This window comes from Podarcis muralis, chromosome 8 (assembly GCF_964188315.1).
Source record: "Podarcis muralis chromosome 8, rPodMur119.hap1.1, whole genome shotgun sequence".
Taxonomy (NCBI): domain Eukaryota; kingdom Metazoa; phylum Chordata; class Lepidosauria; order Squamata; family Lacertidae; genus Podarcis; species Podarcis muralis.
This window is the reverse complement of record NC_135662.1, coordinates 3,727,142-3,869,493: the sequence shown is the minus strand read 5'-3', so window position 1 is coordinate 3,869,493 and position 142,352 is coordinate 3,727,142. Positions and strand designations below refer to the sequence as shown.

The following is a 142,352-nucleotide window of genomic DNA, read 5'->3' as shown; positions in this document are numbered from 1 at the left end:
GATGTGAAGCAGTCTTTCAGCTATCCCAGATCAAAGTTGCTAAGGACCTTGCAAATTAATAGGTAAAGGTAAAGCGACCCCTGACCATTAGGTCCAGTAGTGGCCGACTCTGGGGCTGCGACGCTCATCTCGCTTTACTGGCCGAGGGTGCCAGTGTACAGCTTCCGGGTCATGTGGCCAGCATGACTAAACCACTTCTGGCGAACCAGAGCAGTGGATGGAAATGCTGTTTACCTTCCCGCCAGAGCAGTACCTATTTATCTACTTGCACTTTGACGTGCTTTCGAACTGCTAGGTTGGCAGGAGTCGGGACCGAGCAACGGGAGCTCACTCCGTCATGGGGATTTGAACCGTTTAACCTTCTGATCGGCAAGTCCTGGGCTCTGTGGTTTAACCCACAGCGCCACCTGCATCCCTTAATTAATTAATTTATTACAAATTAATACAAGACCCTTAAACTGGGCCAGGTAGCATATGGGCAGCCCGTGGAAACATTTCAGAACCGGTCTCACACCCACCAACATTTGGTCTTGCACTCTGGTGTGAGCCAACTGACTTGCACCACAAGTCTGTTTGAGAAAACACCTGACTTTTGGTCCTGCGCCTTGTTGCAGCCCGAGCACAGGAGCCAAATTGCAACCTCTGGGATTGCGATCCTAAGCCGGGGAGGCTTCTGTCAATCCAGATTGCCCCCCTTAAAATGGGACAGTTGTGTATTATGCTGTCTGCCCCCATCTACAATCTAGCCACAGTGTTTTGCAGCAGCTGTAGTCTCCAAGAGAGGACCCACATAGAGCCCATTGCAGTAATCCAGCCTTGAGGTTGCCGGAGGATGAATCGTGCATTTGAATGATTTGAAGGAAGAGAAAGAGGTCAAAGTCTTAGGAGGTAGCTTCAGGATTAGGGGTCAGCAAGGGAGAATGGGAAGTGTGGTATCAGAAATAATAATAATAATAATAATAATAATAATAATAATAATAATAATAATAATTTATTTATATCTCACCCTCCCCAGCCAAAGCCGGGCTCAGAGCGGCTAACAACAGTAAAAATAACACAATTTACATAAAATCACAATCAGTTAATTGAAATACATTCTAAAATCAATTCACTCTAAAATCAATTCAGAATCAAATTAATGGCAACAGTTGGGCTAGAGTTCTGTGAGGATTACCGAAGGAGGGGGTCAGGCTGTGCCTTGGCCAAAAGCCTGGTGGAACAGCTCTGTCTTGCAGGCCCTGCGGAAAGATGTCAAGTCCCGCAGGACCCTAGTCTCTTGTGACAGAGCGTTCCGCCAAGTTGGGGCCAGTTCTGAAAAGGCCCTGGCTCTGGTTGAGGCCAGCCTAACCTCCCTGTGGCCCGGGACCTCCAAGGTGTTTTTGTTTGAAGACCGTAAGCTCCTCTGTGGGACATACCAGGAGAGACGGTCCTGTAGGTACGAGGGTCCTAGGCCACATAGGGTTTTACACAGAGGTTCTTCCAGAGTTGGAGGAATGAAGGCAGGGGCGTAAGAAGCGGGGTGCGGTCCACCCCAGTTATCATCCTTGAGGGGGGTGGCAAAATGGTACACCACAGGGGTCAGCACTTACCGTAGGGCCTGGCCTGCAGTGCACCCGAGCCACACGTCTCTCCCGGGAGTGACATGGTGCCCAGGCGAACTCCATGGGCAGCCTGCCGCCTTGCCTCTCTGGGCGGAGTACCACGGCACCCCAGTGCGCGGATCGTCATAGCACCCTGGAGCACGAATCACCGTGGTACCCCCATGGGCGACTTGCCCCACCCCCGCCGCTCCGGGTGCCAGAGCAACTAGTTACGCCCCTGAGTGAAGGTCAGAGGCAGGGATATAACAGCATATCAGGGCAGGGAAATGTGAGGGGTGGGAGCCATGAATAGTGCTGGATACAGAAGGATCTACCTAATCTCAAGAATGCAGTAAGAGTTTGTTGGATCAGGCCAATGGGCCATCTAGTCCAGTATCCTGTTCTCACAATGGCCGACCAGATACCAGCAAGCAGGATTTGAACTCAAGAGCACTCTCCATACGGCTTCCACTTACCACTGTGCAATAGCTAAGATAAATTCCTGCAGGCTCCATAGGGTCTCGATTTATATTGATTATTCACAGTACAGTCATACCTCATGTTACGTCTGCTTCATGTTACGTTCTTTAACGTTACGTCCCGTGGCGATCTGGAAATACCAGAAAGGGTTACTTCCGAGTTTCACCGCTCGCGCATGCGCAGATGCACAAAATGACATCACGCGCATGCACAGAAGCGGCGAATCTCAACCCATGTGTGCGCAGACACACCGCTGCGTGTTGCGTTCTTTTCATGTTGCAAATGAGCCTCTGGAATGGATCCCGTTTGCAGCCAGAGGTACCACTGTAGTGCAGTAATTTCCCTTCTATCTCGGTCACAGCAGCCAACAGGGCCGGCTTACCCATAGCTGCTAGGGGTGCGGGGCACCCGGATGCCAGGCTCTCAGGGGCACCAGGCTGAGAGTCCGGGGCCAAGATTTGGAGTCCAGTGATGAAGAGCCAGGCCAGCCGACAGCCGCTGCTGAGCGGCGCAGAGCCCATCAGAACGCCGCAGGCTTTTCTGTTGCGGGCACTGAGGCCGCCGGCCGGCTCCGCCCTCCTGCGCGCCTGGGATTGGCAGACCGTCGAAAGGCCCGCCCAGCACACGCATGCTGCTCACACGAGGCACGCAGTTTCCCTCCCAAGCCTCTGCAGGGATTGCTCTCCACCCATAGCGGCATGGGAGAGAGTTGTGTTGTTGTTGTTTAGTCGTTTAGTCGTGTCTGACTCTTCGTGACCCCATGGACCAGAGCACGCCAGGCACTCCTGTCTTCCACTGCCTCCCGCAGTTTGGTCAAACTCATGCTGGTAGCTTCGAGAACACTGTCCAACCATCTCGTCCTCTGCCGTCCCCTTCTCCTTGTGCCCTCCATCTTTCCCAACATCAGGGTCTTTTCCAGGGAGTCTTCTCTTCTCATGAGGTGGCCAAAGTATTGGAGCCTCAGCTTCATGATCTGTCCTTCCAGTGAGCACTCAGGGCTGATTTCCTTCAGAATGGAGAGGTTTGATCTTCTTGCAGTCCATGGGACTCTCAAGAGTCTCCTCCAGCACCACAATTCAAAAGCATCAATTCTTCGGCGATCAGCCTTCTTTATGGTCCAGCTCTCACTTCCACACTGGGAAAACCATAGCTTGAACTATATGATAGGCTCATCACAGCTATCTGCCAATCACCCATTCCCACCACCCTTCTGAGTAATACCCCTCCCCACCTTCTCACTATATAGAAGGATCTGGCAACTTCTGTTTCAGTGTATCTGAAGAAGTGTGCATGCACACGAAAGCTCATACCAAGAACTAATTTAGTTGGTCTTTAAGGTGCTACTGGAAGGAATTTTTTTTGTTTTGACTATGGCAGACCAACACGGCTACCTATCTGTATATGGACTTTGTTGGCAAGGTGATGTCTCTGCTTTTTAAGATGTTCTCTTGGTTGTGTGCCTCCCCCCCAAACAACTCTGAGTTGCCCCGCTAAAAGACACTCAACAACTTTGGCCTCCCCCCCAAAAAAAATAATAATAATAATTGGGGGCACCGGGCAGTTTTTTGCACTCTGGCACCGCATATGCTAAAGGCATATGGAGAAATGATCTTAACACTTTGAACTGAAGCAGACCTTGCATGGATGTGACTTGAATCTGTACCGTAAAGTATTTCCCAAGCCCATTTTGATGCCATGTGTACGACTGCATGCAAGACTTAACATCTGTACATGCATTCCTCCCAGAAGACAACACTTGGTTGCTCTTTTTTACTTTTATTTTTAAAATAAAGTTTGTTTGTTTTTTAAATTTTTTATTTTTTACCAACAATCAAAACACAAACAGTGAACCACCCCCCCAGGTGGCTGATACATTGGGTATATATAATCAATAATAACATAGTCAAATCAACCATATGTACAATTTTATATACGTTAACACTCCTCCCTCCACAAGGTTTATTTAACTTTTAACATTTTAATTACCCCAAATTGTTCACACCTACCCAAATAATTCAATATCTTCTCAAACCTATCCTCCTCTTTCTCACTGACCTTAAACCCTTTCATTCTGTGTATCTTCACAGTTAGATATTCTAAAATTATAATATTATTCAGTTTTTTTCCTCCATTGGTTCACCCCTAACTCACCCCTACCTGTCTGGCTGCAGTTACCATCCATTTTGCCCATTTACATTCCTCTTTTGTTTTTAACTCGGTGCTACTCAGATTAATAAGAACCATTAATTTAGATATTCCCACTTTCCTACCAAATTTGTAATGAAAATTTTAACAAATTCTTGCAGGCTCTTTGCTGCTCTGCATATTTTCGGTGGAGATTGGATAAGAACTTGCTGTGGACTCCAGTCTGCTGCACCCAGAGCCTATTACCGTATTTTTTGCCCTATAAGATGCACCGGCCCATAGGACGCACCTGGATTTTTTGGGGGGGGATAAAGGGGGGGAAATTATTTCCCCACCCAGGCGCGGCTTCCCCCGACGCCAGCCCCCAGAACAGGACCCAGAGCTTGTGGGGAGCTTGTGGGGAGCTTGTGGGGCTGGGGGCGGAGCTTCCCCCTCCCCCAGCCCCCAGAACGGGACCCAGAGCCATACCGAAGCTGCGTGCAGCTTTGGCATCGCTCTGGGAGCTTGCAGGGCTGGAGGAGGGGGAAGCCCTCCGCCAGCCTTCTAACCAAGTCGGGGGACAGTGGGAAAGGCGCGCTGCGCCTCCCCGCTGTCCCCCAAGCTTGTGGGGCTGGCAGTGGGGCTCTCCTGAAGCCTGGAGAGCGAGAGGGGTCGGTGCGCACCGACCCCTCTTGCTCTCCAGGCTTCAGTGAAAGCCTGCATTCGCCCCATAGGACGCACATACATTTCCCCTTCATTTTTGGAGGGGAAAAAGTGTGTCCTATAGGGCGAAAAATACGGTACCTGTTGCTTTCGGCACATGAATCACCGTGAATCGGCATAAGAACTTGCTGCAGACTCCAGTCTGCTACACCCAGAGCCAATTACCTGTTGCTTTTGGGGACATGAATCACCGTGAATCGGCACAAAAATTAGGCGTTTTACGAGGTCACCCAGAAGCGCTTGTAAAAATATTGAACCTCGTGAATCATTGTCCTCGTAGTGGCATGTCGCTTTGGGTTTAGGAGAGGCCATTCACAGCAGATGAGCACCAAAGCCTTGACAAAAGGACAGGTATTTGTGAGAGAGGTGTGCCCCTCTCAGGTGGGGGCCTTATCCTCTATCTCACCCTGCCCTGACAAAAATGTACCCAAAAAAAGGAGTTTTTTCTGGCCTGAGGCCTAGGAAGGTGTGTCGTTTCGAGACAAAACATTTTGAGAGAAACTCAGCCAAGAGCAAAGAATAGTTTTCCTTTTATTCCCAGCGTCTCCCCATCTTGGCCCTTAAAGATTGACTAGCGCTTAGGATGGAGTGATTTATTACCGTACAACAAGGCTGGGGAAAAAGAGCAGCGAAAAAATATAAAACACCAGCAGAGTTTAAAGGCCCTGTGGAAATGGAATAAAAAGTCTGCTGTGCTTAAGGCTGCAGTCTTAGTTACACCTGGGAGCATGCCGCGTACACCCACGTTGTTATCGTTAATAATAATAATAATAATAATAATAATAATAATAATTTATTTATATCCTGCCCTCCCTAGCCGAAGCCGGGCTCAGAGCGACTAACAACAATAAAAGTAACACAATTTACATAAAATCACAATCAATTAATTGAAATGCATTCTAAAATCAATTCATTCTAAAATCAATTCAGAGTCAAATTAATGGCAACCATTGGGTTGGAGTTCTGTGAGGATTGCCAAAGGAGGGGGTCAGGCTGTGCCTTGGCCAAAGGCCTGGTGGAACAGCTCTGTCTTGCAGGCCCTGCGGAAAGACGTCAAGTCCCGCAGGGCCCTAGTCTCTTGTGACAGAGCGTTCCACCAGATCGGGGCCACAACCGAAAAAGCCCTGGCTCTGGTTGAGGCCAGCCTAACCTCCCTGTGGCCCGGGACCTCCAATATGTTTTTATTTGAAGACCGTAAGGTCCTCTGTGGGACATACCAGGAGAAGTATGTTGTTATTATTGTTGTTGTTCCTGCTGCTGCTGCTGCTGCTGTTTATTGAATTTATATAGTGCCTTATACCCGTAGGTCTGAGCTGCCTCTGCCACAGTGGGAATCAGCCAATGGGAATTTCTCCTGGTTAACCAGCAAGCTGCTAGGTTCTGCACACATGCAAAAAACAGTTGTCAAGCTGGAAGGCTTTAAAAGAGGATTTGGTGGATTCACGGAGGGGGAGGGGACTATTGCAGGGGGTTGGACTAAATGACCCTGGGTGTCCCTTCCAACTCTACAATTCTGTGATTGACGGCTACCAGCCCCACTGGCTATGCTCTGCCTCCACAGAAGGAGGTAGCAATACTTTGGAATCCCAGTTTCTGACGGGAAAAGATATAAAACAAACTGTGTGATAAAATCAAGACAATAGAAAAAGTATAATGAGAACGATTGGATAAGACATGATGTTGTATAAATATCTGGTGCTTTTAGTTGTTATTTTCTTTTTCTTTTCTAGTTACTTTTAAACTTTTTGTACTTTTTGATGCAGAGAATTCTTTTTTTTCCCTCTCCTTTCTTTTTTCTTCTTCTTCTTTTTCTCTTTTCTGTGCTTAACTTTGTTGTGCTTACCTTTATTGTAAGATTGTATTTTAAACCAATAAAGATGTATTTATAAAAAGGAAAAGAAAAGAAAAGAAAAGAAAAGAAAAGAAAAGAAAAGAAAAGAAAAGAAAAGGGAACCCCAGTTTCTGGAATGCAGAAGAGCTGACAGATGCTTTTGTGCTTGAATTTTGCTTGGGGGTTTCCTCATCTGGCTAGCCACTGTGAGAACAGGAGACAGCTCTTTTGATGTTTTTATGTACACAGGCTCTGATTTTATACTGAATTGTCCCACCTGGGTGTTGCGTTCATCCCTTCGAGATACTTCTGCCACCAAAAGCCCACCTCTCCTCGCCAAACCCTCATCTCCACATTTCCATCCCTTGAGACTCGTCTACTGTACGAAGTCTCCGTGGGCTCTGATTTTGTACAAAACTAACCCATCTGCATTCACCACCTTGAACACAGTGATGGAATAATAATCTTAATGGGCCAATATTTTCAGAATATCACCTCTACTCAGCATTAACGAGGCTGCATTAATAGAGTGTCTCATTTCAGGGGCCGAAACTTACCTTTTGCAAATTTCTTCTTACAAAATATGCTTTGGGGGTTTGAGGAATTCAAATCTGCTTTTATTTTTTGATGATTGCACAATATCTAGCTTGGTGAGTCTACGTTTGACGAAGACACACAGAAACAGCTTTCGCAAAACGAAAGACTTTTCTCTCCTGAAATGTCAGGCAAAACCCTAAATATCGATCAATCAATCAATCAATCAATCAATCAGTAACAATACATAACTGCAAGTACTGGGGCAATCATTTTCAATGGTATCTGTGCAATTTTACACACCAAGCAAAACGAAATTGCATTGATTTGACCAAAATAGGCCAAGGTCATGCTACCAGTCTTTAGCACCCCTCATTTGGGGAAGTGGAAAGTCGAAAAATTCACCAGGCTCTGCAGCGTTAACCCTCAACACAAATGGCTTTTGCACCGTCAGAAGCCCAAGACCCCAGCAGACAAGAAGGTGCGTCAGAGATATAGCCGTCAATGTTTCCCTTTTTTTTAAGGGAAATTCCCTTATTCCAAATAGGATTCCTCACAAGAAAAGGGAAAAGTTGACAGCTATCGTCAGAGAGGACTGTCTGCCCAGATTTCCAGCACTGAGCTCCAAGTGAGCTTCAGGTCTACTTCTGTCCCAGATCAAGCCTGCGTCCTTTTTACTTTTCTTTTTTTCTGACTGACACCTCTCTGTTCCCTCTTGTTCGCTCCTGGGCATGTCCCTAGAAGAACAGGGTGGAGGGTGGAGGAGGTGTGGCCACAAACAAAGGCATATCTTCTTCTCAGGGACTGAGAGAGCCCTTTCTCCTTGACAGCACAACTGACCGCAGGACAGGAAAAGGGCTGTGGCCAGGTATATAATAAGGTCCCAGCAGAGCCCCGCAGGGACTTGGAACGGGTGCAGAGGAGCCGCCTGGGAGTGCTCAGAAAGCCTCCAGAGTTTGCCTGCAAGGATGAAAGCGTTCCTGGCTGTTGCGCTGGCCTTCCTGGCATCCTTAAAACTTGGTAAGATTCAATTCTATCTCGGGGTGTTGCCGGTGGCCTGGCTGTGAAACTGGAATGATTGTGTGAAGGAAAGAGAAGTTGAACCCTGCCTTCAAGGAGGTGTCGTGGCCGGCTGTGGCCACCCAAGGATTGAGAATCTGGAGCTGCACTCTGTACAATCTCAGGGGTGCGCTGCGATTTCTTAAATGGCGTTTCCGTGCGCTGCTCTGGTTTCACCAGAAGCGGCTTAGTCATGCTGCCCACATCACCCAGAAGCTGTACGCCGGCTCCCTCGGCCAATAAAGCGAGATGAGCGCCGCAACCCCAGAGTCGGTCACGACTGGACCTAATGGTCAGGGGTCCCTTTACCTTTACGATTTCTTAGAAATCGTGGAATTGTAGAATTGGAAGGGAACCAACGGGTCTTCTAGCCCAGGGGTCAGCAACCTTTTTCAGCAGGGGGCTGGTCCACCGTCCCTCAGACCATGTGGGAGGCCGGACTATATTTTGGGGGGGAAATATGAACGAATTCCTATGCCCCACAAATAACCCAGAGATGCATTTTAAATAAAAGGACACATTCTACTCATTTGAAAACATGCTGATTCTCGGACCGTCCGTGCGCTGGATTGAGAAAACGATTAGGCCACATCCAGCCCACAGGCATTAGGTTGCCTACCCCTGTTCTAGCCTAATAATAATAATAATAATAAATTTTACTTATACCCCCCCCCTCCCCAGCCAGAGCCAGGCTCAGAGCGGCTAACACCAGTAAAATTACAATAAAAACATAAGGGGGGGCAATTTAAAATGCAGGTTAAAATGCAATTTAAAATGCAACCCAAGCACATCCGATGCTGAAATCACAACTAAAGTGGGAGGGGTGGGCTGGTTATTGCTTTCTTCCCGTCCTTGTTTTCATCATGTATTCCGTGTTTTTTATCTTCTATTTCTGTTGTGAGCCGCCCTGAGATCTACAGATATACAAATAATAACAACAACAACAACAACAATAGAATTGACAGGGCTCAGCCTTTTTTGTGATGCTGTTGGGTCCTCATAACTAAGTTCTTGATTGGCTTCTGTGACGGGGTAATTAACGAAATTAATTATTAGTAGCAATAAGAACTTCCAGTCTGTCATTTGACAGAGGGGAGGAACATGGGGTTGTAGCCAGTGTTAGTCCTACTCAGAGTAGACCCATTGGCATTAATGGAAGTGATCCACCTGGAATGATTAATTTCAGTGCTTCTACTCTGAGTAAGTCTCCACATGGCATGAACCCATGGTTTCTGGGTGCTTGGTGTCTCAGGATGAAAGACAAAGGAAAGCTTCAACTTACGACTCATGAATCAGGGCTCACTAGATAGATCTGTCCAGGACGCAGGTGGCGCTGTGGTCTAAACCACTGAGCCTCTTGGGCTTCCTGATCGGAAGGTCGGCGGTTCGAATCCCCGTGACGGAGTGAGTTCCCGTTGCTCTGCCCCAGCTCCTGCCAACCTAACAGTTCCAAAGCACGCCAGTGCAAGTAGATAAATAGATACCACTGTGATGGGAAAGTAAATGGCATTTCCGTGTGCTCTGGCTTACGTCACAGTGTTCTTTTGCGCCAGAAGCAGTTTAGTCCTGCTGGCCACATCACCTGGAAAGCTGTCTGTGGACAAACGCCAGTTCCGTCGGCCTGAAAGCGAGATGAGCGCCGCAACACCATAGTCACCTTTGACTGGACTTAACCATCCGGGGGTCCTTTACCTTTACCTAGATCAGCCTTTCTCAACCTTGGGTCCCCAGATGTCTTGGGACTACAACTCCCACCATCCCTAGCAAGGCCAGAGCTCAGGGATGATGGGAGTTGTAGTCCAACAACATCTGGGGACCCAAGGTTGAGAAACACCGACCTAGATAGATCTATAGCTCAGTAGTTGAGCAGCTGCTTTAAATGCAGAAATTCTTGGGTTCATTCCCCTGAATTTCTAGGTAGCACAGGAAATAGGAACCTTCCTGACACCATGGAGAGCAGCTGCCAGCCAGTGTAGGAACTACCGAGCTCGATGGAGGAATGTGGTTTGACTCAGTGTATGGCAGTTTCAATAGGGACGTGGGTGGCGCTGTGGGTTAAACCAGAGAGTCTAGAACTTGCTGATCAGAAGGTCGGCAGTTCGAATCCCTGCAACGGGGTGAGCTCCCGTTGCTCGGTCCCTGCTCCTGCCAACCTAGCAGTTTGAAAGCACGTCAAAGTGCAAGTAGATAAATAGGTACCACTCCGGCGGGAAGGTAAACGGCATTTCCGTGAGCTGCTCTGGTTTGCCAAAAGCGGCTTAGTCCTGCTGGCCACATGACCCAGAAGCTATACGCCGGCTCCCTCGGCCAATAAAGCAAGACGAGCGCCGCAACCCCAGAGTCATCCGCAACTGGACCTAATGGTCTGGGGTCCCTTTACCTTTACCTTATGGCAGTTTCTGACAATCCTTGCAGCGATTTGGCACATTCAATGGTTTAGTGCAGACAGAACCAAAGCCCCTCCGCCGGAGGTGAAAAAGCAGCTCCAGGGCTGACACGCCAATCCCCTTTCTTCCTCTTACAGGGCTCTGTTTGCAGTGTTATAACTGCCAAGAACCCACCGACTTCAGCAAATGCCTGACTTTCGTCAACTGCTCCGCAGACAGCACACACTGCAAGATAACGGTGCACTCGGTGGATTCAGGTAAGGACGTGGGGACGCAACCAAAACCGTGGATCAGCCCCCCGCCAAACAGGGGCACCCTGGTTTCAGACCGCAAATCCCATTTGGCCATTGGTTGCGCCGGCTGTTGCAAGTTGTGGCGCAGAACCCTGTGGAGGGGGCGCCAAGTTGGCAAAGGCTGGCCTAAAGTGACCCTTTCCTCTGTTCCTGCATTGGCCTTTTATAGAGTCGTAGAGGTGGAAGGGACCTCCAAAGCTCATCTAGCCCAACCCGCTCCAAGCACAGTTAAAGAATCACTTTCACGATTTGCATTCAAAACCACTGGTACTTGGGGTCTCTTCCTTGATCCTGTAGCCATTGGCTGCATGCAAATGATCCACTCTGGGCGGGATCTGTTCATCTCAACAGAAGAGGGCATTTTCACGAACTGTGCTGCCTCCCTCCATTGAAGGCAGTGGGGTGTAGTGGTTAGAGTGTCGGACTGGGACCTGGGAGGCAGGGGTTCAAATCCCCACTCACTGGGTGACCTTGGGCCAGTCATTGTCTCTCGGCTTAGCCTACCTTGGAGGAGAGTTGTGATATAAATGTAATGATGTTCATTACGGCACTGGTTAAATAAGAAATCAAGACGGCAAGCTTTTTATAAAAGAAATGGAAAATGCTTTAATGAATATTTACCAAAAAAAACCCCACCTGTAAACAGATAAGATCATTGGCAGGATTATTGTAATAACCTGCAGTTATTATATATTTAAAGCAGATGAATAAACGGTCAAATTAAGTTAATTTGGATATGCGGAAAATATTAAAAATAAATTTAAGGAACCGCAGAAAGAAGGGAGTCAAGTTCTAAAATGTTAAAATGAAGGTAAAATTATTGAAATGTATAAAACTGAAAATCATAAATATAAAAAATTATGAGACTGGAGCACTACAGGAGCTTGTAACAGGGATGTAAGAAGCTCTAAGTGATTAATTAATCAATTTATATATTTTAAGCCCACTTGTGATTTGCACCCCCTAATATTCAAGCTAGACACACATGGCCTTGGCAACTGAGCCAGCGCGCACCTGGGATGCTTCTGCCAACGCACCCTTATCTCGGGTTTTCTCTGCTTCCCCATTCCCAAGTGAGTGTCACCGTCCCAAAATGTGGTGCGCGTTGTATTCCAAGGTTGCAGAGAGATTTCTAGCCATCAGGAGTGCATCTCCTGTTTATTAGCTCCTGTTTATTAGCTGACCTCGGATAGGTCATCCAGGACATTTGGCAAGCCGTCGGCTAATCAAAGAACGGCCTCCCAACATCCATAACAACAGGAAACAGGATATTCCATAAAATCACAGAATTGTAGAGTTGGAAGGGAACACATGGGTCACCCAGTCCAACCCTCTGCAATGCAGGAATATTTTTGCCCAACGTGACCCTCGAACCCATGTCCCCGAGATTGAGAGTCTCATGCTCTACCGACTGAGCTACCTTGCATTGAAGAACAAGGCAGCATTGCTGAAAAGCCTCCCTTCTCCACCTTCTCTCATTCTCCCTCCAGGATACCCCTTTTTCGGAAACATCACCGTCACCAAATCCTGCGCCAAAAACTGCGTGCCTTCGGAGCCAGATGGGATCGGTGAAACTCGCCCGGCCTACTGTTGTGACACCGACCTCTGCAACGTTGGCTCCGGGCAACAGGCCAGAACCGCGATCTCCGCCACGGCTTTTATAGCTACCCTCGCTTTCGGCCTCCTGTGGACCAGACTGTAAGGCTTCAGGAAGAGGGCGGGTGGATTTTGGAGGAACATCGCCCAGGAAACAGAAGAGGGGAAGGGGGGAAAAAACTTGGCCATGTAATCTAGAGCAGGAAAACTTCAGCAATTTCCAGACTGCTTCCAAAGGTTTGTTGCCGTTCTCCCTTCAAACGGACATCAAGGGGTCAAGAAAACTTCGGGGAAATAATTGCACAAGAGAGTGGATATCAGGGCTGTATAATCACCATCCAGCACACCTTCAGCCTGTAACCTGCTTAGCAGTTGAAAACGCTAAAAATTATTTTAAGGCCTACCCTACCCTTGTTGCAAGGATGGGCCAGATCAGGATTGCAAAACCGTTTTGCATGCCTAGAGTGCTAGATGTCCTTAGCAATAAATAAACCAAGGGTGGTGATATGGATATAAATTTGCTTCCTCCCTAACCAAGTGGTGTGATTTAAATATCAATGGAAGGAAACGACCTTTTGCAATCTGATTTCTGGAAGAGAAGGATTTCTGAAATAGGAGGTTGTGACAGGGACACTCCGGGTGTCCCTGAAAAGACATGGAAGAATTGTTTCACAGGGTGGGCTTGAGATGGCAGGACCCCTGAACCGCAAGTGGGGTCTGAGCGCCTCAAGTACAGCGTCAGAGGGATCACTCGGGAGACGGGTAGTGCTTGAAAACAGAACAGTTTGCAAATAAATAAATATCTTTCTGCTCCTACAGCACTTGCCCCTTTCTTGTTGCAATGCTGTTAGCATTTGTAAACCGATGTTTTAGTCTACCTTATTTGTTAGAATTGGCTGTTTTAGGGATTTAAATAAAAGTGTTTTTTAAAGAATCCCGTCTGTCGATCACATTATGTTCCGTATCCATCATCACACACACACGCAACACATTCAACATTCATACATATTACTTAATGTAACCTCTCCACTGAGAAGATGGAGCTATTGATATAACAAGGTCTTGATTTTGGTCATTAACATCGTTAAAGAAAGGGGTCCACGTTTCTTCATTTCATTTGAATGCTTATATTTCTATGCAAACCTTATAGAGGCACAATTACTATTCCGTTTATGAAATCTTGTGTTTCTTCTTCCCCAGTCTTCAACAGGATTGCTTTAGTAATACTTCTGATTCTAGTTGTTTTAACCTGCTGTTCAGCGACTCTTGTCTCACTGATCTTATTCTGGCTTATTCTTATAATTATTGTAACTTGTAAATTGTTGTATTTTTAGCTATTTTTAAACTGCTGGATTCTGACCGTAATAAACTGGTTGGTTGATTCTATTTCTATGCTGATTTTTCACTCACACGAGTCACAAAGCAGCTTACATACAGTGAATGATAACATCGTAGCACATCACAATCACAACATAAACCATATAAAACAATTAACAAATCATCAGTAAAACAATGACAAGAATCATCAGTATTTATTTTTATTATTTGCTTGTTGAATTTATATACCTCCCTGTACCCAGGCGTCTCAGGGCGGTTCACAGAAAAGATCGCAATATATAAAATAAGAATAAAAACAATAACCCAATAACATTCCCCCCAAAAAGAGTCACATTTTAAAAGGGTATAGGGTGTCAATCAGGTCAACCAAAGGCCTGGTTAAAAAGGAACGCTTTTGCCTGGAGCCTAAAGGTGTATAATGAAGGCACCAGGCGAACTTCCCTGGGGAGAGCATTCCACAGACAGGGAGCCACCACAGAGAAGGCCCTGCTCTTGTGTTGCCACCCTGCAGACCTCTCAAGGAGGAGGCACACGAAGAAGGGCCTCAGAAGATGATCTCAGAGTTGAGAACTTTAAAGCGTTAAGACCAGAAGGTGGAAAATATGAAAACAATGAGAAGAGGCAGGACTGAAGATTTGGAGATATGCCTCAGAGGTTCAGACTATGAGGATTCCCGAAAAATCAATAATTACAATTTGGATTACAATTTGGTCTTTTTTAATTTTAGTTTCTTGTTTTTAATTGGATATTGATGTGGATATGTTGACTGGCTCTTTTTATTGGCAAATCAATAAAAATGATTTTTAAAAAGAAGATCTCAGGGTCTGGGTAGTAAAACAATCACCTTCTATTAACAACGTAATAATAAAAAAGGCTAAACAGCAGAACCACAAGAAAAGGCATATGGTAAATTTCACATATTATAAAATTCCTGGAAGGTGTCTCTTTGCATGGCATTTAACTGTTGAAAAAATAAAAACAATGATTTTGCAGAGAGCTGGCGGCGCGCAAGGGGGAGCTGTCCAGCAAGGCTCGTGCAAGCGAGCAAGCAGCATCATCGTTACATAAGGCCGAGGAAGACGCTGAACCTGCGCAGGAAGCCGGAGAGGCGGCTCGGCGCGCAATGGAGGAGGAGGGCGGAAGACGGCAGAAGGAAGAGGAGGAGGAGCCCCGCCGGTGACCTTCGCTCCCCGGCGCCGGCTTTGCAAGACGGCTGCAAGCGCAGCTTCCCACGCGCGCGTCAAGGGGTCCTCTGCAAGCACCGCCTCGACGGCGCGCCCAGCTCTTTCCTTTGCGCCATGGCGGAGCTGGCGTGGGCACTGGGGGCCTTGGCCGCCCTGTTCGCCCTGCTGGACGGCTGGTACCTGCTGCGGGTGCCCGTGACGCTGCTGTACGCGCGCTGGGCGCTGCCCACGGTGTGGGACTTGCTGGAGGAGCAGAGCTTCGCCAGCCGGGTGCTGCCGTCGGACCTGGACTGCCTGGTGCACATGAACAACGCGCGCTACCCGCGCGAGGCGGACCTGGCGCGCCTGGCGCACCTTACCCGCTGCGGGCTCCTGCGCGCCGTCCGGGGCTTAGGCGCGCACACGGTGCTGGCCGCCTCGACGTGCCGCTACCGCCGCTCGCTGCACCTGCTCGAGCGCTTCGACGTGCGCACCAGGCTGCTGGGCTGGGACGCGCGCGCCTTCGTCCTGGAGCAGCGCTTCGTGCGCGCACGGGATGGCTTCGTGTGCGCCGTGCTCCACGTCCGGCTGCACGTGGTCGGGGCTAGCCCCGCGCAAGCCGTCGAGATCCTCTGCCGCAGGAAGGTGAGTCGGAACCGGGCGGGGAAATGAGCCTAGCCAGGATTTGGGTTCTTGGGGGGGCAGCCAAAGTTGCTGAGGTTCTTTTGGGGTTGGGGCAGAACCTCAGGTAAAGGTAAAGGGACCCCTGACCATTTGGTCCAGTCGCGGACAACTCTGGGGTTGTGGCGCTCATCTCGCTTTATTGGACGAGGGAGCCGGCGTACAGCTTCCGGGTCGTGTGGCCAGGAGGACTAAGCCGCTTCTGGCGAACCAGAGCAGCACACAGAAACGCCGTTTACCTTCCCTCTGGAGTGGTACCTATTTATCTACTTGCACTGGTGTGCTTTCGAACTAGGTTGGCAGGAGCAGGGACCGAGCAACAGGAGCTCACCCTGTCACGGGGATTCGAACCACCGACCTTCTGATCGGCAAGTCCTAGGCTCTGTGGTTTAACCCACAGCGCCACCCGCGTCCCTGAACCTCAAATAATGGCGTGCTTTTCCGTGATATTTGTGGATCTGCCCCCCCAAACAAAATTCTGCAACCCCCCCCAAAAAAAATAATAGTAATCCTGGCTACGTCCAAGGGCTAGGGCAGGCCGAGTGGGTGCAAAATTTTTCTTCGGATCCTAATAATTCACTAAACCTAAACATTTAGCACTGTTGTTTGTTTGTTTGTTTGTCTTATTGAATTTATATACTGCCCTTTCCCCCCAGGGGTCTCAGGAAGGTTCACAGAATAAAATCAAGATATAAAACCATAAAATACCTAATAAAAATAAAGGCCCCCCCCTTTTAAAAAAACACTTTAAAAGGGCATAGGATGGAAATCGGATCAACCAAAGGCCTGGGGTTAAAAAAGGAACGTTTTGCCTGGCGCCTAAAGGTGCATAATGAGGGTGCCAGGTGAACTTCCCTGGGGAGAGCATTCCACAGATGGGGAGCCACTGCAGAGATGTCCCTGTTCTCGTGTTGCCACCCTCCGGACCTCTCAGGGAGGAGGCACACGAAGGAGGGCCTCAGAAGATGATCTCAAGGTCCAGGTAGGCATATGAAGGCTTTACAGGTCAAAACCAGCACTTTTAATTGGGCCTGGAAACGAATTGGTAGCCAGTGCAGTCGGGCCAGGATCAGTGTAATATACTCAAACCGTCTTGCCAGTCCGGTGAGCAACCTGGCCGCTGAATTCTGCACCAGCTGAAGTTTCCAAACTGTCTTCAGAGGCAGCCCTACATATAACGCACTGCAGTAGTTCTGCCTCAGTATTTCCATTGTTTCATTTGTTTTTTATATTGAATTATACCGTATTGCAATTTGGGATTCTATGGAGTGCAAACTGCAATACGATACAGTTGTACCTCGGGTTAAGTACTTAATTTGTTCCGGAGGTCCGTTCTTAACCTGAAACTGTTCTTAACCTGAAGCACCACTTTAGCTAATGGGGCCTCCTGCTGCTGCCACGCCGCCACCACACAATTTCTGTTCTCATCCTGAAGCAAAGTTCTTAACCCAAGGTTCTATTTCTGGGTTAGCGGAGTCTGTAACCTGAAGCGTATGTAACCTGAAGCATATGTAACCCGAGGTACCACTGTACAGTGCAATATATAAGAAATTGAAATGTAATTAGAAATCGTACAACATCTGGAGCAGTGCATTACAATGGTAGGGAAATCAGCAGATTCCTAATTTCTTAAGCTCCTCCGCTTGGTCTGTGCTTTCATGCATCTGAAGAAGTATATTGCAGGCCCCTACAAATTCATTATTCAGGAAGACTTGGGGAATAGTAGGCCAGTTGGAATGGTTTTTACAGAACCTCCAAGTGTCCCTATTTTCCAGGGACAGTCCTGGTTTTACAGAAGCCGTCCCGGTTCCTGATTTGATCCCAAAATGTCCGGCTTTTCCTTAGGATGTCCCTATTTTCACCAGAGAAAACGTTGAAGGGTATAGAATTATGCAGCCCCTGAGCAAGGAGATAACAATACAATCTATAAAGGCAGCCCTCTTCAGGGAAGTTATATAAAAACATATCAAAACATTAAAAATTAAATACGTTGGAAGCCGCCCAGAGTGGCTCATCAGATGGGGGCGGGTTATAAATAATAAAATTATTATTATTATTATTATTATTATTATTATTATTATTATTATTGAACAGGATGTCCCAATTTTCATCAGATAAATGTCAGCCGGTACGTTTCTATAATTCAGAAGATCCCTTTGAGGTGCCAAATTTTCGCCTCCCACAGAGCACCATATTGCGAAAGATTGCCACTTTGGGCGGCTTCCAACTTAACATAAAAACATAATGTTATTATTTATTATTATTTATTAAATTTGTACACCGCCCTATGCCTGCAGGTGTCAGGTGCCGTTCACAGGATAAAAGCACAGTATAAAAACACAAATTACATAAAATAAAAGCAGCCTGATAACTCTCCCCTTCCCCAACACATTTAACAAGGGGCAATGGATCACAGTCCACCAAAGGCCTGGTTAAAGGGGAATGCTTTTGCCTGGCTTCATTACTGTAAAAAGTTATACAGTGGTACCTCAGGTTACATACGCTTCAGGTTACAGACTCGCCTAACCCAGAAATATTACCTCGGGTTAAGAACTTTGCTTCAGGATGAGAACAGAAATCGTGCTCCGGTGGCGCCGCGGTGGCAGCAGGAGGCCCCATTAGCTAAAGTGGTGCTTCAGGTTAAGAACAGTTTCAGGTTAAGAACAGACCTCCAGAACGAATTAAGTTCTTAACTCAAGGTACCACTGTACAGATGTTTTCTAAAGATTGTAGAGTTACTTATATCCTTGGCTCACGGGGGTCACATAACTCCAGTTATGCAGAGAGAATAATTGGGTGCACTCTTCCCACCTTGGATGAAATCTACGCTTCCAGGTGCCATAAGAAAGCTGCAGAGATAGCGCAGGACAGTGCGCACCCCGGAAATGATCTCTTTCAGCTTCTGCCTTCTGGAAGAAGGTACAGGGTTGTAAAGACCAGGACTAGCCGCCTGAGAAACAGTTTTTATCCAAATGCGATTTTGGTTTTAAACACAGTGTAAGGTAGTCTCTAGGGACACGGGGGGCACTGGGGGGTTAAACCACAGAGCCTAGGACTTGCCGATCAGAAGGTTGGCAGTTCGAATCCCCATGATGGGGTGAGCTCCCATTGTTCGGTCCCTGCTCCTGCCAACCTAGCAGTTCGAAAGCACGTCAAAGTGCAAGTAGATAAATAGGTACCGCTCCAGCGGGAAGGTAAACGGCGTTTCCGTGCGCTGCTCTGGTTCGCCAGAAGCGGCTTAGTCCTGCTGGCCACATGACCCGGAAGCTGTACGCCGGCTCCCTCAGCCAGTAAAGCGAGATGAGCGCTGCAACCCCAGAGTCGGCCACGACTGGACCTAATGGTCAGGGGTCCCTTTACCTTTACCCATCCCATTGGAAGGCGGTGGACTCTCTTTGATCCTGTTCTCACACTGCCCAACCACATGCCCCAAAGGGAAACCTGCAAGCAGGATTCAAGCACAAAAGCATTTTCTCTCCTCCTGTGACCAACAACTCGTATTCAGCAGCCTTGCTGCCTCCGACGAAGCTGAATGTTGGAAGACCTTTATCTTGGTTGGCTTCCAAACTGGATTTTAAATTACCGGTACTTTTATTTTTACATATGAAAGCATTCTTAATTGTTCTAATTGTGGAACCGGGTAATTGTTTTTTTACTGCTGATGCTTTTTATTGCGAAACTGCCTCCAGATATTTTATGGAAAGGGAGTCATAAATGGAATTAAATAAGGTTCAGGGTAGACAAGAGGAGGTACTCCAAGTATGGTTAATCTATGGAAATCTCAGCCGCCCAGAGTGGCTGGGGAAACTCAGCCAGATGGGCGGGGTATAAATAATATATTATTATTATTATTATTATTATTATTATTATTATTATTATTATTATGCCACCATTTCGAAAGGCATGTGCAAGCGAATTCAGCTGAGCCAGGGCAGAAATACGGACTGTCTAATTTAAAGTTTCCATCAATCTCCTCAGACAATTCAACATGCATGGGGACATAAGAATTATTTTCTGTGAATTTGTCTAGCCCTCTTTTAAAAGCTGGTGGCCAGCATTGTCTCTTGTGGCAGGGAGTTCCATGGATAAAACTATGGAAACACTTTGTGCTGATTCCTCTACAGTGAGCAGGAGCAGGGACCGAGCAACGGGAGCTCACCTCGTCGCAGGATTAGAACCGCCGACCTTCTGATCAGCGAGCCCTAGGCTCTGTGGTTTAACCCACAGCGCCACCCGCATCCCCAATGGGAAGGGTAGAGAGGCCATAATTATACCCACTATGACAAGGGCAGCTGCGCCATTAGGATCCAAACATGCCAAAATCCTGCTGGCCTATTTTTTGATGTATACAGTCATATCTTGGAAGTCGTACGGAATATTTATGTACGCAACTACAGCAGCAAGGTTATTGATTGCCAACAATTGGAAAAGCAGCAGCGTCCCAACTAAAACAGACTGGTTATCTAAAATGATGGAATACTTCCATATTGCCGAACTAACAGGGAGTATAAGAGGAGATATGGTACAAAAAGTGAATAAGGAGTGGGCTATCTTTAAGGAATACATCAAAATTTGTGTGGAAAAAGTAGAATTTCTGACACTGAGTGAATCCAGAAAAGGATTAGAGTGAAAGGAGAGTAAAGTTAAGATAAAAGAAGAGATTAAGGAAATAATGAAATGCGTTTAAGCTAGTTGGAAAAATAAAGTAGCATAACAGGAACAGCTGGAAGTCAAGTCACTTGGTGGGTGTCTGTGTGGGGTAGGTGTGTAGGTATGTTGAAATGTACAGTATAGGTAGGTATTATATAGAGTAATGTAGTAATGTATTATATAGAGTAATGTAGTAATGTTTTATGTTATGAAAATTAGGTAGTGTGTTGTGTATGTGTATTGTGTAAATGTATGTGTATGTGTTTTATATGTTAATTTAAAAAAAAATAATTAAGGAAGTCAAACGGAATCCGTTCCGGAAGTCCGTTCGACTTCCAAAACGTTCAGAAACCAAAGCGTGTCTTCCAACTGGCTGCAGGAGGCTCCCGCAGTCAATCAGAAGCCCCGTCGGTCGTTTGGGTTCCAAAAAACGTTCGCAAACCGGAACAGCCACTTCCGGGTTTGCGGCGTTTGTGAGCCAAAACGTTTGACTCCCAAGACGTTTGGGATCCAAGGTCCTTCTAAAACTGCTGATTTTTAATTGGAACATTTTCAGGGAAGCGTGTTCTTGACACCTGATTCCATCAGCGTTTATAACGTGTGTATTACGTTTTGTGTAACAGCTTAGAGGTTTTGATCAGAGGTCGGGAAGGCTTACCGGACATGGGCCGGATCACTCCTGTGGAGATCCTCCGTGGGCCGGGCCGGCGAGCGCGCCGCCGGAAATCACTTCTGCGCATGCCCAGACGCCGGAAATCATGCCTGCACAGAAGCAATTTTTGGCGTCTGGGCATGTGCAGAAGCAATTTCCGGAGCCGTGGAAGAGAGCCCCCGCGGCATGCTGCACCAGTTTAGTGCAGCGCGGGGACTCACTGAGCGGGCACCTCGGGGGCCGGTTAAGCAGCCCTCATGGGCCGTTTCTGGCCCATGGGCCTTAGGTTGCTGACCTCTGCTTTTGTGTTGTTGATTTTTTTGGATATATCTTTATTAATTTAAAATAAATGCATTTATGAAAAAACAGACGGACAAACAAGTAAACAAACATACAGTCAAACAAACAAATAACAGAAGAATCAAACAAACCACCGCACTATAAGATACAACAAGATTAATATAACTATCATCATAGATACTCCTGGTACTGAAAACAATTATAAAACTTATAGAGAAGAAAATTAAAAATGACTTCCAATTAATCTCACTGTACTTTATCTATCCATTACTTTATACTGCACAGTTACATATTTCTTATATAGTTTCTTTTTACCTCCCTACGAACTTCTATTTATACAATACAGGGACCAGCCTAATTCTGCCAAGATGTTTCCTTTTATTCCATAGTTTTCTAAAGATTCTTTAAAGATTCTCCAATCCTTATAGACTTTTTGTTTTGGCTGGCCTCTTACTCTTCCTGTCACTTTCGCCAGCTGCAGATATTCTACCATTAGGATCTGCCAACCTTCCGTGTTTTTCCAATTTCTTGCTGCTAAAATTCTGGCCGCCGTTATTCCATACATGAACAATGTTCTTTTGCTGACCTCTGCTTTTGATGACGAAGCATTGCGTAATGCCTATATAATTAAATATAAAATTGCCGCCACCCCCCAAATGCCTTTCACCTAGAAAGGTAGCATGTCAGGGACAAACCATGAGCTCCCTGATATCACCATGGGCAGAGAAGCAGAATTCATTAGGAGAAGAGAAACAACCTCCTAATTACCAGTAGTTACGAATGAGCCAGCTATGTAATTTACAGAGCTTCTGGCGAGGAGAAATTGCATTAATAAGGCTCTTGGAAGATGCTCAGGGGAGAATACCATTGCATGCTCACTGCTGTATCCCAGTGGATTGACAGAAGTCTGTGACATAGGATTATAGAAACAGCAAACAGTCTTGTTGTTGTTTAGTCGTTTAGTCGTGTCCGCCTCTTTGTGACCCCCTGGACCAGAGCATGCCAGGCCCTCCTGTCTTCCACTGCCTCCTGCAGTTTGGTCAAACTCATGTTGGTAGCTTCAAGAACACTGTCCAGCCACCTTGTCCTCTGCCGTCCCCTTCTCCTTGTGCCCTCCATCTTTCCCAACACCAGGGTCTTTTCCAGGGAGTCTTCTCTTCTCATGAGGTGGCCAAAGTATGGGAGCCTCAGCTTCAGGATCTGTCCTTCCAGGGAGCACTCAGGGCTGATTTCCTTCAGAATGAAGAGGTTGGATCTTCTTGCAGTCCATGGGACTCTCAGGAGTCTCCTCCAGCACCAGAATTCAAAAGCATCAATTCTTTGGCGATCAGCCGCCTTTATGGTCCAGCTCTCACTTCCGTACATCACTACTGGGAAAACCATAGCTTGAACTAGACAGACCTTTGTTGGCAAGGTGATGTCTCCACTTTTTAAGATGCTGTCTAGGTTTGTCATCGCTTTTCTCCCAAGAAGCAGGCGTCTTTTAATTTCGTGGCTGGTGTCACCAAACAGTCTTACTACACCATAAAGACTTAACAGGCAGGGTGGATTTGATTTCAATCAAATCAATTTAAATCACGATTTAGATCAAGATTTGAAACACTAGTCAGTAAGGCTTGATTGAAATCACTAGTCAGTAAGACTTAATTTTAATCTTCCCCCCCCCCCCAGAAAGACTCATTCTTGCTGGTGTAATCTTAATATTTAACAACCCGATGAAGGTTTCAATTTTTCGAATAATAAACTTTCAGAGTAGTTTTTACAGTAATAGCAAAAATTACTGATTTGGTCCATGGGACTCTTAAGAGTCTCCTCCAGCACCATAATTCAAAAGCATCCATTCTTCGGCGATCAGCCTTCTTTATGGTCCAGCTCTCACTTCCATACTTAAAATGTTGGTGGACTCAAGTCTGCCTTGTCAGTTTCTTGAAGTGATCTCTTAGCTGGCAGGTATATAAGGGAGGAAATCTTGAGCGGAACGGCAGTGAGTTGCAAAAATTAGTGAGTGGCTGCGGTGGTGCAGTGGTTAGAGAGAGGTTCCCAAACTTTTATGGCCTCTTGCCACGTTTCCAGAAAAAAATTACTCGGCGCCCCCCTGGAAATCTGCCTCCTTTAAGCGAACAGTGAGATACAGTTCCAAATCTGCATTATTTTAAGTATCTGTATTTATAACTACGTCCGACAACATTGGCCAAATCCTGGTATGCTCCGCGGAGGACCTTTAGGTCCACAAATAATAACATTTTGGAGGTCCCAGGTCGCAAGGCAGTTTCATTGGTCTCAACTAGGGCCAGGGCCTTTTCAGCACTGGCCCCGACTTGATGGAACACTCTGTCATGAAAGACTAGGGCCCTGCGGGACTTGACATCTTTCCGCAGGGCCTGCAAGACAGAGCTGTTCCACCTGGCCTTTGGTTTGGACTCAGTCTGACCCTTATGTTTTCCCTCCCCTTATGGTCTTGATTTATCGGCTACTTTTAAAATGAGGCTGTATTTTAAATTGCATTTTAGCCTGTATTTTAAATTGGGGTTGTTTTTTTCCCTACCGTGTTTTTTACTGGTGTTAGCCGCCCTGAGCTGGGGAGAGCGGGGTATAAATAAAAATTATTATTATTATTATTATTATTATTATTATTATTATTATTATTATTATTATTATTAAATTGACAGGCAAGCTGTGATCCATTTCCTGGACCTGGGGAAGCTGTAAAGGGCTTCCCCAAACCTGAGGAAAACCCTCGCCTCCAGCACAACGGCCAGATCCAGGGGAAATCTATGTCCCCGTCCCACAACCGCGCCCGACCTGGTGGTTAGCATCATTACGCAACCAAACTTGGCTCTTTTTTCACATTTAGAAATCAGATTTTGAGAACTGGATTGCTTTTTCTTTTTTTCCCCACATGAAAACCAGCTTTTGTTCCTCGGATTCATATTGGATTCCGCCACCCCTTGCCCCCTAGGCCTAGTTCATCTTCTTTCTCTGCTCTTTTTTTTTTTTTAAAAAAATCTTTATTAATTTAAATTACACACTTATACAAAGAATTTACAATCTCATACTACAAAAAGAAAATGAAAGAAAAAAGAATTAAGAGAAAAGAATAGAAAAAGCAAATTTACGTACATAAAAAACCCCTTAATCTTCCTAATTAATACTTAATTAAACACTTAAATAAAAAAGACTTCTGACAAAACGAGTCTTCCAATCATTTGCATGGCTGTCAACGTTTCCCTTTTTTTAAGGGAAATTCCCTTATTCCGAATAGGATTCCTCGCAAGAAAAGGGAAAAGTTGACAGCTAGGAATTCTCATTGTACTGTTTATACTTTTGTTTTTTCCACACAGTTTTATATTCTTTAATATTGTTCCGGTCTACTCCACAAACGGTATTTGTTGTGTTTACAAGTATCACTCAAGTTCTACTGATATGGTGTGGTTGGTACAATATGATCTTACATAATCCTTAAATATTCTCCATTCTCCAAATATTTTCTGGTTCAATACTCCTCTAACTCTTCCCGTCAGTTTTGCTAGTTGTAAATATTCTAACATGAGTATCTGCCAATCTGTAATTGTCGTTACTGTTTTGTTTTTCCACTTCCTTGCCACAAGAATTCTTGCTTCTGTGGGAGCATACACGAACAGCAGTCTTATGTCTTTCTTAATTTCTAATGGTAAAATGCCTAAAAGAAAGATCTCTGGGGTTTTTTTTAAAGATAAGTCTGAATAATTTCTTAAATTCATTATAGATATTATCCCAGAATTCCTTAATGATTGCACAAGTCCACCACGTCTGGTAGTATGACCCCTCATCTATTTTACATCTCCAACATTTATGCATTTTCGCTAGTTTCAAGGGGGTAAATTCACAGCACGCTATAACCTTAGGCAGAACATCATGAAGATGTTATATAGATGGCATAATATCCCCTTCTTTCTCTGCTCTTATAGGTGGAGTCTCCTGAACTTCCTGAGGAAATACTACACTGGTTGAAATACAATGAAGTCAACAGCCAAAAGTTACGGGCAGAGAGCGATTTGCAGGAAAACAACAAGGAAGAGTAATGGGATACCTCAAACCCGTTATGACCTCAGTGCGGGATCCTTCCTTCGGAATCACTGAGAATTATTAAGACTCCCCTTTTCAGCTACCGTGAGAAATATAAAGTTCTTGCACCGCAGCAACAACAAAGCCAGCCAATTTGATAGTCAGCCCCAAAGGGGATTGGGACCACGCGGAGCAGTCTTATGGTTCCACCCTGTCGGCAGCCATACACAGGGAAATAAGGTCACGCCAACCCAACTGTAGTATAGCACTGGATTTAGTCGCGATCCTGTCCTTATCCACTGGGCATTACTTGAGAACAGGAATGCCGTCCCCCTGTTCTTAACCTGTTCTTGTTTACGAAAGCCAGCCCTGATAGTTCTGTGGTGACCATCACAGCCCAGAAAACTTAGAGAGATGTGTTTTGGGTCTATGAAAGGGGAACCCAGTTGACTTTTTGATTTGAGATCACCACAGATCCAGGGCTCTGCAGAAACCAAAGTATAAACGGGCAACCTAAATCTTGCGGGGAAGCCTGGGTTGTCGTCTGCTTACAAACTGGAGCCAGTGACGTTGCTCTCCAGATGTTGTTGAACTAAAGCACACCTCATTGGCCAGGCTGATGAGGGTTGGAGTCCACAACATCTGCAGAGCATCATCTTGGCTATCCCGATCTACTGTGACGAATCTGCTGCCATTGCTCATTCGCACACGGCTGGCTTCATGCAAACGCTTGAAATCGGAGGTGGGGGACCTGTGGTCCTCCAGATGTTCCTGGGACTACATCTCCCATCATCCCAGGCCATTGTGGCTGGGGCGGATGGGAGTTGGAGCTCCAAACAAGATCTGGAAGGCCACAGGTTCCACATCCCTCCAGTGTTTAATGGAAACAGGTGTACATCCATCAGAGTCCAGGTGGACCACACAAGACCTTCAACTCTTTCTGCTGGAAGGCCTTGTAGGCCTCCTAGCAGAAAGAGTTGTTCCACGCAGGCCCCACCCGTGGCCAGCTGATTTTCCTTGAAGTGGGGGACATTCCAGTATTAGCTCAGGCTTCCTCAAACTCAGCCCTCCAGATGTTTTGGGACTACAACTCCCATGATCCCTAGCCAGCAGGACCAGTGGTCAGGGATGATGGGAATTGTAGTCTCAGAACATCTGGAGGGCCAAGGTTGAGGAAGCCTGGCTTAGCTGAAAGGGGATTCCGTGTAGCACATCCGATTCCCACAGCCTTGCATGAGCTAGCACCCGTTTAATACAGCAGAGACAATCAGGGTTTGATCTTCACAGCACCAAATATACAAAACAGGCACAGACTTATTTCATTCTACATGGTTCTTCTGTTCCAGAGAGATTTTTTCCCCCGTACTTCTGGTGAACCAGGAGGAAACCAGCGTGGTTTAAAATAGCTTTGAGGAAAAATTGTTGTATGTTCTTTATTGTTACTGTATTTAATTATTCGGTGCTGAAGATTGATTGGTGGTTTTCAAAAGGGGTTGTTTTTTTAAAAAGTTAATCCAGTGGAATAGAAAGATCAACCATTTTGCACAGGAGGGAATCAGCACTGTCTTCAAGTCTTATTTATTTAACTTATTTTCTTTTGCACTGATACGTTGCTTTTTTCCATTCGAGGCAGTTTGCAGTCTTGAAGCGAGAGCTTGCAGCCCGGCAGAGGGAGGAAAACAGAGAGGAACATGATAAAAATTGGGTACCAGTTGCTGCACAATTTAATCAATTCCGTACTGACCACAGAGGGAGCCAGGTTTGGGAGGAAAGGGGTGAAATTGCACTTGTACCAGTCTCACCTGCATAGGTTATGTGGGCAGGTGAAAGTTAGGCATCAAGTTACACCAAGGATGGCTAATGTTGCCCTGCAGATATTGCGCTATAACTCCCCATTACTCCTGACCAGCCGCCATGTTGGCTGGGGGCTGATGGGAGCTTGGAGCAAGGCTAGGGAACACAGTTTGGTACAGCTGAGTTAGAAAATACAACTTCAGGCATGTTCTCCCAAGCATATCTTCAATTGACTTGCAAATGACCTGAGATCTCCCCTCAAAAAAGTATTCCATTTAAAAAAATGTTCCCTGCCAGTCCCCCTCCTACTGTGGTACCTTCAACGAACAGTGGTAAATTTTACATGTAACATAAATGCAGCTAAATAAATATGGGCTGGTGCTACCGTGTTTGTCTTCTTTGTTCCTATTTTGGGGGGTTTCCGGGGCAAATTTGACCATGTTTCACCCATTTGCAGAATACGCCTTTTTGGTTCTCATCAGGTTTGTGGAGTTAAACTATGGAACTCCCTCCCACAGGATGCAGTGATGGGAACCCCCGGCGTGGGTGGCTTTAAAAGAGGATTGGAACGAATCTGGAGTGGAGTCCAACCTTGTACAGTGGCACCTCAGGTTACATACTCTGGGCAGCTTCCAACAAAATATTAAAATACAGTAATGCACCAAACATTAAAAGCTTCCCTAAACAGGGCTGCCTTCAGATGTCTTCTAAAAGTCTGGAACTTGTTTTGCTCTTTGACATCTGGTGGGAGGGCGTTCCACAGGCTGGGTGCCACTACCGAGAAGGCCCTCTGCCTTGTAACTTGGCTTCTTGTAATAATAATAATAATAATAATAATTTTTTATTTATACCCCGCCCTCCCCAGCCAAGGCCGGGCTCAGAGCGGCTTACAAGCAATAATAAAAACAAGAAGAATGATTACAACTTAAAAACAAAAATAAAATACAACATTAAAATAATGGAACATTAAAATATTAAAATGTAGCCTCATTGCAGGAGGAGAAGGAAAAGAAAAAGAAAGAGAGGGAGGGAGGGAGGGAGGGAGGGAATCAAATTGGCTCCAAGCCAAAGGCCAGGCGGAACATGAGACAGAGCGTTCCATCAGGCCGGAGCCAGTGTTGAAAAGGCCCTGGGGCTCTGGTTGAAGCCAATCTAACTTCCTTAGGGCCCTGGACCACTAGGGTGTTGTTATTTATGGACCTTGAGGCTCTCCGTGGGGCATACCAGGAGAGGCGGTCCCGTAGGTACGAGGGCCCTAGGCCGTGAAGGGCTTTAAAGGTCAAAAGCAGCACCTTAAATCTGACCCTGTACTCTACCGGGAGCCAGTGCAGCTTGAAAAGCACTGGGTGAATATGCTCCCATGGCAAAGACCCCGTGAGGAGCCTTGCTGCAGCATTCTGTACTCGCTGGAGTTTCTGGGACAGCTTCAAGGGCAGCCCCAGTAGTCAAGCCTGGATATGACCATCGCATCTAGTGCATTGTAGTGAGGGAACCGCCAGAAGGCCCTTGGAGCTGGACCTCAGTGTCCAGGCAGAACGATGGGGATGGAGACGCCCCCCCCCCCAACCAGGTGCACGGCATGGCCGCCGCTCTGGGTGCCGGTGAAGCTAGCTTCGCCACTGTACGGAATTCGCAACCATAGGATAGCTTGGGTGGCTTTAGAAGGGAAATAGACCATTTGTGGCAATAGATGGAAAGGAGACTGCTTTGAGACTCAAGTGGTGAGAAGTGGGGTACACCAATTAAAATAAATAACAAGTGCCTGGGTCGCGGGTGACGCTGTGGGTTAAAGCCTCAGCGCCTAGGGCTTGCCGATCGAAAGGTCGGCGGTTCGAATCCCCGCGGCGGGGTGAGCTCCCGTCTTACGGTCCCAGCTCCTGCCCACCTAGCAGTTCCAAAGCACCCTTAAAAGTGCAAGTAGATAAATAGGGACCGCTTACTGGCGGGAAGGTAAACGGCGTTCCGTGTGCTACGCTGGCTCGCCAGATGCAGCTTCGTCACGCTGGCCACGTGACCCGGAAGTGTCTGCGGACAGCGCTGGCTCCCGGCCTCTTGAGTGAGATGAGCGCACAACCCTAGTGTCTGTCAAGACTGGCCCGTACGGGCAGGGGTACCTTTACCTTTTAACAAGTGCCTACTAGCTGTGATTTTTATTCTTTGCCTCCGCAGATGGCGACCGTAGGCCTCCGAGTCCTGGTTACTGAGGAAACACAGGTGGAGAGAGGGCGGTCATTGCATTTTAAATAAAAGCACACATTCTACTCATGCAAAAACACACTGATTCCCGGACTCTCCGTGGGCTGGATTTAGAAGGTGATTGGGCCAGATCCAGCCCCTGGGTCTTAGTTTGCCTACCCATGCCTTAGTTCAGGGGTCAGCAAACTTTTTCAGCAGGGGGCCGGTCCACCGTCCCACAGACCATGTGGGGGGCCGGACTATATTTGGGGGGGGGGGGATTGAACAAATTCCTATGCCCCACAAATAACCCAGAGATGCATTCTAAATAAATGCACACATTCTACTCATGTAAAGGTAAAGGTACCCCTGCCCGTACGGGCCAGTCTTGACAGACTCTAGGGTTGTGCGCCCATCTCACTCAAGAGGCCGGAGGCCAGCGCTGTCCGGAGACACTTCCGGGTCACGTGGCCAGCGTGACATCGCTGCTCTGGCGAGCCAGAGCCGCACACGGAAACGCCGTTTACCTTCCCGCTAGTAAGCGGTCCCTATTTATCTACTTGCACCCGGGGGTGCTTTCAAACTGCTGGGTTGGCAGGCGCTGGGACCGAACAATGGGAGCGCACCCCACCGCGGGGATTCGAACCGCCGACCTTTCAATCGGCAAGCCCTAGGCGCTGAGGCTTTTACCCACAGCGCCTTCTAAAACATGCTAATTCCCGGACTGTCCGTGGGCTGGATTTAGAAGGCGATTGGGCCGTAATTGGCCCCCGGGCCTTAGTTTGCCTACCCATGGTCTAAATGGAGTAGAAAGTGTGGCTCAGACTGCCTCCGCAAAGCCCCATGATGCTGCATTAATTTGATTGCGATGATAACTTGGAGAACACGCTGCCTAAGCTACCTGCGTTCTTTAGGAGGGCTGAGCGCTTTGCTTTGCAGCCCAATAACCACTAGAGGGAGAAACTCGCAGCCGCAGTTTGAATGCCAGAGACCTCTGAGCTCCCTCCCTGGCATGTACAGGAATGCGCAAAGGCAACGTGAGATGCGGCAGGAGAAAATGACCTCGCTGCATTTGAAGCTACAGTGGTACCTCGGGTTAAGTACTTAATTCGTTCCAGAGGTCCGTTCTCAACCTGAAACTGTTCTTAACCTGAAGCACCACTTTAGCTAATGGGGCCTCCTGCTGCTGCCGTGCCGCCAGAGCACGATTTCTGTTCTCAACCTGAAGCAAAGTTCTTAACCTGAAGCACTATTTGTGGGTTAGCAGAGTCTGTAACCTGAAGCGTATGTAACCTGAGGTACCACTGTACTCATGTAGACACAGCCTAAACGTGAAGAGCCAGGATTATTGAGTTCCTGCATGAACCTCCCAACAGGGGTTTCTGGGAATGAGCAAAAGGTGCTTTTGCGGGAATGATTCAAGCGCACAACTGGAAAATTAGTTTTGCGTCACTGAAGTGGGTTGTGTCAGCTTAGCGCAACAAATCCGCTTTTTCAAAGGACTTTTCTGCAGCTGGGAAAGTGACTGAAATGCCCTGAGAAGCGTGGGAGGAACAGATAACATCATATGTGGGAAGATGTATAAACACAGCACAAGGAAATCAGGATGAATGCTCAATGTTGTATAACCTGCCCAGAACCGCAAACAGATGCGCAGCAAAGGCGTAGTCTCACCTCCATGTAAGTTTTGTGCAAGCAGAGCAGGATAAATGCTCAATAAATTGGTTGTTTGGGTGAGTCCAGAAACACACCCTGCATTTCCACCCCCATCGTTCTACCCGGACACTGAGGTCCAGCTCCGAGGGCCTTCTGGCGGTTCCCTCGCTGCGAGAAGCCAAGCTACAGGGAACCAGGCAGAGGGCCTTCTTGGTAGTGGCGCCTTCCCTGTGGAACACCCTCCCACCAGATGTCAAAGAGAACAACAACTACCAGGCTTTCAGAAGACATCTGAAGGCAGCCCTGTTTCGGGAAGCTTTTAATGTTTGATGTATTATAGTATTTTAATATTCTTTTGGAAGCCACCCAGAGTGGCTGGGGAAGCCCAGCCAGATGGGCGGGGTATAAATAATAAATAATTTATTATTATCATTATTATTATTATTATTATTATTATTATTATTATTATTATTATATTTCCAATGTGCTCTTAGTGGGGTTTCCACTGTATTTGATCTGGAAACTGCAGTTAGTGCAGGATGCTGCAGAAATTAATAATAATAATAATAATAATAATAATAATAATAATAATAATAATAGAATTATATACCACCCTATACCTGGAGGTCTCAAGGCAGTTCACAGAACAAAATCAGAATATAAAACCACAAAATACAGAATCAAAAACAATAACGCCCCAAAAAAACCCACATTTTAAAAGGGCATCAACAAAAGGCCTGGTTAAAAAGGAACATTTTTGCCTGGCGCCTAAAGGCCCCCAAAAAATTAAAGGGGAAAAAACTGGATGTACATCTCCAAAATATAAGATAAAAACCAGATAAAATAAAACCTATATACAAGCAACCGTGTTTTGTGTTGTGTAGGCTCCTATGATGTAAGTCATGGGCCCCCAATCATTTTAAGTTAGAGTTTAATAATTATTTCACTATTAATATACTTCTTAATTTTATTTCACTATTAATATACTTCTTCTTAATTGTACTTCAGTTCAACAATTACTTTGATAAAATACGTATTTTATTATGTACAAATGGCTTTAGATACCTATTAGGTCCATAAATGACCATATAGCATATATTCAACACAAAAAAACAGCGGCAATTTGTTGTTGACAAAGGACAGCTGGACATAGAAAGGGCCCCATTACCTTCAGGAGCTGAGGGCCGCACCAAACCTCAATCCGGCCCTGGTCCCGTGCTTTGTTGTTTTGCACCGAGAACTTCAACAACAGCTGCAAAAGTTGAAGTCCCAATAAATAAACTTCCTAAGAAGGAAGCTTTTCTGCACCCACAAATGTTCACTGATCTCACCTGAGCTCTTGCAGGTGGGACAGTCTGTCAGACCAAGCAATGCAAATAGCAGGTTAGTCCACAAATGCACAAATGCTCTTTCACAATGCTTAATCCGCCGTTTGCTTGGTGGATTTAAATGCACATACTTCTGTCATTAGACACCGGAGGAAGAGCTGGGACTACCAAAAGGACAGTTATAAAAGAAGGCTTAGCAGAGGGTGAGAACGACATGCTTGAAGCAGCAAGAATAACTGCTGTAATAAACGGAAATCTGCCCTTATTCCCTTATGGGGGACACAAGAGCCCTTATAGAGTCCTTTGCAGGTTCTCCATCGGTCAGAGAAAATAACAGAGGCCAAGCAGAGAATATTGAGAAGCAAAGCAGCTCGTAAGCCTGATCTTTATTGAACTGTTGCAACAGGGTGCTCCCCTCACACGCAGGAAAGGAGGAGGACCCAGAACCCAGGTGTGCCCGCCCTTATATAGACATTTTAAATTGCCCGCCCTGGAGTCCAAGACCACCCCCAGACACATCATACCTACATCACAGAAAGGGCGGTCTACAACAGAAATCTGAGTGCATTGTTTATCTCCTGCCTGGCAGGTTACCTGTTAATGGTCACTTGATTGGATACCCTGGGGAGCCTGGCCAGTCTTTTGTAATGATAAATACTTAGTTCCTGAGCCAGGTCACAGGCTCACCTTATTCATACACAGACATCCCCTTAAGACAGGATTTGTGAAGGAAAAGACAATGGGGAGGCGTTTCCATTTTCCTTGACCTTGCAGAGAAATCATTTGGGCAGTTTGAGAGACAAATTGGTTTCAGGGCTGTTTTCCTGTGCTGCTTCAGACATGTGGTTTATATATTTATGTACGTGTTTGCTTGGTACATTTATGAACATTATATATACAGTATACACACACACACACACACACACACAAACACACGTGTGTGTGTGTGTGTGTGTGTGTGTGTGTGTGTGTGTGTGACATTAACTTTTTTTATTTCACTGCAAAGATCATTCTATTGTAAAGTTGGAAGGGACCTTGAGGGACAATTCAAATTGTGGGTGCTGACCTTTTCTTCCCAGACACTGAGGTCCAGCTCTAAGGGCCTTCTGGCGGTTCCCTCCCTGCAAGAAGCGAGGTTACAGGGAACCATGCTGAGGGCCTTCTCGGTAGTGGCGCCCTCCTTGTGGAATGCCTTCCCATCAGATGTCAAGGAAATAAACAACTATCCGGCTTTAAGAAGACATCTGAAGGCAGCCCTGTTTAGGGAAGTTTTTAATGTTTGATCTTTTTTCACTTTTTAAAGTTATTATTCTGTTGGGAGCTGCCCAGAGTGGCTGGGGAAACCCAGTCAGAAGGGCGGGGTATAAATAATAAATTATTATTATTATTATACCTCCTGCAATGCAGAAATCTTTTGCCCAACACAGGAATTGAACCCACAACCCTGTGATTAAGAGTCTTATGCTCTACCAACTGATCTGTCCCAGGTCATCAGTTCTTCGGTGCAAAGCAGACAGCAGTATCCTGTCAGAGCTGAACAGCAGTTTACAGGCAACTAACCTATTGAATTAAAGAATTGTAAAAGGGACCCTAAAGGGTCATCCAGTCCAACCCGCTGCCATGATACCTTCTTTATCACAACTCTGGCTCACGTTAACCTTATGGAGATGCAACGTAGGATTAAATAGAGTAAGTTCCCTTATACCAAGTCAAAGTACTGCTCCATCTAACTCAGAACTGACTGGCAGCTGCTCTCCAGGATTACAGACAGCGGACATTCCCAGTGGATCTATTACAAAGGAAATCTCATCTCATCAACTATGTACAGATATCTAATTTCAGGCTTTCTTGCTAATCCTGCTGTCTTGGACTTCATTCAAACCAAACGTCGGCTTTCTCAGCGGCCAGGAAGTACCTTAAGAATTTTTGTGGGAGATTAGCAGCCAAATCTAAGAATGCCTATTTTTGCTAGTTAGCATGAGAAGGGGTTAAGAAAAAAGATCGACAGTATGTTGCTGATAGGCAGACACTCTGACCATAGAAATGTCATTGGTAGAGAGGGCTCTGTGTGATGTCATTTCCCCTCCTCCCTTGAGCGGGAGGAATCAAATAAGAATTTACTGTTCCTCTTTCCTCTCTCTCTTTTACCAGTCATGGAAGCAGATACCTGCTCCAGTCTCATGCACATGCCTGTACAGCTTATACTGTATAAGTATTTTGTCTCCATTTAATTTTCTGCTGTTGCTGTTAATAATAATAATAAATTTTATTTATACCCCGCCCTCCCCAGCCAGAGCCGGGCTCAGGGCGGCTAACACCAATAAAATCACAGTAAAAACATAATGGGGGGGACCCAATTTAAAATACAGGTTAAAATGCAATTTAAAATGCAGCCTCATTTTAAAAATAGCCGATAAATCAAGACCATAAGGGGAGGGAAACATAAGGGTCAGACTAAGTCCAAACCAAAGGCCAGGCAGAACACCTCTGCCTTGCAGGCCCTGCGGAAAGATGTCAAGTCCCACAGGGCCCTAGTTTCTTGTGACAGAGCGTTCCACCAAGTCGGGGCCAGTGCTGAAAAGGCCCTGGCCCTAGTTGAGACCAATCTAACCACCTTGCGATCTCCAGAATGATGTCATTTGTGGACCTTAAGGTCCTCCGCGGGGCATACCAGGAGAGGCGGTCCCGTAGGTACGTGGGTCCTAGGCCAATGCATGAGAATGCATGAGAACCAATGCATGATTATCAGTAAGTAAAACATAATTTAAACTTACTTCGCAGTCTGTTGCCTGATTCTTTGTTAAGCGAGGCAAGAAAAGAGGGAGCCAGCATGCTCTGCAGCTGGAATTACTTTAAGGAAGGCTACACAGCCTATTTCTATATACAGTGGTACCTCGGGTTAAGTACTTAATTCGTTCTGGAGGTCCGTTCTTAACCTGAAACTGTTCTTAACCTGAGGTACCACTTTAGCTAATGGGGCCTCCTGCTGCCGCCGCGCCACCGGAGCACAATTTCTGTTCTCATCCTGAAGCAAAGTTCTTAACCTGAAGCACTATTTCTGGGTTAGCGGAGTCTGTAACCTGAAGCATATGTAACCCGAGGTACCACTGTACTTTCCATTTTTCTGCTAAGGATGGGAATTGAAACTCTGCTCAGTTTATGTTCAACCCACAAACATGGCTGCCTGCAGGGATGAATTGCAATTAATATATCCTTTCCTACCTATTAAACCAATCTCACAATTTTAAGGTGCAACGTTTTATTGCTGCTAACTTTGGGTTTTTTTGCCGGAGCAGGGCAGTGGCTGTAAAAAGGATCAGGGCACGGCCCATTAATGAGATCTTCTGTACATCAAAGTACATGTGTTCGGAAGTTCATCTCCGCAGATACCCAAATAAACACAGATGACTTCAAAGTGATTTAAGTCCCACAAGGTGAGAGCAACCCCACTGAACGCCACTCAAGGCAGCTGCTTTGACCAGCTTGCAGGGTGTGGCATTGTTTTCTTGAATAAAGGTAAAGGTACTCCTGCCCGTACGGGCCAGTCTTGCCAGACTCTAGGGTTGTGCGCTCATCTCACTCAAGAGGCCGGGGGCCAGCGCTGTTCGGAGACACTTCCGGGTCAAGTGGCCAGCGTGACAAAGCTGCATCTGGTGAGCCAGCGCAGCACACGGAAACGCCGTTTACCTTCCCGCCAGTAAGCGGTCCCTATTTATCTACTTGCACCCGGGAGTGCTTTCGAACTGCTAGGTTGGCAGGCGCTGGGACTGAACAACGGGAGCGCACCCCGCCGCGGGGATTCAAACCACCGACCTTTCGATCGGCAAGCCCTAGGCGCTGAGGCTTTTACCCACAGCGCCCCCCGCGCCCCCCAAGAAATTCAAGAAGTATTTCTTGAATACTTCTCCCCAAAAGCACAGAGATTATTTGCAAGGCTCCAAACTTAAAAATGGAAAGCGTAATGCTGGTGGGTCAACAAAAGAGGTTTAAAGACTCTTTCAAGACAAATCGTTAAAAATGTAGTATAAACACCAACAATTGGGAAACACTTGCCTGCGAGTGCTCCAGTTGGAGAACAGCCTTTACCAAAGGTGTCATGGGCTCTGAAAGACACTTGAACTCAGGACACAAGGGAAAAATGTGCTAAGAGGAAGTCACGCTTGGCAAATCCACACCGTGATTACCTTCCGCCCGGAAACCAATGCTCCCACTGTGGAAGGACATGTGGATCCAGAATTGGCCTCCGAAGTCACTTACGGACTCATTGTTAAAACTGGGTTTATGGAAGGCAATCTTACTCGGCTACAAGGGATCACCAGATAAGAAGATATGCAAGGCACTAAGCATTCCATATGAGGCGCGGGTGGCGCTGTGGGTTAAACTACAGAGCCTAGGACTTGCCGATCAGAAGGTGAGCGGTTTGAATCCCAGCGACGGGGTGAGCTCCCGTTGCTCGGTCCCTGCTCCTGCCAACCTAGCTGTTTGAAAGCACCTCAAAGTGCAAGTAGATAAATAGGTACCGCTCCGGCGGGAAGGTAAACAGCGTTTCCGTGCGCTGCTCTGGTTCGCCAGAAGTGGCTTAGTCATGCTGGCCACAAGACCCAGAAGCTGTCTGCAGACAAATGCCGGCTCCCTCGGCCTATAGAGCGAAATGAGCGCACAACCCCAGAGTCGGCCACGACTGGACCTAATGGTCAGGGGTCCCTTTACCTTTACCTTTAAACCGCCCAGAATGGCTGGCGAAACCCAGCCAGATGGGCAGGGTTTATTATTATTATTATTATTATTATTATTATTATTATTATTATTATTATTATCAGTATTACTAGGCAGTGTGGTGTAGTGGTTAGAGTGCTGCGCTAGGACCTGGGAGACCAGGGTTCAAATCCCCACCTGGCCATTAAGCTCACTGGGAAACCTTGGGCAAGCTACATCGCAGGGTTGTCGTGGTGATCGGGACTGGCAGGCCTCTGAGGAGTGTGTGACGGAGGCATGGGACAGAGGTGTTAGGATATAGTTCCATTCCACCTTTCGAACAGGCATGTGGAGTTGCTGTATGTCACATGTCTGTTTACTTCCAGCACAGTCTGCTAGGAACTTCCGTTGTACAGTGGTACCAGCATTACGCTTTCCATTTTTAAGTTCGGAATAGAGTAGTTGCTCTGGAAGACGATAATCAGGCATCCACACCAGTGGCGTAGCGTGGGTTGTCAGCACCCGGGGCAAGGCAAGTAATTTGCGCCCCCTAAGCCGGGGCAAGGCAAGTAATTTGCACCCCCTAACCCGGGGCAAGGCAAGTAATTTGCGCCCCCTAACCGCTAACCTGCCACTGCTGCCAGCTTCTTCTTGCTGCTGCCTGGGCTGGGGTATTTACGGTAAGGTAGCCACCACCACAACGGCGGGTCCGTGTCAGGTGATCTGAGGCGAGTTGCCGCTTGCGCTGCCGCCCAAATGACGCCGCTTGCCCGGAGGAGGGCAGAGAGGCGAGGAAAATGCAACATGGCCCAGCAGCTGCAGCAGCAGCAGCGTCGGCGGGGCTGTGAGGAGGGGCTGCCTGGCGCGCCCTCCGCGGCCCTGATGCGCGGGGACCGCGGCGAGCGCTGAGAGCCGCTGCCAGCTCGTCGGTTCCACGAGACATGGGGCTCTGCTACAGCCTGCGCCCGAGGCTCTTCGGCAACTCCGGAGGCGGCGAGCGCGCCCCCCCCCCCAGATGTTGCGCCCGGTGCGGCCGGCCCCCCCTGCACCCCCCACACTACGCCACTGATCCACACAACAGGACCAGTCCAACAACGTTGATGTTGAAGAATCATTGCTTCGACACTGGTGAGCTTTTCTTCTTACAGTAGAGTGGTACCTCGGGTTAAGAACTTAATTTGTTCTGGAGGTCCGTTCTTAACCTGAAACTGTTCTTAACCTGAGGTACCACTTTAGCTAATGGGGCCTCCCGCTGCCGCCGCACGATTTCTGTCCTCACCCTGAAGCAAAGTTCTTAACCCAAGGTGCTATTTCTGAGTTAGCGGGGTCTGTAACCTGAAGCATATGTAACCCGAGGTACCACTGTATATAGCTTACATGGGACCCAGGAGAGGGGACCAGTGATTTATGGGGTGTGATGGCACCCGCAACTGAGCCTTGGCAAAAGTGAAAACTGCGAAGGACATGACAAAACACAAAACTTAGATCGCCTCTGGACTGTCAGTGTTTTGCGCAATGAATCAAATCTCAATCTAGGAATGAAGTTCTCTGCAATTAAGGTGGAGTATTGTGCTCTGATGCAACAAATCCATCTATACGCCAGCCATCTTCAAATATCTCAAGGGCTGTGCTGTCCCGTGGAAGATGGAGCAAGCTGGTTTTCTCCTGCTCTGGAGGGTAGGACTCGAACCCATGGCTTCAAGTGTAAGGAGATTCTGACTAAACATACGGAAAAGCTTTCTGACAGCAAGAGCTGTTTGACAGTGGAACGGTCTCCCTCGGGAGGCTGTGGACTCTCCTTCCTTGGAGGTTTCTAAACAGAGGTTGGATGGCCATCTGTCAGGGAAGCTTTAGCTGAGATTCCTGCATTGAAGGGGGTTGGACTAGATGGCCCTCATGGGTCCCTCTATTACAATTCTATTAAATTCTCTACAATTCTATCCAGTCCACTTTTACATATAAAAAAAAGTTTTTGTGGTTAGGAAACTGATGAAATCACGCACGAAACAGTGTGGGGTAATTTCCTGATCAATGGGAATTTTTTATTATTTATTCGGTTTACATCCTGCCCTACCTCCCGAAGGAGACATATAATCTATCCACACAAGTAAATCAGGATGTTGTATTGCTCATTGTTGTATAAACTGCCTGCAAACAGATCGCGGTAAGCGTTCGACAAAAACGGGGGCATCGTGTAATTTCAGCATAAGCGTCGTGCAACAAGTTAGGATAAATGATTGATAAAGAGGAGAGGGTTTCTGGAAGGGTACTTCATGCATAAAAAGAGAATCATGCAAAGCCCGTCCCCAATGTATCTACATGCAACAGATCCATTTCGGACAGCCTCACATTCAGAAGGAAGATTTTAAGGGGATTTTAAGATGAGTTCTGGTGACTGCTCTCGGAATCCTGATTGGCTATTGGGAGCCGTGATCAGGTGTGCATAAGGGCACATCTTTAAGACTAAGTGTTCAGCCACATTTCCGCTTGACCTGCATTTTTATTGCATTCTGTAGCGATTCATTTCCCCAGGTCCGGGAGATTTTCTCGATGCTCCGCAGCTGGGCTTTGCGAAACTCTGACCTTAATCTTATCGGATGCACAGGAAATCCAAAGAAAGGTTTTGCTGCTAAAGGAGCTTCAGTGCAGCAGGGTTTTCTCAAGGCACAGTCATGGAACAATGAGAAAAGCTCTCAGACCCAGGGAGGAATTACCGTATTTTTCACTCCATAAGACGCACCTGACAATAAGACGCACCTAGTTTTTAGAGGAGGAAAAAAAGGAAAAAAAACATTCAGAGTGAAACAGTGGATGTATGACTTTTGTGGTTCATTCTGTGACCACAGACATGTGATCTGATGGTGAACTTGGGGTGACCCAATGCAAAAATCCTGAAGATCCATGTGGATCCATGCTTTGTAACCATGTTTTTGCACCATTGCGGCCCCACGAAACAGTGGATGCGTGATTTTTTTGGGTGCAGGTTGTAGCCATGGACATGCTATGTGATCTGATGGTGAATTTGGGGTGACCCAATGCAAAAATCCTGAGGATCCATGTGCTTTTACCTCCCTCCCCTCCCAGGCATCCTCCTTTATCTCTAGCCTCCCTTATCTCTCTCCCCGATGGCAAACAATCAGCGGCTTTGTTTCAACACCCACTTTCCTCTTTCAAAAAAAAAGAAAGAAAAAAAAGAGAGCATGATCTGCTTTTTGCCCCTGGGCAATTCCGCTCCAGCGACCACGCATTCGCTCCATAAGACGCACAGACATTTCCCCTTACCTTTTAGGAAGAAAAGGGTGCGTCTTATGGAGCGAAAAATACGGTAACTAGAAAACAATATGATAAAAATACAAGTCATGTGAAAGTCTCGTTGCCTTTCCCTGGGGAAAACTGCTCTTTAGTCCTCAATCGGAGACAACAGCCATTTGGGTTTTCCGTGAATTGCTGTTTGTTCTGATTTAGAGCTAAAGAGCAGGTTTTCCCTGGGAAAGGAGTGGGGCAAGGGGGAAACTGCTTGGAACTGTGTTTTCTAAACATGGGGGGAGGCACGAAAGGCAGAATCAGAGACGATGAGCTGAGCAAAGGGCTGACTGGCACCACCAAAATACTGAAGCACCAGGTCTCTGATTCTCTTTTCGGCCAGGAGGAGCAGGCAGGCCGGCACTTTTCACAGCGCAAAGCATTTTCGCCCCCCGTTTTCTTCGCCTGATGAGAAGAGGAGACTGCCATTGCAGGAGAAGAGAGAGGTACACAGCCCGACTGAGATAGCAAAGCCAAGCGGGGCTTGATCAAGGAGTTGTCGTTTGCACACACACATAGATCTTCTGCCTTTGCCATCTGAATCACAGTCCAGGCCGGAGGAGGATGAAGAAGGAAGCAGCTGAGGTCCCCACCGTGATGTAGCTGATCTGCACGCTGGCTGCTCCATCGTGGTTGCAGAGATCCGTGTTGCAGCAGGTCACCGGGCGAGTCAAGCCAATCCCATCCACGTCGGACGGAATGCACCTCGAAGAACAAGACCGCGTGACGGTGGAATCGCCCTGGAATGGGTACACTGCAAACACAAGTGGCAAGACAGATCAGTCCCTGTCGTCCACCCCTCTCCGAAATCCACCATGCTGCAGCAGGTACACGGTCCTCTGTGCCTCCCCTGTGCAGTTGTGAATTTTTGCACAACTGGGAAGTCGAGGCTGTGGATACCCTGCCAATGGGGTAAGGGAACAAGGGGGTTCAGAATCTCCAAATCATGTATTGCGGGGGATCGGGGCCCTTCCAACTCTGCAGTGCTAGGATTCTCTGCGGTTGGGGAAAGACCTTGGAGATCTAACCCAACTCTTGCAGAGATAACTCCCAGTACGTTTCCAAGCACAATTCAAAGTGTTGGTGCTGACCTCGAAAGCCCTAAACGGCCTCGGCCCAGTATACCTGAAGGAGCGTCTCCTCCCCCATCGTTCTGCCCGGACACTGAGGTCCAGCTCCGAGGGCCTTCTGGCGGTTCCCTCACTGCGAGAGGCCAAGTTACAGGGAACCAGGCAGAGGGCCTTCTCGGTAGTGGCACCCGCCCTGTGGAACGCCCTCCCATCAGATGTCAAAGCGATAAACATCTACCTGACATTCAGAAGACATCTGAAGGCAGCCCTGTTCGGGGAAATTTTTAATATGTGACATTTTAGTGTATCTTTCATCTTTGTTGGAAGCCGCCCAGAGTGGCTGGGGAAACCCAGCCAGATGGGCGGGGTACAAATAATAAATTATTAGGTAAAGGTAAAGGTACCCCTGCCCGTACGGGCCAGTCTTGACAGACTCTGGGGTTGTGCGCCCATCTCACTTAAGAGGCCAGGGGCCAGCGCTGTCCGGAGACACTTCCAGGTCACGTGGCCAGCGTGACAAAGCTGCATCTGGCGAGCCAGCACAGCACACGGAAACGCTGTTTACCTTCCCGCCAGTAAGCGGTCCCTATTTATCTACTTGCACCCGGAGGTGCTTTCGAACTGCTAGGTTGGCAGGCGCTGGGACCGAGCAACGGGAGCGCACCCTGCTGTGGGGATTCGAACCGCCGACCTTTCGGTCGGCAAGCCCTAGGCGCTGAGGCTTTTACCCACAGTGCCACCCGCGTCCCTAATAAATTATTATTATTAAATTATTATAAGAAAGCACCTCTTAAGAGGAGGTGGTTTGGAGGCTGGGTGGGTATGTTGGGAATTAGAAGACCGTATGAGAAGCCCACCTGAGCACAGCAGCAATGCAGACCCCCACCCTCATTCCTCACAGCTGGTAATACTGGCTCCAACAGTCAAGGTAGGCCTTTGTGGCTAGTAGCTACTGATATCCTGCACCAGATGATTCTAGGTCCACCATGTCCTTCCCCGTCGATAGTCTAATGACTAGACCATTTATATAGGAAGAAAACTGCTGGATCTGGCCAAGATCCACCACCACCCCAGTCCAGCACAGCTGAATGTTGGAAGATTCAGGGCAGATAAGAGAAGGTCCTTCTGCACACAGCACAAACTATGGAACTCATTTCCACAGGAGACAGTGATGGTCACCAAGCTAGATGGCTTTAAAAAACGATTCGGCAAATTCATGGAGGTTAAGGTAAAGGTAAGGGACCCCTGGACGGTTAAGTCCAGTAAAAGGCGACTATGGGGTTGCAGCGCACATCTCGCTTTCAGGCCGAGGGAGCCAGCATTTGTCCACAGACAGCTTTCTGGGTCATGTGGCCAGCATGACTAAACTGCTTCTGGCGCAATGGAACACCATGATGGAAACCAGAGCGCATGGAAAGACTGTTTACCTTCCCACCGCAGCGGTACCTATTTATCTACTTGCACTGGTGTGCTTTTGAACTGCTAGGTTGGCAGAAGCTGGGGCAGAGCAACGGGAGCTCACTCCGTCACAGGGATTCGAACCGCCAACCTTCTGATCGGCAAGCCCAAGAGGCTCAGTGGTTTAGACCACAGTGTCAACCGTGTCATGGAGGAGAGGGCTGTTGATGACTACTAACCATGATGCCAATGTCCTGCCTCCACAGCTGGAGGCAGCAATGATTTTGAAGGTAGATTACTCATGTATGGCTCAGGGCCCTCGTATTTACAGGACCGCCTCTCCTGGTCTGCCCCGCAAAGGACCTTAAGGTCCACAAATAATCATAGCTTAGAGGTCCCGGGCCCTAAGGAAGTCAGACTATCCTCCACCAGGGCCAGGGCCTTCTCAGTGATGGCTCTGACCTGGTGGAATGCTCTGTCCCACAAGACCAGGGCCCTGCAGTATTTAACTTCCTTCCACAGGGCCTGTAAAACAGAGCTATTCTGCCTTGCTTTCAATCTGAACTTAGCCTGATCTTTTATTCTCCTTCCTTCCCTCCCCCTCCCCTTTTATGAAGATCACCCGCTCTGAGACCCCACAGCTAATTCTCCCCTGGTCTCGCTGGCCCAAATAGGACCAATTTAGCCAGCTAGCCCTGGTGATCATCTAATGTTTATTGGGTGGATCCCCCCCCTAAATTGATTTTTTAATTCTGAATTTATTGTTATTCATGTTTTATACTGTTTTTTGTTGCATCAATTAAGTGTTTTAAATTTGTTGTTAGCCGCCCTTAGCCCGGTTTTCTAAACCGGGAAGGGCGGGGTATAAATAAAAATTTATTTATATTTTGTTATGTGTTCGAATCCTGCTTGCAGGTTTCTCACGGCCATCTGCTCAGCCCCTGTGAGAACAAGGATGCTGGACTGAGTGAGCCATTGCACTGGTCCATCAGACTCTTCTTATGTTTCTAGCCAAATGCCAACATGAGAACTCCACAAACAGGACTTGAGTTCAACCACGCTCTCCCGTTTGGCAACCCCAGCCCAGGTGTTCAGAGGCAGGCTCTCTCAGAGAGTGGAAGGAGAACGCAGCCAAGTCTCTCACCTTCTTCACGCGAGTACATGGTAGTCTTGCACATGGTCTCATTCTGCAAGCAGTTGTCCACCTTCATGCATTTTACAGCCGTTATCGGCTCCGGGCAAGAATAACACCGCAAAGCCTGGGCTGTAGGGGAAAGGGTGACAGAAAAATCTTTACTAACACAAGTTGCCCGCAGGTCTACTTTCTTGCTCAACGCTCAAACCTGTTTTCAATTTTGAAAAGCTGAGAGCCAGCTTAGAGGTCCCTTTAATTGTGCGGTTTTCTTCTATTTAAAGATAAGCCTTTGGGAAGGGGGTGCATGAGGACCAAGGTAAGACAAGGTAAAGGACCCCTGAACGGTTAAGCCCAGTCAAAGGCGACTATGGGGTTGCGGCGCTCATCTCGCTTTCAGGCCAAGGGAGCCAGCGTTTGTCCACAGACAGCTTTCCGGGTCATGTGGCCAACAGGACTAAACCACTTCTGGTGCAATGGGACGCCGTGACGGAAACCAGAGCACATGGAAACATCATTTACCTTCCTGCCGAAGCAGTACCTATTTATCTACTTGCACTGGCGTGCTTTGGAACTGCTAGGTTGGCAGGAACTGGGACAGAGCAACGGGAGCTCACCCCGTCGCAGGGATTCGAACCGCCAACCTTCTGATCGGCAAGCCCAAGAGGCTTGGTGGTTTAGACCACAGGACCACAGAGCATGAGGAGAAGATATTTAGCTCTTCCCTCTCCAGCCACGTTTCGAAGGAAGACTCCCACTTCCACTTCTACCTGTGCTGTGTTTAGCCTTAGGGGAGGAAATTCCCATTGGAGCAGAGGTGAATGCCCATTTCAGGATATTAGGCAAAGAAGACATGGCAGTCAACGTAGGGTGTTACCCTTTCCAAAAGACAAAATGAAAGACACGAAGAAACACTGGGTTTTGGGGTGTTACCAAAGAGAAAAAAAACCCCTCCAAAGCTTACAAATTTATGTGCATTTTCAGCACTTCAGCTCCTAACTTCATAGGAACGTACAAACCTCCCTTACACAGTCAGGTTAGTGATGGTGTATCTAGTTCTGTATCATCAACAGGCCAGGAAAGGGGAACCTGCGGCTCTCTACCAGATTTGTGGGACTACAACTCCCATCATCCCTTGCTGGCCAGGCCTGATGGGAGCGTTCGCTACATAGCTGTCAACTGTCCCTTATTTGGCGGGAAACTCCCTTATCCCAGCACCGTTCCCCTCTGCTGTCCCGGATTGATGATGTCCCTTAAATTTCCCAGGTTTCAAAGGAAGCAGCTCCTCTCCCTCCCTCCCTGCCGGCCAGGGAGGAGGGAGGCTCCAACTGTGTTGCTTGGCTGCGTTGCTCACCCAATAAGGAGTCTAAGAACGACTGGGGGGTGGAGCTTGCATGCCTTGTGCCGATCAAATCGGCCGCATTGCCTGGGGACTCGCCTTTGCTCAGCGCTTCCCAGCGGAGAGGTGACGGTGGTTTTCCTTGCTGCATCCCCTTTGCTGGGTTGCTGCGCTGTGGAAACCACCGCTTGAGGCTTCATTTGGCTGCTGGCTGAGCTTTCTGCCTTTGGCTTGGAGGGGCTCAGAAGTTGAACATACCTGTCCTGGGAAAACCCCTTATTTTGGTTGCTGATTCCTTATTTTTGAGGCTGCTGGTCCCTTATTTTCAAATCTGTAAGTTGACAGCTATGGTTCGCTAATGAAATGCGCGTTTTATGCACACCTGTTGCGTAAGATGCTCTTTTTGTGCATGCTTTTTGAGCACTGTACATGCACTGCAAAATCCAGAGAAATGCGTATTCTTGTCCACAAGCACATTTCGGAGCATTGGACTTGGACCAAATGAATCCCTCCTCTGTTCCGAACACCAAGACCCCGTAAGGTGGACATAGATGAAACTTAGCTTAACTGGGGCCGGGTATCGTTTGGATATTGTTAAAAACAAACTTTCTTTTAGCATTCCGTAGCATCTAAAGATAATGCGGAGAGATCAGGTGTTTCTTGGCCGCCTTAGTGAGGATTTCCAGCTGGCCAACTCTGTCCACAGCACCTGTGGTTCCTTGCAGATTTACATAACAGCTGACACCCAGCAGAAAATCTGTGTGCCAAGCTCTGAATCAGATCCTTAGAGCTGCTTAGTTTGTGGTTTGTGTGTACAGGATTTTATTACTCTGCTGGTTTTTATTGTCCTGTAAGCTGCCTTGCACACTGGATGAAACGGAGGCTCCTAAGAACGTCAAAGGAAAAGGCTACCCAAATCTCACACAAAATGCAGCATAAAACAACTTAACTCAGTGCAAAGTGGGAGAGGGAAGTTGCATTTCATTTCACATTTACAGACCCTCCTATTGCCCCTATTTTCCAGGGACAGTCCCGGATTCACAGAGTTTCTGATTTGAGGCAAAAATTAAAAATAAAAAGAAAGGGCTGTATCTGAGGGGCAATGAGAGCATCTTCCTCAAATGCAGAAGGGTCCCACGTTCAAAATCACCAATAGTCTGCTCTGCCTACTAAAACAATCTCAGCAGCGCAGATGCAATCTCTGTTCAGAGCAGCAGCAGAGAGATATTGCCGTGCCTCTTTTAAAAAAAAACTAAGGGATCTGCAGGGCCAGATCAAGACATTTTGCTGCCAGAGGTGAACCAGAAAAGGCTTTCCTCCTCTTAGCTGAGGGTTCCCATATTCCAAAAAGTGAATATCCAGACACAAAAGTTGTTGTTGTTGTTGTTGCCCAAAGTTGTTGAGCTTTTTTTGTTTTTTTGCGAACTCTCAATCAAAAGCCATTGAAGTTTTTGACCTATTTTTAAGAAAATTCGCCAAAATCTACACTTCTGACATTCCAACGTGAGTTTCCATACTGGCTGGATTTCCCCGTGCATTTCAGCGATTTCCGCTCTGATTGTTTCTAGCGGCAAAATCCTGGCTATGTCTGGGAAATTCCGGACATATGGCAAGCCTATCTTAGCCATGCAACCTGGCAAGGACACTGAACAGTCAACAGGTGAAAACTACCACCCCTTATGATCTTAGAGACATATCTTAATCTTCTTTTTTCTTTTAAAAGCCCTGCTATAGCGCTCAATGGGACTTAAAGCCCAATCGTATGAATGCTTCCCTAGCAGCAAGTCCCATTAAGTTAAATAGGGCTTGCAGACTGATCCTATATATGTTTACTGAGCAGTAAGTTCCAAGGGTCCGTCCGTCCCTTGGAACTTAAGGTAAAGGTAAAGGGACCCCTGACTATTAGGTCCAGTCGTGGCCGACTCTGGGGTTGCAGCGCTCATCTCTCTTTATTGGCCGAGGGAGCCGGCGTACAGCTTCCGGTCATGTGGCCAGCATGACTAAGCCGCTTCTGGCAAACCAGAGCAGTGCACGGAAAGGCCGTTTACCTTCCCGCCGGAGCAGTACCTATTTATCTACTTGCACTTTGATATGCTTTCGAATTGCTAGGTGGGCAGGAGCTGGGACCGAGCAACAGGAGCTCACCCCATCGCGGGGATTCGAACCGGCAACCTTCTGATCGGCAAGTCCTAGGCTCTGTGGTTTAACCCACAGCACCACCCGCGTCCCTTGGAACTTACTGCTCAGTAAACATATACAGTGGTACCTCGGCTTACATACACTTCAGGTTACATACGCTTCAGGTTACAGACTCCGCTAACCCAGAAATAGTACCTCGGGTTAAGAACTTTGCTTCAGGATGAGAACAGAAATTGTGCTCCAGCGGCATGGCGGCAGCGGGAGGCCCTATTGGCCAAAGTGGTGCTTCAGGTTAAGAACAGTTTCAGGTTAAGAACAGACCTCCAGGACGAATTAAGTTCTTAACCCAAGGTACCACTGTATAAGATCGGTCTGCAAACCCTATTTAACTTAATGGGACTCTAAACCACTAAACAACAAAGTTCCAAGGGAAAGCAGCCTGACTTTCCTGCCAAGGTGAGCCCACTTCTGAGGGAGTCCGTTCCGCTGGGAAGCAACTCTTACCCTCAGAAAGTTCTTCCTGGTGTTTATTCTGAATCTCCTTTCCTACGATTCGAAGCCATTGGTTCAGGTCCTGCCCTCCAGAACAAGAGAAAACAAGCTTGCTCCATCTTCCATGGATATTTGAAGATGGCTCTCCTAGCACCTCTCGGTCTCCTCTTCTCCAGGGCTAAAGATCCCCCACTCCCTCAATTTAACTCTCAGCCAGCTGAAACATCAAAAAAGGATCTGCGTAAATAAAAGGGGCCTTACCAAACTCAGCACACCAAAGAGTAGCCAGCAATGCAGTCAGAAACACCTTCATCCTGCTTCTTGAGCAATGCCTCACCATCTCAGCATTCCAGTTTTGCCGGTCGACAGCCCGGACAAAGGCAGAATTTTGATTCTCTGCCTTTTACTCTCACGGCAATGGTGGGTTGTTGATGTTTTTCTCCCAACCTATCATGTCCCTCCTCTCTGAAACAATATTGTGCCGAAAAAAACAAGTTCCCTTTCAGTCTAGAGAGGATTAAGCTACCTGAAACCAAAAGCAAACACACCTGCCTGGTTTATTCTGCCCCACATCTGCTGGGAATTTGCTACCTAACCCCCCCCCAGGGGTCTCTCTGAATTCCTGCTCCGCCTTGGGGCCTTGGTTTCTTTGCCTTTCACTGATCCACGGACATTTGTTTTATGCTTTGATCATTTGCTTTATTAATTTTAAGAAGAAAATAAGGGAATTTGGGGGTATAATATGCAACGAACTCAAAAAGATGTTTAAAATCTCTTCTGTAAAAAACTGGAGCATCACTGCTGCCAATTGTGGAGAAAGAAGACATTGTTATAGATTGGGGGGCTTTCCCCCCAAACCCTAGAAATTAATAAATGGTAGGATTTTGACTAGCTGGGATATGGATGAATGTACAACCTGCAGAACTGTGCCAAACAAGGAATCCCTGGGCTGGCTTCTGCAAACCAGCTAATCTGTTTTGTTTTGTTTTTTTAAATCATTTTTATTGATTTTCTAATAAAAACAGCCAATCAACATATCCGAATCATAATCCAATTAAAAATAATAAACTAAAAAAATTTTTTAATGACCTATTATAGTCCAAATTGTAATTATTAATTTTTCCGGGCTCCCCGTAGTCTGGACCTTTGAAGTATATCTCCAAATCTTCATTCCTGCCTCTTCTCATTGTTTTCATATTATCCGCTTTCTGATCTTAACGCTTTAAAGTTCTCTATCCCTGGCTCTATGTTTCTCAGTATCGGCAGAAATCATACATCCTTTTGTCCGTCAAATACAGCTTTATTTGTGTATATATATTTTTTCAACTGTCTATTTGCCAGCGCAGCTTTCCCTGACTCCATTCTAATCTTCCAATCCGAGCTGTTGTCCAAGCTTTTCGTTTGAGATTTAATAACATAGTAGCTTCCACATTGTAAAGTATACTGTATGCAATAATGCAATGTAAATGAGCTGTATTCCACAGATATAAGGCGCAATCCCCCCTCCGGGCCCTAGAGGGCGGGCTGCTAGACATCCATTCAGCCTTCTCTCTCGCTCATAATGAAAAACTTCTGCAAACAGCTGCACTGTATGTTGTCCCAAATTGTTATCTCCAGTCATTACAAAGTCAGCCAGCAAATATTTCCTGCTTCTCTCGAAAAGGGAGGAATTCTCATTTTTCCGTGCTGCGTCATATTAACAAGCGCCATCTTTGTTTCTTCTTCTATCTTTATCAAGTCTTTCAAGTCTAAGTAAAGCTGAGCAGTTGAATGCTTAATTATAAATAAAAGTCCATCTGTACTCTTTTTAAAAAAAAAATAAGTTTCTTAATGAGGCTTGGCATTGAAAACCAATTGTATTATTTTTTAATTGCTTTTTATTAAATTTTTCACAAACAAAAATAAAACAAAATAAAACTATCTTTTACAGTCATCATTTTATGTCATCTTATTTACACTGCGTATATTCACACCCAGACTTCCTTCCTTCCCGCTTCGGTTTTCTTAATATATGTCTTCTCTTGTAGATTCGTATTCAACTTCCATACACATCACAGGATTTATATCAACCCTGCTGTAGTCTTTAGACTTCTACAGTTAGATCTTATATATGCCACAAATTTACCCTTCTTCAAACTTTGTCCCTTTTTGGTCTCGAATTCTGTAGGTCATTTTAGCTAATTCTGTATACTCAAAAAATTTAGCCTGCCATTCCATTATTGTTGGGGTCTCCTGTAATTTCCATTTTTGAGCTACCAGTATTCTAGCTGCTGCAGTAGCATATTGGAATAATTTATTGTCCTCCTTCTTAACTTCTTCCCCTATGACCCCTAATAGAAAAGCTTCCGGTTTTTTCAGGAATGTATACTTTAAAAGTTTCTTCAGTTCATTATATATTAAATCCCCCCAAAATTTCATCTTTTCACACTGCCACCACATGTGGTAGAGATCCCCATTCTTTTACTTTACATTTCCAACAGGCTTTATTACTCAATTTATACATTTTGGCCAATTTAACCGGGGTGATGTACCACCAGTACATCATTTTTCCTAAATTTTCTCTTAAGGTGGAGCATGCTGTAAATTTCATACCTACGTTCCATAATTTAACCCATTTGTCGTATTCAATATTATAGCCAAAATCGACCGCCCACTTTATCATAACTTCTTTTACTAGTGGTGCTGTGGGTAAAAGCCTCAGCGCCTAGGGCTTGCCGATCGAAAGGTCGGTGGTTCGAATCCCCGCGGCGGGGTGCGCTCCCGTTGTTCGGTCCCAGTGCCTGCCAACCTAGCAGTTCAAAAGCACTCCTGGGTGCAAGTAGATAAATAGGGACCGCTTACTAGCGGGAAGGTAAACGGCGTTTCCGTGTGCGGCTCTGGCTCGCCAGATGCAGCTTTGTCACGCTGGCCACGTGACCCGGAAGTGTCTCCGGACAGCGCTGGCCCCCGGCCTCTTGAGTGAGATGGGCGCACAACCCTAGAGTCTGTCAAGACTGGCCCGTACGGGCAGGGGTACCTTTACCTTTACCTTACTTAGTGTCCCATTCCAGCAAGTAATCATACATTTTAGACAGGAGTTTTGTTCTACTCTCCAAGATATCTATTTGGTATTTGGACTTTTTCTCACTATATCCCTTTTTTTAAATCTTCTTTTAATAAACCATTCACTTGATGATATTGTAGTCATCCTGTAAACCCATCTTTTATTTCCTCATATGGTTTAATTTTCCATCCATTCTCTGTTTTCACTAATATATCTTCGTAAGTTACTCTCTTTCCCTCCATATTTAATTTTTTTGTTGTTAACACATCTATCGGCATTGAAAACTAATTGTAGATGTTAAGAAGAGAAAAAGGACATACCAAACACCTCCGTAATCCACACGCCATGATAAGAATCTCTTTGAAATCCGAGCTTAAACACCAGGAACTGTACAGTTTTGCAGGTTTTTCCTTAGTCTTCTTCGGTACTGGCTATGTCTGTTTATTGTCCAAATCCAATCATTTTATCAAACAGATATTTCCGGCTATGAGAGTGACATCAGAGAGTGCCAGCCGTGCCGTGCTCTGGGACCCAGTGTCCTGCCGCTTGCACCTTGATGCAAGCTGAGAATCTTGGACAATTTGTGGGTCTGCGAGACAGTCCTCCCCCACCCTGGGGAGTGTGCAAGGGCTAATTACCCCCATATCAGCCCTGAATTACCGGCATGGCTGGGATCCGATCATATGGGAATCAGCCATTTCCCACTGCCAGAAACAGGAAGCCCCACCAGCTAATCTGTTGCTTGATGGGCCATCCAAGAGGAATCCTTTGGCCTGGGGAGACAGAGGTTTCCAAGGTGAAGGGGTGTTTCTTTAAAGTGACAGGAAAAGAGAGTTTTTAGCAAGGTGTTCTGGGAAGGAGGAGGAGGAGGAGGAAGAGAAACCAAGATCCATCTTGGGCAGGCTGGCTGAAGGCTGGCTGGGAGATATGCCTTTGACCCCAAGGACTGCACAAGCCCTTCTGGAAATGACCATGCTGTGAGATCTGGACTCCCTCCGTGCAGACTGAAGGTGTAAACAGTGGAATAAATCATATTTCTTAAAGCTACGACGTCTCTGCCACATCTTCTGTTCTCCAAAAGAACACAGGCCCTGGGTGAGTGCCTGGAACTCCCTTGGATATTGCAGAGTGTGGGGATGGCACCCGATTTTGTAAAAATATCCATGGGGTTAGTTGATGGTCTGACTCAGTCTGCAGCAGTTTCCTATGTGCCTAAAATTCTTACTGGTCTCTTTGAGAGGTTTTCGTGAGCATCCTCAGCACTGCAAAAGCAAACACCAAGCACTCGCTTTCCCTTTTTGATGTTTCTCGTGAAAAAGTGACTTTGTTTTAAATAGCCCTCGGTGGTCCAACTCATTTCCAGTTGCCCTCATTTGTGTTCAGTCGCCGTCATGTAGCCAAATCAGATTAAATATGTGTACTGAAATGTGAGGGCAGGGAGCCACACCATCAACCCAGGTATTTGAAATTCCACTACCTGCCTTTGAAGAAGGAATGGACACTACTAGGGTTGAAAAGTCAAAAGCATCCCAGATTCTGAAATTTCAGGGCCGAAAGCTGAGAACTAGGGATGCCCCAGGCGATGGAGGTTAATTGGGAAAGGGGAGCAGAGGAGGGAAGATTTCAGAGTGCCTATACTATAATTTGCTGCTGGTTCTTCCTGGAATGATAATTCATATGTGTTGGGGTTGCAAGGAAATAAAGAAGTTTTGTGGAAGAATACATGAGGAACTTAAGAAAATGCTTAAAAAACCCTTGATAAAAAATCCCGAAGCTTATCTGTTAGGGTTGGTGGGCAAAGACATACCACATATGAAAAAAAACAATCTTTTTATATGCAACAACAGCTGCCAGGGTAGTGATTGCTACTAAATGGAAATCTCAGGCCATACCAACAAAGGAAGAGTGGATTTGTAAATTAAGTGAGTATATAGAATTGGCAAAATTAACTTCAATTATAAGATATCAATCAAACCAAAAGTTAAGAATGGAGTGGAAGCATTTCGAAGATTATATGTCAAGATATTGTTCTAAAAATGACATGTTGACAGGCTTAGAATAAAAAATTTAAGCAATAACAAAGCAGAATTTAACAAAAATAATTTATTATAGAATGCAAGGGGGGAAATGTAGAAAGAGATATAAAGAAGTTGAATTGCTGTGGAGGGAAGTAGAGGGTGGGGGGTGGGTTTTATAATTGTGTATAATTATGTAGCTGTTGTAATTTAGATATTATATTTTATGTGAGGGAATCATTGGGAATTTTGGTTATTATGTGTATATGTTAAGTTTCAATAAAGACCTTTGAAAATTTTATATATATATAAATATATATAATTTGCTGCTGGTTCTTGCCAGGCTAAAACTTGCAAGCTACATGCACAATCTTCTTGTTAACTGTTTTTATGGTTAAAGGCTGTCTCGCTCACCTGGATATTTAACCCTCCACTTGCCAGGAGGGAGCCAGGCAAAGATGGAGGCTTCAGTTCTTGATACCAGGCAATAATTTGCTGCCAGCTCCTACCAGTCTGAAGCTTGAAAGCTTTGGGCACTGTCTTCTTATTTAAAAAAATAAAAATAAAGAAATACAATGTGTTCTCTTCTACCTGGGGATTCAAGCCCTCGCGCTGCTACCTGGGGATAGTGAGGCAAACCTAGAGGCATCAAGTCAGCCCTGGAGGGGAGGTCTGGCAACCCTACTCTTTTGGGGTTGAAAAACATTTCCTTCTGTGGCTGAGTCAGCCTAAATCTCCCGTGCCTTTACTGAGAATTTTCAGAGATTTGGCCTTTCTTGTTCTGCAGCTGCCAGAGGGCAGCTTTTTGCTGCACCGTGATCATGGTTTCCTAACATTTAGCCTAAGGCTTTCATCCTGTGCACCCACGGTTTGGGAATAGCGCGTTGCAGTGTAAAGCTGCTTTGCTGCATCTTGTGCCCAGCGATAGCTTCCTAGAATCCTGTTAGTGGATACGACGAACCATTTTTACTGAGGTGGTATGGAAAGATCAGAGCGGATCAGTGGCTTCCCAGTGCAAAGAGAGCTTCAAATTTTTTGCAGAGGGATTTATTGATCCCTGGTTTATTTATCGAGATTCGGTGCAAAGCTTTGTGCCACGCACTTTGGCTGTTATCGTTGCTCTTTCTATCGAAATTGTCCTTCATTTGTTTTTATTATTATTTATTTACTTAAATACAGTGGTACCTTGGGTTACATACGCTTCAGGTTACATACGCTTCAGGTTACAGACTCCGCTAACCCAGAAATAGTGCTTCAGGTTAAGAACTTTGCTTCAGGATGAGAACAGAAATTGTGCTCTGGCAGCGCAGCAGCAGCAGGAGGAGGTCCCATTAGCTAAAGTGGTGCTTCAGGTTAAGAACAGTTTCAGGTTAAGAACGGACCTCCGGAACGAATTAAGTTCCTAACCAGAGGTACCATTGTACTTACATTTTTTGTGATGTAGTGGCATAGATCAAAGTGGTTTACAACAGGATCAGATAAAATAAACTGCAGCAGTTCTGTAACAAAGAAGGTCATGCAGTTTAAGAGGAACGTTAGAACCTGAGGATAGCATTATAACCAGAGAAATTTACACAATAATCCCTAAGCTTAAATGCAACCTCTCCCTCTCACACACACAACAAATCCATTCATAAGCACCCAGCCCGCCACTTAATAGACAATGTGGAACATCACAGAGAATCACAGAATTGCAGAGTTGGAAGGGACCCCAAGGGTCATCTAGTCCAACCCCCTGCAATGTAGGAATCACAACTGAAGCATCCCTGGCAGATGGTCACCCAACCTCTCTTTGAAAACTTCCTGCTCCAGTCGGGCCTCAGGGACCTGGTTTTCTAAAGTTGCTTGTTGTAGCTCAGTCGCCAGATCGACTCCTTCCCCTCCTCCGTCTGCTTCCGTATCCTTCCCATGCCAGGTACGGTCAACAGACCAGGCTCTCCATGTTTCTTGTTGATTAGTCGTGTCCGACTCTTTGTGACCCCATGGACCAGAGCATGCCAGGCACTCCTGTCTTCCACTGCCTCCCACAGTTTGGTCAAACTCATGCTGGCAGCTTCGAGAACACTGTCCCACCATCTCGTCCTCTGTCGTCCCCTTCTCCTTGTGCCCTCCATCTTTCCCAACATCAGGGTCCTTTCCAGGGAGTCTTCTCTTCTCATGAGGTGGCCAAAGTATTGGAGCCTCAGCTTCAGGATCTGTCCTTCCAGTGAGCACTCAGGGGTGATTTCCTTCAGAATGGAGAGTTTTGATCTTCTTGCAGTCCATGGGACTCTCCAGAGTCTCCTCCAGCACCAGAATTCAAAAGCATCAATTCTTCGGCGATCAACCTTCTTTATGGTCCAGCTCTCGCTTCCATACATCACTACTGGCAAAACCATGGCTTTAACTATACGGACCTTTGTTGGCAAGGTGATGTCTCTGCTTTTTAAGATGCTGTCTAGGTTTGTCATTGCTTTTCTCCCAAGAAGCAGGCGTCTTTTAATTTCGTGGCTGCTGTCACCATCTGCAGTGATCACAGAGCCCAAGAAAGTAAAATCTCTCACTGCCTCCATTTCTTCCCCTTCTATTTGCCAGGAGGTGATGGGACCAGTGGCCATGATCTTGGTTTTTTTGATGTTGAGCTTCAAACCATATTTTGCGCTCTCCTTTTTCACTCTCATTAAAAGGTTCTTTAATTCCTCCTCACTTTCTGCCATCAAGGTTGTGTCATCTGCATATCTGAGGTTGTTGATATTTCTTCCGGCAATCTTAATTCCGGCTTGGGATTCATCCAGCCCAGCTTTGTTTGAAATATTATAAAATATTGGCCTGCTTTTTTCGGGGGGGGGGGGGCGTTCTGCAACTTGCATAAGAGAAATTCCCATTTCTTTATAACTCTGTCTTGTGAGTACCATCCCCTGACTAGATTTGGGTTACTTTGTCCCGTCTGTATATTTGAGGGCTTTGTTTGAAGGAAACTCGGAGCGTTGTAATTAGCCTCAAATAGTTCTAGATAACCTCAAGGAGTTTTAGATGCCTTCAGCGGGATTTCTTTTCTTTTTTTTTTAATAACTTTTATTTCCAATATTCACTCTTTTAAAATCACAATAGAAAAAAAAAAAGACATCGCAAAATAAACAGATGTAGACAATAAAATATCAAGACATAAATACATTTCTCCGAAAGTATTAATTATCATAACATCATTCTGACTTCCCTCCACCGCGATTTAAGCTATATCCCATTGATACCCTTCTTGCAGTTCCTTCTTTCTACCTTTATCTTTACTTCGCAGATTCTATAATTCACCTACTGTTATTTTAATATTACCTAAGTTTTTCTCCATGTATGATATAAATTTGTTCCAATCATTAATAAAGATTTTATTACTCTGATGCCTGATCTTCTGTGTCATTTTTGCTAGCTCAGAGTACTCAAATAGCTTGTTTTGCCATTCACTTATAGTTTGGATTTTAGATGATTTCCAGTTCTGTGCCAACAGCAGTCTTGCTGCTGTCGTTGCATACTGGAACATGGTTTGGTCTTCTTTTCTAATCTCCTCACCGACCATTCCCAGAAGAAATGCTTCTGGTTTTTTAGGAAATGTGTATTTCAGTATCTTTTTCGATTCATCATAGATAGAACCCCAGAACCTTTTCACTTCTTCACATGACCACCACATATGATGGAAGTCGCCCTCTTTTTTTTTACATTTCCAACATCTTTTGTCTCCAGTCTTGTACATTTTCCCAAGCTTAACAGGAGTAATATGCCAACGATACATCATTTTTTCCATATTTTCACGGAGGCTAACGCATGCTGTAAATTTCATGTCCTTAGTCCAAAGTTTCACCCATCTCTCATATTCTAAACTATATCCCAAATCTATGGCCCACTTTATCATGACCTCCTTCACCTCCTCGTCTTTTGTATCCCATTCCAGTAATTGATTGTACATTTTGGATAGAAACTTACTCTTTCCTTCTAATATTTCCACTTGGAATTTTGATTTTTTCTCATTCATCCCTTCAGCGGGATTTCAAAGGGGCTTTAGAAGGGCCTCAAAGGAAGGGAGGATGTTTAAAATGCCATCCGGCGACTCCCGGAGTCCTTATCTGGCTGAGATATAAGCCTGTTTTCCGGGAGTGTGTCTTTTCCCCTTATTTTTTAAAAGCTCCTACTTACTCTGCTGAAGGGACGCGGGTGGTGCTGTGGTCTAAACCACAGAGCCTAGGACTTGCTGATCAGAAGGTCGGCGGTTCGAATCCCCGTGACAGGGTGAGCTCCCGTTGCTCGGTCCCTGCTCCTGCCAACCTAGCAGTTCGAAAGCACCTCAAAGTGCAAGCAGATAAATAGGTACCACTCTGGCGGGTAGGTAAACGGCGTTTCCGTGCACTGCTCCAGTTCGCCAGAAGCGGCTTAGTCATGCTGGCCACATGACCCGGAAGCTGTACGCTGGCTCCCTCAGCCAATAAAGCGAGATGAGCGGCGCAACCCCAGAGTCGGCCATGACTGGACCTAATGCTCAGGGGTCCCTTTACCTTTACTCACTCTGCTGAGGCTCACAGGAGACTTGCATCAGGCACCATCTTCTTTCCAGAACTCACAGGGAAACTCTTTGAAAACCTCCAATGAAGGAGATTTTACCACCTTCCATGGTTGTTCGTTCCACTTCCATGGAGGAGCTCTTGCTGTCAGAAAGTTCTTCCTAATGTTGCAGTGGAATCTCCTTTCTTAGGATTTGAATCTGTTGGTTCAGGTCCTCCCCTCCGGTACAGAAGAAGAAAAAGTGGAGGACTTCCGGTCGGTGCCAGCGCTTAATGGCGGTCCTACCTCCGAGCTCCGGAGAAGGACTGCTTCGCAAGTTCGGGTCTTACCCGCTACGGCGAGCGGGGGACCCCTAAAATCCCAGGCGCTGAAGCCTGAGAGCAAGGAGACTCGGTGGGCACCTTTGCGCCCCCCGGTACCGTGAAAGAGCCTTTTTAAAGGCTACGGATCGACATCGGGAGTGAGCGCGGTGCTGAGAGTCGCTACCCAGCCTGCGAAGTGAAGCCGCGTCGCCATAAGCGGAGAGCGCCGACTTCTTCCTGAAAAGAAAATTTGGACTGAATTCCCGTGAGTAGGAGCTGGAGAATAATCGGGACCTTTTAAATTTAGCAAATTGGGCTAAAAACGGGGAGATTTAAATCAAGGAAGTCTGCCTCCCCCCGACTGCATGAAAGTGAAAGCAACGGAACTCTAGACTTGCATCCGTTGAAACCCGCTCTTTGATCAGCTAAACCGGACATTTAGACCTTTGATCTCCCCTCTAGCTAGCAGGGCAGAGGGGAGGTGAATGAGATTAATAACTGCACGATTCTTTTGAAGTAAAAAACCTCTACTGTCTCACTTATTGAAAGCATGAAACGGTCTGCCTTCTTAGGACACTGAACTGACTTTTCCCTGCAAAGTGATACTTTGATACAAAGTTTTCACAGTGCCTGGCTACAATATATTACAAGAAGAAGCAATATAAATTGGGCAACTGTGGCAATCTGAAGTTATAAGTTTTTAGTAACATTGACTTTGACTGTGTTAATCTCCTTTTTTACATCTTTGGACATTCTCCTTTGTCTTCGTATTTGTTACTTTGTTCTGTGGCCATTTTGATTTGCTCCCTCTAGAGGATAAAGTAAAGTCCGGCACGGCCTAGGACAGTGGAATTTCCCAACGGAGGATAAATCCCGTGGGAACTGACCTTGACATGAGTGGCTCACAAGAAGAGATTGTTACAAGAGCTAAGACCAAGCAACAACAACAACAACAGCTGCAGCAGCAACAGACAAAGAAAAGAGGCTCAATTTCAGGCGTAACAGCCGGATCAGCAGGAACAACAGGACAAGATAAAGGAACAGCCGCTTCTATGGAAGCTTTGACAGATGCTCTTCTCAAGATAAATCAAACTCTGGAGTCTTTGACAAAACAGACTTCAGAGAATACACAAAAATTAACAGAAATATCAGTAAGATTAAACCAGAATACAGAATCCATAAATAAATTGGTGGAGGAAAACGCTACTACGCGCCAAATAGCTGAAGATGCTAAAGCTACTGCTGGAGAGACACAGGAGAAATTAGAGCCGATTGCTAAGAAGGTTTATGAGCATGATGCGACTTTGGCCTTGTGGGAGTTACAGAGAAAAGAGAGAAACTTGAAATTAAGACTGATTCCGGAGAATGAAAGAGACAATCTTGTGGAATATCTGACACGGGAGTTTGTGGAGTGTTGGGACCTTGAGGAAGACGAATTTAAAATCACGACAGCTTTCAGATTGGGTAAAAAACAAGACAGAAAGACCCCGAGAGATTGCTTAATCACACTCAGATCCAAGGAGGAAAGAGACAAAATATTAGGACTACACTTTGAAAAGGCCTTGCAAATTGGAAATTCAGCTGTACAGATCTTTAAAGACATCCCAAAATACATTTTGGATTTAAGAAACTTCTACAAGGATTTGGCTCTTCTGCTAAAGAAAAATTCCATTCGCTTTAGGTGGGAGTTCCCACAAGGACTGTCATTTGACTACAAGGCAAAGAAGGTGAAAATAAAGACAATCCAAGACAAGGACAAATTTTTGGCAAGAAATCAGGAGGACCTGCAGAAGGGGACTGTGGACGCACTTGCAGAACAGAGGAGAGCATTGGAGATTTTGAATCTTTCGATCGGACAAAAATCACTACCATCAGAAGAAGAGCAACAACTTGGAGCTGTTGGAGGAGTCTAGAAAAACAACAAGATGGCTTTGCAATTCCTTAGTTGGAATTGTAATGGGCTCAATGGGCCCTTGAAGAGAAGACAAGTATTTCATATATTGAACAGAGAACAATTGGACCTGATATGTCTACAAGAAACTCACATAACCAGAGCCCACAGGAGACTACTCACAAATAAAAGGCTAGGACAAGAATTTATTTCATCAGACAAAGTTAAGAAAAGAGGAGTGGTAATATATGTGAAAGAGAAATGGGCCCCAAAAATGATATTCAAGGACGAACAAGGGAGATACTTGGCAGTGGAGATACAAATACAAGGAGAAAAATTTTTAGTGGTTGGAATTTATGCACCGAATGAAGGCAAATCTGACTTCTTTAAGAGACTTCATGAAACCCTGACTGACCATTTGGATTACAATATGATAATTATGGGAGACATGAATGGCGTGGTCTCCACTAATATGGACAAGGCACAAAGACTAACAGTTAGCAAGGAAGGGAGACTCCCTAAGACTTTTTTTGAAATGACAGAAAATATGGGCTTGATAGACATATGGAGAACAAGGAACCCTCTGGAGAGAGAGGGAACTTTCTTCTCCCAAGCAATGATGACCTGGACCAGAATCGATCAAATCTGGATTACTAGTGGAATGGCCCCAAGGATTAAGAAAGTGGAAATCTGCCCAAAAACTTGCTCCGACCATAACGCCGTGAAGATGGAGATGAAACTCACAATGACTGGTCAATTTAGATGGAGAATGAATGACACCCTCTTTCGAGATAAGGAGATTCTCACGAAGGCCCAAAAGACCCTAAAAGACTACTTTGAAATAAATCTGAGGACCGACGTGGAGAAAAGAGTGGTCTGGGATGCAAGTAAGGCGGTGATGAGAGGATTTTTGATTCAACAAAATTCAATAAAGAGGAAAAGACAAAATGAGAAAAAAGAAAAGATTTTGGAAATGATAAAGGAAGGAGAGAAAAAATTAAGAACAAAACCAAAGTCTCAGGACATCTTAAGAGAGATTAAGTTGTATCAAACACAATATATGGAATTGATGAACCAAGAGATTGAATGGAAGATAAAGCAAATGAAGCAAAAGACTTTTGAATCAGCAAATAAATGTAGCAAACTTTTGGCATGGCAACTGAAGAAAAGGCAGAAATTAAACACAGTTACAAGCCTAGAGGTGGATGGGAAAAATATCTCTAAACCCAATGAAATTAGAAACTGCTTTCTAAGCTACTTCAAAAAACTCTACACTCAAGGCCCGCAAAATGAAGAAGATATAGACAAATTCCTTGGAAAATATGGATTACAAAATATCTCTCACCAAAGTAAGATGGATTTGAACCAGAGAATTTCAGAACAAGAGATAGAGGCTGCCATTCAGAATATGCAATTGGGCAAATCTCCAGGACCAGATGGACTGACTTCCGGATACTACAAATCTCTGAAGGAATGGCTGGCTCAACCATTAAGAGAAGTTTGTAACGAGATCCTTGAGGGAAAAAGGGCACCTGAATCGTGGAAAGAAGCATATATTTCACTCATACCAAAGTCAGAGACTGAAAAGACCCAACTTAAGAACTACCGCCCAATATCATTGCTCAATGTGGATTACAAAATTTTTGCAGACATTTTAGCAAAAAGATTTAAAAGAGTGTTGATGGAGAAGATTCATAAGGACCAAGCAGGCTTTCTCCCTAAAAGACACCTGGCAGATAATGTAAGGAATGTAATAGACATTTTGGAAAAGCTAGAGGTGAATATAAACACTAAAGCAGTATTGATCTTTGTGGATGCGGAGAAAGCCTTTGACAATATTTCTTGGAGTTTTATGAGGAAGAATCTTCATGGGATGGGGGTAGGCCAGGGTTTCGAAAATGGTATGGCTGCAATATATTCCGAACAAAAAGCTAAACTGATTGTAAATAATGTTGTGACTGAGGAACTTAAGATAGAAAAAGGAACACGACAGGGGTGCCCGATCTCCCCATTACTTTTTATCTCAGTTCTGGAGGTGTTGCTGAATATGATAAGAAATGACCAGCAGGTCAAAGGAGTGCAGGTCGGAGCTAAACATTATAAGTTAAGAGCGTTTGCAGATGACTTAGTATTGACTTTGCAAGAGCCAAACACTAGTACGAAAAAGGTTTTAGAAATAATACAACAGTTTGGCCAGGTAGCTGGATTTAAGCTGAATAAGCAAAAAACTAAAGTTTTAGGGAAAAACCTAACAGACATGGAAAAGGAGAAATTTCAAGAGGAGACAGGTTTGACAGTAGTTAAGAAGGTGAAATACCTAGGGGTTTACTTAACATCTAAAAATCTGAATTTGTACAAGGACAACTATGAAAAATGCTGGTCAGAAATTAAAAAAGATCTAGAAATATGGTCGAATTTGAAATTGTCAATGTTAGGCCGAATTGCAGTGATCAAAATGAATGTATTGCCTAGAATGTTGTTTTTGTTTCAGACCTTGCAGATTCTTGACAAGATGGAATGTTTCAAGAGGTGGCAGAAAGATATTTCGAAATTTGTCTGGCAGGGCAAAAAGCCCAGAATTAAATTTAAGATATTGACAGATGCTAAAGAAAGAGGGGGGTTTGCCCTGCCGGACTTAAAATTGTACTATGAGGCAGCAGCTTTTTGCTGGCTGAAGGAATGGATGCTCCTCGAGAACACAGACATTTTGGATCTGGAAGGTTTCAACAATGTTTTTGGTTGGCATGCATATTTATGGTATGACAAAATTAAGCAGCATAGTGCCTTTAAAAATCACATTGTTAGAAAAGCATTGTTTAAAGTATGGATGAGATATAAAGATCTGCTGGAAAACAAAACCCCTAGATGGGTGTCACCAGTCGAGGCTAAAGCAGTAAAGAAACTCAATATGGAGGTCGGATGGCCGAAGTATTGGGAAATTTTGGAACAGGATGGAGATAAGTGGAAATTACAAAGCTATGACAAATTGAAACATAAAGTACAAAACTGGCTTCAATATTATCAAATAATGGAGCTTTTCAAACAGGACAGGAAAATTGGCTTTCAGGTGGAAAAATCAAAACTAGAGATTGAACTGTTAGAACCCAACACTAAGAATTTATCAAGAATGTATAACTTGTTGCTGAAATGGAATACACAGGATGAAATGGTGAAATCAGCTATGATTAAATGGGCACAAGATATTGGTCATGACATTATGCTCGCTGACTGGGAACAGTTATGGACCACCGGTGTTAAGTTTACGGCATGTAATGCCTTAAGAGAAAACATAATGAAAATGATTTACAGGTGGTACATGACCCCAGTCAAGCTGGCAAAAATTTATCATTTGCCCGATAACAAATGTTGGAAGTGTAAAGAGACTGAAGGTACCTTCTACCACCTTTGGTGGACATGCCCGAAGATTAAGGCCTTCTGGGAAATGATCTATAATGAAATCAAAAAAGTACTTAAATGTACCTTTTCTAAAAAACCAGAGGCCTTCCTCTTGGGCATTGTCGGCCAATTGGTGGCAAAGAGGGATAGAACTTTCTTCATGTACGCTTCAACAGCAGCAAGAATACTCATCGCAAAGTATTGGAAGACACAAGATCTACCCACTCTGGAAGAATGGCAGATGAAAGTGATGGAGTATATGACACTGGCTGAGATGACAGGCAGAATCCGTGACCAACGAAAAGAGACGGTGGAAGAAGAATGGACAAAATTTAAAAGTTATCTTAAGGACTACTATAAACTTAATGAATGTTAAAATGTTGTGGTTCCCAGAAACAAAGGGGTACAGGATATAAGGGCAGAATTATAAAAGAGGATTAAGATGATAGAGAATGGAAAGTAACAATGGGGAGTTGCTAGTTGAATTATGGACATTGGGATGCAGAGAGGGGGGGTATGGGGAAGTCCAAGAAAAGAGGTTTATGAAAATTTGTTTGAAACTATACGTGTATGTTTGTCACTTTTAGTGTTTGTTTGTTTCCTTTAAAAATTTTGTAAAACCAATAAAAAAATTTTATAAATAAAAAAAAAAAAAAGAAGAAGAAGAAAAAGTGCTCCATGTGACAGCCCTTCAGAGATTTGAAAATGGCTTTCACATCGCCTGGCTAAGCATCCCCAATTCCCTCAACCATTCCTCGTCAGGCTTGGTTTCCAGTCCCTTGACCATCCTGGTCGCCCTTCCCTGTGTGGGACTTGACACATAAGTAGCAGCCAAGTACAGCATTCCTTGTTTTCCTAGAGTGGACATGCGGGGGAATGTTTGGTCCATCCAGTCAAAAACTCCCTGTTAGCCCCTGGCTGGGATATACTTCCTTTGCATGTGACTAGAGGTGGGTGTGACCTTACCTGTCCAGGTAACAAAAGCACGAGGCACGTAGCTCCCTCTCTCTCTCTTTGACTTCCTCCATCATTGGAGCAGCTTTTTAGCTAGAGATGCTCTGTTGGCTTCCAGCAAAGGACACTGGGATTATCTCCATAGGGGATAGATCCACATGTATATACTTTGTAACTAAGTCTGCCTTCAGGCATCCAACTGTGAACTGAATGTGAGTAAACTTCTTTTATATACTTTAAACAAGATTGTGGAGTGTTTATTCTTTTAAGCAGGATAAAAAGGAACTTACCAGGAACCTAATAGTAGGAGGCTTACACAAGCCTGAAACCAGTTATTCGCTGTGCGTTTAAAGAAGAAGAAGAAGAGTTTGGATATGATATCCCGCCTTTCACTCCCCTTAAGGAGTCTCAAAGTGGCTAACATTCTCCTTTCCCTTCCTCCCCCACAACAAACACTCTGTGACGTGAGTGGGGCTGAGAGACTTCAGAGAAGTGTGCCTAGCCCAAGGTCACCCAGCAGCTGCATGTGGAGGAGCGGAGACGCAAACCCGGTTCCCCAGATTACGAGACTACCGCTCTTAACCACTACACCACGCTGGCTCAGGGGAATGTGAAACTCTGCTAGGAAAAGGACCTTGCTAGCACAAGTTAAGAAGGATATTAATAAACAATATATCCTCTCCTGCCTCCCTGAACATTCCCACCCTGCACAATTTCCAGCTTGTCAATATTTTTCTTAGACTGTGTTGCCCACAACTAGACACAGAACTCCAGGTGAGGTCTGACCAAGGCAGAATAGAGTAGCGCAATGAGTTCCCTTGTTTGTTTGTTTTTTATAATGATTTTTATTGATTTTCCAAACACAAAATAAACACAAACAATATACAATACATAAACAAACAAACATTTAACATGTATAATTTCATAACCCTCTTTTCCTATACCTTTCTTCCCGGACTTCCCCATGCCTCCCCTTTTCTGCATCCTTGTTTTTACATTTCTTCGGCAACTCCCCCCTTTAACTGATTATTCAAATCATTTTCTTTTATGGTTCTTCTCTAACTTATCAATTACAGCTGCAATTCTCTATTTCCCAATCCCTTGACATTTTAGCACTCATCAATTTTACAACATTTTTTAAGGTATGTTTTAAATTTCTTCCAATCTTCTTCCACAATCTCTTTCCCTTGGTCACGGATTCTGCCAGTCATCTCTGCCAGTCCCATATAGTCGATCACCTTTGTCTGCCATTCTTCCAGCGTGGGTAGTTCTTATGTCTTCCAATACTTTGCTAAAAGAATCCTTGCTGCTGTGGTAGCATACATAAAGAACGTCCTCGCAATGAGTTCCCTTGACCTGGACACTGTACTTCTGTTGATGCAGGCTAGAACAGCATTCACTTTTTTTTGCTGCTGCATCACTCTGCTGACTCCTGTTCAGTTTGTGGTCTGCTAAGACCCATATATCCTTTTCACCTGTGCTATTAGTAAGCCAGTGTGAGGACCTCTTTGATTTGGGCTTTGTTTTCTTGCAATGAAAATCCAGATATTAGTCCAAGACACCATCTAGGATACGGTCCGTGTCAACTGTTCTGAACATGAAGGGCCAGCCGGGCAAGTTTGGAAATGCCCCAGAAGCGGAAGCCTGGGAAGGTGCTCACATTTGCAAACCCGCAACGGAGCGAGTCGACGGCTGGGAAGACGAGAAGGGCCCAGCCATGAGCCTCTTAAACAAGCCCAAGAGTGAGATGACCCCAGAGGAGCTGCAGAAGAGGGAGGAGGAAGAGTTCAACACGGGGCCCCTTTCTGTTCTCACCCAGTCCGTAAAAAACAATAAAAAAGGTAAAGGTACCCCTGCCCGTATGGGCCAGTCTTGCCAGACTCTAGGGTTGTGCGCCCATCTCACTTAAGAGGCCGGGGGCCGGCGCTGTCCGGAGACACTTCCGGGTCACATGGCCAGCGTGACAAAGCTGCAACTGGCGAGCCAACGCAGCACACGAAAACGCCGTTTACCTTCCCGCCAGTAAGCGGTTCCTATTTATCTACTTGCACCCGGGCGTGCTTTCAAACTGCTAGGTTGGCAGGCGCTGGGACCGAGCAATGGGAGCGCACCCCGCCGCGGGGATTCGAACCGCCGACCTTTCGATCGGCAAGCCCTAGGCGCTGAGGCTTTTACCCACAGCGCCACCCGCGTCCCTGTAAAAAAAGAATACTCAGGTGCTAATCAACTGTCGAAACAACAAGAAACTGCTTGGCCGGGTCAAAGCCTTTGACAGGCACTGCAACATGGTGTTGGAAAACGTTAAGGAGATGTGGACAGAGGTGCCCAAGAGTGGGAAAGGCAAGAAGAAATCGAAACCTGTCAACAAGGACCGCTACATCTCCAAGATGTTCCTTCGTGGAGATTCAGTCATTGTGGTGCTGAGGAACCCCCTAATCGCTGGCAGATAATAGGCTGCCAGCAGCATAGCTGTCAAGTGTCCCTTATTTGAAGGGACAGTCCCTTATTCCAGCGCCATGTCCCGCTGCTGTCCCTTATTGATGGATGTCCCTTAAATGATGTTCCTTAAATTTCAAAGGAAGCAGCTCTTCTCCCTCCCTCCCTGCCGGCCAGGGAGGAGGGAGGCTCCAACTGTGTTGCTTGGCTGTGTTGCTCACCCAATAAGAAGTCTAAGAACGACTAGGTGGTGGAGCTTACATGCCTTGTGTGTGGCTAGGTACTGCAAGCTGAGGGGGGTTTTGAATGCTGGATGCCATTTTGTTGTACGTGCTGCTGCAAACTTTGCAGTGCAAAGCCAGGCCGGGGAGCCATCTTAAGTTGAGGCTGCATAGGCCATGTGGTGCATGTGATTCAGATTCTATTCAGTTGAACCTCTGGTTACAAAGTTGGTTGGACAGTGTTCTCGAAGCTACCCAGCATGAGTTTGACCAGACTGCAGGAGGACAGGAAGACTGGAGTGCCTGGAACAGGTGAGGCTGCAGGTCCCTTATTTTGGCTGCTGGTCCCTTATTTTCAAATCTGTAAGTTGACAGCTATGGTCAGAAGGCTGTAGGTGCTTGAGAGCCTAGTCCAGCAAAGAGCTGTCTTCTGGGTAACCACCAAGAGGCCGTTATGGTGCGCTGATGGCTTTAGCCAATAGCATCTTCTTATCATTTACAAGTATTTTTGTCCTTCGACTGCTCACTACCCCGATGAAGGAAAGTGCAAGGCTTTTTGCTATTCATAGAGCTGGCTGATGAATTTTCCAATCCCCAGTCACCTGGTTATGTTCATATATGTTGCCTGATGACCTTTTCTTTTGTAATAAACATTTTGTTAAAATCCTTTAAAAAACAACAACAACCTGTTCTGAACACACCTTTCCACAGACAGGCAAATTCGCCCGCAGAGAGCTTTAGAAGGCCCACAGAAACAGCATCTCTGCTGTCATTTTCTTTTACCAACAGTGCGAACTGACATGTGCGGTCAGGGTATTTTTCTCATATTGAATTGCCCAGAACAATACGATAATGGTAAGGCTTGGGCGGTTTCATGCAACTTACCTGAAACTGGCTGAACGGTGAATTCCTTTTTCTTTCTTCTGCTTTGCATGCCTGTTGTTCTTTTCCTCTTCTGATTGACAGGAGCTTTACTCCTCTCGCTTGTGATTAAATACAATAAGCAAGGTGGAGACACCTGGGCAAAAAATGAACAATTCCCAGAGTTCCCTGTGATTGTAGAACCACTCCAAGAATGGTGCTTCCTTGAAGGGAATGGAAGTCTCCCAAGGACTCGGAACACCCTGAACAAACTACAGCTCCCAGAATTCTTTGGGGGAAGCCATGACAGTTTAAAGTGGTATCGTGGTCAGGGCCAGATTGGGGTTTGATGAGGCCCTAAGCTACTGAAGGTAATGGGGCCCTTTATATGTCCAGCTGTCCTATGTCAACAACAAATTGCTGCTGGTTTTTTGTGTTCAATATATGCAAAATGTAATTTATGGACCTAATAGGTATCTAAAGTCATTTGCACATGCAGAATGTAGGCACCCTATATATAGAAATGAGCAAAGCAGTGGTATTTTAGGGAGCAGGCTAGCAGGCGGGACCCATTACTTATATCCTATGTTAACGGAAAAATTCGAGGGCTCCCTTGGACAAAAATAAAGACACCAACCAGGATAACTTGGAGCAAAACAGCAGCCTGTAGGCTTGGTCTTTATTGAACTGTTGCAACAGGGTGTTCCCCTCACTTGCAGGAGAGAGGAAAGACACAGAAAAATGGTGTGCAAGACCTTATAAAAACATTTGAAATTCCCACCCTGTAGATCAAGACCACCCCCAGAAACATCATACATACATCACAGAAAGGAGGGGTTGAGGGAGGAGTTGTGGTGGTAACCTGAGTGTCCTGTCACCTGGCTGGTTCCCTTCTCCCCCTCCCCATGAGTCATTTTCAGAAGACAAAAGGTAGTTGAAGTTTCCTGCCCCCTGAGGGGGAATCCAATCACTGTTCTTTTGTTATAGTCCGTGTTGAATCCACTCGTGTATGCAGTCCGTTGTGTTGTTGATGGTCTTCTGAGACCATCAGGGTTGGCATAGCAACTGGGCAGGGCTCCTGTGTATGTACTGGTATTGTCAGGTTTGGAACTTAACTGGTTAAGAAGTTCCCATGATGCCTCAATTCTGACGTCAGCTTTTAGAAGCTGGGAGGAGTTGGGAGGAGTTTCTGTTCTGTTCCTTCTGGGTCTTTGAGGGAGAAAGACGTAGCCTGTAATGGCGGAGGCGAGCCCAGGAGATCCCTGGGGGAATGTCGGAATAAAGAACTGAAATGGACAAACCTGGACTCTGTGTGTGTTTGTCAAAGGACGTGACAGTTTATCACCGCTGTGTTTATCTCTGCTAAGGTGTGACTGGAGCTACCGGACGACGGAGCTGAGTGGCGCAGCTGAGGGAAGCGCGCCGGACCGGGCTGCCATAAAAGCTAATTGAGGACCAATAAATCAATTAGCTGGGGTCCCAATATATCTATTGTCACAGGTTATGGGTACTAATCACCGCTTGTAAAACTGTCACTGAAGAGGCTGCCGGAATGCGTTTGAAGTTCGGCAGGAGATGGTGGGTTTTTTTTGCCTGGTGTTAAGAGGCAAGGAGAGCTGCGGAGCTAAGAGAGCAGCTGGAAAATCGTTTCTCCACGGAAGGGAGTGCCAGAGGAGCTTGTGAACTGTAAGTACAGCTTGGGGCTCCTTGGGAGAACGGAAGAGGATGGCAGGCTGCCAGGTCTTGGAGGACATTCCATGCTCACTTTAAGAAGTTGGGCAACCTGGCTGCTGATCTGAAGTCTACTGTTCTGGGTGCCAGGAAGCCAGAGGCCGTTTGCCTAGCGCTCCAGGGAGTTTGTGAGGCTGGAGGCGGGAAGCAAGGGCTGGGAGATGGCTGCTTCAGAACAGAAAGGGACTTTTGGCACTGTTGCTGTTGCTGCCAGGTTTGCAGAGTCTAAAAGGGCTGTCTGGGAGTGTGCTGTGAAGCTTCAGCAGGAGGCCAGAGCCTGGAGAAGGAATACAAAAGCCTAAGACGGCTGGAGCCCCTGTTCCTGATGCTTTAGCCTCAAGGAGTGCTGCTGAGCAGGTCGGGGGGGGGGACAATTCCAAAGGCACGTTCAAAAAGTTTTCCACTGTACGTGCTGGAATGAAGTGGAGGTTCAGAGGGGGCGGAGCTGGCAAGGAGTGCTTTTCCGGAAGAAGGAGGAGGAGGCCAGCGGGAAGAGCCCAAGGCAGTGATTTTCCACTGGAGTTCAATGTCTGCGTGAGGAGCTTGGAGAGAGGCAAGCTGCTGGGAGCCCTTTACCTACCACTGGGGGTGCAGGAAAGCGTCCTGGGAGCCCTGGGAGCAGTGGGGGGGCGGTGAGCAGTAAAAGCACAGAAAAGCCTCTTTTTCCAAAGGCTGCCAAGAGATGTTTGCGTCGAAAGTCGAAGCCTGGGAAACAGGACACAGCTACAGGCTTCAAGGCCAGCCATCTGCTGCAAAGGGAGATACGTGCTGCAGAGTGGTCTGGGAACTCTGAGATAAGTCCAGTCTTCAGAGCAACGCAGGATGTTGCGGTTTCGGACGCTGCCAAGGACAGAGGCAGCGGGGCGTTTGTTGCTTCTATGGCAACTGTGAAGAACAACTCCAGCCAGGACACGCTGGGTGTTTTGGATTCTGCTATCAGGCAGCACCTGATAGGCAAACCTGCAGGCGGAATGCGGAACTGCAGGGCTGTTTCAACAGGATTGATTGTTTTGTTCGCAGACGGAGCACAGAAAATCAGTCTGTGGTGTGGCTAACGTGTTTTTCTCTCCCTTTTACAGGAGGAGCAAGAGGTCTACGTTGTGCCGGGACTGAATAGTTGTCGGTTATCTGTATCTGCTCTAATGACGCAGGGGTTCAAAAATGCTTTGAAAATGACACCTGTTCCATTTTCAGAGGGGGGCGACAACTGATCAGCATGGCGAAGAGCAAGAATAATTTCTTTGTTCTGGAGACACCTCTGGAGGGTGGTGGGAATGCTGGGAAAGCACAGGTGCAGTGTGCTAAGGTTCCCAAAGATGTGCAAAAGTTGCACAGGTGCACAAAAGGGTACAAACTCCGGAAATGTGGGAGGTCCCAAGGGTGCAGGGCATGCACAGGTGCATGGTTTTCCCGGGTTTGGGAGGGTAGCCAAGGAAGCTTTTGAGCTTGTCACACACAGATCTGTCAGGACCCATGAGGTGTGAGAGTCTGGGTGGGGCCAGGTATGTGCCATCGCTGACAGATGGCCGCAGCCAGGTTGGCTGGTGTCTCTCTCACAAATCACAGGGGGAGGCAGCGCAACTGATCAAGGATTGGGTTGCGGAGGTGGAACTAAAGTTTTCCACCAAGGTGCAAGGGTTCAAGAGCGGCCGAGGGTCACAGTTTACTGGGTCTGCTCTGGAGGAGTTTTTTCAAGGAAAAGGGAATACGTCACCAGGTGACGGGTGCAAAGTCTTCTCAAGGGAGAAGGGAGGCTGTGGCTGAGCCCGGTGACGGGGATCAGGTCCAGAATCAGGGTTCAAAACCCGGTGATGGGGACCAGGTCCAGGGTCAGGGTTCAGGGCAGGTTTGGGCATCTCCAAGGGTTGTGAAAGGAGTGTCCAGGTGTGAGGCTTCATCTCCGGTTAACGTAATGGAGAAAGCTCACGGACGGGTTGTCAAGTCAGAGGGGGAAAAGTCTGACGGAGAAGACACAACTGCTGGCTCCAATGGGTCAGTAGGGTATCAGGTCACAGGTGCGTGGAAAAGTGTCGCACAGTGTGATTCTGGGAGTGTTGAAGGGGTTCAACAGGTGCCTGGGAAAGATGCCGGGAAGGGGCACAAGGCAAAGGGGAAGGTGTTGAACTCAGAAGGTCTCGTCAGAATGGTTTCGGCATAGAGGGGGTGTCAGGTTTGGAACTTAACTGGTTAAGAAGTTCCCATGATGCCTCAATTCTGACGTCAGCTTTTAGAAGCTGGGAGGAGTTGGGAGGAGTTTCTGTTCTGTTCCTTCTGGGTCTTTGAGGGAGAAAGACGTAGCCTGTAATGGCGGAGGCGAGCCCAGGAGATCCCTGGGGGAATGTCGGAATAAAGAACTGAAATGGACAAACCTGGATTCTGTGTGTGTTTGTCAAAGGACGTGACAGTTTATCACCGCTGTGTTTATCTCTGCTAAGGTGTGACTGGAGCTACCGGACGACGGAGCTGAGTGGCGCAGCTGAGGGAAGCGCTCATGGAACTTTGGAGTGTCAGGCATAGCCCTACTGGCTTTAGCCCAAACGTAGCAGAGTTTTCCTGCACAGCGAGGAAGCTAGTTGTGGCAGTAATGACTAGTCAGCTAGACTCAGAATAACTATTTACAGGATTTATTAAAAGGAGAAAATAAAAACAGCAGAGTTTCTGCATACAAGTAAAAGTAAAATAAATCCTCTCTTTCTCTCTCTCAAAACCATACACAGCACTTCTACTCCTAACAACACCTCACATCAAACTGAGCTAGCAATCCCTTGATAACAGAGTAGAGTGCTGGTCGTTAACCAATCAGAGTGAGTAGTTTCTAGGTCAAGCAGACCTGGGCTTTCTGCCAAGAGTAAATTGACACCAGCTTGAGTTAATTGTGAGAAGCTAGAATCTGCAAGTTTCCCACAAGAACCAATTAACAGAAACTGAACACCCCCTCACAGATTCTGCTGAACAATTAACACCAAATACACCTATGTAGGAGATCATTTTTCCAGCAAACCTAAACCCTTGCACATTCGCTTGTTCTTTATCTTTGCCAATGGTTTAGTTAACACATCTGCTACATTTTCTTCACTTGATACATAAGTACAGGTGATTATATTGTCTTGTACACAGCAACGTACATTTTGGTATTTTACAGAGATATGTTTGGAACGCGATTTGAAACCCTCTGTTTTACTTAAGGTTATACAAGCTTGATTATCAATGTAAACTTGTACTGGTTCTCCACAATTTACGTTTAAATCTGCTAACAAATGCTTGAAATAAATCACCTCGTTGCACAATTCACTCAATGCGGCGTACTCTGATTCCGTTGATGACACACTTACAACGTCTTGCTTGCGTGACCGCCAGCTGATTAAAGCTCCACCGACCATTATGACTAGTCCTGTGACAGATTTTCTATCCGGCAAATTTCCCCAGTCACTATCACAGTAGCAACTCAACATTTCATCCTCTGAAGAATTTAATTGTAACATATAGCCAATTGTCTGTTTGAGATATCTCAGAACTTGTTTTACCCCTTTCCAGGCATTTAGTGTGGGTTTTGAGACCAATCTACTTAATATGCCTACTGCATAGCTAATATCAGGTCTGGACCACTGTGCTAGATACAATAAACTTCCAATTACAGAGTGATATACATCAGGATGTTCAAATTCAGGACTCTCATCTACATGAAGTGTTTTTATGAAACCTGGATCCATAGGCACCACTGCCCCTTTGCAATCCTGCATCCTGTATGTAGTCAGTAGTTGTTTAACTTTGTTCTGCTGACTAATTAGGCAGCTGCCATCTTGGGCCCAGCACACTTCCAACCCTAGATATGTCCTAACCGGGCCTAAGTCTTTCACTTTGAACTTACTGGACAATTGCTTGGCAAATCTTTTAGTTTGTTTATCTGTTTTGCAGGCATACAAAACATCATCTACATAAATCAGACAAAACTCTTGATCACTGCCTGTACCACGTACATAAACACAATTGTCAGCTGTACTCTGCTTGAAACCAAATGACACTAAAGCCTCATGGAAACATTTGTTCCAAGATCTTGCAGCCTGTTTAAGACCATATAGAGCTTTGTTTAATTTCAACACTCTATTGGAACCTGTCTCATAACCAGGCGGTTCGGCTAGATACAGGTCTTCTGATATTGATGCATGTAAATATGCAGTCTGGATATCAAAATGGTTTAACAGGAGTTTTCTCTTTGCTCCAAGTGTTAAAATCAGCCTTACACTGTCCCCCTTAGCAGTAGGGGAAAAAGTCTCGTCATAATCTTTTCCAGGCCTTTGAGAGTATCCTTGAGCCACTAAACGAGCTTTGTATTTGTACTCTCCTGTCACCAAAGGTTTAAGTTTGTACACCCACCTGCAGCCTACAATCTTTGCCCCCTCAGGCGCTGCTACTGGTGTAAAAACCTTGTGCTCATTCAGAGAGGACATCTCTTCCTCCATTGCCTGTTTCCAGCGCTCTGCCTCCTCTTTTGGTAACTTTAACACCTCCTGAAAACTCTTGGGTTCTGCAATTACACTAAACACATTTGCAGTATCTGGGGAAAAACGCACCGGAGGCACTCCTTTGTTTTGTCTTTTAGATCTTCTGGGAGAAAATTTTTCTTCTGACCCACTTTCCTCCTCAGAACTACGACCTCTCTTTTGTTGCTTAGCAACTGGTCTCTGGCTAACTTCACTTTCCTGAGAGCTCTTATCTGAACTTTCCTCCCCCTCAGACTCTGACTCCCTGTGTCTACCTTCAGAGTCATGAAGCTCCTGGGAAGGTTCAAACCAAACCTCAGTATTGGCATGTAGTCTCTCCCAGCCACTATGTTCACAAAAACTGGCATTCCTGGAGATCACAATGCCATTTGTCCCTTCAGCAAAACGGAAACCTTTTCCCAGCTCCTGGTAACCCACAAACACTAACTGTTTGGTCTTAGGATCTCCCTTCTTCCTCATTTGTTTTGGAATTAATACCCAGGCTTTTGATCCAAACACATGCAAATGGTCAATTTTGGGTTTTTTCTGAAACAATTTAAAGTACGGGGTTGTACCTATTGTTCGATGAAAGAGCCTATTTTGGAGATAACATGCGGTGAGCATGCTCTCCCCCCAATAAGACATGGGCAAATCAGCATCATCAAGCATGGCAAACATCATGTCTTGTAAAGATCTGTTTTTCCGCTCTGCAACGCCATTCTCCTCTGGGGGAAAAACGTTCGTTTTTCTATGCCCAATGCCACGCTTTTGTAACCAATCTTTAAAAGCATTTGACATAAATTCGCCACCTCTGTCCGTCTGTATCCTTTTAAGTTTCGTGGACAGAAATCTTTCCACAGATGCCACCCAGCCTTTAAACTTAGTGAACACATCACCCTTATTCTTCATGGGAAAAACCCAAGAATAACGTGTGGCGTCATCCACAATTGTTAGTGAAAAGCGCGATCCACCCCTGCTTACAGCAAATGGACCAATTACGTCCATGTGAACCAGCTGTAGCGGTGCCTCACTAACTCTGTCGCTTCTGGGGTAAGAGACTCTGTGGGTTTTAACCTTTTTACACACATTACAATCAAGGTACTTGTTACAACTCTTTAAATTACCCCCATCAGCCAATTCAGACATTTTTAGTACACTTTTCCAGCAAGCATGCCCCATTTTCCTATGCAATAAGTGCACACAGTTGTCATGTATAGCTTTGTTATTCACTGCAGGCTGAGATTTACTGACTACTGCTGCAACTTGAGATCCTGCTTTAAGCCAAAACAAGCCTCCCTCTGACTTAGCAGTGCCTAAAATCTCACCAGCCTTCTTAATAATGCAACTGTCTCCTTCAAAATGCACTTTAAACCCAGCTTTTAGCAAACAATCTACAGACATCAGATTGCTCCTTAATGAAGGCACACACAGTACATTTTGCAGGCATTCACGAAGACAAGGAACAAAAACTGCACCCCCCGAAATCACTTCGGAAGTACTTCCGTCTGCTAGAGCCACCTGGCTGCGCTGTGCTGAGTTCTTGGAAACAAACAATTCATCTGAATTCACGATGTGGCGAGATGCTCCTGAATCGACCACCCAGACCGCTTGTTTCTCATCAGCAATCTTGACCTCGCCGGTCACCAGCTGAGCCGACTGTTTTCGTTTGAAGAATTTTTTACGCTGCTGCTGCTGCTGATCTCGTCTCTGCTCCTGCACCGGCAACTGAGACTTGACCAACTCCGGACATTGTCGTTTTAGATGCGCTGAAGACCCACATCGGAAACAACGCCTAACAGCAAACGCTGACTCCTCACCGGTACGCTGCTTTTGCTTCACCTCTGGCACGGCATGAGAACTCCTTCCAAACCGCCCGCCTGTAGAAGCCTCTGCAGCCAACGACCTTTCTTGCCTCTTCTGCCATTCTTCAATCAAACGCCCAGTAACGTAACTGACTGATAAATCATGCTCCTGCATGCCTTCTAGAGACAAAACTAAATTATCCCAGCTTTCCGGGAGAGAACTCAAAATAATAGCCACCTTCTCCTGCTGGTCTAACGCACAGTCTCTTTCCTGTAGCGCTGCAAACTTTAACTGTAAACTGTGTAGGTGTTCCTGCATTGTAACCCCAGGCTGTAACATTGCCTTGTACAATGCCTTGCGAATGAACAGCTTGGAAACCGCTGTCTCACGCACATGGAGTTCTTTAAGTGCTTGCCACACACCTCTAGCTGTCTTGATTCCCCTCACATACGGCAACTGGGAATCTTCCAGCCCCAAGACAATTGTGGCCCTTGCTCTTTGGTCTTTATCGAGGTCTTCATCATCAGGCTTCGCAGGAAACTTACTCACCACTTGCCAGAGACGATCCCTCTGCAGCACTGCCTGCATGCGTTCCGACCACAGCAAGTAATTGGAGTCATTCAGACGCTCAAAAGCCATCTGAACTGGTTGTGAGGCCATCTTGAGAGCGATGTCCCTGGAACCCGGAACCAGCTACTCACGACCACCGAGAGAGAAAACAGGAACCACAGCACCCAGCACTCACACGCTGCAGCTGTTGTCCTTGTGTCCGCTGCGTCACCAGCTCACCACAGTCAGGAACCAGCCAGAGTCCATCTGCTGCACCAGCAGGAACAACAACTTCTGGAACTACTGGAACCAACGCCGTTGATGCTGACACCACCGCAACTCAGGCTGGCAGCACAATGCCCATAACCTCATGGAACTTTGGAGTGTCAGGCATAGCCCTACTGGCTTTAGCCCAAACGTAGCAGAGTTTTCCTGCACAGCGAGGAAGCTAGTTGCGGCAGTAATGACTAGTCAGCTAGACTCAGAATAACTATTTACAGGATTTATTAAAAGGAGAAAATAAAAACAGCAGAGTTTCTGCATACAAGTAAAAGTAAAATAAATCCTCTCTTTCTCTCTCTCAAAACCATACACAGCACTTCTACTCCTAACAACACCTCACATCAAACTGAGCTAGCAATCCCTTGATAACAGAGTAGAGTGCTGGTCGTTAACCAATCAGAGTGAGTAGTTTCTAGGTCAAGCAGACCTGGGCTTTCTGCCAAGAGTAAATTGACACCAGCTTGAGTTAATTGTGAGAAGCTAGAATCTGCAAGTTTCCCACAAGAACCAATTAACAGAAACTGAACAAGCGCGCCGGACCGGGCTGCCATAAAAGCTAATTGAGGACCAATAAATCAATTAGCTGGGGTCCCAATATAACTTTTGCCACAGGTATACTCAATGATTAGAATCATAGAATCATAGAGTTGGAAGAGACCACAAGGGCCATCGAGTCCAACCCCCTGCCAAGCAGGAAACACCATCAGAGCACTCCTGACATATGGTTGTCAAGCCTCTGCTTAAAGACCTCCAAAGAAGGAGACTCCACCACACTCCTTGGCAGCCAATTCCACTGTCAAACAGCTCTTACTGTCAGGAAGTTCTTCCTAATGTTTAGGTGGAATCTTCTTTCTTGTAGTTTGGATCCATTGCTCCGTGTCCGCTTCTCTGGAGCAGCAGAAAACAACCTTTCTCCCTCCTCTATGTGACATCCTTTTATATATTTGAACATGGCTATCATATCACCCCTTAACCTCCTCTTATGGCTGCCCTGTATCAAACCTTCCCCATTTTGTAGTCCTTCCTTCATGGAGTAAAAATGGAGTAGTGCAAATCCGATGTATGGTTGATTTTTCTATGAATTTATAACAGAAGCGTAGTGTATGTAGTGTGTGAGTGTGAGTGTGTGTGAAGTTTGTGCAAGCTGAATGATTGGGGGGGGGGTCCTGCTACACTATACCCTTGTGCAAATTAATTGAAACAAAGCATGTTTTCTCTCTTACACGTCATCCTGTACTCAAAACAAACACAAAAAGTCAGTTGATCATTATGGTGTCGGCAGTCGGCAGCCAATAGAAAGAATGATGCGCTCGCCACAATATATTGAGGTTCTACGAAAGAGAGTTATTCCAGAGCTGGAAAAGAGGAATCCTGACAGTACTGGGATATTGCAGCAGGACCTAGCCCCCTGTCACACATCGAAAGTGGTGAAGGAATTCATGACAGAGCAGCAAATGCAGATACTTGATTGGCCAGGGAATTCCCCGGACGTAAATCCCAATGAGACTTTGTGGACTATATGCAAAAGTCGTCTCTGTGCTGTAGACTGTACGACTGTGGAGAAGCTCATTCAGGCGCTGATTCAAGTGTGGTACAGGGATCCAAAAATCAACAGTGACTGTTCGAAATCACTGTGGTACCTCGGGTTACATACACTTCAGGTTACAGACGCTTCAGGTTACAGACTCCGCTAACCCAGAAATAGTACCTCGGGTTAAGAACTTTGCTTCAGGATGAGAACAGAACTGCTCCGGCGGCGCGGCAGCAGCAGGAGGCCACATTAGCTAAAGTGGTGCTTCAGGTTAAGAACAGTTTCAGGTTAAGAACGGACCTCCGGAAATAAATTAAGCACTTAACCCAAGGTACCACCGTGTTAATCCAGAATGCGGCAGCTAGACTGGTGACTGGGAGCGGCCGCCGGGACCACATAACACTGGTCCTGAGAGATCTGCATTGGCTCCCAGTACGTTTCCGAGCACAATTCAAAGTGTTGGTGCTGACCTTTAAAGCCCTAAACGGCCTTGGCCCAGTATACCTGAAGGAGCGTCTCCACCCCCATCGTTCTGCCCGGACACTGAGGTCCAGCTCCGAGGGCCTTCTGGCAGTTCCCTCATTGCAGGAAGTGAGGTTACAGGGAACCAGACAGAGGGCCTTCTTGATAGTGGCGCCCGCCCTGTGGAATGCCCTCCCATCAGATGTGAAGGAAATAAGCAGCTATCTTATCTTTAAAAGACATATGAAGGCACCCCTATTTAGGGAAGTTTTTAATATTTAATGCTGTATTGTTTTTAACACTTGATTGGGAGCCGCCCAGAGTGGCTGGGGAAACTCAGCCAGATGGGCGAAGTATAAATAAATTAGTAGTAGTAGTAGTAGTAGTAGTAGTAGTAGTAGTAGTATTTCTGTAGCCGCAAGACCACTCAAAATTCAGAACTGGGAAGAAGCAAAAAGAAGCCCCTCAGATATATGGAACAAAAAGCTTTTATTAGCAGTTTCTGAAAAACTCACACATCATTTAAAAGTACAAAATGGCGACGCTGGTTCCAGAAGAGTTTGCTGCTACTTGGTGGCCATTCATTTCCCGAATGTCCAGCGATGCCCACAAAGCTCAGGTACTGAGCCATTTAACTTTAGCTTGGGGATGTTTATCATTTATCTCTCCTTTCTTCTGAATAACGATTAAAATCTCCCTGGAAGGGGTTCAGTCTTTTCATTACTCTTTTTTCTTTTGGCAATACGAAAAGTTAAAAATAGAAAGTAGCCATGAGCTATCAGACATGACTTGATGGCCACAAGCTGACCCAAGCCTCCAAACTGTCCGCAGAAGTCCAGCTTTTGGTACATCAGTCTGCCACTGGTGGTACTAGACTTTACTCCCTGAAACAGAGTGTCCAGAACGCAACACAGCAATAATAAAAAAAATATAAGGTACAGGGCCTTTTTGGTGGTGGGATTACTCTGTGCGCCTTGGCTAAAACTGGCCGCCGAGATAGACGACTTGCTTTCTGGGCAGGGGCTTCGCCTTAGTTCCGTTCTGCCCACCCGGGGTCTCAGTTCCTGGTCAAATCAAAGCTCTGATGACAACCAGCACCACCAGCATAAGCATGCCAAACCTTACATTCGCTGTGCCGTTGCACCTGTCCTCCTGACAGCAGGTGAAAGTAAACAGTGACGGCCAACTAACCTTGGCGATCAAGCAAGTGTTGGAGCAGCGTTGCTCCACAGCATAGCCGGCGGAAGAGGTTGTTTCTAAAAGGGAGAGGATGGGAAAGGGCCATGATTAAAGGTAAAGGGACCCCTGACCATTAGGTCCAGTCGTGGACGACCCTGGGGTTGCGGTGCTCATCTCACTTTATTGGCCGAGGGAGCTGGCATACAGCTTCCGGGTCATGTGGCCATCATGACTAAGCCGCTTCTGGCGAACCAGAGCAGCGCACGGAAACGCCGTTTACCTTCCCGCAGGAGTGGTACCTATATATCTACTTGCACTTCGTGCTTTCGAACTGCTAGATTGGCAGGAGCAGGGACCGAGCAACGGGAGCTCACCCCGTCGCAGGGATTCGAACCGCTGACCTTCTGATCGACAAGTCCTAGGCTCTATGGTTTAACCCACAGCGCCACCTGCGTGGGCCATGGTTAAAGGTAAAGGGACCCCTGACCATTAGGTCCAGTCGCGGACGACCCTGGGGTTGCGGCACTCATCTCACTTTATTGGCCGAGGGAGCCGGCGTACAGCTTCCGGGTCATGTGGCCAACATGACTAAGCCGCTTCTGGCGAACCAGAGCAGCGCACGGAAACACCGTTTACCTTCCCGCCAGAGCAATACCTATTTATCTACTTGCATTGGCGTGCTCTCGAACTGATAGGTTGGCAGGAGCACGGACCGAGCAAGGGGAGCTTACCCCGTCACGGGGATTCAAACCGCCGACCTTCTGATCGGCAAGTCCTAGACTCTGTGGTTTAACCCACAGAAAGCTATAATTTTATTGTTTCATTGACTTTCGAGAAAAAGCAAGCAAAAGGCAACATAATAATGCATAACCTGGAGAAAGCGGAGAGAGACAGTTTTTCTCCCACTCTCCTAACCCTTGAATTCATGGGCATCCAGGGAAGAGGAACGCTGAAAAACTAAGGACCAAAGAAATAACGTACTTCTTGATGCATCCATAGTTAAACTATGGAACTCACTTCCCCATGAAGCACTGATGGCTACCAACTTGGATGGCTTTGAAAAAGAATTAGACATATTAATGGAGGAGAGGGCTACTGATGGCTACTAGGCGCAATGGCTAAACTCAGCCTCCCCATACTTACCAGTGTAACGCGTGCAGAAGCGATCTGTAATAGAACAGTTCACAACAGTGTCACAACCAGAATATTTCGTTTCATTGCAGGTATAACATTCCAGGGAAGAAGCTGCAAGGGAGAAGCAACTTTTTAAAATAAAATAAAACACACACCGTAAAAATGGGGGAGAAATCTGTCTTCGCTAGGACTTTCAAATGAAACAGGCTAAGTACTGGAACTACCTACCGTATTTTTCGCTCCATAAGACGCACTTTTTTCTTCCTAAAAAGCAAGGGGAAATGTCTGTGCGTCTTATGGAGCGAATGCCTCCTTTCTTTTAGCAAATGTTTGTGCCACTGGGGAAGTGGTAATTCTGTATTGATTTGTTTTGGATGTTGCATGTGAGGCCAATAAAGGTTTTACGATACAATACGATGTCCATGGCTACAGCCTGCACCAAAAAAATCATGTATCCACTGTTTCCTGGGGCTGCAATGGTGCAAAAATGTGGTTACAAAGCACAGATCCACATGGATCCTCAGGATCCTTGCATTGGGTCACCCCAAATTCACCGTTAAATCACATGTCTGTGGCCACAGCATGAACCACAAGAGTCATACATCCACTGTTTCATTCAGAATATTTTTTTTCTTGTTTTCCTCCTCTAAAAACTAGGTGTGTCTTATGATCAGGTGCATCTTATGGAGCGAAAAATACTGTGACCAGGGATCCCCAGGTCTCTCCCCAGTAGTTCTCTTAAGAGGGCATCTGAGCAACCAACCATGGGTGGCTGGCTGCTGGGTTAAAGCATGTCCTTGTGCTCCTTTCCAAGATGCCCACAAAAATCACAGAACTGTAGAGTTGGAAGGGAACCCCCAAGGCTCATCTAGTCCAATCTCCTGCAATGCAGGAATCGGGGCCAAAGAATTCTGGACCGAGACCACATAACACCGGTCTTGAAAGACCTACATTGGCTCCCAGTATGTTTCCAAGCACAATTCAAAATGTTGGTGCTGACCTTGAAAGCCCTAAACGGCCTCAGTCCAGTATACCTGAAGGAGCGTCTCCACCCCCATCTTTCTTCCCGGACACTGAGGTCCAGCACCGAGGCCTTCTGGCGGTTCCCTCACTGTGAGAAGCCAAGTTACAGTGAACCAGACAGAGGGCCTTCTCGGTAGTGGCACCCACCCTGTGGAACGCCCTCCCACCAGATGTCAAGGAGAAAAACAACTATCTGACTTTTAGAAGACTTCTGAATGCAGCCCTGTATCAGGAGGTTTTTAACATTTGAAATTGTACTATGTTTTTATATGTGTTGTAAGCGACCCAGAGGGACGCGGGTGGCGCTGTAGGTAAAAGCCTCAGCGCCTAGGGCTTGCCGATCGAAAGGTCGGCGGTTCGAATCCCCGCGGTGGGGTGCGCTCCCGTTGCTCAGTCCCAGCGCCTGCCAACCTAGTAGTTCGAAAGCACCCCCGGGTGCAAGTAGATAAATAGGGACCGCTTACTGGCGGGAAGGTAAACGGCGTTTCCGTGTGCGGCTCTGGCTCGCCAGAGCAGCGATGTCACGCTGGCCACGTGACCCGGAAGTGTCTCCGAACAGCGCTGGCCCCCGGCCTCTTGAGTGAGATGGGCGCACAACCCTAGAGTCTGTCAAGACTGGCCCGTATGGGCAGGGGTACCTTTACCTTAAGCGACCCAGAGTGGTTTGGGAAACCCAGCCAGATGGGCGGGGTATAAATATGTTGTTGTTGTTGTTGACAGATGGCTTCTCCAACCTTAAAAATCTCCAATAATGGACATCCACCACTTTCTGAGCTGGTCGATCCCTCTGTCGAATAGCTGTTACCCTCAGAAAGTTCTTCCCAATGCTTAGTTGAAATGTTCTTTCTTGTAATTTGAATCCATTGATTCAGGTCCTTCCCTCTGGAGCAGCAGAATACAAGCTTGCTCCATCTTCCACGTGAAAAGCCCTTCAGATACTTGAAGGTTGCCATCCTTTCACCTGTCAGTCTTCTCCTCTCCAAGCTAAGGAGGTTGTTCCAGGAGCAAATGACTGTCATGTCAAAGACTCACCCGTTTTAGTCCACAAGATGGCGGTCAACAGTAGGACAGGAAGAACCTTCATCATTTTGCGTCTCCCTCCGCCGCTAGGATGAAGCAGCCTGCCTTGAGGAGTCCCCTTTGGTGCATAAAATCATCACGTCAACAATTAAGCCAGTAAATACAGTGATACCTCTGGTTGTGAATGGGATCCATTCCAGAGCCCCGTTCGCAACATGAGCAGAATGCAACCCGCGTCTGTGCATGCACAGGTCGCGATTCGACGCTTCTGTGCATGCGCATGACGTCATTTTGAAAAAGATTTAACCTGAAGCAAACGCAACAAGAGGGATGACTGTACAGTGGTACCTTTGAAGTTGAACGGAATCCATTCCGGAAGTCCGTTTGACTTCCAAAATTGTTGGAAACCAAGGCACAGTTTCCGATTGGCTGCGGGAAGCAGGTTCCAAAGAACATTCGCAAACCAGAACACTTGCTTCCAGGTTTGCGCCATTCAGGAGCCAAAACGTTCAACTCGCAAAGCGTTCAGGATCCAAGCTACGACTGTACAGTGGTACCTCAGGTTACATACGCTTCAGGTTACAGACTCCGCTAACCCAGAAATAGTACCTCGGGTTAAGAGCTTTGCTTCAGGATGAGAACAGAAATCGTGCTCCAGTGGCACAGCAGCAGCAGGAGGCCCCATTAGCTAAAGTGGTGCTTCAGGTTAAGAACAGTTTCAGGTGAAGAACGGACCTGCAGAACGAATTAAGTACTTAACCTGAGGTACGACTGTACACAGTTCTCTCCTTTGTGATTCATGCAGCCAGGGCGGTTGGAATGCGAAAGGAGATGGTACCATTTAAAAACCTTCTGCTGAGACCAGGATGCTAAGCCAGATGGGACCTGGGTCTAATTCTACCATCAGACCAAAGGCCTATCACATCTTGCAGTGTCAACCGGGGGCCCTTGGGAAACCCAACAATGCAAAAGTGCTCTCTCCCCACTTCTACTCCACCCCCACCCTCCATCAACAGAGATTCAGAAGCTGTGGGATGTGATCCATGAGAGGCAGTCAAGTCCAACATTCCTTGTAATGCTAGAGAAGACATGTGAGGGAATATTTGGTCCAGCCATTCGAAACTTCCTGTTCCTCCTGGCTGGAGCATCCTTCCTTTTGCATGTTATAGATGGTGGGTGTGACCTAACCTGTCCAGGTAACCAAAGGACGAGTCACGCAGCACTCTCTCCCTCTTTTTGACTTCCTTCTTCGTTTGACCAGTTTTTAGCTAGGACTGCTCTGCTATATCTCAGCTAGCAGAAGCACTGGGATTATTCCCCCACATGGAGTAGATCCACACGTACATATTTCTAACTGAATCTGCCTTCCAGAATCCAACTGTGATCTGATGTAAGTAAACTTCGTTTATTGACTTAGAATAAGATTGTGACGTATTTATTCTTTTAAGAGGGATTCAAGGGAACTTACCAGGAACGTACAATTCAATCGGATACAGACTGAATTGTATAATTGCAAGAGGCTCACACGAGCCTGCAACCAACTATCTGCTGTGAATGTAAAAGGGGCATATAACTCTGCAAAGTAAAGGAACTTGCTAACGCAAGTTAGGAAGGATATTAATAAAGAAGATATCCTCTCCTGCCACCCTGAACATTCCCACAGAAGCGTTGCCTTCATCACCGCAGGTGAACGCTGTATCACGTTGCTGCTGCTTCGTTTTACCTGTCCTTATTATGCAGATTCAGTTTCTCTGCAATCCCCCTTTCCCTCTTTTAAAGGTAAAGGGACCCCTGACCATTAGGTACAGTCGTGACCGACTCTGGGGTTGTGGCACTCATCTCGCTTTACTGGCCAAGGGAGCCGGCGTACAGCTTCCAGGTCATGTGACCAGCATGACTAAGCCACTTCTGGCGAACCAGAGCAGCGCACGGAAACACCATTTACCTCCCCGCCGGAATGGTACCTATTTATCTACTTGCGCTGGTGTGCTTTCGAACTGCTAGGTTGGCAGGAGCAGGGACCGAGCAACGGGAGCTCACCCTGTTGCGGGGATTCGAACCGCTGACCTTCTGATCGGCAAGTCCTAGGCTCTGTGGTTTAACCCACAGCGCCACCCGCGTTCCCTCTTTTAGCACACCTTAAATTCCCTCGTCATTCAAAAGTCCGACCACCTCCCTGGCTGTTTTCCTGCTTCTAATGCATCACATTAATTTTTATTATTGGAGATTACCAGTTGCTGCAGACACCAAAAGGGGTGGATATTTCCATCAAGCCCCAAGTTTCCCTGCCAACCCCTGGACAGAGTCGGCGCATAAGAAGTGGGAACAGGCAATTGCATATTCTGAATTAACAGTGGATGCCCGAAAACTACCTTTTAGTCAAACAACAACCCCACCTAGTGGTCCCTTTGATGAGTTCTTCACAGGGACAAATTCTGCTACAGGATATTTCTTTAACGTTCAGAAGTATTCCTTTACAAAAATTGCACAGAATTTTATTCCTTTACAAAATCGCTCTCTTGCGGAAAGAGAAAAGTTCTTCTCGCTCTCTTGAAGACATCCAGTGAAGCTGCATGTTTAGAAGATTCAAGACAGGGAAAAGAAAAGGGCTTAAACTATGGAACTCCCTGCCACCGGAGCACACCCACTAGGGCAGCTTTCAAAGAGGATTGGTCAAAATTGTGGAAGAGAAGGCTTTCAATAGCCACCATCTAAGATGGCTATCCTGTGCCTCCAGTTTTAACAGAAATGCTCCAGGAAGCCTGAATTCTAAGCTGCTGTGACAATTGGATTGAAGGTAGGCTACAAGTTCCAATTAAAAAAAAAGTTGGTATATAATATTACAGTGGTGCCTCGCAAGACGAAATTAATTCGTTCCGCAAGTTTTTTCTTCTTGCGAGTTTTTCGTCTTGCGATGCACGGTTTCCCATAGGAATGCATTGAAAATCAATTAATGCGTTCCAAGGGAAACCGCCTTCAGACCAGGTCCGGGGACAGTCTCTCCCCCGACCTCTTCTGAAGGCTGGGGGGGGGGGGACAAGGGCTTCTGAAGGCTGGGGGGGCGCTGGGGGGGAACAAGGGCTTCGCTGCCGACCCCCAGCATTTTAAAATCTCACCGGGACACGGGGAGATTTTAAAATGCTGGGGGTCGGCAGCGAACGCTTCGCTGATCCCGGGACGGCAGGCAGATCTGCACCGCCATCCAGAGCGGGGCGGGACTTAGCGCCCCGCTCGGGATGGCGGCACAGATCTGCCTGCAATCCCGCGACTGCAGGCAGCTTTGTGCGGCCATCTGGAGCGGGGCGGGACTTCTCTGCTGTCCCGGGGAGATTTTAAAATGCTGGGGGTCGGCAGCGAACGCTTCGCTCCCGCCCGCCAGCATTTTAAGATCGCCCGGGGCAGCGGAGAAGTCTCCGCTGTCCCGGGAAGGCAGGCGGGGGGGAGCAAAGACTTTTGCCCCCCGCCGGCCTTCAGAAGAGGTCCAGGACCTCTTCTGAAGGCCGGCTGTGGGTGAAAGTCTTTGCTCCCGACCGCCAGCAATTTAAAACAGGTCCCCGGAGATTTCCCTATGGGCTTTCGTCTTGCGAAGCAAGCCCATAGGGAAATTCGTCTTGCGAAGCGCCTCCGAAACAGAAAACCCTTTCGTCTTGCAGGTTTTCCGTCTTGCGAGGCATTCGTCTTGCGGGGTACCACTGTATAATATTAAAAGTAGACATCACCTTGCCTACAAAGGTCCGTATAGTAAAAGCTATGGTTTTCCCAGTAGTGATGTATGGAAGTGAGAGCTGGACCATCAAGAAGGCTGATCGCCGAAGAATTGATGCTTTTGAATTATGGTGCTGGAGGAGACTCTTGAGAGTCCCATGGACTGCAAGAAGATCAAACCTCTTAATTCTTAAGGAAATCAGCCCTGAGTGCTCACTGGAAGGACAGATCCTGAAGCTGAGGCTCCAAGACTTTGGCCACCTCAGGAGAAGAGAAGAGTCCCTGGAAAAGACCCTGATGTTGGGAAAGATGGAGGGCACAAGGAGAAGGGGACGACAGAGGACGAGATGGTTGGATAGTGTTTGCGAAGCTACCAGCATGAGTTTAACCAAACTGCGGGAGGCAGTGGAAGACAGAAGTGCCTGGCGTGCTCTGGTCCATGGGATCACGAAGTCTCGGACACGACTAAATAAATATAATATTAAAATGGGTAGCCAGAGATCAACCTACAGGCAGGTTGAAATCCTGCCAGGATTGCCTCTGCTCCCACCCCAGCCGTCTTACCTGTCAGTCAGCCGTGTCTTTTCTCAAGACAGCCACCGCCAACCTGCCCCGGAAGAGGTCTCGGCAGCTAGCGTCCTGCTGGAACCGGGGGGACGGTAAGAAAAGCTCTGCCTGTTCCAACTATGTGTGCGTTTTAGCATCCTGGACAATGAAAGCGCAAGGGGAACAATACCCTCCTGCCATCGTTGCAAGATGCTGAGGCACAGGGGGAGAAGCACAAGGGTGTCACAATGGAGACGGAACTATAGTTGGTGGAATGTTTGGAACGAATGTTGTCAGGAGGCAGCCGACCTCAGTGAGGAAACGTCAGAGGAAAAGATCCTTGATAGATTCTGTTTTTATTTTGACAAATCATCATAAAGAATAAAAATGTGCACCCCAACACTGAGACCATCCCATTGGAACTACCCAACCTCCCAAAATTTCAACACCTCTTGCGATGGTTTGACCCCTTTCCGTTTTTTAACAGTACAAAATTCTACAAACTCCCTCCATTATCTCCTCAAAATCATTTCTCCTGCATATTCCCAGTCTTACCTTAATGGCACATGTTAATTTATCGTCAATAGCTATACCCCACACCTCTTTATACCATTCTTCCATTTTATATTCTGCTTGCCCCTTCCACTTCCTGGCTTATAATACTTTGTGTGGCTGTCAATAAATTTAGAAGCAAGTCCTTCGTAGCCTGCGAACCTTCCACACCCATCGTAAATTGATACTAATACTACTTCTGGACTTTTGGTCAGCCTTAACCCAGTGATTTCTGTTATCTCCTCAAACACCGATAGGTTATATTTATTTACTTTTGTAGACACGAGTGCCTGGCGTGCTCTGGTCCATGGGGTCACGAAGAGTCGGACATGACTAAGCGACTAAACAACAAAGGTTCTCTAAGCCGCTTCCTCATAAAGAAAACATCAAAAGAGTTCTCGGGAACTGTACATGAAAAAGTATAATAAAAAAGCCATTATTAAAATGGCCGCTACTGACCAATGGGCCTTAGGTTGCCGACCCCCGTTCTACTCCCAACTCAAAATGGTTGCAAGTGAGCACAAAACTAGCCCCGCTTCCTTCGTTGCACTACAGCTAAAATGCAAGTTTATAGTCCTCTTTTTTAAAGAACTGAATCAATCTTCTCTACAGTGGACAATCTTGATTGTAAGGCTGACTTCAGCGTGTAGCTTTCCCTCTCTCTTTCACACACACACACACACACACACACACACACACACACACAAGGCAATAGCTGGCAACCATGTTGTGACATTTGGTTGGTCCTAAGATATTGCCAGACCGCAATTTCAAAGTTCTTCCTAATGATCTAGTTGAGATTCCTTCATGGCAAGGAGTTTGAACAGAGGACCCTTGTTGCCTGCGTGTTCCAACTCTACAATTCTGGTTCTATGAAATGTGGGAGATCATGGCTTTTGACACTTGAGGTGTATTATTTTTAGGACCCAATTTATTTTTGTGATTGTTTTCAAAACCATACGTTAATGTTGTAATCCACCCTGGAACCTAAGGGTGAGTAATTAATAACGCAAGTTATTTCAGGAAAACACACGACATGCAACTGGAGGCATGTTGTGACAGGAAAACAGAAGGGGGGAAATGAAGTAAGGTAAAAACCAAAATGTATTTATTAAAGTTCAGAAAGCACAAGAGAACCGTGTGTTGAAAACCCACATAGCTTGCAAAATTGTCTAGACAGTGTTCACTTTTTAATGTAAAATTTTAACAGGCAAAACAAAAACAAAAAAACAAATAACCAAATCCCTGCTCCGAATCCAAACACTTTGTGCATGTCACATTGCTCTTTATGTGAAATGTGACAAGCAAAAAACTGGATCTAAATTCAGAATATACAAAAAGAAAAAGATTTCATCCGAGGGGTTTCCCCCACCCCAGTCAATTTTGCCTCCCGGTGATCCATCAAGCGGAAAACACAGTTTAAGGCCCCTGTTTAAAGCCCCCCATAGGGATTAGGAATGTTTTGTTCAGCGGAGTTTTTGGCTTCTATTTCGTGCAAAATTATTTCCCCAACAAACTGCCAGCTCCTCACCAGGGTGTGCAAAAATCCCAGCAGCCTCAGGGGGGAAGTGTTGCCATACAAAACATCTCATTCCCCCTCCCCCCCACCCCAAAAAATGAGAAGTGAAAAGGTCTCTCTCCTCTTAAGACCAATACAAAGTGCAGAGACACAGATTCATTTGGGTTAAAAAGCAATGGAATTATATGCCATTGAAAAACACATTATTTTGGGGCTTCTCGGCGGAGAAGGCTGAGCGGACTCCTTCTGCGTGCAAAGATTTCTCAAAAAAATCACAGCCTGGGTCCAAAGAGGTAGAAGAAGCTGGCGGCGATCCCAGCAGCCAAGATCAGGTGGTTTGTTTTGACGCTGCTGGCTCCGTTGATGTTGCATAAGAAAGACGAACAGCAGCTGACGGACGTGGCCACGAAGCCAAGGTTGACCCCCATTTGTGGGCAAACCGGAACACAACCTTTGGTGATGGACTGCGACGAATAACCAGCTGGAAGGAAGGAGTTGAGTCAACAGAGGGGATGCCCATCAATAATAATAATAATAATAATAATAATAATAATAATAATAATTTATTTATATCCCGCCCTCCCCAGCCGAAGCCGGGCTCAGAGCGGCCAACAACAGTAAAAGTAACAGTTTACCATATTTTTTGCTCCATAAGACGCAGTTTTCCCCTTCTGAAAAGTAAGGGGAAATGTGTGTGCATCTTATGGAGCGAATGCAGGCGGGAAAAGCCCCCAAGAACTGCACACACGCTCTGCGCGGCTCGTGAAAGGGAGCGCTGAGCAGAGACTGGGATGCATACAGGCTCTGCTCAGCGCTCCCTTTAAAAATTATCTTTTTTCTTGCATTCCCCTTCTAAAAACTAGGTGTGTCTTATAAAGCGAAAAATACGGTGCATAAAATCACAATCAATTGAAATGCATTCTAAAACCAATTCATTCTAAAACCAATTCATAATCAAATTAATGGCAACCATTGGGCTAGAGTTCTGTGAGGATTACCGAAGGAGGGGGTCAGACTGTGCCTTGGCCAAAGGCCTGGTGGAACAGCTCTGTCTTGCAGGCCCTGCGGAAAGATGTCAAGTCCCACAGGGCTCTAGTCTCTTGTGACAGAGCATTCCACCAGATCGGAGCCACAGCCGAAAAGGCCCTGCCTCTGGTTGAGGCCAGCCTAACCTCCCTGTGGCCCGGGACCTCCAAGGTGTTTTTGTTTGAAGACTGTAAGGTCCTCCGTGGGACGTACCAGGAGAGACAGCAAACTGGGTGGGGTAGCTAATAGCAGGGAGGACATAATTGGGATTCAAGATTGGATAGCTGTGCCGTAACCAACAAAACAAATTTCAGGGAACAGGGAAAGATGATAAGGTTCTGCACTCAGGTAGGAAAAACCAGCTGCACTAATATAAGATGGAGGGCACTTGGCTTACTAGCAAGCAGTGCATGTGAAAAGGATCTAGGGTTTTTGGTGGACCACAAGCCTAACATGAGTCCGCAGTGTGATGCAGCAGCAAAAAAAAGTTAGTGCTATCCTAGACTGCATCAATAGAAGCCTAGTGTCTAGATCAAGGGACGTCACAGTCCCACTCTATTTTGTCTTGGACAGACCACACCTGAAGTCCTGGGTCCAGTTCTGGGTGCCACAATTTGAGAAGGATATTGACAAGCTGGAATGTGTGCAGAGGAGGGTGACCAAGATTATGAAGGGTCTGGAATCTAAGCCTTATGAGGAACGGTTGAAGGAGCCGGCTATGTTTAGCCTGGAAAAGAGGAGACTGAGAGGAGAGAGGGTAAAGGTAAAGGGACCCCTGACCATTAGGTCCAGTCGTGGCCAACTCTGGGGTTGTGGTGCTCATCTCACTTTATTGGCCAAGGGAGCCGGCGTACAGCTTCCGGGTCATGAGATCCAGCTCCGAGGGCCTTCTAGCGGTTCCCTCACTGCGAGAAGCAAAGCTACAGGGAACCAGGCAGAGGGCCTTCTCGGTGGTGGCGCCTGCCCTGTGTGAACACCCTCCCAGCAGATGTCAAGGCAATAAATAACTATTTTACTTTTAAAAGACAACTGAAGGCGGCCCTGTTTAGGGAAATTTTTAAGCAGCAGCAGCTTCATTGGGAAAAGGTGGCACCTAGATATTCCATTGTGGTAACCGTAACCCATGTATAAGGTGCCATTTGGCTATTAGAGTGTATATCTGAGTTTCTGACACTGGCTGAACCCCGCTGAAACTGTCACCCCACAACATGTGGGGTCTTGACAGGTAAAAGGTAAAGGACCCCTGGACGGTTAAGTCCAGTCAGATGCGACTATGGGGTGCTAATCTCGCTTTCAGGCCGAGGGAGCTGGGGTTTGTCCACAGACAGCTTTCCGGGTCATGTGGCTGGCAGGATTAAATCGTTTCTGGCACAATGGGTCACTGTGGCTTAAACCAGAGTGCACGGAAACGCCGTTTACCTTCCCTCTGCAGCGATACCTATTTATCTACTCGCACTGGTGTGCTTTCGAACTGCTAGGTTGGCAGGAGCTGGGACAGAGCAAGGGGAGCTCACTCCATCGTGGGGACTCGAACCGCCAATCTTCTGATCAGCAAGCCCAAGAGGCTCCGTGGTTTAGACCCGCGTCCCTTGGACTTGACAGGTTGGCCCATGAGAAGTGGGGACTCCAGCCTGCCAGCCAAAATAAACCAAGACCCCTATCCCAGACTAGACGGGCTTTAAGTCTCCATCGGGAAAGTCTTGCCTATCCATCAAGTGATGAAGGCTGATTGTAGCAAAAGACAGAAAACCCCACAGCCTATTAACCCAAGAATCTCCTTGCCTGGTAAAGCAACCCTAGTGCCCCTATTTTAAAAAACACCTACCCAGTCCTGCACCAACGTAGACAGTGGCACAAGAAGTTTCTGAATCCGAGCAAATCTGCCACCTCCAGCAGCCCCAGTTCGATTCCGCTCCTTCGCAGTACCAGCACACCAGCGACGAAGCTGAAAAACAGTTAAAACCGTCCCCGAAATTAGATGCAACAGTTTCCCACTTCCAACTCGGCCATATCCTCTTGTTGCCAGGGCTTATGTCTGAGTAAGCAAACCCACGATGAAACTGTAGGCCAGGCACAGGCAAACTCTGGCCCTCCAGATGTTTGGGACTACAAATCCCATCATCCCTGACCACTGGTCCTGTTAGCTAGGGATGATGGGAGTTGTAGTCCCAAAACATCTGGAGGGCCAGAGTTTGCCTATGTCTGCTGTAGGCACTTTCACTCATCCCACAACCCACTCAGCTGTTTTGACGTTTATACACCTTTTTAACTTCCCCTTCCAGCCAGAGTGGATTTGATTAAAAATCAAATCGATTTAAATCACTAGTCTGTAAGACTTGATTTAAATCATTATTATTATTATTTTTTACAGAAAGACTCATTCTTGCTGGTATCATTTTAATATTTACAACCAGATGAAGGTTTCGTTTTTGGAAGAATAAATTTTCAGAGTAGTTTTTACAGTTCTATCAAAAATTACTGATTTGGTTATACTATTATAAATACATAGACAGATAATTAGGAAATTACTGTGAGGTTTAACAAGTTAACTTTGCATTTGCACAACTTTTCTGTTGTGCTTTATTGGAAGGAGAAAAATAATCATTTCCTTAATAAGCATCTAAACAGTTTATTTAACTAAAACAATAACATTATAGTATCCACGTTTGCTAACTGATGTGGTTAAACAATTAAAAATAAACAAGAGTTTTAGCACACTTGAAAAACTTAAAACAAATCCTTATTTCCTAATGAATAGCCTTTGGCCTACAATGTAACTTAAATAGAAAACTATCTTTAGGAAGATTTTCCCTCCAAAAGCATTTTTTTAAAAAAATCCAATTTAAATTAGGAAAAATCCAATTTATTTTTATAAAAAAATCATTTGATTTTTACCCACCCTGATTGCCAAAGTATATCACCACAAAAGCACCACTGACACAGAAGCCGTGTTCAAAATTAGCCAGGTGTATTTTGCAACTGGTGTGGGTCCAATTGTGGCTGGTCCCTCCAGTTTTCTTAGGCAGGTAAGAAGAGCTCATTCACTGCATTTTTCTCCAAGCAGTACATGGTTCACCCCTTTCCCACTTAATCCCGCCAACGACCCTGCGAGGAAAGTGAGGAGGCTGTGACTCACTCCAAGGTCCTGCAGAGAGTTTCATAGCGGAGTGGGGATTTGAACCCTGATCTCCCAGCTCCTAGTCCAACACGCTAACCACTACACCACACTGGCTTCCTAGATTACCGTATTTTTCGCTCTATAACACGCACCTGACCATAACACGCACATCGTTTTTAGAGGAGGAAAACAAGGGAAAAAACATTCTGAATGAAACAGTGGATGTATCATTTTTGTGCTTCATGCTGTGGCCACAGACATGTGATCTGATGGTGAATTTGGGGTGACCCAATGCAAAGATCCTGAGAATCCCTGTGGATCCATGCTTTGTAATCACATTTTTGCACCATTGCAGCCCCAGGCAACAGTGGGTGCGTGCTTTTTTTGGTGCAGGCTGTAGCCATGGACATGCTATGTGATCTGATGGTGAATTTGGGGTGACCCAATGCAAAGATCCTGAGGATCCATGTGGATCCATGCTTTTTAACCATGTTTTTGCACCATTGCAGCCCCAGGCAACAGTGGGTGCGTGATTTTTTTGGTGCAGGCTGTAGCCATGGACATGCTATGTGATCTGATGGTGAATTTGGGGTGACCCAATGCAAAGATCCTGAGAATCCCTGTGGATCCATGCTTTGTAACCACATTTTTGCACCATTGCAGCCCCAGGCAACAGTGGGTGCGTGCTTTTTTTGGTGCAGGCTGTAGCCATGGACATGCTATGTGATCTGATGGTGAATTTTGGGTGACCCAATGCAAAGATCCTGAGGATCCATGTGGATCCATGCTTTTTAACCACGTTTTTGCACCATTGCAGCCCCAGGCAACAGTGGGTGCGTGATTTTTTTGGTGCAGGCTGTAGCCATGGACATGCTATGTGATCTGATGGTGAATTTGGGGTGACCCAATGCAAAGATCCTGAGGATCCATGTTGATCTATGCTTTGTAACCACATTTTAAGTGGGGAGCGAAGGAAAAACAAAGAAGGGACATGAGAGGGCAGAGAAGCAGCTGGCTAAGAATGCTGGAGAGGGATTTAACCAGTGGGAGGAAAGAAAGGCAAAAGTTCCCCCCCAAGCCAGCCATCTCTCTCTCTCTCTCTCTCTCTCTCTCTCTCTCTCTCTCTCTCCCTCTCTCTCTCTCTCTCTCTCTCTCTCCCTCCCCCCTCTTTCTCCCTCTCCCTCCCCCACTCTCCCTCTCCCTCCCCCACTCTCTCTCCCTCTCCCCCAGCAGCACCAGAGCACAGAGAGGAATTAGAAAGAGCGACACTCTGCTTGGCTGGAGGGGAGGGGCTTTCCCTGCTCTTTGTTCCGTTTCAGCAATCACAGCAACGAAACAGAGAAGGGTGGGCAGTAAGACCCTGAGGCAGAATGCAGGAAAGCTGCCACTTCCTCTTTTCAGGTTTCCCTTCTCCATGAAGAGCGATTTGACTTTTGCTTGATTTTTTGGCTCCAGGGAACACACATTCGCTCTATAACACGCACAGACATTTCCCCTTCCTTTTTAGGAGAAAAAATCTGCGTGTTATAGAGCGAAAAATACGGTATGTCTGCCAAGGGGCAGCTCTATAAATTAAGTAGGTAGATAAAAATGGGGGGGGGGGCAAAATGCCACTGAAATATTTTCCTTGAATCTTGAGTTTTATTCTAGATTTGATGTTTTAACGTAATGCGAACTACTTTGGAGATTTTTTTCCCCCTTTAAAATCTGGCATAGAAATGAAATGAACAATAACAACCATTTCCTTTGGGGTGAAAAATGGTGCCCTAGACCAGGGGTAGACCAGTGTAAAGTAAGCAGCACATAAGCGGCACACAAAACATTCTACGTTCCAAATCTTATATTAATAATCCAAAAATTGAGAGAGCTGTGTACAAGATCTACTACAGAAGCCACAAACAGAAAACTCATTCAAATTGTGTCCAAAAGGAAGATTCAGTCTTTAAAGTTCCTTTAGCCAGGCTCCTGTAGATATCAACAAAGGTAAGTTTGATCAAACGAAGTGTTGGTGATGTTGCGCACAAGAGTTAGACAGGGTGCCGGCGTTTGTTACCTGTTTCTCCCACACCAGCTGGAAATGTCAAGAATTGCACCTGAGGCCTTCTGCATTCAAGGCAGATGCCCTGCCTCTAAACCAGGGGTAGGCAAACTAAGGGCTGGGGGCTGGATCCGGCCCAATCGCCTTCTCAATCCGGCCTGCGTACGGTCCGGGAAGTGTTTTTACACGAGTAGAATGTGCCCTTTTATTTAAAATCCATCTCTGGGTTATTTGTGGGGCACAGGAATTCGTTCATTTCCCCCCAAAAAATATAGTCCGGGCCCCCCACATGGTCTGAGGGACAGTGGACCAGCCCACGGCTGGAAAAGGTTGCCGACCCCTGCCCTAGACCTTCTACTGTGGTGGCAAAAATCTGCAGTGGGGAAACAAAGGTAAGGGGAGGGGGGAACCCCTCAAACCACCCCATTAGTAACTCAATGGTATGGAAAGTTGAGAGACTTGGAGGGGGGGGCAGAATGGAGTGGCTGGACCAGGTAGACAGAGAATATACAGTGGTGCCTCGCAAGACGAAATTAATTCGTTCCGCGAGTTTTGTCGTCTTGCGGTTTTTTTCGTCTTGCGAAGCACAGTGTCGGGAAAGTTTTGGAAAAGCTTCAAAAATCACCAAAGTCTTTAAAAACTTCAAAAAAGGCTACCACACCGCGTTCTATGAGTTGCTCCTCGAAGTCAAGTCGCAACTGTATTAACGGTGTTAAGAAAAAGGAAACAAACTTGCAAGACGTTTCCGTTCTTGTGAAGCAAGCCCATAGGGAAAATCGTCTTGCGAAGCAGCGAGTTTTTTGTCTTGCGAGGCATTCGTCTTGTGAGGTACCACTGTAGGTACCAGGCTTTGGCAACCTGGTGCCCCCCAGATACTGTAGACTGCTAGCATGGGCAGGGATGATGAGAGGAATTTCAGCAACATCTGGCAGGCAGCTCAGCTGCTGCTTCTGTGTTTTCCACCCCCATCCAGTAGACGATTATAAAGGTAAAGACATCACCTTGCCAGCAAAGGTCCGTATAGTTCAAGCTATGGTTTCCCCAGTAGTGATGTATGGAAGTGAGAGCTGGACCATAAAGAAGGCTGAGCGCCAAAGAATGGATGCTTTTGAATTCTGGTGCTGGAGGAGACTCTTGAGAGTCCCATGGACTGCAAGATCATCAAACTGATCCAGGAGACAGTGGAAGACAGGAGCTTCTGGTATGCTCTGGTCCATGGGGTCACGAAGAGTCGGACACGACTAAACAACTACCGTATTTTTCGCACCATAGGACGCACTTTTTCCCTCCTAAAAAGCAAGGGAAAATGTGTGTTCGTCCTATGGAGCGAATGCAGGCTTTCGCTGAAGCCTGGAGAGTGAGAGGGGTCGGTGCGCACCGACCCCTCTCGCTCTCCAGGCTTCAGGAAGCTATCCGCTAGCCGCGGCTAGCGGAGCGCTGCGTTAATCCCGAAGCTTGGGGCGCGCGGAGCTCAGCGCGCCCCAAGCTTCTGGGTGCCGGCAAGGTCTCGCTAGCCCTGGGAGAGCCCCGCGACGTTGCGTGGCTCTCCCAGGGCTAGCGAAGCGCCGCGCTAATCCCGAAGCTTGGGGCGCGCGGAGCTCAGCGCGCCCCAAGCTTCTGGGTGCCGGCAAGGTCTCGCTAGCCCTGGGAGAGCCCCGTGACGTTGCGTGGCTCTCCCAGGGCTAGCGAAGCGCCGCGCTAATCCCGAAGCTTGGGGCGCGCGGAGCTCAGCGCGCCCCAAGCTTCTGGGTGCCGGCAAGGTCTCGCTAGCCCTGGGAGAGCCCCGCGACGTTGCGTGGCTCTCCCAGGGCTAGCGAAGCGCTGCGCTAATCCCGAAGCTTGGGGCGCGCGGAGCTCAGCGCGCCCCAAGCTTCTGGGTGCCGGCAAGGTCTCGCTAGCCCTGGGAGAGCCCTGCAACGTTGCGTGGCTCTCCCAGGGCTAGCGAAGCGCCGCGCTAATCCCGAAGCTTGGGGCGCGCGGAGCTCAGCGCGCCCCAAGCTTCTGGGTGCCGGCAAGGTCTCGCTAGCCCTGGGAGAGCCCCGCGACGTTGCGTGGCTCTCCCAGGGCTAGCGAAGCGCTGCGCTAATCCTGAAGCTTGGGACGCGCGGAGGTCAGCGCGCCCCAAGCTTCTGGGTGCCGGCAAGGTCTCGCTAGCCCTGGGAGAGCCCCGCGACGTTGCGTAGCTTGGGGCTTCGGGATTAGCGCTCCGCTAGCCGTGTCTAGGCTGCGGATAGCAGCCTGCTTCCCGGAGCGCCGGGCGCCCTGAAAGCAGAGCTCCAGGCGCTTCGGGAACACATCCGCAGCGTGGGGAGGCTTGCAGGAGTTCCCCACAGGGCTCCCCACGCTGCGGATAGCAGCCTGCTGCCTGGCGGGTGGGGCGCCCTGAAGCAGAGCGCCCCTCGCGCCAGGCAGACATCCGCAGAGTGGGGAGGCTTGCAGGAGTTCCCCACAGGGCTCCCCACGCTGCGGATAGCAGCCTGCTGCCTGGCGGGTGGGGCGCCCTGAAGCAGAGCACCCCTCGCGCCAGGCATACATCCGCAGAGTGGGGAGCCTTGCAGGAGTTTTTTCCTTTATTTCCCCCCAAAAAATTTTTTCCTTTATTTCCCCCCCAAAAAACTAGGTGCGTCCTATGGTCCGGTGCGTCCAATCGTGCGAAAAATACGGTAAACAACAACAACGGGACCCCAGACCATTAGGTCCAGTCGTGGAGGACTCTGGGGTTGCGGCGCTCATCTCGCTTTACTGGCCGAGGAAGCCGGCATACAGCTTCCGGGTCTTGTGGCCAGCATGACTAAGCCGCTTCTGGCGAACCAGAGCAACGCACAGACACACCGTTTATCTTCCCCGCCAGAGCAGTACCTATTTATCTACTTGCACTTTGACGTGCTTTTGAACTGCTAGGTGGGCAGGAACAGGGACCGAGCAACGGGAGCTCACTCCGTTGCGGGGATTCAAACAGCCGACCTTCTGATTGGCAAGTCCTAAGCTCTGTGGTTTAACCCACAGCGCCACCCGTGTCCCAGTAAACTATTATATTTCCCCTTTATTTCCTCCCAGTTCTGCTAAACTGTCTCAGGACAAGAAGATGTGCGGCATGTGACTGGAGTCCAAAACTACGCCCCATGCGCCATCAAGCTCTGACGTTCTTTACACACCAGTGCTTTCCTCTTGTTTCACTTTCTCTCTCTCTCCCTCTCCCTCTCCCTCTCTCTCTCTCTCTCTCTCTCACACACACACACACACACACACACACACACACACACACACTGTTTTACAACGAAAACTACTCTTTTTACATCCTCAATATATCAATGACTTCCCTTCTTTTCTTTCCATGGTTCCTTTTAGCAAGCCTACTCAAGATTTAAATACCGTCTGTGAATCACTTTCCTAATCACAGATCAAAATTAAGAGACCTGAAGCTCTGGGCACCCTTGGAAGGAACGGTGGGTCTTAATCTCAAATTAATGTCATAGGGAACCTGGCGTTCCTCAATGAGCAGGTAAGTGATGGTAGGTAAATGAAGGTAAAGGGACCCCTGACCATTAGGTCCAGTCGTGACCAACTCTGGGGTTGCGGCGCTCATCTCGCTTTACTGGCCGAGGGAGCCGGCGTACAGCTTCCAGGTCATGTGGCCAGGAGGACTAAGCCGCTTCTGGCGAACCAGAGCAGCGCACAGAAACGCCGTTTACCTTCCCACTGGAGTGGTACCTATTTATCTACTTGCACTTTGATGTGCTTTCGAACTGCTAGGTTGGCAGGAGCAGGGACCGAGCAACGGGAGCTCACCCCATTGCAGGGATTCGAACCGCCGACCTTCTGCTCGGCAAGTCCTAGGCTCTGTGGTTTAACCCACAGCACCACCCGCGTCCTTGATGGTAGGTAATCTCCCCCAATAAACAGCTGGATCCCCATCTTCATCCCCTTTGCCTGGTTAAGGAATGCAGTTTCCAAAAGGACTCCCTCTGCCTTCTGTGTAAACCGAGAGAGGCGGGCTTGCCAGGACCTGAAAATAAAATAAATACAGAATACTTCCATTGTTCACCAGAGGAACCAGATTCCTCTTGAGATACAACTCTGCAGCTGTTCATTCAATTACGGAGCATAGGAATGTAAGCAGAGCCTGCTGGATCCGGCCACTGCCCCCTCCTCGACTGCAGCATCCTGTTCTCACAGTGGCCAAGAAGTTGCCTGTGGAAAAACCTTCAAGCAGGTTGGATCCATATCCTGCTAGCCATCCATATCCTCTCCGCCAGGAAGGACCAGAATGACTGTAGGACTACAGGTAATTGGGTTATTCGAATGCAAAAGCTTTTTAACAGCAGGAAAAGGCAGGTCAGAGCTTCTGGCATGTACAGGCAGGCTTGGTTTTCATGCTCTCTGGGTTTTTTACAATGCTGTTTTGAATAAGGCATAAATCACTTGGGGGATGGGGAAGGCATATTCACTGAGAGGGAAAGGGATGGTGCCAGCAGCCCAAAAAGGATCAGCAGAATTTTACCCGTCGCAAAGGACTAGCTGGGACAGGCACTGAGCCACATAATCCTGGAACCGGCATTCCAGGAAGAAGAAAAAAAAACCATAAATGTTTCCGCTCTAAAATATTCCTCTGATACATCTCTGGCACATCCGTTTAATTCAGTGACGGACTACAATTCCCAGCATCCCTGACCGCTGGTCCTGTTAGCTAGGGATCATGGGAGTTGTAGTCCCAAAACAGCTGGAGGGCATCCCTTCCCATTCCGTACCATCCCAGCTTTTACATCATCCCGGAAAAATTCCACAGCACCACACAATGGGAGCGACCACAAAACCCAGAGTTTTCTTCCAAGAGCCGCTGGCAAAGCTCCAGACCCTCAGACAAAGACCTCGTGGACTGCTTCCCCCTTCCCCCATCCCTGGATTTTTTTGGCCACCTTCTCTTCCCGGCCCTGATCCCATGCACGCGAGAGTTTACAGAAAGATAAAGCAATAAAAATCAAGAAAAAGCCACATCCATACTTTTAAATTTTGTATGTTTCAAAAGAATACATCAGATTAAAATTAACTCAGCCCCTTCTCCATACAAAAATGACATTCCAGGAGTGCCACCATGGGGGGGGGGGGGAGTTCCTGGTGCCATTCCCAGCAGCCGCCCCTCCCCCGACTCTTGCAAAGCCCTTGTACCGAGAACGTCTCTGAGCATGTGCTGAGTGCCTCCCTGCTCATCACCACAGGTAGACTTGTCTGACGTCAGAGGGGGCTTTTCCTGCCTAATCTTTTGGCTTCCTGCCCAATCCGCATCCCACCCTTCCTCCCCAACTCTGGTCTGCAGGATCCTAACCCACCACTCTAACCACTACGCCACACTGTTTGAAGCGCACATTGACTCGAAAGCAGACCCAGGTGCGCCCGATGGGCCTCCTTTCTCATTTAACGCGTGCACAGAACCGCATGGCAATCCCAGGCAAATGGGGTCAGGGCGGCACCCTTAGGATTGAGCGCAACCCTAAGCCACGCCTACCCAGAAGAAATGCCTGTTCAATCCAGCGGCGCTTCCTCCCAGAGGTTTAGGATCGCGGCGTACGTTGCGCTCTTTTAAGGCGGAAAGAGCCCCTGCAACGCCCATTTTTGCAAACCAGACGCAGGGCAGCCGCAAAAGCAGGCTATCCTCCCCCTCGCTTTGCAGAGATAAAAGCTAACGGGCATCCTTAAAAACAACCTAAATTGATATTGGGCGGGGAGACGGGGGGAGAAAAACTTAATTTTGTATGGGGGGGGGTCAGAAACCCTAAACGCGTCCTGTCTCGTGAAAATGCAGAGGCCTCACCTCTTTGCACGCAGAGACAGGCGGCCAGCAGGATTGCAAAAGACGCCTTCATCTTGGATGCAGTCTTATCCGCGCTTCCTTTTTTTCCCTTATCTTTTTTGCAAAGACGGATCCCACCTCCGGGGTGGAGGAGCGGCGAAAACTCTTGCGCTGGGTTGCAAAAATAAAAAATGAAAACAGCGGACCAAGCGACGGCTCTGTCTTGCAGCAGCTGCCCAGCGCGCAACAATTTAGGCGCAAGCTGCTTATAAACCGCCGGAGGGGCCGGATGAGATCAACCCACGTGTAGCTTCTCCTCAAATCCAAGGCGGAGGCTGCAAAGCTTTTTTCTAATTTTGTTGTTCCTCCCCAAACCCACCTCCTGGGCTTCGCATCTCTCTTTCGTTTCTTGCTACCGAGGTGCCCTTTCACCAGAAACGAAAGCTTTCCAAAATGCGCCCTGGGAGCAGTGCCGGATTTACGCATGAGTTATGATAATAATAATTTATTATTTATTCCCCAGCCACTCTGGTCTGCTTCCAACAGAACACTAAAATACAATAACCTAAACAAGCTATAGCTTAGGGCCCCACTCTCTTGGGGGCCAAAAAAATTAAAGGAGGGGGGACTGGATGTACATTTCCAAAATATAAGATTAAAAAACAAAATAAAACCTGCAACGGTGTTTTGTGTTGTGTAGACAGACACCTATGTCATGGGTAGGCAAACTAAGGCCCGGGGGCCGGATCCAGCCCAATCGCCTTCAATCTGGCCCACGGACGGTCCAGGAATCAGCATGTTTTTACACGAGTAGAATGTGTCCTTTTATTTAAAATGCATCTCTGGGTTATTTGTGGGACATAGGAATTCGTTCATTTCCCCCCTAAAATATAGTCCAGCCCCCCACAAGGTCTGAGGGACATTGGACCAGCCCCCTGCTGAAAAAGTTTGCTGACCCCTGATGTAAGTCACGGGACCCGTCTGCTAGACTACTCCCTAAAATATCACATATAAAGGGCCCTATTACTTTCAGTAGCTTAAAGGTAAAGGTTCCCCTGCCCGTACGGGCCAGTCATGTCCAACTCTAGGGTTGCGCGCCCATCTCGCTTAAGAGGCTGGGGGCCAGCGCTGTCCAAGGACACTTCCGGGTCACGTGGCCAGCATGACGAAGCTGCTCTGGCGAGCCTGAACCAGCGCAGCACATGGAAACGCCGTTTACCTTCCCGCTATAAAGCGGTCCCTATTTATCTACTTGCACTTAAGAGTACTTTCGAACTGCTAGGTGGGCAGGAGCTGGGACCGAACGATGGGAGCTCACCCCGCCGCGGGGATTCGAACCGCCGACCATGCGATCGGCAAGTCCTAGGCGCTGAGGTTTTACCCACAGCGCCACCCAAGTCCCTTCAGTAGCTTAGGGCCTCATCAAACCTAAAACCAGCCCTACCTGGGAGATGCTATGGGGAAGCAAGCAACGCCCTATCTGGGGGGCGAAGAGCATCTGGTCCAAATCGGGACTGGAGATCAGAAATGCTTTAGCCTTTCGGAGTGGTTATAAAAACCCTTCTTACATAAGTGTTGAATATTACTTGAACAAATATTGGCTGCAATATTCCAAGTTTCCTTTGAATACTTATTCTGAAGGTGTTGATACTGATTTGCCACTGATTACTTAATCTTAATGGAGGGACCCTGGTGGCGCTGTGGTCTAAACCACAGAGCCTAGGACTTGCCGATCAGAAGGTCAGCGGTTCGAATCCCCGCGACGGGGTGAGCTCCTGTTGCTCAGTCCCTGCTCCTGCCAACCTAGCAGTTTGAAAGCACGTCAAGGTGCAAGCAGATAAATAGGTACCACTCCAGCGGGAAGGTAAACGGCGTTTCCGTGCACTGCTCTGGTTCGCCAGAAGTGGTTTAGTCATGCTGGCCACATGACCCAGAAGCTGTACGCCAGCTCCCTCGGCCAATAAAGTGCGATGAGCACTGCAACCCCAGAGTCGGCCACGACTGGACCTAATGGTCAGGGGTCCCTTTACCTTTACCTTTACTTAATCTTAATGATATGGGAGAAAAGCGATATGTAATAAGAAACAAAATAGTTGTTGAGGGATTGCTTTTGTTTTTACATTTTTGGAATGACTGTTTAAATGTCGATGTTGCTGCAAGTGCCAGACCTCTCCAAATTCCTGGATCCAGTAAGTATTAGAATTTAATTGAGACTTGGGGTGTTAAGCTGAGTGCCAGGCACTGCAATTCTCTGGATCCAGCAAGTGTTAAAACCTAATCAAGTCAGGCTAGCCTAGTGAGGGTCAAGAGAACAAAGGAAGGGTTCTGTGGAAGAGGCAAATAGCAAGGAGGACAAAAGTGAGAATTGAGGGGTTATGTGAGCTATATAGTGGAGTAGGAGAGCTGAAAATAAGGCCAATATAGTTTATTGATTTTATTCATTTATTAAAGGTAAAGGTAAAGGTACCCCTGCCCGTACGGGCCAGTCTTGCCAGACTCTAGGGTTGTGCGCTCATCTCACTCTAGAGACCGGGGGCCAGCGCTGTCCGCAGACACTTCCGGGTCACGTGGCCAGCGTGACAAAGCTGCATCTGGCGAGCCAGCGCAGCACACGGAAACGCCGTTTACCTTCCCGCTAGTAAGCGGTCCCTATTTATCTACTTGCACCCGGGGGTGCTTTCGAACTGCTAGGTTGGCAGGCGCTGGGACTGAGCAACGGGAGCGCACCCCGCCGTGGAGATTCGAACTGCCGACCTTTCGATCGGCAAGTTCTAGGCGCTGAGGCTTTTACCCACAGCGCCACCCGCGTCCCAATTCATTTATTAGATGTATATATATTTCACAAGATTCAAGGACAATCAAAGAAACATTTAAACATTTCAGTGTAGTGTAGTATATTTTTATTATTTATTTATTTATTTATTTATTTATTTATTTATTATTATTATTATTATTATTATTATTATTATTATTAGCTATATAACTTGAAACAATATCTATGCCTCTCTTCAAGAGCATTGGCTATTTTCTTTTCCCCCCCCCCAATAATTTTTATTAAGTTTTATACAATTATAACACATACTGCAACAAACTTTGCACAACCAAAAAAAAAAAAAACCCAAAACTAAAACTGAAAAAGAAAAAGAAAAATAAGAAAAAGAGGGGGGGGAATACATCTATAAAAAAATAACAGCAAACAGATAAACAACACAAACAAACTTAATTATTTAAAAATCCACCCTTATAAACATGTTACTTGACTTCCTCTAATCCTCTCTTCTGAGTTTCCTTGTATCTGAATGTAGTTATCTTGGTGTTGATGGAAGAGATGAGTAATTGTTTTGTCTCAAATTAGAACAAATATAAATGAGATTACCCATAAAAGGAAGCTCATGCCTCTCACTGCGTTTGTATACATGCTAGAGGTACATATGTAAGAAGCTTGTTTGTGATTATATTTTGGGGGTGATTCTCACGTAGCTGGATTGTTTTATACTTTCTGGATGTTCCACGATCGTATTACAAAGTAGAATCATAGAATCATAGAGTTGGAATAGACCACAAGGGCCATCGAGTCCAACCCCCTGCCAAGCAGGAAACACCATCAGAGCACTCCTGACATACGGTTGTCAAGCCTCTGCTTAAAGACCTCCAAAGGAGGAGACTCCACCACACTCCTTGGCAGCAAATTCCACTGTCAAACAGCTCTTACTGTCAGGAAGTTCTTCCTAATGTTTAGGTGGAATCTTCTTTCTTGTAGTTTGGATCCATTGCTCCGTGTCCGCTTCTCTGGAGCAGCAGAAAACAACCTTTCTCCCTCCTCTATGTGACATCCTTTTATATATTTGAACATGGCTATCATATCACGCCTTAAGCTCCTCTTCTCCAGGCTAAACATGCCCAGCTCCCTTAGCCGTTCCTCATAAGGCATCGTTTCCAGGCCTTTGACCATTTTGGTTGCCCTCCTCTGGACACGTTCCAGTTTGTCAGTGTCCTTCTTGAACTGTGGTGCCCAGAACCGGACACAGTACTCCAGGTGAGGTCTGACCAGAGCAGAATACAGTGGCACTATTACTTCCCTTGATCTAGATGCTATACTCCTATTGATGCAGCCCAGAATTGCATTGGCTTTTTTAGCTGCCACAAGTAGTTGTGTTCTATGTTATAAATCAAGCACTGTTAAGAGTTGGGGTATTTCGCCCCCAATGCATTTCTTTCCACGCTAAAAAAGTGGATGTTGTTTGCTTTCTGGGAAACTGATGCAACCCTGCAAACAGGGCCGTCTTAAGCAAATACGACGCCGGGGTGCAAATATCCGCCCCCCCCCACACCCCAGTTGCCCAGAGTTGTTGACCTTTCTTTAGGGGAAGAAAACTCAACATTGTTGATCTTTTTTAAGGAAAAGTTCCCCAGAGCTGTCAACCTTTTTTTAGCGAACTGACACCACGCTTATCTCTACTCAGGACAAGAAAACAGGAAACAGGTGCCTGGGGCCGCAAAGAGAAAGGAAACTGACAATGTGGTGAGTGGGATTAAAATCCACACTCACACGTGGACGGTCCGGGAATCAGCGTGTTTTTAGAATGAGTAGAATGTGCGCTTTTATTTAAAATGCACCTCTGGGTTATTTGTGGGGCTTGCCTGGTGTTTTTACATGAGTAGAATGTGTCCTTTTATTTAAAATGCATCTCCGGGTTACAGTGGTGCCTCGCAAGACGAAATTAATTCATTCCGCGAGTTTTTTCGTCTTGCGATTTTTTTCGTCTTGCGAAGCACGGTTTCGGAAAAGTTTTGGAAAAGCTTCAAAAATCACCAAAGTCTTCAAAAACCTCAAAAAAGGCTACCACACCGCGTGCTATGAGTTGCTCCTCGAAGTCAAGTCGCAACTGTATTAACGGTGTTAAGAAAAAGGAAACAAACTTGCAAGACGTTTCCGTCTTGCGAAGCAAGCCCATAGGGAAAATTGTCTTGTGAAGCAGCTCAAAAAACAAAAAACCCTTTCGTCTTGCAAGTTTTCCGTCTTGCGAGGCATTCGTCTTGCGAGATACCAGTTCTGTGATTCTAAGCGCATGCACACACACACACACACACACACACACACACAAACACACACACAGTTTGCAATCATGACCTAGAGATCTTGCTTTTCATCTCTTGCAGTCCTTTGATATTGTTATTGGAGGGGATTGGAGAACTGCCTAAGCAAGCTCCTTTGCAGAGGAAGACCAGGGGGGACCACATTCAGTGCTGTGCCTCCCTTCAAAGGGCTGAGCTGGGTTGGAATTAGCAATTAGGTGAGAAACGCCGCCAAGGGGGAAATGGGGAGAATTGCTGTGGGTGAGTCAACTGGAAGAGCTAAGGGAGATGCTTAAGTAGCTCTGTGCTGGACCAGGAAGGGTTTGAATCTAACAGAAGAGGCTGTGGAACCAGTCAGACAAGTTTCTTTGTAGGACAATGACCCGGGCAATGCTCTCATCAGCATCTCAAAAGACGAGCTTGGCTGCAAGACCTGATGGAAAGCAATATCCACCCTCCGTTCCCCACAGGTGGGCGGGGTTTGCAGCACCGATTGAGGCTCACCTGGGCAGGTACCACCTACTTGCTTGGGCCGGCTTTTGACCCACCCTCGGCCACGGAGGACAATGGACATACGGACGGGGGTGGGCCTTAGGCCAAAAGAAAAGAGGCTGACTCCTTGGCTCAAGCCTCTTTTGCTGTTCTTCCTTCCAGGATCACCCACCCACCCTCCCTCAAATTAATAATTTCTTGCCTCCATAATTTTATCCTAGGTCAGTGATCTTCAAGTTAATGACTCTTTCCTTACAGGCTAATATTTTGCGTTCCAGGTCAGCGGGCACTGCTGCGGTCATACCTCAGGTTACATATGCTTCGGGCTACAGACTCCGCTAACGCAGAAATAGTGCTTCAGGTTAAGAACATTGCTTCAGGATGAGAACAGAAATCGTGCTCCGGCGGCATTGCGGTAGCAGGAGGCCCCCATTAGCTAAAGTGGTGCTTCAGGTTAAGAACAGTTTCAGGTTAAGAACGGACCTCCAGAACGAATTAAGTACTTAACCCGAGGTACCACTGTATTCAGAACTGGGAATGAATTTTCCCTGCATTGGCAGGTTTCGCCTTCCCCGAAGCAATTTCGTCACAATTTTGGCGGTTTTTGGTCTGAAGCTCAACATCAAAAAAACTAAGATCATGGCCACTGGTCCCATCACCTCCTGGCAAATAGAAGGGGAAGAAATGGAGGCAGTAAGAGATTTTACTTTCTTGGGCTCCATGATCACTGCAGATGGTGACAGCAGTCACGAAATTAAAAGACGCCTGCTCCTTGGGAGAAAGGCGATGGCAAACCTAGGCAGCATCTTAAAAAGCAGAGACATCACCTTGCCAACAAAGGTCTGTATACTTAAAGCTCTGGTTTTCCCAGTAGTGATGTAAGTGAGAGCTGGACCATCAAGAAGGCTGATCGCCAAAGAATTTATGCTTTTGAATTCTGGTGCTGGAGGAGACTCTTGAGAGTCCCATGGACTGCAAGAAGATCAAACCGATCCATTCTGAAGGAAATCAGCCCTGAGTGCTCACTGGAAGGACAGATCGTGAAGCTGAGGCTCCAAGACTTTGGCCACCTCATGAGAAGAGAAGACTCCCTGGAAAAGACCCTGAAGTTGGGAAAGATGGAGGGCGCAAGGAGAAGGGGACGACAGAGGATGAGATGGTGGGACAGTGTTCTTGAAGCTACCAGCATGAGTTTGACCAAACTGTGGGAGGCAGTGGAAGACAGGAGGGCCTGGCGTGCTCTGGTCCAGGGGGTCACCAAGAGTCGGACATGACTAAACGACTAAACAACAACAAGGTATCCTTTAGTCTAACATCAAGTTGGGGGGGATGCATTCATGCTCCCTCCCCTTGCGGCGGCGCTTGCAGGGCCCGTTAAAGGGCAAAAAACAGGAGTCCCTGGGCCTAGAGTGGCGGCATGTAGGTAAAACTCCCAGGACGAGGTCAGTGGAAGGCCATGATGTAAGGTTGCACTTTGCAGTCCCCTCTCACTGGACCTCATCTGCCTGCAGCCAGGTGGGCTGAGATGGTTACCTGCCAGGGCCTGTGCCATGTTTCCCCCTTCTGAAGCTCAATAAAGTTGTGGCCCATTTGAACCCATACTCTGGTCTCTTGTCTCATCGTTTGGGGAAAAGGGGTAGGCACCACAGACAGAGTTAGCGCGTGTGCCCACAATAGGCTGGGACAGAGCTGTGTGGGTGAATGAGCTGGATGCCAGAAGCTGCAGACTTGCTCTGACTAACCAGAGAAGCAAGATCTGTTGTGGTGTTAATGCCCTGAACTCCTTCACCCCATGCAGAATGCAGTTGGCACCTGTCTCTCTAGAGCAACAGTGGATTGCGCCTCCGGGGGTGAAGCCAAACCTCTGCCTTAAGGTAAAGGTAAAGGGACCCCTGACCATTAGGTCCAGTCATGGCCGACCCTGGGGTTGCAGCACTCATCTCGCTTTATTGGCCGAGGGAGCCGGCGTACAGCTTCCGGGTCATGTGGCCAGCATGACTAAGCCACTTCTGACGAACCAGAGCAGCGCACGGAAATGCCGTTTACCTTCCTGCTGGAGTGGTACCTATTTATCTACTTGCAGTTTGACATGCTTTTGAACTGCTAGGTTGGCAGGAGCATGGACCGAGCAATGGGAGCTCACCCCGTTGCAGGGATTTGAACCGCCGACCTTCTGATCGGCAAGTCCTAGGCTCTGTGGTTTAACCCACAGCGCCACCCGCGTCCCTCTAACCTCTGCCTTAGCAGCACCCAAGTGACCTCCTTGGGGCGCAAGCCTGGGCACTGTGTCTGGAGGCCTTGGGCTGCCCAGATGGCAAGGCACACGCCCCTCAGCCTCGCTGAGAAAAGCAGAGCAAGACGTTTGGCACCAGCTTGGCTGCAAAACTTGCCAGGAGGCATACGAGGCACCATCCAACTGCCTTAGGGACTCCGCTCTGGATTTGTGTAGGGCAGTCATCCCCAAACTCGGCCGTCCAGCTGTTTTGGGACTACAACTCCCATCATCCCTAGCTACCAGGACCAGTGGTCAGGGATGATGGGAATTGTAGTCCCAAAACAGCTGGAGGACCAAGTTTGGAGATGCCTGTACCTCCCGAAGATATCCCACAAGGCAGCGGTGATTTAGGGTCAGAGTTTTCCTTCTTCTAGACGGTCCTTCCCAGGTGGATGAGCCCCATCTGTGCCTCACTTCCCTCTACAGCAGTGGTTCTCAACTTGTGGGTCCCCACTGGCCTTGCTAGCTAGGGGTGATGGGATTTGTAGTCCAACAACATCAGGGGACCCACAGGTTGAGAACCGCTGCTCTACAGCATGTGCAAAATCGCCTTCTTGACCGTTGGACCCACTCTTGGTTTCATCTGCTCAATCTGACAGAGCCTGTCTTTGCACACAGGCAAAGCCCCTAACTCACCGAGGGTTTGAGACCCAGAATGTGGCAGCTAGACTGGTGACTGGGAGCGGCCTCCGAGACCATATAACACCGGTCCTGAAAGACCTTCATTGGCTCCCAGTACATTTCCAAGCACAATTCAAAGTGTTGGTGCTGACCTTTAAAGCCCTAAATGGCCTCCGTCCAGTAGTCCTGAAGGAGCGTCTCCACCCCCATCATTTATCCCAGATACTGAGGTCCAGCTCCAAGAGCCTTCTGGTGGTTCCCTCACTGTAAGAAGTGAGGTTGCAGGGAACCAGGCAGAGGGCCTTCTCAGTGGTGGCACCCACCCTGTGGAACACCCTCCCACCAGATGTCAACTATCTGACTTTTAGAAGACACCTGAAGGCAGCCCTGTTTAGGGTAGTTTCTAATGTCTGATGTTTTATCACTTTTAAATTTTTGTTATCATTACAGTGGTACCTCAGGTTAAGAACTTAATTAGTTCTGGAGGTCCATTCTTAACCTGAAACTGTTCTGAACCTGAAGCACCACTTTAGCTAATGGGGACTCCCGCTGTCGCTTCGCCACTGCTGCACGATTTCTGTTCTCATCCTGAAACAAAGTTCTTAACCCAAGGTACTAATTCTGGGTTAGCGGAGTCTGTAACCTGAAGCATCTGTAACCCGAGATACCACTGTAATTCTGTTGGGAGCCGCCCAGAGTGGCTGGGGAAACCCAGCCAGATGGGTGGAGTATAAATAACAAATTATTATTATTGGCTCCCCTCACCTGGTTTAGCTGATCATTTGACGCCGTTTCCAGGGTGTGGCAGCTGTCAGGTGCTGACAGCATCTAGGAGCCACAGGTGAGAGCTGAGGACAGGGTGGGATTGTATATACCGGTAAATGGAAAGAGACCATCTTGGCTGTGAGTCCTGCAAGACCAGCTGCCTGTTTTGCTAGCCTCCTTCTACCTTGTTGGGGAGGAGGCTCTGATTGATTGATTGATTGATTGATTGATTGATTGATTGACTGACTGACTGACTGACTGACTGACTGACTTCAGCTGCAAATGCTGAGGCTGCTGAAGAGGGCAGAGACCATCCCTACTTCTCAGGAAGCCTATAGACTCTTATGGGGTGATATTGTTTAGGTGGTTTTGTTGGGGCCAAGATTTAACATTGGCAACATTAATTCTGCTGTTACCGTTTTTTGTTTCTTTGTTTTTATACTGTGTTATCATGATAAAAATTATAGGGACACGGGTGCCGCTGTTGGTTAAACCACAGAGCCTAGGACTTGCTGATCAGAAGGTTGGCGGTTCGAATCCCCGCGACGGGGTGAGCTCCCGTTGCTCGGTCCGTGCTCCTGCCAACCTAGCAGTTTGAAAGCACGTCAAAGATAAATAGGTACCACTCCTGCGGGAGGGAAACGGCGTTTCCTTTTGCTGATCTGGTTCGCCAGAAGTGGCTTAGTCCTGCTGGCCACATGACCCGGAAGCTGTACGCCGGCTCCCTCGGCCAGTAAAGCGAGATGAGCGCCGCAACCCCAGAGTCGGCCACGACTGGACCTAATGGTCAGGGGTCCCTTTACCTTTACTTTATCATGATAAATAAAACGATCTATCTGAAAGGCACCGTGCTCTCCACTGGCATTATTCCAAAGAAGCCGAACCCTGGGAGTTGGGGTGGTGTGTAAGGATATTTTTTAATGATTGCGAAATCAAACCCTCGTGAAAATAAACTGCATATGTAAATCCACCAAGAAACACAGAAAAATTGCATGTGCGGTTTGGATCATTTATTGTTGTTGTTATTCAGTTTCAGAGAGCTTTGTGCAAAAAATATACACTTCATAAAGAGGAGAGTGCACATCTTTAAAGTTGTTAGATGTTACAAATATTATGCATGAATGTATCCTTTTGACTTGACAGCTCAGGGAAGTGACCTAGCTTTAAAAACCACATAAAATCAATTCCTTTGCCAGTTTCCTTCATTCCACCGCCAATTTGCTTCATTGGCCAAGGACTTGGAAACCACTCGGTCCCTGCCATAATCCCTCAAGCGGGAGGTCACGTACTCATAGGTGTCAATCGCTGGGCAAAGGCACTCCTCCAGACTTGCCCAGGTGGCAGACTATGAAAACCAAAGTTCTATTGTCCCTTTGTACAGTGGTACCTCAGGTTAAGAACTTAATTCGTTCCGGATGTCCGTTCTTAACCTGAAACGGTTCTTAACCTGAAGCACCACTTTAGCTAATGGGGCCTCCTGCAATTTCTGTTCTCATCCTGAAGCAAAGTTCTTAACCTGAAGCACTATTTCTGGGTTAGCGGAGTCTGTAACCTGAAGCGTATGTAACCTGAGGTACCACTGTAGTAGGTGCTTAGAATGTACTTCCCAATACATATCCTGTATTCACCTGTTGCCCCAACACATTCCCCCTATGTCAATCATGTATAAGGTAAAGGGACCCCTGACCTTTAGGTCCAGTCGCCAATGACTCTGGAGTTGCAGCGCTCATCTTGGCTTTACTGGCCAAGGGAGCCGGCATACAGCTTCTAGGTCATGTGGCCAGCATGACTAAGCCGTTTCTGGCGAAACAGAGCAGTGCACGGAAACGCCGTTTTACCTTCCCACCAGAGCGGTTCCTATTTATCTACTTTGACGCTTTGACGTGCTTCCGAACTGCTAGGTTGGCAGGAGCAGGGACCAAGCAACAGGAGCTCACCCCGTCACGGGGATTCAAACCGCTGACCTTCCGATCGACAAGTCCTAGGCTCTGTGGTTTAACCCACAGTGCCACCCATGTCCCATGTATAACCCTCCCCTTTTCTGATGTAGCAATGACGTAGTGATGATGCTTAATGAACTGTATGCTGGGATAAGATAGAAACTTTTAAAAATCCTTGTCACCCCATCCTCGGGGTTGAAAATTCCTCTTTGAACCTGTTGCGCAATAAACTTTGGTCTACAGCTATTTGCTCCGGTTGGTGGCTGGACTCCTCCCTTTATTCCGCAGGGACCCACAGGCTCTGCCCGACCAGCTGGGTGACGGAGCAGCCTCGCACCTAGATTTTTCCGTAACAGTGTAGAATATAAAATGCCAGAGGAGAATAATTTCCTTGAATAACATGATTCTCCCTTGGGCCAAGAGTGTCTGCGTGTCCTCAGGTCACCGTGGAGAAAAACAGCTTTTCCTAAGCAGCCCAACCTGGTCCACATTGAAAGCTGAAGGACTTACTTCTGAGTAAACCTATTTAGGATTGCCCTGCAAGCATTCCTGGTGTGATGCAAAGCAAAATTAACGATGCAGGGGTGTTTTTTAAAAAAAGAAAGAAAAGAAATCTGGGAATTAAAGGTGCTTTGATTTTTTTTATTTGAGGTTGGCTGCCTACACTTTCCCCAAGAGGGATTTATATGTATTTATTTCACAATCTCTTTATTTCCAACCAAGCTGTGCATATATAAACAGAGCCTCAAGAGGGCAGAACTCTTCAGGGAAGATACTTACCCTTCCCAAGCCAACCCCCCAAAATCCTTCCTGGAGTCTGTGTCTTGTCCATATTAGCAGTTTTTCTCAGGATATGTTCCCGCGAAGAGGTTTTCTTGCACTTTCCCCAACCCTCCCCACCCCCCCAAAAAAACATACAATGTTCCTGCCATCTATATGTGTACGTTAACGTATTTATTAGATGTTTAGACCACTTTTCGCTAACTGTCCCCCAAGCCGTTTCCAACAGTAAAAATACAGATTAATAATTATGTGGCGTATCATCCTTGCAAGCTTGGCATGCGATGGGTGTTTACTCTGGAGTAAACCAACCTGTAGGGAAAGCCGACAAGCTGCTTTACTCGCTGCCCCAGTTTCTAGTAAGAGGCTAGGTTGCCTTTCCCCCCCGCAAATGGGCCTACTCGTGAGGAGGAAGCACCCACCGACCCACCCATGTTCCTCATTGAGCTGCAGCTCATCTTTCCAGCTTGAGGAGACCAGAGGGGGCTTACTCATGAGTAATCCCTGCTCTGTCCATTATGTGCGCGGGCCGTAGATGTGGCGCCAGTGGAATGAATGCTCCTTGACTCAGAAAGTGCTCCAAGTCGGTGTGGACAGAGACAGGGCCGTCTTAAGCATATCCGGCGCATTGGTGCAAAGATCCCTCCAGCGCTGGCACCCTTGCAACTCCAAAACAAGGGAGGAGTGGTGGGAAATGTCCTCTGCCTCCCCCACTGCCCCGATCCCCGGCATGGTGGCGGTGATCGAGCAGGAAAACGTGCTGGCGGACGTGCTCTCTGGCGTCAGGGCGCCCAGGAAGGCTGCGCACCACCTTTCACCAGGAAGCAGGAGGAGGATAACCACTGGGATCAGGGCCATCTTCAGCAGATGCAGAGGCTTGGGAGGAAAGCTGCCCGTCCGCCATATATGTGGGGCGCAGCGGGCAGGCAGGCAGGGAAAGGGGAGGCCATAGCTGTCAACTTTTCCCTTTTCTTGCGAGGAATCCTATTCGGAATAAGAGAATTTCCCTTTAAAAAAAGGAAAACATTTGCAGCTATGGGAGGGAGGCTGCCTGCAAAGCCGCGCAGCTCCCCCACTCTCAAGGGCGCCCTTGAGAGGCCGGCGCCCTGGCGCAACGCACCACTAACACCAATGGGAAAGACGGCTCTGGGCAGAGAATAAAGTTAACAGGCATGCATTACAAAGCACAGTTTTGCACGTGGGGGAAAAGGTTGGGTTTCTCCCTGGAGGAGAAGTCCTTCCCGCCTTCTGCATCTACAACTTGGCTCCAAAGATGTACAGCAGGCTGGCCAAGGTGCCCGCAACCAAGATCAGGGAGCTGCTTTTCACGCCGGAAGCCCCGCTTAAGTTGCACAGCTCGGACTCGCAGCATTTAATGGAAAAGGCCATGACGCCAAGGTCGATCCCTCCTTGGGGGCACATGGGAGAGCAGTATTTGCTGATGGACTGCTTCTTGTTGTCACCTTGGAAAGAAGGAAAGAAAGAAAGAGGTCCAGTTATTTTTATATTAAAATAAAGATTGCCCAAGGAGACAGTTCAAACATTCAGAATATTTAAAAACTAGGGTGGCAGCATTAATCCTAAATGGCCTCGGTCCTGTATACCTGGAGGAGCGTCTCCACCTCCATCATTCAGCCCAGACACTGAGGTCCAGTGCCGAGGGCCTTCTGGCGGTTCCCTCACTGCGAGAAGTGAGGTTACAGGGAACCAGGCAGAGGGCCTTCTCGGTGGTGGCACCTGCCCTGTGGAACGCCCTCCCTTCAGATGTGAAGGAAATAAGCAGCTATCTTATCTTTAAAAGACATCTGAAGGCAGCCCTGTTTAGGGAAGTTTTTACTATTTAATGCTGTATTGTTTTTAACACTCGATTGGGAGCCGCCCAGAGTGGCTGGGGAAACTCAGCCAGATGGGCGGGGTATAAATAATAAACTATTATTATTATTATTATTATTATTATTATTATTATTATTGCCCCCGCAAGCAGGATTCGAACACAAGAGCCCTCTCCCCTCCTGTAGTTCCCAGCAGCTGGAATTCAGAGGAGCACAGCCATTATTACTAAAGGTAAAGGGACCCCTGGCCATTAAGTCCAGTCGCAGACGATTCTGGGGTTGCGGTGCTCATCTCGCTTTAAAGGACAAGGGAGCCTGCCGATACCACCCTGTAATGCACAGGTGTGACTTGGGCTGGTGAAATGCTATTTTATGCCCTAAACAAGGTTGATTGCTTGCACACACACACACACACACACACCCCTAAGGAAGGAGGGGCCACACCTCCTGAGGGAGTCAAATGGCTGCCAAACAGCTCTTACTCCTCAAATAATTTTTTTATTGAGGTTGATATAGCGAATGGCAAAGATTTAACTGGATGATTTAATTTAAAGATTGAGGATTGCTTGCACACACACACACACACACACACACACACACACACACTTCTACTACTACTACCCCCAGCCACTCTGGGTGGCTCCAATTTTCAATTTCCAAAAACTGATAGAAATGATAACATTCTTCAAAATGAAAGTAAAATATATCAGGAATTTGTAAGAGAGAACAAAATCGGACCTGCGTAAAACTGGCCCCCTCAAAGGTCAGTACTGCACCCCTCTGAGGTCTGTGCCCTAGGCAACTCACTCAAATAGGCCAGGTAAAAGTAATCAAGAGGTTGCCGCCTTTGGGACATTTCAATTTAGAGAAAAGGCAAGAATGGTAGAAGTTGACGAAGCTACGCGGCACTCACCGACGCCTCCACCGAAAAACTTGGTGACGCAGTACTTGTCCGAGTCGCCACAGGTCTTTGGCTTCAGGCAGTTCCAATTGTTTTCCTCGTTCTCACACTGGAAGCAGGTCAGCGATGCCACTGTGAATGGAACACAAAACACGCTCCTTAGGTAAAGACTGCAAAGCAGGGGCAGGAATCATAGAAGCTTGGAGTAGGAAGGGGCCACTGAGGGTCATCTAGTCCAACCCCCTGAAAACACAGGAATCTCAGCTAATAATAATAATAATAATAATAATAATAATAATAATAATAATAATAATAATTTACGGTATATCCCGCCCTCCCCATCCGAAGCCGAGCTCAGAGCAGCTAACAACAATAAAAGTAACACAGTTTACATAAAATCACAATCTATTAATTGAAATACATTCTAAAATAAATTCATTCTAAAATCAATTCTGAATCAAATTAATGGCAACCATTGGGCTAGAGTTCTGTGAAGATTACCAAAGGAGGGGGTCAGACTGTGCCTTGGCCAAAGGCCTGGTGGAACAGCTGTCTTGCAGGCCTTGCGGAAAGATGTCAAGTCCCACAGGGCCCTAGTCTCTTGGGACTGAGCGTTCCACCAGATCGGGGCCACAGCCGAAAAAGCCCTCGCTCTGGATGAGGCCAGCCTAACCTTCCTGTGGCCCGGGACCTCCAAGATGTTTTTGTTTGAAGACCATAAGGTCCTCCGTGGGACATACCAGAAGAGGCGGTCCCGTAGGTACGAGGGTCCTAGGCTGTATAGGGTTTTAAAGGTTAAAACCAGCACCTTAAACCTGATCCTGCACTCCACCGGGAGCCAGTGCAGCTGGTATAGCACCGGGTGAATGTAATCCTGCAGCAAGGACCCCGTAAGGAGTCTCGCCGCGGCATTCTGCACCCGCTGGAGTTTCTGGGTCAGTCTCAAGGGCAGCCCCATGTAGAGTGAGTTACAATAATCCTGGAGGTGACCGTCGCGTGGATCACAGTGGCTAGGTCAGAGCAAGAGAGGTAAGGAGCCAACTGCTTTGCTTGGCGGAGATGGCCACCCAACCTCTGCTTAAAAACCACCAAGGAAGGAGAGTCTACCACCTTCCGAGGTCGTTCATTCTGCAGTCTAGCAGCTCTTGCTGTCAAAAAGCTCTTCTTAATGTTGATTGTAAGGAAGAGAATAAGGGGAGACACAGGCAAGCAAGCTAAGGCATTGTTGTTGTTTAGTTGTTTAGTCATGACCGACTCTTCGTGACCCCATGGACCAGAGCACGCCAGGCACTCCTGTCTTCCACTGCCTCCCGCAGTTTGGTCAAACTCATGCTGGTAGCTTCGAGAACACTGTCCCACCATCTCGACCTCTGTCATCCCCTTCTCCTTGTGCCCTCCATCTTTCCCAACATCAGGGTCTTTTCCAGGGAGTCTTCTCTTCTCACGAGGTCGCCAAAGTCTTGGAGCCTCAGCTTCACGATCTGTCCTTCCAGTGAGCACTCTGGGCTGATTACCTTCAGAATGGAGAGGTTTGATCTATTGTACAGTACAGTAAAGGTAAAGGGACCCCTGGCCATTAGGTCCAGTCATGGCCGACTCTGGGGTTGCGGCGCTCATCTCGCTTTATTGGCCAAGGGAGCCGGCATACAGCTTCCGGGTCATGTGGCCAGCATGACTAAGCCGCTTCTGGCGAACCAGAGCAGCGCACGGAAACGCCTTTACCTTCCCGCCGGAGTGGTACCTATTTATCTACTTGCATTGGCATCCTTTCAAACTGCTAGGTTGGCAGGAGCAGGGACCGAGCAACGGGAGCTCACCCCATCGCGGGGATTCAAACCGCCCACCTTCCGATTGGCAAGTCCTGGGCTCAGTGGTTTAACCCACAGCACCACCAGCGCCCCAAGGCATATATAGAGGGAAACAAACTGAGAAAATTCTAATAAAAACTACTTCGCAATGAATTCATCTCTTTGTTGTTGTTTAGTCGTGTCCGACTCTTCGTGACCCCATGGACCAGAGCACGCCAGGCACTCCTGTCTTATTCATCCCTTATGGGAGCTAAATTGAGATGGGGATGGTTATTTGGGGAGGGCATCACAGTCCAACCAAACGCTCACAAAATCCTCAGGCTTATTGAAACTGAGGTCCATTTTCAGCTTGCTTGCTTGCTTTCCTTCTTCCCTTTTGAGTGAAACATACTAGTCCTCATGAGTTCATAGCGCTGGTGGTTGGGCATTGCCCGCATGCGATGCCTACAAATCCCAAAACTTTTTAACACCTCGTCACTGCTAAATTGGGACATATAAATACTGCCTGATGTGCACTCCTATTCATGTCCAATAATAAATGTGAGGATAATTATACTGTCCTACATTACAGGGTTCTGGTATTGAATGATTACTGTCATTATGCGTGCTCTGTGCTTCGAACGCTCAGAAAGAATTGTATAAACCTTGAGGTGTCCTCCTTTATTATACCAGCAAGCTGTAACTGCAGACCCTATTTTCCAGGGACAGTCCCGGATTTACAGAAGCTGCCCCAGTTTCTGATTTGATCCTGGAATGTCCCACATTTCCCCTATTTTCATCGGAGAAACGTTGGAGGGTATGGTAGGACGTCCCTGTTTTCACCTGGAAAATGTTGGAGGGGACGCCTCTGTTTTCAATAGAGAAATGTTGGAGGCTATGTGACCTCAGAGCCAAGGAGATAAGCAACCATACAACTTTTAGAAGACATCTGAAGGCAACCCTGTATAAGAAAGTTTTTAAATGCTTAAAAGGTAATCTTGCTTTATTGGCCGAGGGAGCCGGTGTACAGCTTCCGGGTCATGTGGCCAGCATGACTAAGCCGATTCTGGAGAACCAGAGCAGCGCATGGAAACGCCGTTTACCTTCCCGCCGGAGCGGTACCTATTTATCTACTTGCACTTTGACGTGCTTTCAAACTGCTAGGTTGGCAGGAGCAGGGACCGAGCAATGGGAGCTCACCCCGTCGTGGGGATTCGAACTGCCGACCTTCTGATCGGCAAGCCCCAGGCTCTGGGGTTTAACCCACAGTGCCACCGGTGTCGCACAAAATGCTTAATTTTGTGTGTGTGTGTGTGTGTGTGTGTTGGAAGCCACACCCCACCCCAGACAGATGGACACGGTATTATTATTATTATTATTATTATTATTATTATTATTATTATTATTAAATAGGACATCCCTATTTTCATCGAATAAATAATGGAGGATTTGTAACTGAACGATGGACCCTTAACTAGAACCTTATTTCATCACAGTCCATCTCTCTCTCTCTCTCTCTCTCTCTCTCTCTCCTCCACCCCAGGATTCACATATGATGCATGATACCACATGCAAAGAGAAGGTTGACAGTAAGTAGCCCTCAAAGCAACTCCTTTCAGATGGCTCAAGGAACCGAGCCAATCCTCAGGCTGTGTAGAGTTAGCTGTAATACTGCTATTCCAACTGCAGGTGGCAGTGTGTCCAACCTAGACAGTGAATCACACTGCTGTTCTAGAATGTCATTTGGCAATAATGCTCTTCAACCATTATGAAACCGCTTTGGCCTGGCGTCCTCTCTGAAATAACCTGACACGCTGCCAAGGCTACTAGCCAATCTGGCTGAGAGAAAATGCTTCCCTGATTCCCAGTACGCTGGTCACTGTTTGTTCATTGTTGTTTTTCAAGGATCCTGCTCACATCAACCACAGAAATAATACATATACTAATACAATATTTTTATTTTTTTTAAAAAACACCATCCAAAATATATTTTACATTGAAATGTACCAAAAAATAATAAAAGTGTTTATACACACACACACACACACACACACACACACACTTTTATTATTTTTTGGTACATTTTAATGTAAAATATATTTTGGCTGGTGTTTTTTAAAAAAAAATTGCCTTATGGCAAATGTATACAGTCATATCTCAGGTTATAGCCATTTCAGGTTGCGTTTTCTCAGGTTGTGGACTTCTGAAACCCAGAAGTACCAGAATGGGTTACTTACGGGTTTCAGCGGTCGCGCATGCTCAGAAGCTCTAAATAGCACTTTGCACATGCGCAGAAGCGCCAAATCGCAACCCGCGACTGCGCACACGCGGGTTGCGAACACTGCATGTTGTGAACGTGCATCCCGTACGGATCACATTTGCAACCTGAGCGTCCACTGTATACTGTATAAACTTTTTAATATATATATAGTTATACACACACACACAGACAGACAGTATATACATTTGCCATAAGGACAGACCTCTGGAACAGATTGTGGTCACGAGTAGAGGTTCCACTGTGTGTGTGTGTGTGTGTGTGTGTGTGTGTGTGTGTGTGTGTAATGTAAACTACAAAAGATTGAATAAACTAATACATTAAAATTGTTTTTAATATTGTTTTAATGCTGTAGCCCACCCTGAGACCTTGGAGCGAAGGGCGGGTAATAAAGAATAATACCATTTAATCTTCAACCTTTAAATTAAATCATCCAGTTAAATCTTTGCCATTCGCTATATCAACCTCAATGAAAAAATTATTTGAGGAGTAAGAGCTGTTTGGCAGCCGTTTGACTCCCTCGGGAGAGGGTGGCCCCTCTTTCCTTGGAGGTTTCTAAGCAGAGGTGAGCTGGCCACCTGTCAGGGATGTTTTAGCGGAGTTCCCTGCATTGCAGGGGGTTGGACTAGATGACCTTGGGGTGTCCCTTCCAACTCTGTGATTCGATTATTCTTTAAGGACGAATTTCTTTCTGGAGGAAATCTAGTTATTAGGACTTCCTGGTAAGGTAAGAGTCAAGTAGTTCATTTAATTTAGTAGTTCAAGTAGTTCATTTAATTAAGGAGAAATTAATAGGATATGAAATTGCTGAACCAATTTTTTTAAAAAGGGATACAAAAAAGGGAGGCGTGAGGAAGTCAGGAAAATAAGTCAATCAAAGATGAGAAATTAAAAAAGAGGGATTTTTGTTTCTTTTTTCGTGTATTTTTTCCTTTTTCTTCTTTTTCTTTTTTAGGTTAAATGTCTGTATTTTCGTATTTTGTAACTTTGTATTTCTGTGTTTTTATATTTTTCTTGTGTTTTTATTTTTATTTTTTTTCTGTTTGTTGTTCTGGAATTTTTTATTGTTAAAACTTAATAAAATATTATTAAAAAAAAACCAAGTAGTTCATTTAGCTAGTTAAATTTAATTTAGCTCACTCTTTTCCCCTCTAACAACGCCCCGTCTATTTCACTCGTGGGCTCTTCACAGGGCGATTCACGCAGAATGTCCCTCATTGAAAAGCATGGCAGACAACAAAATGATTTGGACTCCTTGGCAGGTTTTGAATAAACATCCGCAATTTTTTAGTTAAAAACATGATAGATAAGGCAATGGTATGTACAATTTTATAATATGCAGAGCACAATATGTGCAAAGAAACCAGAGAGGGGAGCTGAGGGAAGTTCTTGGGGTGGGGGGAGAGGGGAAAAATGTAAATGGTTATCTTGATTGATAATTTGTTTCTTAAATAAAAATATATTTTTTAAAAAAGAGAAAAGCATGGCAGTCGAGAGCAGTTGATGCAATCTGCAACCACAGTGCAAGTTGTTTGAGCTCTGATGGTCATTCCGCAACTGCAATTCATCATTGCATCTCGGCGCCATCACTTGGTAATTAAGCAAGGGTGTGGACGCAACGCGATTAGGACAAAGCCCACAGGAATGCCAAACAAATCTATTAATTAAGACAAACCAGGTTTTGAAATGTGGTGCGTGAACTTTCGAATCACACACCATCCTTTCCAGGGCTGAATGTTTCAACAAGTTAAAAGAGGTCGGGCGCCATGCTCTCTGCGGAACGGTCTTGTGTAAGTCAGAAGTTTACATGCCACACTGACAAATACTCACAGGGGATTAGATTAGATTTGCTGTAACTCTGCATGAAGCGAAAGAGCATCATTTGTTTCCGAAAGCTCAGGGAGGGAAAGAAAACACTGTCCTTTGGTTTGTGCTTTGTAAGAATACAGTGGTGCCTCGCAAGACGAAATTAATCCGTTCCGCGAGTCTTTTCGTCTTGCGGTTTTTTCGTCTTGTGAAGCACAGCTATTAGTGGCTTAGCGGCTATTAACGGCTTAGCGGCTATTAACGGCTTAGCGGCTATTAGCGGCTTAGCGGCTTTAAGAAAAAGGAAACAAACTCGCAAGAACTCGCAATACGTTTCGTCTTGTGAAGCAAGGCCATAGGGAAATTCGTCTTGTGGAACGACTCAAAAAACGGAAAAACCCTTTCATCTAGCGAGTTTTTCGTCTTGCGAGGCATTCGTCTTGCGGGGCACCACTGTACCTATGAATCCTTGTCATTTTTGAGAGTTATAATAACATGAGAAGAAGCTGCTGGATCACCTAGTCTAGGGGTACCAGATTTTTTTCAATGAATCCGGGGACACTTTAAATAAAAAAACAATACATGTTCGGGACGTTGATGCTGCAGCGATGGCGGTGGCAGAGGGGCAGCCGCCACCTTGACCTCAACCGCCATGTTAGGATGGGATGCGGGTGGCGCTGTGGGTTAAACAACTGTGCTGCTTGGGCTTGCAGATCAGAAGGTTGGCAGTTTGAATCCCTGTGACGGGGTGAGCTCCTGTTGCTCGGTCCCTGCTCCTGTCCACCTAGCAGTTCGAAAGCACATAAAAGTGCAAGTAGATAAATAGGTACCGCTCCAGCGGGAAGGTAAACCGCATTTCCGTGTGCTGCTCTGGTTCACCAGAAGCGGCTTAGTCATGCTGGCCACATGACCTGGGAAAACTGTCTGCAGAAGTGGACAAATGGCCGCCCCCTCAGCGAGATGAGCGCCGCAACCCCAGAGTCGTTCGCGACTGGACTTAATTGTCAGGGTTCCCTTTATCTTTATATATAGGGTGCCTACATACTGCATGGACTGCTTGCATGGCAACATGTGCAAATGGTTTTAGATACCTATTAAGTCCATAAATGAGGGAAGCGGGTGGCGCTGTAGTCTAAACCACTGAGCCTAGGGCTTGCTGATCGGAAGGTCAGTGGTTCGAATCCCTGCGACGGGGTGAGCTCCCGTTGCTCGGTCCCTGCTCCTGCCAACCTGGCAGTTCAAAAGCATGTCAAAGTGCAAGTAGATAAATAGGTACCGCTCCGGCGGGAAGGTAAAAGGTGTTTCCATGCACTGCTCTGGCTCGCCAAAAGTGGCTTAGTCATGCTGGCCACATGACCCGGAAGCTGTACGCCGGCTCCCTCGGCCTATAAAGCGAGATGAGCGCCACAACCCCAGAGTCGTCTGCAACTGGACCTAACGTTCAGGGGTCCCTTTAGCTTAAGTCCATAAATTCCCATATAGCATATATTCAACACAAAAAAACAGTGACAATTTGTTGTTGACAAAGGACAGCTGGACATCTAAAGGGCCCCATTACCTTCAGTAGCTGAGGGCCACATCAAACCTCAATCCGGCCCTGTTCAGAAGCATCGCTGCCTCCAACTGTGGAGGCAGGGCATAGGCATCCTGGCTAGTAGCCATCAGTAGCCCTCTCTCCCTCTATGGATTTGTTCAATACTCTTTTAAAGCCATCCAAATCTGCGGCCATCACTGCTTCCTGTGGCAGTGAGTTCCACAGGTTAACTCGCTCTCTGCTCTCACATCAGTCCTGTTTTGTTTTGTTTTTACCAAAGGACAGTGAAACCTATCCAGCGCTTCCAAGCCCCGTTTTTCTAGGCAGCTGCTCTTCCTCCGAAGCACATTAGCACAAGAAGCTATGGGAACATCTCTGACCCATCCAGTTTGCCCTGACTTCCCACGGCGCTGTGCCGGCCTTGCTACATACAAGGGGTGTTGCAAAGTACTTAAACAGGCCCTTGACCCAAATATGCTCATTCATATGGATAGATGCAAATCCAGGCTTTCAGGAGTTCACATCAGAAAACTATTAGACTGTTTTTCTTTAAAGCCTTCATGAAAATTCATCAGCGTTTTAAGTGCAAATTTCTCCTAATGTGCATATTTGTGTATGCAGCTGCTGGAGTTTGTGGGACTGTTTCAAGGGCAGCACCACGTAGAGTGAATGACAGTAGTCAAGCCTGGAGGTGACCGTTGCATGGATCACGGTGGCCAGGTTGGGGCGGGAAAGGTAAGGGACCAACTGCTTTATCTGGCCAATGTGCCTGGCCAATATCGAACAGTGCTTTCCCTGGGAGAAAAGTATCCTATAAACAGAGAATTCTCCTCTGACCTCCCAAGGAAGTGTGAAGCCATACAACACTGCTGTTAGCAGGATCCCCCTTGGGCAGGCCTCACTTTCCTAGACCGGCTCCCAAACCAACTATTTCCTCAACGTCGTTCTTCGAGGACAGCCAAAACAAGAGCGATGTCTTTGCTCAATCAGCAAGCCTGCTCTGGGCAGGAGAGCTCTGTGGGCAGATGTTTTTGCAAGAAGCACACCTCAGACGGCAATTGCAGGGCTTAATGAGCACCTGTTTGGAGCTTGGTGCTGTGGAGATGTCAAAACAACAACAACTGGTGTTCATGAGAACAGAGTGGGAGAGTGAGATAGAGAGAGGTTTGGTGATAAGAAGCAGCAAGGAGGAGTTGAAGGGCATGTGGGGCACAGCATATGCCACCTGCCACCTGAAACTCTCAAGGAGGGAGGGCATTCTCGATAGCGGCACCCACCTTGTGGAACACCCTCCCATCAGATGCCAAGGAAAGAAGTAACTATACAACCTTTAGAATGCATCTGAAGACAGCCCTGTATAGGGACGTTTTAAATGTTTGATGTTTTACTATGTTTTCGTATAGGTTGGAAGCTGCCCAGAGTGGCTGGGGAAACCCAGTCAGATGGGTAAAGGTAAAGGGACCCCTGACCATTAGGTCCAGTCGTGGCTGACTCTGGGGTTGCAGCGCTCATCTCGCTTTATTGGCCAAGGGAGCCGGCGTACAGCTTCTGGGTCATGTGGCCAGCATAACTAAGCCGCTTCTGGCGAACCAGAGCAGCGCATGGAAACACCGTTTACCTTCCCACTGGAGCAGTGCCTATTTATCTACTTGCACTTCGTGTCTGCAGACATTTTTCCGGGTTGTGTGGCCAGCATGACTAAACCGCTACTGGCGCACAGAGGACAATGACAGGTGCCAGAGCGCATGGAAATGCTGTTTAATTTCCCGCCACAGCGGTACCTAATTATCTACTTGCACCAGCATGCTTTCGAACTGCTAGGTTGGCAGGAGCTGGGACTGAGCAATGGGAGCTCACCCCGTCGTGGGGATTCGAACCACTGACCTTCCGATCAGCAAGCCCAAGAGGCTCAGTGGTTTAGACCACAGCGCCACCAGCGTCCCTATCTGGACAGAGACAGCCTAATTCCTGTCATCTATGCTCTGGTAACCTGCAGGTTGGATTACTGCAATGTGTTATACATGGGGCTGCCTCTGAAGACGGTTCTGCTGGGGCAGAATATAGCAGCCAGGTTGCTCACGGAGGAAAGATGGTTTGAACATGTAACACCGATCCTGGTCCGACTGCACTGGCTGCCAATTAGTTTCCGGGCCCAATTCAAAGTGCTGGTTTTGACCTATATAAAGCCTTAAGCGGCTCAGGACATCAATACCTCAAGGACCGCCTCTTTCCATATGAACCTACCCAGATCCTGAGATCATCCTCCAAGACCCTTCTTCGTGTGCCTCCTTCAGAAGAGGGTGGCAAAAAGAGTACTGGTCTTTTCTGTGGTGGCTCCTCATTTGTGGAATGATCTCCCCGTGGAAGCTCACCTGGTGCCTTCCTTGAATATGTTTAGACTGTTGTTGTTGTTGTTGTTTAGTTGTTTAGTCATGTCCAGCTCTTTGTGACCCCATGGACCAGAGCACGCCAGGCACTCCTGTCTTCCACTGCCTCCCACAGTTTGGTCAAACTCATACTGGTAGCTTCACCAGGCGAAAATATTCCTCTTCAACCAGGCCTTGGGTTTATTAAACAAACTGGAATCAATTTCACGCATTGCCCCACCTGAACTCAGTGTGGCAACTTTGGAACCCTCTGCCTATTGATATCAGGCAGGCTCCAATGTTTTCTTTTTGGCCGAAGACATTTGCATTGAGACAAGCCTACTGAGATGTTTAGAAAGTCTGTACTCTGTTTTAATTTGTTTCAATCTATTCCATTGTGGTTTAAACTTCCTCTTTGCTTTAAATTATGGTTGCTGATTTTTTTAGTGATAACTTCATAGAGGTCTATCTGAGGCTTTTTCCTATGATCAAGCTGCAGATAGATTTTATGAATCTTTTTTTAACGTGCAATCTATGTTATATGGCTTGGCTGAGATTCTTTCGCCGCAAGCTGTTTAGCGGAGGATCTGTGGTCCCGAAAAGTACATGGAAAAGGAAGGGAATGATGTTTCTGTGTGCTCAGTCGAGGACTTGCATTCTCCCTGCACCCTCAACCCACCCAAGCCAAGCCAACCATCCTTGCCAAGCCCTGAAGCCACAAGCGATGAGCTCATTGCAAGCCACGCCACCGCCTGGAGCAGGAAAAATACTGCCGACATAATGGCAGAGAAAACCCCCTCCCCATCACCGCTGATGTCTCAGCTGACCTCATAACTCCTAACTGAAAACAGGCACCTCTTAGTCATCTCTCCACTTCTTCGGACAACAAAGAACAATCCAGGGTGTGGCTTTATTGTCTTCCAGAGGCTTGAGCTGCCTGCTTTGTTTGAGCTTATCCTGTTCCCATGGACAGGGCTAGGGCCCCTTTTGCAACCCGGAGCCCACATTTGCCTCTGGAAAACCTTTTGAAGGCTGCATGCTGGCGTTGGGCAGGGCCACGGGCAAAATGCATGCCAATTTCCCCTCTGGTTCATCCTTCGGGTTTCGACACACGCCTGGCTGCCCGCCCCCTCTCTTATCTGGACAATCAGGAGGCATTGTGGGCATTCAAGGACACAGTGTAGCCTGAGAGAGACTTTCAAGGAGGTGGGAGGGGGTGAAGAAGGGGTGTGTGGACATCTGTGGGGTGCTATCAGAGCTGGTTTTTAGAGCGAAGGGAGCACAGGGGTGTTGTGTCCTGAACCCTACCCCACAAGGTTGTTGTGGTGATTAAATGAGGAGCGTCGGGTGGCAGAGAACCATGAACACCACCTCATGCTCCTTGGAAAAATGAATATCAGCCTGAATAGCTCAGTTGGCTAGAGCGTGGTACTGATAACGCCAAGGTTGCAGGTTCGATTCCCCGCATGGGACAGCCTGTTCCTGCATTGCAGGGGGGTTCCCTTAATGATTCTATGATTTCAGCGAAAATAGTGAGTTATAAACGCATCCGTGATCTTCGGGCCCATAAATTTAACGAATGAGATCATAGTAACGAATAAGCAACACAAAACGAAACGGCAGCCTCTCCGCCAGTTTTCATCTAGACGTGGCTAGGAAAATGAAGAAGGGAAGGGCAATGGCCAAACAGCTGAAGAAGGTCCCAGGCTGGAGACCTCTAGGTGGGGCTTGAGATGAAATCCAAGTGAGAGGCTGCCATACGGAGCTAGAGGGACAAAGGTTCCCAGGCTTAGTGCAAGGCAGCTTCCCGAGCTCCTATCTGGGAAGGGCCATCCCCTTTTGCTCTGCATGGAGTCACAGAATTTTTGGAAGGGACACCTGGGGATCATCTAGTCCAACCCCATGCAGATGGTCCCTGGTTCAATTGGCGCTGCTCATCAGTTGAGACCATGCTGCGTGTAATGGTCTGACTTGGTATAAGGTAGCTTCCTACATAGTCCTAAATATCAGCTCAGTGGGTAGAGCATGGGACTCCTCAGGGTTGTGGGTTCAAGTCTCACATTGGGCAAAAAGATTCCTGCGTTGCAGGAGGTTGGACTAGATAATCCTTGTGGTCCCCTTTCCAACTCTACAGTTCTTCGTCTATGAGTCTATAGCTACCAGCCCTGTTTTAATTAACTGGAAGCTGCTCAGGGTGGATGGAGCAACACAGTCAGATGGACTGTAAATGAATCATCATCACCGTGAGGACTAGAATATTGTCTGTTTAGTGGACAAAGTGCCAGAGTGTATCTGCTTTGCATGCAGAAGGTCTCAAGTTCAGTTTCTGGCATCTCCGGGTTATTTATTTCATAAAACTTGCACACCGCTTGACTGTAGGGAAAAGCCTCAAGGTGGTTGGGGGGGGGGGGGATAGGCGAAGCAATTAAACCATCCCAGGAAAAAAAATTACAGCCGTGATTCCAAACATGCCGAAAGTTAAAACTGCAACAGACGAAAACAAATTAAAACTCATACCAGCTTCCTAAACATCTGGCATGGCTTGTCTCAAAAAGAATGTCTTTGGCAGGCGATGAAAAGAATACAGAGTAGGTGGAAAGAAAACAGGGGAGACACCTGCCTGATAGCAATAGGCAGGGAGTTCCAAAGTTGCCGCCACTCTAAAACGTCTAAGCTTTTCCAGATGCGGTGTGGGTCTTGTACGGCCCCCACCTGAGGCCCTGGGCTGCTGCTGCCAGCCAGTGCAGACGGTACTGAGCTAGGCGAACCTACAAAGTAGGAGAAAGAAGTCTTACCTCTCTCCACGCAGAGCAGAACTGCCAGCAGCGCGGCGAAGGAAGCCTTCATCCTTGGTGATGGTGCGCTTTGCGGTGCCGGCGGGCAGGTGAGCAGAAAGGGCTTCTCTCCGGATCAGAGGAATGGCGCTAGGAGCTGCCTGCTCGCGTCGAGGGTGCTGTATAAGGGCTCGGTGGCAGGGGAGGGGTCAGGGAAGTGTGGGTTTGAGGAGGAGGTTTCTGCAGCCACTCACCACTCTCCGGGATCCCGGATCAACCACAGGGAGGAGGAGGGCGCAAAAGCTCTCCAAAGGGACATTCCAAGCGGCTGCGCTTTGCTCCAGTTCCTTCGCAGGCGATGAAAAGAATGCAGATGAGGGCGAAAACAGTAGGACATTCAGCCAATGGAGGAAAAACAAAGGGGAGGGAGAGAGGCACACACTCTTTCCAGCTCTGGTCCTCATTTTGTCTGTATTCAGGGCTGGAGAGAGAGAGAGAGAGAGAGAGAGAGAGAGAGAGAGAGAGAGGATTTCAAAGGGTGGTGTGTGGCCAAACGCGTTGCGTGACTTTACAAGGACGCACAGAGAAGGGGAAAGGGCAGGAGGGCTCTGGCAGCGCAGCGGGCGAGCAATTGCGCACAGGCTCGCGGAATGGCAGGGCTGGCTGGGACCCCCAAAGGTCATCCAGCCCAACCCCCTTGCAACCACGGCTCCGGAAACCCAGGCAGGCGCAGTGGCGTAGCGTGGGTTGTCAGCACCCGGGGCAAGGCAAGTAATTTGCGCCCCCTAACCCATGGATTTGCGCCCCCTAACCCGTGGATTTGCGCCCCCTAACCTGTGGATTTGCCCTAACCCCAGGTGTTGCGCCCGGTGCGGCCGGCCCCCCCTGCACCCCCCACGCTACGCCACTGGGCAGGCCAGCCAACCTCTGCTGAAAGGCCTCCGACGAAGGAGAGTCCGCCACCTTTTCCAAGGCCACAGGACCGTAGAAATGTAGAGTTGGAAGGGACCCCCAAAGCTCATCTAGTTCAGCCCGCAGCTGAGGAATCCCTGCCAGAATCCCACGGTTATGTTGAATGGCAAGAGAACATAAAGCAGGGCCTGTGTAGGAAGGTGCCCTTCTTTCCAGGCAGGTTAGTATGTTAGGAGGGGCTTCAAAAGCTATTCTGTCCTCAGGTCATTGGGGGGTTTAATTATTTAGTATGCATTTATTTATACTCAAGAGCTCAAGGCGACGTACATGGTTCTCTGCTCCTGTTTTACCCGAATAATAATAATAACAATAATAAGGTAAAGCTCACCCCGTCACGGGGATTCAAACCGCCACCCTTCTGATTGGCAAGTCCTAGGCTCTGTGGTTTAACCCACAGCGCCACCAAGTCTCCTTTGGATACTTATTCTGAAGGTGTTGACCTTCTGATCGGCACGTCCAATAATAATAATAGTAATAATAATTTATTATCTATACCCCACCCATCTGGCTGGGCTTCCCCAGCCACTCTGGGCGGCTTCCTACAAAATATTAAAATACCGCAATATATCAAACATTAAAACCTTCCCTAAACCCTTTGAGGCAGGTTAGGCTGCAGGCCAGTGAGCTTCTTGGACCGGTGGGGATTGAAACCTGGGTCTCTTGGGTCAGAGTCTGGCACTTTAACCATTACACCACATTGCCTCTCTCTTTAAAAAAAATCAGAACAGGATTACAGGAAAGTGCCTTATTCCACTGGTGTCATTTGGCTCAGTATTCCTTCTCTCTCTCTCTCTCTCTCTCTCTCTCTCTCTCTGCAATACTAACTGGCAGGAGGTTTTCAGGTAGGGGTTCTCCCCCATCCCAGCTGGAAATGTCAAGAATTGCACCTGAGGCCTTCTGCATTCAAGGCAGATGCCCTGCCTCTAAACCAGGGGTAGGCAACCTAAGGTCCGTGAGCCGGATGCGGCCCAATCGCCTTCTCAATCTGGCCCACAGACGGTCCAGGAATCAGTGTGTTTTTACATGAGTAGAATGTGTGCTTTTATTTAAAATGCATCTGTGGGTTATTTGTGGGGCATAGGAATTCGTTCATTTCCCCCCACCAAATATAGTCCGGCCCACCACAAGGTCTGGGGGACAGTGGACTGGCCTCCTGCTGAAAAAGTTTGCTGGCCCCTGCTCTAAGCTATGGACCTCCTATCGCAAGCAGAGCCTGAAAAAACAAACTGCCCATCAGTTGGGAAAGGATTCAAGTGACTACCTGTAATCTCCTGGCCTGTTATAAGAACAGAAGATGCAATCCTAGAACAAGACTAATTACGGTCCTACCTCATGTTACGTCCACTTCATGTTACGTTTTTCATGTTATGTCCCATGGCGACCCGGAAATACCGGAAAGGGTTACTTCCGGGTTTCGCCGCATGCGCATGCGCAGAAGTGCAAAATGACATCATGCGCATGTGCAGAAGCGCCGCTGTGGGTTCCGCTCTTCTCATGTTGCGAACGGGCCTCCAGAATGGATCCCGTTCGCAACCAGAGATACCACTGTATAAGTGAGGGTTTTCAAAGCAAACAAAAAAAAGCAGAAAAGAGAATTCAAACAAGAGTAATCATAGCGGGGGGGGGGGCTGATCAGCTGAACAACAATAAAGAGGTACCACTTAGTCCAACATCCTGTTCTCTCAGTCAGCAACCAGATACCCATTATGGGAAACCATCAAGGAGAATCCGACCACAAGAGTCCTCTCCCCTCCTGTGGTTTCCAGCAACTGCCTCTGAGAGCCAGTGTGGTGTAGTGGTTAAGAGCGGTAGACTCGTAATCTGGGGAACCGGGTTCGCGTCTCCGCTCCTCCACATGCAGCTGCTGGGTGACCTTGGGCTAGTCACACTTCTCTGAAGTCTCTCAGCCCCACTCACCTCACAGAGTGTTTGTTGTGGGGGAGGAAGGGAAAGGAGAATGTTAGCTGCTTTGAGACTCCTTAGGGTAGTGATAAAGCGGGATATCAAATCCAAACGCTTCTTCTTCTTCTTCTCTGACTCTGTGGAGGTAGAGCAGAGCCATCATGGCTAATAGCCAGTGCCAGATTTACGTATATGCTAAACAAGCTACAGTGGTATCTCTGGTTACGAACTTTATTCGTTCCAGAGGTCAGTCCTTAACCTGAAACCATTCTTAACCTGAGGTACCACTTTAGCTAATAGGACCTCCCACAGCTGCTGCTGCTGCTGCGCAATTTCCATTCTCATCCTGAAGCAAAGTTCTTAACCCGAGGTACTATTTCTGGGTTAGCGGAGTCTGTAACCCGAAGTGTTTGTAACCCGAGCTACCACTGTACAGTCATACCTCAGGTTACAGATGCTTCGGGTTGTGCGATTTCGGGTTGCGCACCGTGCAGAACCTGCAAGTACCAGAACGGGTTACTTCCAGGTTTCGGCGCTTGCGCATGCGCAGAAGCACCAAATCGCAACCCGCGCATGCGCAGACGCGGCGTTGCAGGTTGCGAATGTGCTTCCAGCACGGATCATATTCACAACCCGAGTGTCCACTGTATAGCTTCAGGCCCTACTCTGTTAAAGGTAAAGGTACCCCTGCCCGTACGGGCCAGTCTTGACTGACTCTAGGGTTGTGCGCCCATCTCACTCAAGAGGCCGGGGGCCAGCGCTGTCCGGAGACACTTCCGGGTCACGTGGCCAGCGTGACGAAGCTGCTCTGGCGAGCCAGAGCCACACACGGAAACGCCGTTTACCTTCCCGCTAGTAAGCGGTCCCTATTTACCTACTTGCACCCGGAAGTGCTTTCGAACTGCTAGGTTGGCAGGCGCTGGGACCGAACAACGGGAGCGCACCCCGCCGCGGGGATTCGAACCGCCGACCTTCAAACGGCAAGCCCTACGCACTGAGGCTTTTACCCACAGCGCCACCCGCGTCCCTCCCTACTCTGTTGGGGGCCCCCAAAAAAATTAAAGGGGAAAAAACCTGGATGTACATTTCCAAAATATAAGATGAAAAACAAATAAAATAAAACTTACATACAGCAACAGTGTTTTGTGTTGTGTAGGATCCTATGATGATGATGATGAAGAAGAAGAGTTGAGTTGGATTTGATATCCCGCCTTTCACTCCCCTTCAGGAGTCTCAAAGCGGCTCACAATCTCCTTTTCCCTTCCCTCCCCCCCAACAAACACTCTGTGAGGTGAGTGGGGCTGAGAGACTTCAGAGAAGTGTGACTGGCCCAAGGTCACCCAGCAGCTGCATGTGGAGGAGTGGGGAAGCGAACCCGGTTCCCCAGATTAGGAGACTACCGCTCTTAACCACTACACCACACTGGCTCTCATGATGTAACTAATGGCCTCCCCGCCTGTTAGCCTGCTCCCTAAAATATCACTGGTTTGCTCATTATGAGTCTAAAGGAACTTTTATTACTGCCAAATGCCAATGTGTTTGCATTATTAAGTTTGTTATGAATAAAAAATCATTTTAAGTTAGAGCTTAACAATTATTGCAACCTCCAAGTGCAAGCGGTCATAATCCGTGGCCCTCTAGCTTTGCTCAGGTGGAAAGAAGACAAAGTCCCTACCAGAGAGGAATGGCAAACCAAGCTGTTAAGACTACGCCAAAATGGCAAAACTAACCGGAAAGCCGAGGAACCAAGAAAACGAAAATTTCAATAAAGAATGGGAAAAAATATTATTTATTTACGAGACCGCTGTAAGCCGATGAAAACATTAGCAGGTTTTTAATAACACTTGTAGTGTAGCATTTATCATGGACAATATGGAAACAGATAAAACGTGAGTTGTGGAATAATATGCAGTTGAAAAGGTTGACAAAAGGACCCATAGAGGGGGATTTGGGGAAGTCTGGAGATTCAGAGAAATCTCTAAATATGGATATGTATTTGGTATTGTTATAATTTTACACTTGCAAAATCAAATACCATATTTTTTGCTCTATAAGACTCACTTTTTCCCTCCTAAAAAGTAAGGGGAAATGTCTGTGCGTCTTATGGAGCGAATGCAAGGCTGCGCAGCTATCACCCAAGCCAGAACAGCAAGAGGGATTGCTGCTTTCACTGCGCAGCGATCCCTCTTGCTGTTCTGGCTTCTGAGATTCAGAATATTTTTTTTGTTTTGTTTTCCTCCTCCAAAAACTAGGTGCGTCTTGTGGTCTGGTGTGTCTTATAGAGTGAAAAATATGGTAATTTTTTTTTTAAAAGCCTTCCAAGTTGGTTTTAAAGCCATCTCATGGGGAAGTGAGTTCCATAGTTAAACAATGCCCTTTTCTCTGTCCTGAATCTTCCCACATTCGGTTTTCTTGGATGGCCACCAGTTCTGGAACCACTGGGAAAGGCCACACAACCTTCCAAGAAATCTAGCAAAGGGCTCGGTTCCCTACACAACTTTGGAAAGGAGGTTTCAGGAAGGAGGGTTGTGACGTCGCTGAAACTCTTTTAATTATTACTTGTTCTGAAAGGCAGGTTTGCTTCCCTCGTAATGCTAAGGACATAAGGTGAGTGTGCTGGATCCAGTCAATGGCTCATCTAATCTGGCATCCTCTTCTCACAGTGGCCAACTGGATGCGTCCACGGAAAACCCACAAACAGATCCGAGCAACGGATCAGTCTCCTCTCCCATGGTTTCCAACATCTGGCATTCATAATAATGGCTGCCTCCAGCTGTGGAATGCTTCAAAACAAACCCAGCTGCAGGAAATAATAATATTAGGCTGCATGCACATCAGTGCACAACCCACAAGTTCAAAAACACTAAGAAGCATGCAGAACACACCCAAGACTTCCGAAAGGTTTAAAGAGATCTTAATCCCTCAGAGGAAGGGCCGGATTTAGGTTTGATGAGGCCCTGAGCTACTGAGGGTAATGGGGCCCTTTATATGTCCAGCTATCCTTTGTCAACAACATATTGCCACTGGTTTTTTTTTGCTGAATATATGCCATATGATAATTTATGGACCTAATAGGTATCTAAAGCCATTTGCACATGTTGCCTTGCAACCAGTCCATGCAGAATGTAGGCACCCTATGAGAAATGAGCAAACCCGTGATATTTTAGGGAGCCCATGACTTACATCAGAGGAGCCTACACAACACTGTTGCTGTATGTCGATTTTACAGTCATACCTCGAGTTACAGATGCTTCCAGTTGCGTTTTTTCGGGTTGTGGACTGTCGAAATCTGGAAGTACCAGAATGAGTTACTTCCAGGTTTTGGCGGTTGTGCATGCGCAGAAGCGCTAAATTGCACTTTGCGCATGTGCTGAAGTGCCAAATCGCAACCTGCGTGTGCACAGATGCGCCACTATGGGTTGCGGACACTGTGGGTTGCAAACGTTTGCAACCTGAGTGTCCACTGTATTTTATTTGTTTTTCATCTTATATTTGGGAAATGTACACCCCCCCTTTACTTTTTTCAGGGGGTTTCCAAGAGAGTGGGGCCCTAAGCTATAGCTTGTTTAGCTTATACGTAAATCTGGCACTGCTCAGAGGTGCTGCAGCGAGGGTCTGCCTGCAGATGTACAATGGAACTTTCTTTATACGTCAATCAGCCTGCAGGGGAGTTTCTTGATTATTCTGCCTCTTTTTATGAATGAGAGACACTGATTTATCAATGAAACATGGGTGAAGCCGCACAGGGGGCCTGAAAGCAGTATGGTAGCTGTGTTTTAAACCCTGGTTGACCTCGAAGACCCTCTCCAGTCACGTAGGCAGGAATTCCTTGCTGGGTCAAGTTTCAGAAAACCGGTCTGACAGGTGTATGTCAAAAGCAAATAGAGCACCTTTGTGTGTAAATGTACCAGACAGACTGGGAAGATCCATAAACAGGGATCTTGGTTGACAGCAGGAATTCACGTCCTCACATTTCGCTGGGTAACTCCTCCTTCCGACATTTTGGTGATGCTTATGTTATGCTTTGTGGTGAACTTTCTGTCAAAGGAGACGGATTTCCTGAGGTTTTGAAAGATGTTACACACCTCAGGGCTGCTCCTCACCTCCTTGCAAGCTGGGGGGGGCGGGGCACTGTGTTGCAACAGATCCAAAAAAATGCCTTGCGGCCTGTTAAGGGACGCAGGTAGCGCTGTGGGTTAAACCACAGAGCCTAGGACTTGCCGATCAAAAGGTCGGTGGCTTGAATCCCCACAACGGGGTGAGCTCCCGTCGCTCGGTCCCTGCTCCTGCCAACCTAGCAGTTCGAAAGCACGTCAAAGTGCAAGTAGATAAATAGGTACCGCTCTGGCAGGAAGGTAAACGGCATTTCCATCCACTACTCTGGTTCGCCAGAAGCGGCTTAGTCATGCTGGCCACATGACCCGGAAGCTGTACGCCGGCTCCCTCGACCAATAAAGCGAGATGAGCGCCGCAACCCCAGAGTCGGCCACGACTGGACCTAATGGACAGGGGTCCCTTTACCTTTACCTCCTGTTACCAGGTTGTATCTCTGACCAGTAGCAGACCTAAAGGGGCAAACTCTCCTGGGGGGGGGGACACTTCTCATATCAAAAGTGCACACCAGTCTTCTGGCATCACACAGTAAGAAGATAGAAACATCCGTAGATCTAAACTACGTTTTACAGTGGTACCTCGGGTTACATACGCTTCAGGTTACAGACGCTTCAGGTTACAGACTCCGCTAACCCAGAAATAGTACCTCGGGTTAAGAACTTTGCTTCAGGATGAGAACAGAAATCATGCTCCGGCGGTGTGGCGGCAGCTGGAGGCCCCATTAGCTAAAGTAGTGCTTCAGGTTAAGAACAGTTTCAGGTTAAGAACGGACCTCCAGAACGAATTAAGTATGTAACCAGAGGTACCACTGTATTCACAATATATACAGTCATACCTCATGTTACATTTGCTTCAGGTTGAACGTTTTCAGGTTGTGTCCCGCGGCGACCCAGAAGTACCTGAAAGGGTTACTTCTGGGTTTCGCCGCTCGCACATGCTCAGACGCTCAAAATGATGTTACGCGCATGCACAGAAGCAGTGAAACGCTATCCACGCACACACAGACGCACAGCCGCGTGTTACGATCTACTCAGGATGCGAATGGGACTCTGGAACGGATCCCGTTCGCATCCAGAGGTACCACTGTATATACAGAGAATCCATGATCACGTCTGTGTTCTCCAAACTCTGGCAGAAACAGAAAGCATACAGGAAAAGCGAAAGTGCAGTCCAATAACACTCTAAAATTGAAGAGATAAGACAGTCTTCCGTTCCCACACTCTTCTCAGGCGTCTCATGTGATTTACACTAACCACACCAGCCAGCATCGGCTACATAAAATCCTAACATTTTCACGGGGAGCTGGGCTGCAAAAGCCAAGCCCAATTTTCTTACAACAGCATCAAACCCCTTGGAACTCCTTCTGCAGCTTGGACTGCAAAATTGTGACCCTTTAAACGGCTTGAAAATCCCCATCCGTTTTTCACCAAAATTCCATTGAGCTCACAAAGTTTTTATTTATTTAATATTTTATTAGAAGGATTTCATCTTTTAAAAAGATAGCGTGACAAAAGGAAAAATAAAGGGGGGAAAGCGTGTGAGAATGAAAAAGAGGGAAAATAATTACATTTACACATATTAATAGACAGATGCGTATAATCTTATTATCCTAATACGCATATAGTTGTCAATAGCCTAATTTTATAACCTAATAATATAACCTAATATATTCTGTGTAAACTTATTCCATTGTGATTACCCAAAGAAAGTCTGTGTCTATAAGCAGCTCATTCATAGGTTGCTAATATTGTCATGTTGTCAAGCCATTGTTTAAGGGGACTCAGATCTCTGTTCTTCCAGTTCATCAGTATCGGTCTCTTGGCCACCATTAGGGCATGTAGAATCCATTTTCGCTGTCCCATTGTCAAGTTCCATACAATGGGTATATTTCAAAAGAATGTCTCGCCAGAGTGGTGCATGCTCTAGTTATCTCTCGCTTGGACTACTGCAATGCGCTCTATGTGGGGCTACCTTTGAAGATGATCCAGAAACTACAACTAGTCCAGAATGCGGCAGCTAGACTGGTAACTGGGAGTGGCCACTGAGACCACACAACACTGGTCTGGAAATACCTACATTAGCTCCCAGTATGTTTCTGAGCACAATTCAAAGTGTTGGTGATGACCTTTAAAACCCTAAACGGCCTCGGCCCAGTATACCTGAAGGAGAATCTCCACCCCCATCGTTCTGCCCGGACACTGAGGTCCAGTGCTGAGGGCCTTCTGGCGGTTCCCTCATTATGAGAAGTGAGGTTACAGGGCCTTCTCGTGGTGGCGCCTGCCCTGTGGAATGCCCTCCCATCAGATGACAAGGAAATAAAGAGCTATCTGACTTTTAGAAGACATCTGAAGGCAGCCCTGTTTAGGGAAGTTTTTAATGTATGATCTTTTATCGTGTTTTTAATATTTTGCTGGGAGCTGCCCAGAGTGGATGGGGAAACCCAGCCAGATGGGTGGGGTATAATTTATTTATTTATTTAAAAAAATATTTATTAAGGGTTTAATAGTTACAGAATAAACAACACAGCAAAACAACAAGAGAAACAAAAACATTTTAAAACACATCCAATATTCCATATCTTTACCTTTCATTTACTTATATCGTCGACCTCCTCACACCTCCCTTTTCTGTATTCTTGTTCAATTAGCTATTTCAGCAAATCCTTTCCATCTTTCTTAATTTTTGTTCTATAATTTATCTTAACACAATCTAACCTTAAATTTCCACTTTGACCCATTAACAATCTATTTTTACTTAATTCTTTATAATATTTCTGCTAGAGCCATATAACTTCATTCCAGCATCCTTCTAACATTCATTAATTTTACAATATTTCTGTAAATAAACTTTAAATTTTTTCCACTCTTCTTCCACCGACTCTTCTCCCTGGTCATGGATTCTGCCAGTCATTTCCGCCAACTCCATGTAGTCCATCAGCTTCATCTGCCATTCTTCCCGGGTGGGTAGATCTTGTGTCTTCCAGTACTTTGCAATGAGTATTCTTGCTGCTGTTGTAGCATACATAAAGAAAGTTCTATCCTTCTTTGGCACCAATTGGCCGACCATGCCCAGGAGAAAGGCCTCTGGTTTCTTCAGGAAGGTATATTTAAATACCTTTTTCATTTCATTATAAATCATCTCCCAGAAGTTCTTAATCCTTGGGCATGTCCACCAAAGGCAAAATTATTTATTTATTTATTTATTTATTTATTTATTTATCACCTTTGAGAATCTTATTTTTTTCCATAGCATCTTGTTTATATAGTGCTCTCAAAGTTCATAATTGCTGGTCGCGCAGCTAATAAACCAAACATCAAAAAGGATTTTATTTTATTTTTTGGAATGGGTTGTGGGGTTTTTTTCTTCTTCTTGAGAGTGTGTACAACAGGACTGGATTGACGCCAATTGTTTACCCATGAAAATTAATCCTTGGTTTGGAACTCTCCTTGCTCAACGATTGAGGTCTACCGTTCCGCTTCCATAAGTTACAAAAGACATCGTTTTGCTCTATATTTAGCTGACCTGGGATTTTCCCTCGTCTGACTAACTCGGATTCAGCACTAGGATTGTGAAAGGGGGAAGGAGAGGAATGTCTTGCGGGAGAGAAAAGTCAACAAATAAACAGGATGACTCAACACCTGTTGAGCCACACTTTGTGTGATGGGAAAGATTCTGGGAGACAGCAGGAGTAACAAGTCAATCCAGATGGGAAGCTGTATAGCTGGGTACTAATCGTTTGTGCTGCTTAGGATTGCAGAAGGACACAGAGACAATCTCTTTTTTTAAAAAAATAATTTTTATTGAATTTTACATTTTTATCTTCATCAGAATAACAACATCTCAAACAAAACCAAAAATCTCCTTCCCCTCGACGACTTCCCTCAATTTCCCCCCTCGGGTTTGTTGTATATTCACTTCTCTGGCTTTTTTAATTATACCTTAATATCATATTCTCTAAATTAAACCCTTTCTATATTCTCTTTCTCCTTCATCGATCACTGCCCTGTCGCCATCACCTCCTGGCAAATAGAAGGGGAAGAAATGGAGGCAGTGAGAGATTTTACTTTCTTGGGCTCCATGATCACTGCAGATGGTGACAGCAGCCACGAAATTAAAAGACGCCTGCTTCTTGGAAGAAAAGCAACGACAAACCTAGACAGCATCTTAAAAAGCAGAGACATCACCTTGCCAACAAAGGTCCGTATAGTTAAAGCTATGGTTTTCCCATAGTTTGCTCTGGTCCATGGGGTCACGAAGAGTCGGACACGACTAAATGACTAAACAACAACATGGTTTTCCCAGTAGTGATGTACGGAAGTGAGAGCTGGACCATAAAGAAGGCTGGTCGCTGAAGAATAGATGCTTTTGATTTATGGTGCTGGAGGAGACTCTTGAGAGTCCCATGGACTGCAAGAAGCTCAAACCTCTCCATTCTGAAGGAAATCAGCCCTGAGTGCTCACTGGAAGGACAGATCCTGAAGCTGAGGCTCCAAGACTTTGGCCACCTCAGGAGAAGAGAAGACTCCCTGGAAAAGACCCTGATGCTGGGAAAGATGGAGGGCACAAGGAGAAGGGGACAACAGAGGACGGGATGGCTGGACAGTGTTCTTGAAGCTACAAACATGAGTTTGACCAAACTGCGGGAGGCAGTGGAAGACAGGAGTGCCTGGCGTGCTCTGGTCCAGGGGGTCACGAAGAGTCAGATACGACTAAACGACTAAACAACAACAACAATATTCTCTTTGTTAATTGTAGACTCAGAGACAATCTCCACTTCCCAGAGATTCTGTTGCAACCTACAAGTGCAAGCGGTCATCATCTGTGGTCCTCTAGCTTTGCTCAGGTGGTCTCTGGAGTGTCTGTGGACTTGCAGGTCTTCCCTAGAAGCTGCAGTTAGTGCAGAATACTGCAGCATAATTGCTGACAGGAGTGAGGCTTCATCAGCATGTAACAACTGTGGCTCAGAGATCTGCAACCGGTTGCCTATTTGCTATGATGCCGAGTTCAAGGTGTTACTATTAGTACGGCAAAGCCCTTAACACAGCGGTTCTCAAGCTTTTTTCCCCACTCTGGGCCACACTTCCAGAATTAAAATATGCTTGCTTTACAAACCAAACTTTTTATTGATGAGAAATACATTGGAAAATGGAAGGAGTCAACCCTTAGCAGGGTTTTGATTTACAGCACAGAACACAACACAACTACTTTATAACATGATCATGGGACGTCCAGAAAGTATTAAACAAGGCGGCTGGATAAGAAAATGAATCATCCCCAAAATATAATTATAAGCAATCTTCTTGCATATGTATCCTAAGTATGTATAAAAACTCAATGAGAGGTGTGAGCTTTCTTTTGCCAGGTAATCCCATTTATATTAAGTCTAATAGAGCATGTACGTGCCACTACATCATTTTAAAAAAACACCAAAGCGAATGTCTTTTCAGAGACAGCGTGATAACCAAAAGACAGAGCAGTAAATCTAAAAACAGATGTTGGCAATATTCAGCCTTGTGCAGTCTACTTTTGTTTTGTTTTTAATCCTTGAGGCACCAGGCTCCACCAACTGCCACTAGGTGCAAAAGCCAGTGTGGTGTAGTGGTTACAGTGTCAGGTTGGGAGACCTGGGTTCGAATTCCCCACATGAAGCTTGCTGGGTAACATTGGGGACCAGTCCCTGCCTCTGAGATTGACAGAATTGCTACTGATCCAGGAGCCGAGCATGAAACTCGTAAAACTTGCTGGCAAAATTCCTGAAATACTAGGTCAGGGGTTATCGTGTTAGCTCAGCCCAAAGACAGTGTTGGCAGTAGCAGAACTGAACTCTCCGTTCTTCCACATTCAGGAATCCACTCCCAGTTTCTTTGATATGTCCAAGCTTTCGCAGGGCGCTTCTGGACAACCGGTTTATATAGGGTGATCCCAAAATTGGTGGTACTGCCCCCCTGGGGGGAGGGGGTTACCTAGGGTTGTGCTAAGTGGCAAATAAACAGAAGGGGGATGGTGGAGGTTCATCGGATGAGCTACCTGATCCACACTTCCTGAAATAAGGCACAGACCAGAAAAGAGCTCTCCTTTGAGATCTGCAGTTCTCCAAATTGTGTGATGCATTTGTCCAATGGAAAACAATGCAAATGGTTGCAGAACCGCCTCCTGTATTTACAGTAAGAAGAATAATCACCTCCACGTCATGCAGAATAGCCTCAAAGTCTTTCAGGTGCCAATTCATTGTGCACCTTAACAAAATGCAGTGGCAAGGGCGTCTTACCCATAGAGGCTGGTGGTGAGGGGCGCCATGGCGCCAAGTTCTGGAGGGTGCCAGGGAAGAGGCAGAGGCTGGACGTGGCTGCTCCTGGCATCAGCTCACCACCCTCGCCCGCCTCTGCCATGCTGCGCTAAAGCTCCGTCTGCTGTGGCCACCACGGCACAAAGTGGCCAGCTGAGCCGGGAGGCACCCTCCAGCCACTGCCCGCCTCCTCCAGCCCCGCCGGCAGTGCCGTCTTCCTCTGGGAAATGGCCATGCATCCCAAACGCATCATTGTGACTGGAGGCAAGTCTCCCTTCAGTAGAAGTACGGACTTGGCAAAGAACTCTTAACTTCTGGCTCCGTCTAAATTCAAATCCCCCTGGTTTACTATTCCTAGTAAGACTCCCATAAAAGTGCCTGGCTTAAAACCGTCTATCAAAAACTTCACTCTTGTGGCCTATCCCCACAACACCTACTTACTATGGGCCCTACTAAAGCAATAATAATAATAATAATAATAATAATAATAATAATAATAATAATAATAAAAATTATACCCTGCCCACCTGGCTGCGTTCCCCCAGCCACACTGGGCAGCTTCTAACAGAACACTAAAATGCAGAGCCTATTAAACATTAAAAGCTTCCCTAAACAGGGCTGCCTTCAGATGTCTTCTAAAAGTTTGATAGTTATTTTTTTCTTTGACATCAGATGGGAGGGCGTTCCACAGGGCAGGTGCCACTACCGAGAAGGCCCTCTGCCTGGTTCCCTGTAATTTGGCTTCTTGTAGCGAGGGAACCGC

General features: G+C 46.9%; 5 protein-coding genes across 5 annotated transcripts; 2 read left to right on the top strand and 3 right to left on the bottom strand.

Annotated features, from left to right (window-relative positions):
• The first annotated feature begins 8,078 nt into the window (after positions 1 to 8,078).
• Positions 8,079 to 13,541, top strand: LOC114601337 (ly6/PLAUR domain-containing protein 2-like). The gene is made up of 3 exons (XM_028738547.2): positions 8,079 to 8,292; positions 10,856 to 10,975; positions 12,502 to 13,541. The coding sequence occupies exons 1-3, from the start codon at positions 8,241 to 8,243 to the stop codon at positions 12,711 to 12,713; spliced, it is 384 nt and encodes a 127-aa protein (XP_028594380.2). The 5' UTR covers positions 8,079 to 8,240; the 3' UTR covers positions 12,714 to 13,541.
• A 1,450-nt stretch (positions 13,542 to 14,991) lies between these two features.
• Positions 14,992 to 27,613, top strand: THEM6 (thioesterase superfamily member 6). Its single transcript, XM_028736052.2, has 2 exons — positions 14,992 to 15,753; positions 25,339 to 27,613. Exons 1-2 carry the CDS (start codon positions 15,244 to 15,246, stop codon positions 25,450 to 25,452), a joined length of 624 nt encoding a protein of 207 aa, XP_028591885.1. The 5' UTR covers positions 14,992 to 15,243; the 3' UTR covers positions 25,453 to 27,613.
• An 11,487-nt stretch (positions 27,614 to 39,100) lies between these two features.
• On the bottom strand, positions 39,101 to 48,526 carry LOC114600205 (ly6/PLAUR domain-containing protein 2-like). Its single transcript, XM_028736049.2, has 3 exons — positions 48,218 to 48,526; positions 43,999 to 44,118; positions 39,101 to 41,140 (listed from the first exon to the last, which is right to left on the bottom strand). The coding sequence occupies exons 1-3, from the start codon at positions 48,294 to 48,296 to the stop codon at positions 40,929 to 40,931; spliced, it is 411 nt and encodes a 136-aa protein (XP_028591882.2). The 5' UTR covers positions 48,297 to 48,526; the 3' UTR covers positions 39,101 to 40,928.
• A 40,160-nt stretch (positions 48,527 to 88,686) lies between these two features.
• On the bottom strand, positions 88,687 to 101,381 carry LOC114600204 (lymphocyte antigen 6E-like). Its single transcript, XM_028736048.2, has 3 exons — positions 101,111 to 101,381; positions 91,971 to 92,090; positions 88,687 to 89,600 (listed from the first exon to the last, which is right to left on the bottom strand). The coding sequence occupies exons 1-3, from the start codon at positions 101,160 to 101,162 to the stop codon at positions 89,392 to 89,394; spliced, it is 381 nt and encodes a 126-aa protein (XP_028591881.1). The 5' UTR covers positions 101,163 to 101,381; the 3' UTR covers positions 88,687 to 89,391.
• An 11,498-nt stretch (positions 101,382 to 112,879) lies between these two features.
• On the bottom strand, positions 112,880 to 128,656 carry LOC114600203 (lymphocyte antigen 6E-like). The gene is made up of 3 exons (XM_028736047.2): positions 128,338 to 128,656; positions 115,784 to 115,903; positions 112,880 to 114,501 (listed from the first exon to the last, which is right to left on the bottom strand). The coding sequence occupies exons 1-3, from the start codon at positions 128,387 to 128,389 to the stop codon at positions 114,293 to 114,295; spliced, it is 381 nt and encodes a 126-aa protein (XP_028591880.1). The 5' UTR covers positions 128,390 to 128,656; the 3' UTR covers positions 112,880 to 114,292.
• Positions 128,657 to 142,352: the final 13,696 nt, after the last annotated feature.

What these genes read in the sequence shown, in the direction of transcription:
- LOC114601337 (XM_028738547.2), top strand. Translation starts at nt 8,241, where the DNA reads ATGAAAGCGTTCCTGGCTGTTGCGCTGGCCTTCCTGGCATCCTTAAAA. An exon ending in CCTGGCATCCTTAAAACTTG is followed by an intron (nt 8,293 to 10,855) that starts GTAAGATTCAAT and finishes TTCCTCTTACAG; the next exon opens with GGCTCTGTTTGCAGTGTTAT. An exon ending in GGTGCACTCGGTGGATTCAG is followed by an intron (nt 10,976 to 12,501) that starts GTAAGGACGTGG and finishes TTCTCCCTCCAG; the next exon opens with GATACCCCTTTTTCGGAAAC.
- THEM6 (XM_028736052.2), top strand. Translation starts at nt 15,244, where the DNA reads ATGGCGGAGCTGGCGTGGGCACTGGGGGCCTTGGCCGCCCTGTTCGCC. An exon ending in AGATCCTCTGCCGCAGGAAG is followed by an intron (nt 15,754 to 25,338) that starts GTGAGTCGGAAC and finishes CTGCTCTTATAG; the next exon opens with GTGGAGTCTCCTGAACTTCC.
- LOC114600205 (XM_028736049.2), bottom strand. Translation starts at nt 48,296, where the DNA reads ATGGTGAGGCATTGCTCAAGAAGCAGGATGAAGGTGTTTCTGACTGCA. An exon ending in TCTTTGGTGTGCTGAGTTTG is followed by an intron (nt 44,119 to 48,217) that starts GTAAGGCCCCTT and finishes TTTCCCCTACAG; the next exon opens with CCCAGGCTTTGCGGTGTTAT. An exon ending in CATGTACTCGCGTGAAGAAG is followed by an intron (nt 41,141 to 43,998) that starts GTGAGAGACTTG and finishes TTGTGTTTGCAG; the next exon opens with TGTACCCATTCCAGGGCGAT.
- LOC114600204 (XM_028736048.2), bottom strand. Translation starts at nt 101,162, where the DNA reads ATGAAGGCGTCTTTTGCAATCCTGCTGGCCGCCTGTCTCTGCGTGCAA. An exon ending in CTGTCTCTGCGTGCAAAGAG is followed by an intron (nt 92,091 to 101,110) that starts GTGAGGCCTCTG and finishes ACTGTTTTTCAG; the next exon opens with CTTCGTCGCTGGTGTGCTGG. An exon ending in CTACGTTGGTGCAGGACTGG is followed by an intron (nt 89,601 to 91,970) that starts GTAGGTGTTTTT and finishes CCTTCCTTCCAG; the next exon opens with CTGGTTATTCGTCGCAGTCC.
- LOC114600203 (XM_028736047.2), bottom strand. Translation starts at nt 128,389, where the DNA reads ATGAAGGCTTCCTTCGCCGCGCTGCTGGCAGTTCTGCTCTGCGTGGAG. An exon ending in TCTGCTCTGCGTGGAGAGAG is followed by an intron (nt 115,904 to 128,337) that starts GTAAGACTTCTT and finishes TTCCATTCACAG; the next exon opens with TGGCATCGCTGACCTGCTTC. An exon ending in GTTTTTCGGTGGAGGCGTCG is followed by an intron (nt 114,502 to 115,783) that starts GTGAGTGCCGCG and finishes CTTCTTTCCAAG; the next exon opens with GTGACAACAAGAAGCAGTCC.